General features: G+C 41.1%; 1 protein-coding gene across 11 annotated transcripts; it reads right to left on the bottom strand.

Annotated features, from left to right (window-relative positions):
* Window positions 1-10,206: 10,206 nt before the first annotated feature.
* tns1a (tensin 1a) lies at window positions 10,207-105,183 on the bottom strand. 11 transcript variants are annotated; one of them, XM_018661010.2, is made up of 38 exons: window positions 105,162-105,183; window positions 104,268-104,356; window positions 97,896-97,991; window positions 93,061-93,222; window positions 73,455-73,569; window positions 69,650-69,687; window positions 53,783-53,821; window positions 52,226-52,267; window positions 45,990-46,039; window positions 44,519-44,690; window positions 44,268-44,318; window positions 44,028-44,150; window positions 43,444-43,508; window positions 42,857-42,940; window positions 39,419-39,531; window positions 39,275-39,335; window positions 39,076-39,151; window positions 38,645-38,774; window positions 37,905-37,970; window positions 37,534-37,659; window positions 24,406-26,088; window positions 23,101-23,181; window positions 22,354-22,517; window positions 21,901-22,045; window positions 18,405-18,479; window positions 17,818-17,844; window positions 17,403-17,484; window positions 16,666-17,222; window positions 16,483-16,569; window positions 16,072-16,200; window positions 15,878-15,973; window positions 15,715-15,792; window positions 15,174-15,245; window positions 14,815-14,841; window positions 14,291-14,459; window positions 13,762-13,830; window positions 13,635-13,664; window positions 10,207-13,461 (listed from the first exon to the last, which is right to left on the bottom strand). In XM_018661010.2, exons 4-38 carry the CDS (start codon window positions 93,154-93,156, stop codon window positions 13,332-13,334), a joined length of 5,148 nt encoding a protein of 1,715 aa, XP_018516526.1. In that variant the 5' UTR covers window positions 93,157-93,222; window positions 97,896-97,991; window positions 104,268-104,356; window positions 105,162-105,183; the 3' UTR covers window positions 10,207-13,331. The 11 variants fall into 11 exon arrangements, with proteins under 11 accessions (XP_018516526.1, XP_018516525.1, XP_018516531.1 ...); XM_018661009.2 differs by lacking the exons at window positions 97,896-97,991; window positions 104,268-104,356; window positions 105,162-105,183 and having other exon boundaries at window positions 93,061-93,921; XM_018661015.2 differs by lacking the exons at window positions 97,896-97,991; window positions 104,268-104,356; window positions 105,162-105,183 and having other exon boundaries at window positions 21,964-22,045; window positions 93,061-93,921.
* Window positions 105,184-109,013: the final 3,830 nt, after the last annotated feature.

The raw sequence follows: 109,013 nt of genomic DNA, 5'->3' as shown, positions 1-109,013 counted from the left end.
TGGGCTGTGTGAGTGACAGCAGAGGTGCTACACACTGCTGCTGTTTTTGTGCGAATAGTAAATTTGTGCGTCCCAGAAGAGCTTGAGGATTGTCCCAGAGTGCAGAGACACTCATGGCTAAACAACACTGCTCAGCTTGTTGGATATGATGACAGTTCCAGCTCAGAGGCTCCGTGTGCGCATGTTTAACATTTAGACATGAAAAGCAAGCTAATTTAGTACATTTCCCATATGTTACATGTTTGGTAACACTTTGTTCAACAACTCCCATAGTTTTCTAGTAATTTTCCTGGAAAGGTTTATGTAATCTGGTATTAAATAAAAGTTGAGGCAGTGTTCAACTGGTACATGTCCATTTCATAAATTTCATTAAATGTCTCGAGAGTCTTTAACTCAGAGCAGAGCAAGTAAACTGAACAGGCATAAATCTGAGCTCAAGTCAAGAAATAATGAGAATAAACTTGAGGAACTTTCAGTTTTGGTAGTGTATTGTATTGTATAAGATTTCAGCGTCTTTGTCAGGTTGGGTTTTTCTCTGGAAATAACAAGCACTTAAAAACGTCACCCGGTTCTCAGCGAGCTGAAAGGTCACCAGGTTCAGCCTCTTCCCGCTGTAGCGTATAAGCGCCACGTTTGCTGACAAGTCTGCCAAACTAATTTGCATATTGAGATCCGATCGCTCCCCACTAACACCAGGAACAAATCCAAAACACCAGTGATTGGATGCCATTATCTAGATCAAGATACACAGATCACATGTTAATACCAAGGGTAAATAGGACCATGGTGTACATCTGTCTCAGAACACTGTAACCATTTTCCTATAATTAACACCAATTATACAGCCCTCTCTAAGAAACCTACCATGAAATTGGAACTATAAAAAAAGCATTAACTGAACATGAAACCTCTGATCTTTTGTGAACAGGGAGGTTTGTCTCTCCACCTGGCCTCCTTTTCCTCCTTTAAAGCCAACGTTTTAAAGCCAGGATGCACAGGAAATTAAGTTTATCAGTAATTGATGGGTCAGACCATAGAGGCCCACATATCTCAGAAAATACAACCCAACCTTGTTACCATCCATACTAACACAAGGGCCCCCCAAGATGTGTGTGTGTGTGTGTGTGTATGTGGACTGCAGCACTGTCATCAAAGACTCCATCATCAGTTTCTTTCTACAGGAGGCTCAGGGGAAGACAAAAACAGCCGCAGCATGCTCATATCATCAGGGGGTTGTTGTACAGAGGCCTGTGATTTTCTGCCTCCCTTCACCTCACACAGCGCTCATTGGACTTCAGTGGTCTTCAAGACATTCCTGTGCAGTTTTTGGAATACCTCTGCTGTGCACTGCTAAAAATAGTTTGTACTATAGTAACTGGCCTGCTGGTAACAACTGCACATGATGATCACCACCCCATCGCTGAAACTCACCCATGTTTTCACTTTTTCACCCATGTCTGATTCTGTTGAGCTACTGTTTATATCAGCTTATTTCACGTCATTCATATCTGATTCCTGCATTTACACCGGAACTCTTCTGTTTATGTTTCAAACAACCTGCATGCATGAGTGACGTGGTAGATGTGGTCATAAACAACTAGATAACCAAGTCTGAGCAGCCTTCACAGCTAAACTAACATTTGAAATGGACAAAAACAAAAGAGGAATAATTCTTTTAATTCTTTTTCTTATTCTTATGTCTTAAAGACATTTGGAGCATTTTAGCATCTTTCAGCTGATTGTTTTGGTTTTGTGGCCCTCAACGCTCTCATCTTTTGTTTTTCTTATAAATTACCAGATACACTTACAACCTCAGGCCTTTAGAAATCATGCAGATAAGTCAGTTGAAGAAGGAAAAATGACTTTTTGGCCAACACTGGCCAACACTGCACACAAATGAGATGATATTAAAGGGTCAGAAGCCAAAAGGGTTGGGAACCACTGACTTAAATCGCACATCTTCCACTGCAAAGTCAAACAGCGCTGAACCTCCCGACCTCGTCTCTTTGCTTCACACTTGCTTTATTTCCACATGAGGTGCACCTCAGAAAGATGAAACTAGGTGAATTTTTTTAGGCGTTATATTGACGCCTGTATCCAAAGTCAATTCGCACCAGAATTTGCCTCAGGATGAGAAAACAGAGTTCAAATGGCTGCTGATTGACACTTTGGCTCTTGTTAGGGTTGACCTCTCGGTTCACGGACCGAGCCCAACGATGCTTGTCAACGCCGATCTCCAGACAGCGCTCCAAGGTGTTCTTTTTCCTTGTCGGGTAAGGTGAGAAAAAGGATTTTGCCAGCAAAAAACACTTTGAGCCCCCTTCAGGCAAAAACACGCTCAGTTCAGCGAGTTCAGCTCAGGTCCAGCAGCGTGTTGAACAAAAGAGGTGAGACAGTGTCTAAGTTCTGGGATCTTCTTGTTGCACCTCAGGAGATATTCCCTAACGATGTGTCCTCCGTTTTTTTCTCTCACCTTTATTTATCCAGCAACGTTCTGCTGAGCAGGCACACTCTCCTCAATGCATCATCCTGCTCATAAAGTTTCAAGACATCACACCTGGGAGCTGCTCAGTAAAACCACATTCTTCTACTGTTGACCGCAGAGCAGCTCCACTGGCGCGGTGGTGGGTTGAGTATTTTGCTCAAGGGTACCTCTGACAGTCGCTGCTGAGAGAGGGGTGAATTATGCTTTTTGACTTCCTTTACCCAGAGCTTTTCCAAGCAGACTTGGGATTTAAAGTGGTCGAACTTAGCAGGCCCAACCCTGTGTGTGTGTACACAGTATGTTTCCAGGCTACAGTGGGAGTTTGTATCATGTATCTTTAGGGGATTGACAGGCTTGATGAACAATGCCAGTTATTATTGCCAGGTGTTGAGATTGCTGGCTTGCAAAACCTGTGCTAGCGCTGTTTGTTTCTGGAAGACATATGACTGCTTTGCTCCCAAGAAAATGAGTTTGCATCAAGAAATATGATGTCTTCATGTTGCATCTCTGCTCTAAATGATTGATGAAGATTCCAAGAATTCAAAAGTAAGTTGACGACCCTCAAAACAGGCCAAAAGTGAAAAGCAATTTTAAAAATACTGATGCTTTCAAACAAGGAGATTTTTGTTATTAGGAAAAAAATAAAAAAATAATTAATAAAACTCTACAACCCAATATGAGACTACAGGACATCAGCCAAACAAGACTCTGTCTAGTTTAGTCTAGTTTACACCCATGTTAGCAGCTCTGTGAGACTGCACCTTGGTGATGCTAATGCTAATATAGCGTTGCTTAAAAATAAAGCTGGGGAGCTGAGGCTGACATTTGGTCGTGAACCAAAGTACTGGATAAATAAATAATTTGACCTGATGGTGGCCCTGGAGGAAACCACCACCACCACAGCTCATCTCACTTTAAACCACAAGTGTCAACCTCATGGTGGCGCTAGATTGAAAGTCAGAGAGATCAGCAAACTCTTGAGGCATCAGCCACTGAGAATCATGGCCGCCCATTCAATTGTTGTTAAGATATTTCTGGGCCAACGTTTACTGACCATCAGACTGACAAGTCCTTGTGTTGTGACAATGCTATGATAAACGTTTGGTTAGGTTCAGGTACAAAAACAACTAATTAAGGTTTAGGGAAAGGTCGTGGTTTGGGTTAAAATAATACTTTATATAAATACTTTGTTATGGTTAGAGGACCTTTGTTGTCATGGTTACAGAAATAAACATGTGGTTAAGGTTACAGAGCAATTACGGTCAAAAGAAAGAACAATCGTCAGTCTAAAATGGAACTATGGGTTGTATGAGCTGCTTGCACAGACTGCCACCTTTAGTGCCCTGTCTACGAGCATGGCACCTGCAATAAAACTATTTGTCATTTCATTTCCTTCACAGTTCTTCCTGACACTTCACACCACAGCTGTTGACATTCCTGATCCCACACGTGTGTCTCTGGCTCTTCACACTCGATCACCTCTCCACATCATGCGTGGTAATGACGTCAAGACAACAATCTTGTATTGTTCTGAACTCTGCCTGTACTGTCGCCTGTCTTTCAGGCCATGACGGGAACTAAATGCACCATGTTCATCTAATTCTACATTTCAAAACAACCGTCTCAAGAGACAAATGTTGTGTAGCCTGATCCCCGGCATGAGGCTGTAAATCTTTGATGGCGAGTCAAAACAGCAAGCGATAGAGTAGTAACATGATCACTGTGTTGTGTATGGTGATATATTGTTACCTCCTCACTAGATGTTATTGGTATCAGTTGGAGGTTTCTGTAGCTTGAGGCACAGGCGAAGGAAGGAAGAGCTTTATGAAAGTTTGTGTTTTTCTCTCAGTACACAGTAAATTGATCACTGCTGCAACCAATATCCATCATTGTTGGATATATTTCCATTTGGAAAACAATCAACCCTGAACAATATTCCTCTATTGGAAAAAGCTTCAGTAGGCTTTGCGGTTGACAGCATTGGAGGCTCCACCTTTCCCATATGCAGAGATATGATAATGATTCAGCACTGCAGAAAATGTCCTTTCCTTTGTGTATTGTCTCCCAAATGAAGATTTTAAAGCATCAATTGGGAAATTCTCTCAGTGCAGAGAGAAAGGAAAAGGTAGCAAGAGTTACCAGAACATGGTGCAAAAGAAATGATGTGAGAAAGAAGATATTATGAAATAAAAGAGTCCATACCACAATGAAGATATACAGTATCATACAGTTAATGCAAACCTCCTACTGCCCTAAAGGAATTCTTGCTATGCTGGACTCTTGACAGATTTACAACGTGGTGGACATTCACAGTTTACAGATTGAGGAATTTACAGCATATACAGCGCGCAGGGTGTGTGAGTGCGCATACTCGTCTCTGACCCCTCAAACAAAATTGATTTGGCAGGGGGAAGAAAAATGTGATGTTTTAAGACCGAAGCAGAGATAAAAAGGTGTGTTAGGATAGACACTTTTTGCAGTTTTCTGGCAGCTTCATCTCTGAATGAATGTGTCGAGGGGTGTAAGTTCCACCATGGAGGAGATCGTCTCGATTTTTATTGCCATTGGCAGAATTCATAGACTAAATAATGGTTGTGTAATGGAATCAGTGCTGCCTTAAACACAGGAAATAAATGGTGGTGGTCATGTTCATTCATGCTGGTAATTATCACTGCCTTTTCAAGACAAAAAAGGCAAAACCCCCTCAAAGTAAAGAAATTATTAACTTTGGAAAGACACTGACTGGGTTGCATTGATCCAAAATTTAAAACCACTCGTGTGTGTCTGTCTGGTACACTCAACATTTTGATACTGGGCAACCACTGAGGAGAAATCGCTCCTGCTCTGGGAGCATGTGTTCGCCTCAAAAGGCAGTTTCCAGCCAGATGAATCTTCAAGTTAAAGGTTTCTTTTCCTTCTGTGCTTTGGAAAGACTTTCAGAAATAAGATCTCAGATAAATGATGTGAAGACAAGAAGGCGCCTTGTGTTTACATGTCACATGTATAATATCACTTTAGAAGAACTTTAATAAAAGCATATGAAACAAATTATGCTGGCTCTCTCCATACATCGTGGATTCTTTGGGAGATCCTGAGGACAGGCCCTTCCCAAAGCCCAGAGGCTCCTCAAGGGCCACGTCGTAAAAAGAAACACTTACGCCCCGCCATGACTCAAGTTTGGGAGAATTCGCCTTTATGACAGTTTGTGTTTTCTCTCAAATATAATGCACTGTAGTTGTTTGAAGCAGGTTTGAAGCTGCACGCTGCAAACTGCTTTGTTTTGTTTGCTTTATGATACCTGCAAGATTGTAGGTTTCAGTTCAGCTTTACAAGGGTTACAGTCTAAACAGTGACTGTAAAATAAAAACAGCTCAACTATCATTAGTTTAAAGAAAAGTTTTTGACCTCTGAGTTTAAAGGAATACTTAAAATAACTTATTGCTTATTACTACTTATTAGCATGTAGACTGGAGACAGGGGGAAACAGCTAGCCTGGCTCTGTATAAAAGGTACCAAAATCTACCTATAAGCACCTTTAAAGCTCACAAACTAACACTTTACAAGGGTTTTGCTAAGCCAGGACAGAGAGTCAGTGTATTTCCCTCAAAGTTCAAATTGCATTTGCCCAAACATGAAACCCAGCATGCCTTGTCAAAACTAAAATATGTCTCCCAAACCACAAAATAAGTACAATTTCTGCATATGCTTTTGTGTCAGAGACAAGAGGAAACATTCATCCTTATCCTGATCCTGGCGAGAAGAAACCTGCTTGTTTCCTTCCAAATCTAAATCTATGCTTGACTGAGATGCCTCATAGTCTCCAGTAAGTCTCACAAAACTTGACCCTTTAAAAGCCGAACTGGATTTGAATCTTTCACTTGACTCTGAAAACGTACATTTGTGTGGCAGATATGAGCACTGATGAGCCCTCTGATCCACGGTCGCTGTTCCGGAGAGATTTCACACGAGCGTGAAGCTAAGAAGGGAGTCAGTGAGCTGTTGCGGAGACATGACGAGAGTCTTAACAGGGGCCTGTTCTGCTGCTGCTCCTTTGGCGGGAGAACAGCTGGCCCGTTTCAGAGCCGAATGCTCACCGGCCTCTTCCTGACCAACATGTGGATGTGAGGAGAAGCCCAGTGTACCGTTTCCACCCCTAATTAGCCTGAACTCAGCACTGTTATCTTAAGGAAACCCTCAGGAGCTGTGAATCGGTCAAACTGCGGATATGACAAGAGTTAGGAGTGTTTTCCACAGCAAATGGGCTAAATCAAGGCTTCTCCTGGGAAGACTATCACTGGCAGAAACAGCTCACCAACATCAGTGATGAGCTTTTAATAATTTCCTAAAAGACTTCTCTTCATCATCTGACAATACCATCATATTACAGATGCGTGGAGGTGGCAAAAAGGCAATTATGCATTTAGCGTCACTTGTAATAAGCACCTGCTGTTACAGAAGATTAAACCTATCACTCTCATTTAATCTCTTTTCTGTCTAGGCAAATAATAAGACTGAATCCTCTTTGAGAAGTAAAAGAAAATAAGAACATGGAGGAGGTGGAGTGCAAACCAAAACAAGCAGGTTGATTTTTCCATTTGATAAGAGCGGAGTGGGAATTTTCCCTTGTTTGAATATTTACAGTCCAGTGGCATCTGCATGTGCAGGGGTCAGGTTTTTCCAAAACTGACTGAGTCTCTTTGTGGGAAGGTCATACCTGGGTGAGATGCCTCTCACACACTGTACACATTTCCACAGTGCACTCAGGCTCAGTTAAATGCTGAGAGGTTCGTGTTTGTGTTTTGGCCATGTGTTGCATGGCAGAGATTAAAAAAGAGTTCACTGCACTGAGATCACACTGGTTATCCATATGGATTTATTCTTCTCCACACCAGTGGCACCAGAAGATTTAGGATGAATTGCCATGAAATTTTCACCAAAAATAAAACAACACAATTAAAGGAGCTATTTGTCGCTACATGGCTACCATTAGCATTAACTGCATATGTTTCTGTCTAGAAGAAACTTTTCACAAAGAAAGAATCAATTTTAAAATGTATAAAGGAATTTACTGTTTAAATGTGTAATAAAGGACATCCGTGTAGTCAAGATAACCTAGCGAGGAAGATATTATCTGTAACTCAAATAAACTGGCTGTTTAATTCCTCGAAATTCAAAGTTTTATTGGTCAGATCTGTTGGAACTGAAGACAAGCTGGAGAAGAACTTGTTTTATTTGACAAAGAAAGTTGGTATAAACTGCTCCGTCAGGTGTAATTGAACCTCGGTAGCTCACAGGCCACGAGCTGAACTCATGCTTCTTCCTTTTCTCGCTGCTTGTTCTTTGGCGTAAAACACCTTTTAACATACCAACCTTCAGACTGAACGTCATTCCATCACAGCAGCTTAACCTCCTAGCCCTCCTTCAAAGCAGATTTCAAAGCCAAGAGGCATATGGTCCTGATTTTTAATTCAATGACTTGGCCGTGGATCGAACCCCAAACCACCCGGTATCGGGGTGGATGCTAACCGCCGCGCCGCTGATCTGACGTTTGAACTCTAGCTGTGTTTTTATTGCCTTGACAGATTCTGTGTTTTTAGTTTGTTTTGTTTTCTCTCCGTTTCATGTTATTGAAATGCAAAACTTATTCTGCGCACCAGGGATCTCTTGTTAAAGAAAACTTTGCTGTCAATGGGATTTCCTTGTTCAAATAAAGGTGTCAAATCAAATCAAATCACACCGACTGTAGACAGGACCGAGAATGTGTCCATTCTGAGGGTGAACGCATACGTAGTGTCGATGAACTCCGCCGAGACAAGCCCCAAGACCCATGATGCACTTGGTGGGAGTGTGTGCCTCCCTTACAGCTCGTAACGCGCCGCGGTAAAGTGAGAGAGCGACAGCACGTACGTAATTGGTCAGGGGGGGAAAGTGTGTCATGCATATTTGTGAGTTTGAACACTGTCTGCAGCCATGAGAACCTCACAGAGTTTTGATTATATTTCTTTACTGCCTGTCTCCGTCTCTCGTGGCTCTGACTCTCGTTTGTCTCAATGAGGTGGAGCTCAGGGCCTGAAACTTAGAAACAAACATGGAGCAAACAAACAGACTGGGCTACTGCTTGGAGAACTGCCTTGTTGACTCTGCACCACTGGATTTCCCCAAGTGGCTCAACCACAAACACACACCTGTTATCAATTTGTTTGCCCTTGTACAACAGTGTAGCTCTGGAGTATTTTATTTTCTGGTTGTGGTTAAAACTCATTTTGTCATCTACTACCAAATTAGTAGGTTGCTCAAATGTGGAATTAAACAGATAACAACAACCAATAGCCACCAATAAAAAGATCAAGAAAAAACCAGATTTGCAGACGTCAGACTTGGACTTGAGTCACAGAAACAAAGACTTGCGACTCAACTTGGATCTATCTGCTGTGCGACTTGATTTATTGAAGGCTTGAAGTCAAAAAGCTGAAAAGATTTGACCTCAGATCAATAAATACTGAAAAATGTTGCATATTTTTGCCTTTTGAAGCAATAAGTGAATAAACACTTGCAGGTGTAGCTGCTGGAACCAGAGCAAACTGTGGGAGTTCAAACTCAGATGAGAAAAATGATTTCATTTTCAATATGAAATTAATACATTTTTCTATGAAATCTCAAAGGGGAAATGAGGAGGCTCGGACTATTTAATGACAGACATTCTTACTTGTCATAGTAGGAAAATGTGGAGAACATTAACGATGGATCTCTTTAAATGTCCCACTGAGCCATGAAAATTCGTGTTACCCTTCACCTTTTGTGCATTTTCAATTTGGAGCAAATCAATTTTTGCTTGGCTGAGGTGGAAAAGTTGGTGCACTGATAAAAACAAAATGCAACAAAGTGCAGTTGAAAAAGACAAAGTGAATGCATCACGACACACACGAAGGACATGATTTAAACCTATCACAGCCTCCACTGAAGAGACAAAAACATCAGATCTGTGTGAGGCAATAAGGAGTCAGCCATCATTAATGTTATTATTTCCACCTGTGCTTTTCCTCCTGTGTCATGTTAAAATGTCCCGTGCCTCTGATCTGCTCACCTGCAGCTTGGTTTAATGAACACTATGTGCTAAAATGCAAATAATTAAAAGAATTAAAGAGATCACTCAGCTCCCTTGTCACAAATGGATTATGGGGGTGGGACTACCAACTAAAAACAGGCAGTAGTTTGACAGTAAAATAACGTGGTGGGAAGTAAAGGTGAGGAGGGCAGCGGGTGATCCAACGGTCACATGTGCCTTCAACTCTTATGCAAAGTTGTTTCATATGAGGAGGTGGTTTTGATTTTCCAACATTTTTCTTATTTAACTGTGGCCAAAACCCCACTTTAATCTTATGCCACATTTTATTTGTCTGAAGCAGTTTCTCTGAAGTTCACCTCTGAACATGGGGAGCACACACTGCTGCTGCAGCAGCTCCCTAAATGACCTCCCCCCAGGTGCTGCAAATTCAGCCTAACGGGGCAATTACAGCCTGGTGCTGCACACCTGACAGAGACACTGAATGATGAGAGACTGAGGTTGCTGTCTCATGCCCATATCAATGAAAATCAAACACTGTGAACCAAGGAAGTGATGAAGTATGTGTAAAAATCAGCTTTGTGCAGTAAAATCATGAATCCTGATTCTTCTGAACTCATTTGTCGAGCCACAAAAACCAAATGAACACTCACATAGCTTTAATGTAACTGATTTGTATTGCTTTAATGTTTTTTTTTTTCTCCTTAGGAACAGGTAAGCCATGACAATATAATGTAAATGATAAGCGCAAACAAAATCTGAGACCCTTTTGTACATCCATAGTAGCACATTCATACAAGTCCCATCTGTACATCAGGGTCACAGAGATCACTTCTTTTTCACTGAAACAACAAAGGTAACTCTTGACTCAAAGCCAACAGGTACAATGCAAGTTTATTTTTTTATTTTCCATTTCCATTTATTTTTTGTATTTTTTTTTCCTTCAAATGATTAAAATGAAATTAAGCTTGTTAGTAGTCGATTTAAGCGCACTGTACCTCTTTGCTTTCAATGAAGCGCCACCATACATTCCTCCATTCGTTAACACTGACCTGCGATAATGTGATAATGCGACGGTGAAACAAGATTTTTTTTAAAAACATGTCAGGAAAAAAAATAAAGAATAAATAAGAATAAATAAATCACTGACTTTCGAGGGGGCCGGAGAAAAGACACCTTTGGCAGTCTGACAAAGCTGCAGCTGTAGAGCTTTAACATCACGGTGAGACACATCTGACTTTATTTACCTCCAGCACTGACACCCATATGGAATTTATGTCACTCCTCTTTTGGTACTGTGAATATAAGTGCTTTGTTTACACACTTCCAATTGGGGCACAGCAGGCCTGTTCTCTCTTGAACAGGCGATGGAGGTGGACGCATTTTTGTAGCACTGAGACACCAGTAAAAACAAATTTAAAAAATGCTTTAGTTGACTGTAGCTGAACGTCTCGCTGTGTAAATGCAAGGGCCCCTGTGTTACTGTACATATATGACCTCTAACACCCGTTCCTGTGTGTCCCGGCTGGTTCAGCTTTTTAGATTTGCTGCTAAAGCTGAGCAAGGTGTGGAGTTTTGAGGTGTGAAACACAAAAAATGGAAACTGAGCAGCGGCTGAACGTAAAAGCAACATGCATCCAGATGTAAAGTGTTTGAATCTTTGGCAAAATTATAATCGTAACTGTCATGGGTGCATACAGCTGTTTTCATATTGCATCTGAGGTTGGCTTCTGAGCTTTTTCGTGCTTCCCTTTTTCTAAAATCGGCATGTCTTTACCTTTTAATATCTACCAGCTACAACGCATTTACTTCTTTTGAGTGTGTCAAAACACACTCAGATGCTTCTGTCCATGCAATTCAGACTCTTGGCTTCTATCTCATTCATGCCCTACCTCGTTCTGAGAGAGAACGCAAAAATGAAAAACATGACGAGCCAAAAACAAACATATACATGTACAAAGTAATGTACACCATATATTCAAACACATTTCAAAATCGTCAGACTTTGAAATCATTAGCCAAAATAAGTATATATTTTTTTTCTCAACCCATTAGGTATTCTTCTTTATCTAGACTGTACAATATATGTATATATGAGTAATCATGAGGGACCAAAGCAACAAAAATAAATACTTTTTCGCTATGTCACCTTTCAAAGTAGTATATCTATGTACATTTATATCAATATCAATTTTCCTTAGCTTATTGTGAATGGTTGAGCGCGTGTTCAACAAGCAGGCATTTGCGCACAGTGTGGAAACTCCTTGTGTTCTTTTGTTTTTTTTTCCTTTGCCCTAAAATGTATCTAAATGTAAATTTTTGACGACACTGTGGAAAAACAAAGACTGGACTGTCCTTGATACAGTGAAAGGTAACCCTGGCTCAAATGGACCAAAATTAAAAGAAAAAAAAAAGGTAAAAATATAGCATCTCACCATCATGTGACTACTTCAACAGTGGGTTGTCTACTTCTTTTCAGGACTCTGAGGAGAGTACAAAAATGTTGTCTATTTCATGCAGTCTTTGACAAGTCATACAACCTCAGTGTACTTGTCTAAAGGTTTTAAAGTCGTTTTGAGCACACAGCATAGAATGTTTTCAGTGATGTTGAATGTAGCTATGAGGGAGGGTGCATTTTCGGACAACAACATGCATAAAGAACAGTGCATAGGTCCAGGTCATTGGGCCAGTCCCTGGTGATTTCCAGTGTGTTTCAGTGGCAGCGTCTATCAACAGATCCACTACTGCAAGCAGTTGGTGATGGGCAAGTCTATGTGACGCTGAGGGCAGGGTCCAAGCCTTAATGAGTGGCGCCATCTTGTGGACAAACAGTCTTCCTCTCTCTGTCTGCCATGCTATCAGGAGCTTGCAGATTTCAGGCGAGAGTAAACCGATAAGCAAGTTTTGAAAGAGAGAGTGATGAGGCTTGGACCAGAGACCGAGGTGATGCAAGTGTGGCTGCACTGACACAAAGTGCGGTGACCTTAGTGTGGCAGTTTTTTTTTTGTTTTTTTTTTTTTTTTGAGTCTGGTCTGCTATGCGCAGTTTAGATCAGTCGTTGTTTCACTGCAGAGCCCTTTCCAACACACAACAGACCTGGAAAAGACCACTCTAAGGATTTCACAATGACTTTTTGTGGAAGGTAGAAGAACCAAGCTTAAAGATCAAGCTAACATGCATAAGGTCTTCAGACACTGTTTTGCTAAAAGCCATCAAGGCCAACTTTTTTCCTGAAGACGAGTTCAAGAAGAAACTGTATTTCTTTTCTTTTTTTTTGTTTTGTTCAACACTTCATCTTTTGAAAAGAGGAAATAATAATGGCTTAATAGCTACATCATTCTTGCACTTGTATTGCAACTACCTTTGGTAAATCAATCAACAAAAACAACAACAGAAAACCCTGAAACATACAAGTCCTTACATGTTCCCCGACTAAACTTAGCATTGTTCCTTTAGTCTTTAGCAAGCATTTTCTTCTAGCGCAGGTTACCCTGTGAATAAATTTTCTCCCTTCAATGGCCTCCATGTTTGTCACGTTCACAGCTCCACACCACACATCCTCTAGCGCCACTTTGGATTCACACCAAATCCTTCAAATAGACTCTTCCAAAAAAGACCAACGTCAAGACAAACCAGCAAGGCAGAGAGAAAAAAAGAGAAAAGGGAAACAGAGACAAACCAACAGGAAACAGAAAAAAAGGACATCATCGAGTCCTGGCGAAAAAGACACCGACGAAGAAGGAAGATTTCAAAATGGCCACTGCCATTTCAACAATGGGGGTTTCACCGTTTCATCATTTTGGAGACAAAGCTGACGATGGCGGAGGCGGGCTGATCTATGTCCAGCTCAGCAAACAGGTGGCTGACATTGTCTGTTGTGCTTCCTTGTTTCCTTGCAACGAATCCAAAAAGCCTGGAATTAAGAAAAATACATCTGTGTTTAGTATTTGTGCTGCTATTCTAACACCATAATGGTAAATGTGAACTGCAGCAACAGAATAACCTGAATAAGGCAACCAGGATGTGTTCTTGATGTGGTTTGGGGATTGTAAAGTTGTATATAAAGTATAAAGTATTTTAACTTACCTCACTGAGCCACCTCCTTCTTTGCCCCATCTATGTAAAGAAAACAAAATAAATGTTTTTAAAGCAATCAAAAAGTTGTCTTCGGTTTAGATATTTGGAGAAGAAAACGGGCCTTGAAGGTTCTTACTTTCTGTCCTGGGGATCAGTGTCACAATAGGTTACTGTGTTGATGGGATAATGTCGTCTGAAGAAAATTCTGTAGCAGGACAAAAGAAGAACACAAACAGGTTATCATGCAGTACGTGGTGAGAATGCTTGGGAAAGTGTAAATTTGTGTGTTTTTTATATATGACAACATGAAGGGGTCATGTGTGCAATCATCAGTCCTCACATTTCAATAAGAACTGGTGGAGTTTGTTGTGGTTGGCCAAGATGCATTTTCTATTATTATCAGTTATCAGTAGGGGGCGCCAGAACGACTTTAACTAAATGGGCCACTGATTGTCAAATGGGGCCAGAACTGGGCCCCAAGCAGGATATGTGTGGGTAAACATAATTTCATTAAAACATTTTATTCAGTCTTCTCTCTTGTTTTTTCAGTGTCTATGTGTGTTAATTGTTCAACATGGTAGATGCAAATATGATTACACATGGCGAGAAACACATCAGCCAGCCAATTCAGACCCAGGTACTGGGTCTTGCGTGTGTTTACTCACTTCCTCTGACTGTCAGTAAGCGTGATGCCCTGCGTGGACACCTTGAAGTGGACGGTGGTCGCAGCTGGCAGAGGGTTGGTTGCCAACGTCTGACTTATGGCCTTGGCAATGGCCTGAGGCCCGGTCAGAGACTCCATGTCGACAGAGTTGATGTAGAGAACGTTGCACGCTACAAGTAAAACAGAGTCACTGTTAAATAAAAACAGACACAGGAGGAAAAAGTGTGAATGCAGTTCAGTGTGAGCTGATTGAGGTTGCAGTGAGGAGTGTCTGACAAGCTTACAATGAACAATGTGGTTTGGTTAAGTTTCTCGTGCACTGAGTTTGAACAGCCCACTGTGGCTTTTCTCAATATTCTATACATGCTTTTAAACCTTTTCCCCAAAACAACAGATCATTTCCTGTGAGACATAATCAAAGTTGGTCTAGGCTGCAAGTAAAAATGGAAGACTTGTCTCTGTGAGAGCAGGCATCACCGCATTCACGTTCAGTAATAGTGCATGACAGAGCAGAGCAGTAATTACCATGGGCTTCCTCGGGAACCTTCTGAACTGTAAGGTAAGGGTGACAATGTGAGAGTAAGTGAACTGGTTTATGAAAGATTTAATGTAGAAACCATAAATGTGGTTAGAATTATAATCATTCTGTTACATGGAACTTTTGACATCAACACTCTGGCTTCTGTTGAACCATTTCCCTCTTTCTTCTAAACTTGCCCTTTTTCTCAGTTTGCCAATCTTCTGTTATTCATCTTGCTAGGAAAGCGTCCATATTTCCCCATTGAAAGAACATTAAAGGATGCTCTGATGTGTTAATGGAAACTGAATTGGCAAAGTAACACTATGGAACTCTCCACAGATAAACTGAAGATTTTCATGCTTACCTGCTCCCTGCTTAAGAAGTTCAACAACTGGGTCAGTAGGTGTAGCAAGTTCCAACGCCTCTTCATTTGGGTCTGTAAAATAAAGTAAGATAAAAAAGAACATTTAAAACAATTTTGCAACACAAATTAACAAATGTTTGTCTATGACATCTACAAATAGTGCAGAGGTTTTCAAATGCAAACACAGAATCATTCATTCATTCACTTCATTAACAATCTGCTGCAAATGTTATTTTAGTTAAGTCTGTAAAGGTCTGTATTATCTCATAAACCATCTATTGAGACAGAAAACACAGGAAAACAATGCAAAGTGATTTTGGCCATAATATTCACAGAGAAAGTAAGGAACTGAATCATTTATATGTATAGACATATTACTGGATGGCTTGGTTATGACCAGCTGGTTTGGAAAGGAAACAATACTTGTACTGAAAAACCTCACAATATGTTTCTCTTTCTACAAAAAATAGAAAATACTGGAGAGAGCAGTGCTTTTTTCTGTAGAGGGAAATGTAGAAGGAAAGGCGAACGTTCAGCTGACCTTTGGTGGGGATCATCAGTTTACAGGGCAGAGCCAGTGGAGTCATCGAGTGTTGGTACACCAGAGCAGAAAGACAACCTACAAACACAAAGTAATCTCTCTGTGAAACTGCATCACTTGCTGATCTATAAAAGTGAAGTCTCAAACAGAACTGTAAACTCACCAAAGTAGGGTTCATTGGGACAACCCTTCAGACGGACGCCTTTAGGGCTCGTCTCAATCAGGAAGTGCCTCACCAGCTCGTTAGTCATGTCACCAACTGGAAAACAAATATTTAGATGAACATGAATATTCATCCAATCAAGACCAATGATTTGTGCTATCTAGTCAAAATTGACAGAGTTACACAAGTGGAACCTTTTTTGTTTTGTTGGACTGTTGGTGGAGGACAGGCCACCTTCATGGCCAGACCGTAGGCCCCACGGAAGGAATGGCTGTCCCTTATGATGAACGCCCCGGGCTCCCTGTCCTTCAACAGATTGATGGCTGAAAGATGGAGACGAGAGGAGAACAAGGAGAAGAAGCAGCAGGAAGATGAGAGAGATTGGAAACGATGAGGCAGGAAGAGAAGTGAGCGGAGAAAAACAAAATGAGGGGAATGAGGCGTGGATGAAGTACAATGGATGACAGGAAAAAAAGAGGATAAGCAGAAGGGCAGAGAAGATGAGAGGAGAATACACAATCAAGTGGCTGTCATTGTTATTTTACTCTCGTTCACTTTGAGATCAATAAATTCATAAAATGGGTTGTTTGTATCTTAACTCTCACCTTGCTCTCTGGAGATGTCTGGCTTGTACCAGTACTTGGAGGTGTCCTGGACAAACTTGACATTCATCTTGATGTCTGGATAACCGTCTGTTTGGATGACAGGAGACAATAAAAAAAATCACTGTAGAGGATGCAAACCTTCTACGAGTCTGACAAAAGTCATATCTTGTTTCAGCGTCTCACCGTATATAGACTTGGAAATGTCTGGGAGTGTTTGAGTGCCAGACAGATTTGGCGTGCTGCCACCGCTGCCCGGTGTCGGTGTCAGGTTCTTGTTGTCCACTCTCTCTGCGTCTCCGCTGGACATGTGCCTCTTCTCCGGCAGCTGTGGGGAGACGGGGAAGGCGGGCGTGGAGGGCAGCTGGGCACTCCCCTGACGAGAAGCGGCCCCCAGCTCGTCGGGTGTGCTGTGGCCACTTGCTGCTGTGCGGCGCCCCATCAGGGGGCTGGGAGGCACGCCAGCGGCTGCTGTTTTAGGGTTTCGTCCGGTCAGAGGGCTGGAGGGGATGCCGGCTGGGGGTGGGTGTCTGGCCAGTGAGGGGCTAGCTTGACCCAGGCGTCTCTGGAGGGCGGGGCTTGGTGGCGTGTTGGTGGCCACTGTGCGGTGGAGGGTGTTGGGGCTGCCGGGGACAGTGTGGACACCCATGATGTTGACCTGGGAGCCTTCGGGGGAGGCAGGTCTGTGGGGTTGGGAGGGGGTGGGGCTGTGAGGGGCGCCATCAGAAGAACCAATCCTCCTTCTGCAAACAAAAAAACAACAACAGACAAAATTATTAGACCTGTTTTCTGTATCTGCCATTGATATACAAACTATTAAGGATGAGTCTGCTTCTCATCAATCTCTCCTTTCTCCTGTGTGTTTGTAAAAAAGAGAAAAATAACAAATGCTCTTGTAAACCTCTGCTCATATGACTACTCACCCATCAGCGCTGTGAACTGGACTACTGGAGGTAAGAGGAGCATTGAACAGCTGTGCTCTAGAGTCCCCAAAACTGCGATTATCTGAGGATCACAAAGCATCAAAGCATACACAAACACATTCAGTCTCAACTTAGCATTTCACACAATATTTTGTGTCCAGAACCTAATGGGATGCAGTTATCAGGCATCAGACCCAAATAAAAAACTGAAGTCACGGAAATAGAAAATGATTCATAAGTTGTTCTTAATACGACAAACGTTCTGAGGAAAGCTGGGATGCAGAACTGAAAAGGAAAACATTTGGTTGCAGTGAAACACACAAATGTTAAAAACAAAAAGATGTCTCAGGGTCAGGAGACTGTGCTGGTATAGGGTGCAGAGGCGCTTGCAGTAAATTTCCAGAGATGCCCTTACCTTGGTCTCCATCATTAGAATCAGAGTCTAACAGCAGGAAAAGATGGAAAGTGAGAGAAGAAGAGGAGAAGATGTGTGGAAGAGGAGGAGACAAGGAAGACAAACTTGAGTGCGAAGCAAGAACTGAGGGGTGCGTGTGAGCTATTAGCATTTAATGGAGGCATCTCCAGATGTAAGCACCAGGGGGCAGCAGAGACTAGAAGTGGAGCCACTTTCTGCTCACTCAGCTACAGAGCTACAGTTATGACATAATGCAGTAATGCTGCACTGGCAGGAGCAGAGCAAAGTCACAGCTTCTGTATGTTTCCCTTTGTTTCCCCTTAAATAGCTCTAAGTTTGTTAAAATTATTTAATTCAGCCCAATGTTATTTGGTCTCTTTGGAAACTTTGGGATCTCCACTGGAGAAATAACTGCTTGTTGAGAAATTAAAATCAAGAATAAGCACGAACAAGTTGCACCTTTAAAATGTAATGAATAATAACTGGATCACCTGAAATCCAATATTTGAAATCTTTACTAAGACATAGTATAAATTAAGATTAGAGCACTAATCACTAATCACTATATCTGATGTGTGTAAACTGACCTGATCCACCCTGCTGATGTGGCTTCAGGCCCAGTGTTGACAGAGGAGTCTTGGCCAAACCTGGAGGAGAGCGAGCTGCAGACAAAAAAGACAAAGTGGGATTTAAAGGAGTGACATTGGGAAAATACATACAACTACATAACATGATGAAGGTACAATGAGAATTGTATAACAAGCCATGCAGGAATGTAAAATGACCAATGCAATGCATGAACAGATACAGTTCTTTACATGAAAATGCATTAAATGGTGGATTTAGATGGTGATTGTTAACATATTGATTTCACACACAGTATTATCAGTCAGGCTCTTAACTGAAGACTGTGTTTTTTAGATATTTACTTAATGCTTGTACAAGTAGAACAATGGTTCATAGCTGCTGTTTTGCATCATCACGTGTCAGGTTAAAGTACACATTATTTCATGCATTCATTTCAGGTATCAGTACCTCCTCTATAAATTATCTAATTATACAAGGGATTTATTTACACAATTAAAATGGAATTTGACTGACAACATGTAGCTGAAAATGAGTCAATGAGCATCCCACCACAACACAAATATGTAGGCATGAAGATTTATAGCATGCTACCACCCAAACAATGACTGGGTTCAGTTTAGATTGTGGCTGGATGAGTCAGCAACACTGGAAAAAGGTTGAAGATGGGGTTGTATCCATGCTTGGTGGAAGAGACACATAAGAGTAATTTCCAAAATGAAATGCAACTATTTGCCAGTGATGGCTCTAAACACACTGAAGGAACAGCTAATGAGCTGCATAATAAAATTCATTTTACAGACTAGATCCTTTAGATTACACAAACTAGTTGTAACTAGTTTTAATTCCAGGTAATGATCATCCAGCATTTTGGAAATGAACTCTTCAGTTTCATTAATCTTCCACTCATGAATCCAAAAAGAATCCACAACAATAGCATGACAGGGATTCACGTCAACGTCACACGAGGTGGCGTGGAGAAGGTGATGGTGGTAAGTTTTGTGCCACAGAGCAGATTCTTACTGCAACAGCTGTGTGTTCAGGACTGACTGCAGCGGAGGGGGCAGGGTGGGTTTACATAAGTATCCTCACTGTCAACACAGTCTGTCACATAGACCTGCTGGAGGATGGTCATTGCTGTCACTGAGTGGGTGTCTCGAAATCTAATGTCTCATGAGGTTTGGTTTAATTATGCATTTGATCTGGTGTGTGTGTGTGGCCCCTGTTTTCACTTTTCCTTAATTTCAACATGTAAAGAAGAAACATGTGAAAAAGTGGGGCTTCAAGAATCCAGCAGACCTGATCATGCAACACCAGCTGGAAAAGCTCATCTTTTCAATATTTCCAGTATATAAGCCATCAACAATGTACTGCAGTAATATTTTTTTAATGGCACATTATACTCACTATAATAACTGACAGATATCTTACTGTGTACACCAGTGCAAGAGCATGACAATATTATTCAACTATATATACCATAGTCAACTGTAGAATAAGGAGAATATGTTTGAAATTAAATGAGTGCAAAACTGTATAAACATATAATTTCCTTTTACATCTCCTCTTTTTTTCTTATTTGTGCTCTCTGAATTTGTTTTCCAAATCATTTCCCCTTTTTCATTCAAAAACATGATTTGCACACACCTGCTCAGTGCTGTTGTTTGCTGTATGTCATTAAACACTGACATGTTTTGCTTGAAGCAAATTTAAATTTGTTTAGAGTCTTGTGAAAACAGCAGCGTCATTTAAATCTGGGCTCTATTGCTGAATCTTTCCACCACTTTTCCAACACTAGGACCCAGTAAGACGCCACTTTAATAAAAGGTCTGCCCTTCTGACCATCAATATGATGGGATAATTGTGTGGTTAAGTACAATTTTTAGGAATTAAATTATAAAGCTTGGCTTATGGTCTTTTGATGTAACCATGGTATAAGTAATTTGACTGTCTAATCACTACTAAACTTTAAACTCCATAATAATATCACAACCTTAAAGCATGAAAGCCCAACTTTAATTAAATTTAATTTTTAATTTTTTTAATAAGAATTAGCTAACGCATTCACCTCAAAAACAAAAATCCAGTCACTCTCATTCTCCAGAGTGTAATTTTACCATTGTTATTTCTGTCAGCTATGTAAATACAGTATATGTCTGTCCCACCCTATGCAAATGATCACAAACCACACCATGTGGATCTTCAAAACTGATTTAGATCCTGTGTCCTGCAGGACTCTCCAGTGCTATGACAAGAGGCAGCGATGGATCAAACCTTCACCTGCATCCTGCTCCTACTGAGCTTGTCTCTAGCCTTTGGCAAGTACGTTTATATCAAGCAGAAAAAGACCTGGTATGACGCTCAGGAGTACTGTCGGATGTTTTATACAGACCTGGCTCCTGTCAGTAACAACTATGACATCGATCAAGTATGTGGGTTTACCAATAACACCAATGACTACGTCTGGATAGGAATGCAAAGAAGTCCCACAGACAGGGAGAAATGGATGTGGTCAGGTGGAGGTGAAGTGTCCACTTTTTTCTGGGAACCAGAACAGCCCAATAACAGACTATTTGAAGACTATGGCCTGGTTAAAAAATGCGGCTTGCACGATGCAACCAGTGGATATATATTCCCCTTCCTCTGCTACAGAGTGGTTGTCGTGAGGGAGAGAAAGACATGGGAGGAAGCTCTGGACTACTGCAGGGAGCATCACCACAACCTGGCCAGCGTGGCGTCGGATACAGAGATGCTGCTGATCCAGAAAGAACTGGGCAAAAACATCAACACTGAACCTGTCTGGATCGGTTTGCATTTCTTTCCTGCGCACTGGCTGTGGGTAGACAGGCGGCCGCTAGTTTATGAGGCCTGGGCTCAACAGAGCAAGCCTGACTGTCCTGAAGTCAAGCTGCAATGCGCTGCCTTACATGTGATGGGAGTGACAGAGGTTAACAACAGAGCACACTCTACTACTAATACAGTGTCTGTAGATGTAAACCAAAATGTATGGATGGCTCATGACTGTAAGGACAGACTCCATTTTATTTGCTACTAAGAGTTTAGTGTGAAATGTATTTGATTAGTACTTATTGGTTTATAAGTTGATTTGTTATAGTTAAACTTGAGATACATTTTTGATTTAGTTTTTGTGAAGTAGTTTGCTATGTAGTAGTATAACCCATGTTTTATTATCTTTTCATACCAAACAGTTCAGTCATTTTTCTTCTTTTTTGTGATATATTTTATCCTTCTGTTTCCTGTTTTGTAAACTGGATCAGGATCAGAATAAAAATGACCAAAAAATTCTAATAAAATAAAAGTAAATAATAAACATTTATTTCCTTGCTGTCAATGTGTAATTCTTTCCTGCCTTTTCTTGCCTTGTCTTTCCACTAATTAAGTCATTTTTTTAAATCAATTGAAGAAAGACAAAAGAGGTAAAAGTCAGTGTTTAGAGGATTTGAGTGTGCCCCCTGTCTGCAGGCAGAGTAGACCTACACATGTTGAAGTAAGGAGTCTGTGGGGACACGGGGAAGCTCGGGGTCTGTGGAGAATTCTCACCACCGCCTCCCAAGGTGGGACTGTTGGCAAACCCATCCGTCTTGTCGTCCTCAAATGCCTCCCGGTAGCTGTGCATGGGACCCTTGAAAGAGAGAGAAAGAAGCATGAGCAAAACTTAAGTGTCTCCAAAACAACTTTTCTATTTGTGAATAAAGAAAAAACTGAGGTACAAAGCATGTTCTATATTACAGCACTAAATTGAAAAATTTGATTAAAACAAATACTGTTGCATTTTTGATTTCAAACAAACATACAAACCGACTCAATGACTTGATGCAATCCATACCTACTGCTTCATCTGAATCTTGGCCACTTTCAGTGGCTTTTAACATCTGCAGGGAGCAGTGAAATAATGTACACATGATTGGACCATAAAGCTGAATGCTGTACCTCTCTGGGTCTTCCTCCTGGGTTGAGGGCCAGATTGTTGGTGAAGTCTGGTGAATGAACTGTTGATGTGCTGTCATGGCTGCTCTGGTACTGTCCCTCACTGGTGGTCCGACGCCGGCCTGTCTCTTGTGTCACCTCTGGTGTCATTCCTCTGGAGCGAACTCCTGCAACACCCCCATAATATTCACTGTGTGGAACTGTCACTAAAAGTATTTTTAAAAACTGCTGCTTGTAGTTCTTGTGCAGCACTTTATTTGCGGTTTGCCATCAAAAGTGGAAAAGTAATCACGGAGGAAAAGATAAAAAAATATTCTTTTAATTTGACATACTGCATAAATTCTGAGTATATAGATTGAAAAGTAAAGTTTTTACTTAGCACTACCAAGAATTTCAAGGGGCTTTTTTCCTACAGTATCTCAGCTTCTTAATGACCTTTTTTGTTGCTTCATATTCTAATTAACTGGTGTGAGGGCTGATTTTGAAAGCAAAGTGTGAACAACTTGCTGGCTTTATATAGAGCCATACAGAGAGAGAAAAAGGTTTAAAGTGACATACAAGGAATAAAAAAAGCAGTGGAAAGGGACAAATAGAGCAGAAACGGGAGCTGATGAAAAGTCATGAAGAAAGTAATCATAAAAGATCTTAGAAAAAAGTTTTGAGAAATGGTTGGGAAGCAGAGACAGATTCAACAAATGCAGGAACTAAAATGCAGGAACTAAAACTAAAAGCGTGGGAAAGTGGACAAACCAGAGAAGGAATAGGAGCGATGGCGGTCAGATTGTTGCGGTGTCATGCTTTCACTGATGCCCCGAATACGAGCGTTGTACTCTGTTCCCCCAGGGAGGGAGGTCAGGGTGGTGGATGGGAAGCAGGAGGTGAAGGAGGAAGGTGAGAAAGGTGTAGAGGAGGAAGCAATGGTGGAAAGGGTGGTCCATACAGCAGAAAGATGGATAGAAAAGGAGAGGAAAAATCAGAACAAAAATGAATCTAACGAGAGTGAAGAGAAAATGAAAAGATGAGGTGATATCTTGATACAATGTTTAACAGCAGAAATAAAAAAGTACACAGCAGAAAACCTAAATATAATCAATTCCACTTCCGACAACCTAAAAATGAGGAATTTACAACTTTGTACCACTGGGAGGCGCCAGAGAGCTCCCACATGGTTTCACATGAAAGTAAATATGAATGCAGACAATGCATGGAAGCGGGAGCCTCTACATGCTTGGCTATTCTTACTCTCATCCCATCTCCACTCTCACCAGCGCTGCTTTCTTTCAGCTGCAGAGCTAATTTTATGATGCACAGATCACTCCTATGGTACGGCACCCCATGATGAGTCTGTAACAGAAGCTGCTGAAAGCTGCACTGCTCACGTGCTGTTTGGTAAATAACTCAACTGAGGATGCTTCAAGCTGAAGTAGTAACATTACTGAATAAAGCTCTAAATAGAGTCTCTGTTCATTCCAGTGAGCCTTCTCAGCAAGGATCATGCAAGTGATTTTACAATAATATTATTTACAATAATAATAATAACTTCATGTTACAGCTTAATACTTCTAAAGCATACCATACATTTGTTGTTGGCAAAGTTATATTATAGTTGGGTGGCAATGCAGACACATGTGCTGACTAGTTTTGGTTAGTCAGTTTATCAAAAACTAGAAAAACAGATGAGCCAGATATTCACTGTTACAGATCTCTCCACACTCATTTTCATTTGTAGAGAAATAAATGAAAATCAAAGGAAACCAGTGGAGGTCTAAAAAATGGAAAAACTAAATTTAAAGATCTGTAATAATCAGTATAGATGAATTACTATAAGTGGGCTAAAATATGTGTAATATAACTTCAACGGAAGAAAGTTATGATCCTTTCAAGTATAATACAGTAATGCCCAGCTGTGGGTCAATTAACGAAAATATGTTTATCCATAAGCTGCACTGTCTTTATTTGTGAGTGATTTTTTTATCCATGTCTTACTTAGTCCTTCACTCCCTCATTTATTCACCCATTCATTCACTAACCCCAGACAATAGCTCAAAGTCTTACCAGCGATGCGATGAGCCACCAGACCTTCTAGGTTCAGTGTCTCCTCCTCTGCATCTTGTTCTCTGGCCAAGGAGGTAGAGGAGGTGTCCTTGGGCTGAGGGGTGAAAGCAGGGAGAGGAGAAGAGGAGGCACTGTAGCCTGGGTAAGGAGATGACCCTTGCAGGTCTGGGGAGTGGGAAACCCCACTGCTTGGGTACGAGTTCACAGGCTTCAGTGGTGCCTGCTGGTTGAAATTAGAAGAGTGATCAGTGGGGTAATTGTGGGGTGCTTGGCGTGGGTGGAGGTAGGGCTCAGGGGTGTGTGTTGGTGTGGTGTTTTGGTGTTGGTAGCTGGCGTTGGGCCTCTGGGGAGAATACACTGGAGACTCCATAACTGGACTCTGGTTGGGCAACGTTGACACTCTGCCAGACGATCGTAAGGGCTGATGAAGGGCATTGTTGACTGACCCAGAGTTGCTGTAGCCGTGGATGGCAGAATCCGCTTGGTATGAGGGTCTGGCCAGGGTCTGGGAGAAGGGCACCTGTGATGAGTTCAGGCTGTTCTCCCCAGGGGGTGCACTGTGGGACTTGGACATGTGGGAGTTGATCGGGTCCAGGTCGAGCATGAGCATGTTGAGTGCTTCGATAGACTGCTCAATGTCCCGCTGTGAGGCTGGGGTGGGGAAGTGGGGCAAGCTATGGGTTGACTGAAGAGGAGGGCCAAATGGATCATCTGGGAGGCTATACTGGTGCCATGCATTAAGACCTCTTTGCACAGCCTCTCGGCTACTAGTGCTCCTCTCAGGGGCCCTTGGCATCAATTTAGGATTGGTTTCAGGGCTGCTGGCTGGTGGGTTCCCAAAGGACTGTGAGCGGTACATCCCTCCTCCGTTCTGGTAGTTGTTGTATCCCCCCTGTGGTGATGCAGAGTCCACAGACCTCTCTTGCATCGCTGTGGGGGTTCGTACTCCATGCACAGGCATTTCGCTCAACTTTTCTCCAAGAACGCCTCTCTCAAGGTACGGCCCGTCGTTCTGCCCACTGACAGGTGTCTGTGATTGGTAGTAGAGGTCAGCTGGTGTCGCCTGGCCCTCTAGGGAAGAAATTGTGCCCAAGCTGTCCACACTGTTGCCCTCTTGGCTATTGGGCAGCTCGTCGTCGAGAATATCTGTCTCACGCTCCTCTGTAGCAGGGGCATCCACTAGCCTGGTGTGGCCCCCGTTGACATGCACCTGCGCTGGGACCAGGTGTCGCACTCCTCCTGGACTGGTGGATGTGGACAGGTAGGCTTGCCGTTGATGAGTCGGTGCCTCAAGGCCACTCAGAAGCTGATCAAGCTCTCTCTTCTCCTGCGGGCTGAGCGGTGGGTGGGTCGCTGCTGGATTGTTGTGGTTGACAGCGCCCTGCACAGACTGGCTGTGCTCATCAGTACGATCAGTCTTGATGGATGCTGTAGAGTTGCCTGAGTCGCTGCTAACAGAGAGGGTGTGGTCGACGGCAGGGAGGGAGGCGTGGCCTGTCACAGGAAGTGTCTGGTCAGTGGTTTGAAGTGGATGGTTGGCGTGCTGCAAAGGGTTCTCAGCATTAGTCAAAGGGTTTTCATGGACTGGGAGGCCGTTGATGGTGACAACTCCCTCCAGGGAGTCTTTCTTACGGACCCGGGCATACAGGCTTCCATCAAGTGGACCTTGGGTATGAACAACGTCTGAAAGAGACATAAAGAGGCATCCATGTTTTCATGCAGTTGCAAGCATACACAGAATCAAAACACAGAACAAAATGGGACACATTTGTTTCTGTAGACGATTCAGACAAGTACAAAATCTGCTTGTGCTGATTTAAATCATCTCGTCTTAATGCCCAAACTGGTTTAATTAAATTTCAGTGCCTTCAATCATCAAGTCATTACTACATGGGACAGGATCACTCACACCACAAGCACAGTGACCCCCCTCTGCACCCATTTTATCTGACCTGAGGCTAAGCATGTAGCCCAAACAGCAGCAACACAGCCCCTCTAGCTCTATTAATAGTCAATTTGCAGGGCTAAAGCCCCTGTCACGTTGTGTCAGTGCAGGCCCACATGGTCTGATGTGAACCAGGGTGGGTCCTGTCCAACACACTGAAACAGCTGGCCTGTGTGAGCCAAAGAGAAGAGCAGCAGAGCCAGTCTGAAAGTCCAGACTGAGAGAGGACAAACTGTCTTCTTCAAGTTGATTTCTGGCTGCTCAATCATGAATCTGGCTGATAAGTCAGACTGACTCCATAAATGTTGCTATAAATCACAGTATCCACTAAATTGTTTCACTTTTTTTTTTTTTAACATATATCTATATAAAGATAACTATGACATTGGCACATTTTCTGGTGCACATAGCTTCTAGCAAACTGGGAAGGGCATTATTTTCAAGTCAATGGAACAACTACAAATTCCTTTGGTCTGGCTACACCTCAGATGAAGGAATGGAGAGTAACTTTAGCCGTGAAAATTTTCAAAACAGTCTGTAGGCTTCCACAAAAACACTGAATGTCATGCAGTTATGTCTGTGAAAGAGCCTCATTTTGAAATCTAATGAAGGTACAAAACGTTTGGGCAAAAGTTACTGCTGCTTCCAGATGACAGCAATTAAAAACATTAAGCAGGAGGGGGGGATTAACCATCTGTTTATCGTATCATAAGGACACGCACAGCTCAGCTCATGTCATCACACTGGATTTAAGGGAAAGATTTCCAGTCACAACTCTATTCAAATCATGGATTGACATCAATTCATTTCCTACTTAATGAACCCTAAAATACTTTTTTCCCCCCTATTTGAATATGACTATATGAACAAAAATGTTTTTAAACATTTTTTAAAAAGTCCAACCACAGTGACAACAACCCCCAAAAGTTTAAAAACTTTAAAAAGAAAGCATAATACAAGTGATTTGTGGTACATGAATACATAATCATGGGTGTGTGCAGTAGTGTAATTCACACAGTGTGCACTGCAATTATAGGACAGGGCAACATCTCAAACTGTAAAACACTATACTCGCTTCCATGAAACACAACAATCACACGTGCACCAGCTCATTCTGCGGTAACACTTGTGCTTACAAGAAGAAAGTAATACATCAATATTGGCTTCCCATATCCAGCATAATTTTGCAAAGCGATACATGACATATACATGGCTGCGGCTGGCTCATATGTGGGATGTTCCAAATTGAGCGACCCCTGGAGACAGATGGTGGATCACTCGGACCACAGCTATTTCAAAACTCATGTCAACAACAACTCACAGAGCACAGTAGCAGCAAGAAGGAGAGGGCAGGCGAGGAAGCTGTAAACACTGTTTGTTCCTGTGGTTGTTTTTAATGATGACCCAAGGATAATGCCAAGTTTAGTATCACGTCACACATTATTTGAAGATAAAAATTTCATTTTAAGTTCAAAAATATTATTTTGTAAACTCCAATAATATAAGAATAAGCATCATCTTTTCTAGATCCTGAATGTTTGACTTCTTATATTTAAATACTTAATATATTTAAAATATTTAATTACTTCTATTCAGAAAATACTTTAAATGATACCTCCTATCTCATGGCACCACAAATTTAGTCAAAGCATCATCCTTACCTGTAGGTCAACCCCCTTTTTCTTTTCACTTGTCCTCAATTTTCTAAAAAATTCCCAGAAAGAATGAAATATTTCCTCTTCTTTAGCCAGTTATGTTGAGATCAAAGAGCCACATGTTGTCCACATTTCAGACCATACATCAAGAGTCTTTCAGTAGCCTCTGTGTGACTGAACTTTCTGCCTCTGGGCTTCTTCTCTCACTCTCTCTGTCCTCTCTGATTCATGTCCTCCTCTCACTCAACATGTGCTGTACTGGAGTGAGGTGGGGCTGTACCACTGAAGCTGCCGAAAGGGGTGAGCTGGCACTCTGGGATGATCTCTGACTGTTCCCGGCAGCAGGGGAGGGACTCCACCACTGCTACCACCTCCACCTCCACCCTGCTGCTTGGGAAGAGATGTCATTTCAAATGAACTACAACTCCCACGCCATCTGTCTGCCCAGCACTGCAGCACTCCTGCCTGGTGACATCACTGGGGGGGATCCCCTCACTCAGTGTCATCCTCCTTGTCCTCACCCTGAATATCTGCAGGCCTTACAAAGCAAGGTTCATCCTTTTTTACAGAGAAAGCTGCCATTGCATGACATAAATCCTTAATGACTGCATTTTATTACTTTTTAAGGCTTTAAATTTGTATAATCTACAGTACAGTACATACCATTTCAGTGAGCAGTGGACTACATTTTCCACAAACTCAACTCTTTTTGCCTTTTACACTCTCCCTCTAACCCTGACCTTTAACAGAATAGGGAATGCCCTTGTTCTAGTACATAAAAGATGATCTTTCAGTGCTCTGCAGCAAAAACAAGTTTGCCAGGATGACACTTTTTCCAGCTGCTGGCTAACTCCTGAGGCTAAATCAGGAGAGCAGACAGTGTCATTTGACATGTCATGGCTCATCAAGGAAAGAAAGTAACAGGCAAACTGAAAATGCACATAGCAACAACTTTTTGGTAAAAGTGCTCAAGATGTTGCTGCAGCACCATAATTATAATCGTATTACCAGGAAACATTTTGATTTATTTTTGATTTAGCGTCTCAATTTGGTGCTTGTTGTTGGAGATGCTGCCTAAAAGTTTCCACTGAATCACCAACCTAAAAGACCCACAAACATCAGATTTAGCTGCTCTTCCAAATTCAAATCATCCACATCCATTAAAAAAGGGTTTGAATATTTTAGAAAAAATTATAAAGTCATTTGGAAATTCACCAACACTCAAAAAAATCTATCTCAAATCTCTTTTTGCTAATACATCCCAAAATTGTTCCCTTGCAGTTTTAACTTTCAATCTCAACACAGTGTTAAACTGCAGATGATTTATAATGGCTCTGTTAAATGTATATCAGTGGGAAGTCAGAGGAGTGACTGACTCACAGGATGAGTATGAATGTTTCCGGAGTGAGTCTCCATAAACACCTTCCTTGCTATTTTCTCTCACTCTTCGTGGGGGTGGGTGGGGGGGTGTTGGAGAACGGAAGTGACAAACAACAGTGGGCATGACAGGAACTTATTGAAAAAGCTAAAGGTCACAACCTTTACATTTGCCCCACACTTGTCATGCGGAACTGGGAAACAAACATGGGCTTGTGTACATCAATACAGCTACACATACACACATATATTGTACATTTACACTGGCAACATAGGTGTCTACTTTTGAAACAGTTTGCTGCCAAGCCCAGATGACCTAGAGATGAGCAGCTTGTCTGAAACAGTCTGATCTGCTGATGTGCCCTTAAGCAAGACAGTCAATCTCTAGCCAACTTCAAGAATAGCTGTTTCTATTAATCATGCATATACAGCATAACAGAGCTGAGTTTTGTGCATTATAAAAGCTGGTGCTTGGCAGCCGCCTGGCAAGTCCTGGATGTGAGAGCTTCCTTCATCAACAATCATCATCAAAGCAGTCTCAGCCATATTTGTAACATTATGAGGCTGTTATGGTATAATGGTATAATGGTGCAATTACTGCCGGGAAGGGGGGAATCATTCCAGTAAGTTATGGCTTTTAGAAAAAAAAAAAAGGTTTCAGAATATGTATCTTATAATCTTAAACATGCAAAACCACTTATTCCTCCAACTAATTCACCCTTAACTATAACTCTAAACCCAATACATCTCTCATAACTGAAGTGGGAAGTTGAATTAACAGCAACGTGATTCTGTTTCTAAGGGTTGTATAGGTGATTTAAAAAATATATATATATATATATCTCATGTCTCTGTTTGCCACCAACTGCCTAGTAGCATCAAAGAGCTTCAGCCTGGTGTTAAATCCAGTGACCATGATTCTGAATGGCACAAACACACAGCTCGCCATCTAAATAGAACAAATGGCTTTCTTCTGGTGTCAATAAATAGCTGCAGCAGACCTCAAATTAGATCAGTTGAGTCACCAAGGCTTGGCTACCACAAATAGCTAACAACTTGTTTCCTACTGTGGTCAACCAGTGTAACGTGCCATTCTCTGTGTTTCAAAGGACAAAGCCACGTTTACCGCTACTCATTTACATATTCAATCAAATCCAAGTCAGGTTCAACAAGTACATGCACATCTATCTGCACATAAAGCAGGAGGAAAAAAACACTTTCCTGCCATCAAAATCACTTTTTTGAACTTCCAATTTAAGCAAGAGTAAATTATATTCAGCACCAATATCAGCCTCACACACACACAAACCCACACCTGTCCATTCTCTATATTCTGTCATGTGACAGGTGCTCTCCTCTCTTGTGAAAGTGCCAGAGGCATTACTCATCCATCACTGCGCGCGCGCACACACACACACACACACACACACACACACACACACACACACACACACACACACACACACACACACACACACACAGCACCTGCCTCTTGGCTGTATTCTCTTAAGTGTTTGCTTGAGTGTCTTATTGCCACATCACAGCCCTAGAGGTGATTAAAAAACCATTTAAACACCTGTGGCCAATGGTTTATCATAAATAGACAATGTGCTACAACCACTGTTGTTGCTGTATCAAATGAACCAGCTGGGACGTAGATTATATACACAGTTAGTACATTTGAGATTAACAAACAGGATATTGCAGAGAGCCATTTGTCAGCATATCCATACAGCAATGAGAACATGGTTGGTATGCCATTTTAGTGCTGGACACTGTCGCTGAACATTACACTACACTCTTGGTATATAAGGCTGAATATGCAAAGCCAGAAGTAGGTAAAGAATCACTGTCTTTGTATGGGTAAAAGATTAAACCAATTAGATTTACTGTAATATTATAGCGATTTGTTTTTTGATTTGATTTGTTTTGTGATTTGCCTACTTTATATATTGCATTTAGCATTCCTTCAGATTCTCTTATCACCCACTGTAGAAGTTTCCAGGGGGTGGTGGAAACATTAAGATGGACTTGACACTCTTAAATGGGACACGATGACCTTATTAAATGGGCCAAACCCATTTTTACAAAGCACAGACGCATATAAATATAGAAACACACCTAACGTTTACACACATGATTAAAGGGTCCTATGGCGGGTCTCTTCCTGTTGAAAAGAGGTCTGCAATGCAAGTTTTACTGGATATGGTGTATGATTTCATGTATGTTTATATGTAAATATATAAACTCATGCTACACACATATGCATCTATAGTAAGAGCTATCTAGAGCTGGTGACCTTTGCTAGAAAGGTCTCTTTGGAGGTGTATAGGTTAGAAGGAAACTGGGTGTGTGAGAGCAGTAAAACTGTGAGGTTGGGAAAAGTGAAGCATCCTGCTTGAAAGAGGACCAGGCTGACAAAGATGAAAAGAACTGCTTGTTTTCCAAAGCTCATTAAAGACAAACTCAAACAATGCTAAACTTAAACTATGAGGTTAAGGATGAAAGTGGAGCACAGAAGGAAAACGTCCTTATAAAGCAGTTGGTTTCTAGAAAGACTGATGTAGATTATTTGAGAAATTGATATAATGAAAACCTGATTAAAGTTTCATCTTTTGCAGAACGAAACATTTCCATTTTACATGTCGTTTAGTCTGGTGAAGAGTCCTGATATCTTCTTTTCCTGACTCTGCCACTTGTATTCAACATCTAAACCGTACCTTTCATCATGTCACAAACATTTTAACTCAGTTGGTGACTATTACATGTACAATTATACACACTGACATGCAGAGGCAGGCATGTACACAGGTGGTGATGTCAGCGAGCCATTGGGAATCTCGCGGCAGGATATGACATTCACCTTCACGGTTTTCATATCACCGTGACGACGGCCAGTCTGCATGCCAACAGTGGGTGACTGGGTTTGACTGACAACTGACTGACTTGTCTTTAAGACCTGTGTGTGTGTGTGTGTGTGAGACAGGGAGACACTGCAAACATATCCACATTAAGCCAGTGTTTGGTCTTAAAATCAGAACATTTTTGTAGTAACTTCACTTACTTCCAATGCAAATAAATTTCTTTTTGTAAACATTTTTGAAAACTGAAGGAAATTCAGAAACTTTAGAAAAAAACCCTCTTGTGACAGAGCATTAGAAAGAAACAGAGACACCCTCATAAGGGATGATGTGACAGTCCATCAGCAAAAAAGGTGTCATGGTTGGTGTATCAGTGACTGGCACAAGGAAAACTGTCGCGGTTTTATATTTGCCATGTCTGCCTCTCAGTCCATCTATCACTCAGTGTCCAGCTGTCACAGTTTGAGGTAACGTGACGTGACTGTATCAGTGTCTGTCTCCCAAGATTGCTTTCATGGTGATGTCATCCAGCCGCCTGTCTGCCATCTGAGTGACTGTCATAAAAAGCTATCTGTCTGACTGTCTGTATATCTGACAGACAACCAGCTACACTCCACATCTGATTCATGTCATCTCTTTTCTTTTTGCACGAGAGGAGGTGTCATCTCAAGCTGCACATTGGGAATATTCAGGGACTTCTGGTCAGGTCAAACCAAAAACAATAAACTTGAATCATTACTGGTAAAGAAATATGTGTTCATGTTTTCATTTAACTCTGTATTTTGAGCAGAGTTTCTGATTTTTTCACTTTTAAAAGCTTAAAGGTACCCCTTAATAGCAGTGCTATGTAGCAATACAAATGTCTGCCACTCTCTATTACTGATGAGAGCACCCCATTTTGACTTGATACGTATTAGTCTTGATCCCTTCCTCTTCATCAACGAGTTTTAATAGTTGTATTAGTTAAATTCAGTTTTTTTAAAAATCTAAATTGTCAGGAGTGTTGACCACACAACTGAAAAACCAGAGAGGTGAAGTTAGCATCCTTGCATGTGAACAAGAGCAAAATTAAACTGCCAGTGAGCCGAGACTTCAGACATAAACCAACAGGATCATGTCAGGGTAAATCTCTGGCTGTCTCTTGACTGGCAGGTTGGTTTTCTGTGCATCTGTCCATCCATCTGTCTTTCACTCATGAGGTTCAGTAGCTGTCATAAAAATGGATCTGCTTGCCTGAACTAAAGCAATAATGTGGAAAGAGAAAAGGACAAAAGCAGAGTAAGAGACAGACTCTAGGAGGCAGAAAGAAAGAGAGACAGCAAGAAAGCCATATGGAGACATCTGGACAGACAGTAGGAGAAAGGAGGCTTTAAGAGATGAGGACTGGCTCAGCAGGGTTTCCAGGGCTGGGATTTGAACCTGCTGCTACTGCTCACTGTGCTGTCAGCAAGAGGTCTAACTAGAAGCATTATGTGCTCATACAAGACACACACAGGCTGCTTTTAAAATACCTGACTGCTTTCCATTTCTGCAGACTTAGGATATGCTTCAGAAATATTGAATTCTGTCACATTTAATGTATATGGCTTTACTTCAATGTTTTACACCAAGTATGATAAATGTTTTATATATGCATATGTAACTTCAGTGAGGTCTGGTTGCAATACTTAACTCAAACATCATTATTTAACTTTTAACAAATGATTATCTCATGATCTCAAAGTGCTCCAAATCCAATCTGTGAGGTAAATATTTAATGAAACATTTACTGAGTTACCTGCTATCTAGTAATTTGCACCAGAGGATGGCACTTGAGAATTATATCTCATTTTGTATCGTCCACTTCACTGAAGTAAAACTAACTTTCCAGCAGCCATTAAAAAACACAAGTACATTAAATATGGGCAAATAAACTAAAACAATAAAGTCCTAAATCCTTAACTCCCAACTTTACTGAACACAAAAGGGAACAAAACAACAGATTGTAAAACAAATCCTACACATGCATTGGATCCCTCTCCAAACTCTCTGGAAATCACATGAAGTTACCAACCAACATCCCTAATAGTTTTGGTGTACCCAAATTGCAGCCTGCTCATAAAATGTTCCACACACAAATTGCTCGCTCCATGACTCATTTTATACCATATAGGTGCCAAACACACAGGATGCCACTATGTTGACATGGAAACGCAGTAAACAGACAAACAGACTCTCATGTCTGCAGACCAAACGGACAAAAGGTTGCATTCTTGTCATGTTATCTGGTAAAAATAGTAAGGAAATTGTGTTTTAAAAGGACAAACCTGAATAAATTTGCAGTGAAATTATTTGTCCGCTGCAAAAAAAAATACAAATATTGCACATTTTTAAACACGATTTGACATCATCTGAATTCATAGTATGGTACAGGCAGCCTCACATGACTATTTAAACTCAACAGAAGTTTCTAATCCCAAGGCCTTACAGCGCTACTCACCAGTCAGTGCTGTTCAGCTGCTCTCCTCTCCTCTATTTTACTTCATTTCTTATTCTCTCCTTTTTCTTTTCTTCTTTATTAACACTTCAGCAAGATAAAAAAAAGAGAAAAATCTCACTCGCCTTTACACTTTGCAAAAGTCTGGTCTTCTGTACCTCTCTCTGTCTCTCTCTGTCTCACTATCTCTGCTTCTCTGTCTGTCTCTAACCAGCTATTCCAGACATGTTTCAGGGCCCGGCCCCAGCCAAATATGGGAAGAGGGCGGTAAACAAGAAGGACGGTCTGCGCTGTCACTGGGCCTGCTGCCGTACTGTACACCACACACACACACACACACACACACACACACACACACACACACTGGAACTCACATACACTACGTTTAGTGGTTGCAGAGTACTTTTCTTGCTCTTCATCAAATTATAAACTTCTGAAACATTCATTTGATAAAATAAAGATGTTGTATGAAGCATTTGTAAATATCAGCAAACAGTGTTCATGTTTTCTATCATGATACTTGAGTTTACTTCTTCCCTTGAATCCTGTCGAATGTGTCTTTAATACATGATAGCGGTATTTCTCTCATCCTTGTGCACATCTTCCAGTGAGAGAACTGAATGCAAGCATTGTGACTGCACTGGACATCTTTGTTGTTTCATTCCATAAAGTAATCTAAATTAATGCCATGTAGCTATCCTTCAAGATACTTTGTGATCATACTACTACATAATACCCAGAATTTAACATTTTCCTGATATTAAAATGATACATGTGTCATTGCATTGCAGTAGCTGTATACTCAGTGGCCCAAACAGTGGCCTTTTGACAATTTTGACCCCTGGGTCGACAGCTGCCACCAGACCACAGGGCTATTAGTGGAGCAAAGGCAAGCCGACAACAAGGTGCACTGCACACACACACACACACTCACATATGCTACATAAAAACTGCAAAAGACCTATACAAATGTATATAAATTTACAGGCATGCACAGACAGCTATGCGTGACCGTATAGTGCAAAAATACTGTAAATCACCAACACAAACTACAAACATCAATAATTTTAAACACACTTCTCCCTGCAACAACTGCTTAAGTGCAACACTCATCACAAATTCCTTTGGTTAAAGAAAACTAAAGACGCCTCTCCTCACATTCCCCCTAAGCACGTGCATCAGTATGAAACATGTTCAACTCTAAGCTGCCTAATCCCGCAGACCCTTTTAAGACACCCATCTTTCGTTCAGTCCTCTCAACTGGATTTCCAAGGTCGCTGGACTCTGTTAAAAATGGCGTCAGGAAGAGTCAGACGAGACACAGATGCATTCAGACATCAACGCCTGAGGATGAAACGTACAGTTTAGCTCCCGGACAAATAAACAAGTCTGGATTCCTCAAATGATACCTGATGAGTGATTAGTGTCCACTGTACTGCAGCATGTAAAAATAGGCCATTCTGTCATGGAGCTTATCAGTGTTACTCATGAGGCATCAGTCTATGTGGTCACCAACTCAAATACCTATTTTACACCTGATTAACATTCTCTCAGTGCCTACTAACAATCTTTTATATAGATACCTTTTTTATGTTTTATGTTTATGTCACCAAAATAAAATTCCTTTTTGCTCATTGTTGCAGCTTCCAAAATAAGCAAGACCTCTCATCCCCCGTTTGTCCACATCTTGTAAAAACAGACACTGTCTTCTTGCACCAGCTTCCTCTGCACAGTCAGATTCTCACGTCCAAGTGCAAGAACGAAGGCTGCAATTAGAGAAATGAATAAACTGGCTGAGAGGTTTTTCTGCTGAGTGCTGAGAACAGTGCCGCCTATTCAATTAGGATCAAACTTGCAATCCTGGCGATTCCCGCTGACCTTCTTGCAACACAGCAATTACCGCAACAGTTCTCTGGGGATGTTCATAAAAATGAAATGGGTCTTTGCAAAGCCATAAAAAAAAGAAAGAAAGAAAAAAAAAAATCCCATATATAAAAGTGGATGCTGCACCACAATGGTTGCCAAGTCCTGACTCAACTGAGGGTGAGTGCATCCTCCTGTTTGTGCAAATTTCTAAGTTTAACAGCAGTAATCATGAATCTCATCATCACTGAGAGGATCCAAGGGACTCTGCAAGACTGTCAGTTATCTTAAGTGGCCACAAAAAACACTAAGAGAGGATATTTTATGGTGTTATCAATGTGTGATGTTCAGTTTATTCCAGAAATTATCTTGTAATGATGTGTTACACTCTGCTGTTTGGTGTTTAACTGAGAGACTTATACATGTATAGAGGAATAATAGCATAATGATATTATTACTCTGCACTGGTATATTTGTATTTTCCTTCAAATGTCAGACACACATATTTTAAACTGGCCTATAACTCACTAACATCTCATTTAATCTGAATAGGAAGGAGACACTATAATACACAGGGTGCCTCATTTTCAGTTTCCTAAACTTCTGGCACAGAAGCAAAAGTGAGGCAGTGGATGGAGATGGGTTTGGGCATTTGTGGGACTTGGGGCTGGTTGTGTTTCAGGTTACAACCCCCCTGGGCAGGGGGGCAGCCAGTAGCAGGGTGACTGACGCCCCCTATTTCTGCAGCAGCTATTTAAAGGTCTAATTGACAGGCTGGGGGAGGAGGATGTGGTGGGCAACATAGGCAGCTCAGACAGAGGAGAAAAGGTGGGTGAAGAGCAGAAGGACACAGTGGTACAAGCTACAATCAAAACTGTGGTAAGGTGTAAAACACAAACTATATCCTATCCATCAAACTGTGTGTGTGAGTGTGCGTTTGCGTGGACGTACCATGCTCGCCGTCCACAGTGTCCTCACAGCGCTGGTTGAAGCTCTCGTATGAGTCCCAGCGGATCAGAGGGTCCTGGGTGTTGTAGTCCACTGACACGCTCGGTCCGTTCTCCAGGTGGCCCAGGCCTGAAGAACACACAAGGCATGATGGGTAACGGGATCCTCACACACATCAAATGGATGAGGCCAGAGGAAGTGACATTCCCACCAAAAAAGGCAGGATTTGTGCTTATTAAACTAAACAAAATTGAGAAGAAACTGATCATTCGCATAACTGCCCATACATTAGAACTGATGAAGTATGAAGACATTTAGATTTTTACTGTTCATAAAGACAAATGTTCCCCCTTTAATTAGGAAAACTGTATTACCTCTTATCTTTTCTGGTCCATATGAGAAGACAAACTCCACCTTCCCATACTCTGGAAATCTCTCATCTGTGTGAAAAAACATAGACAAGCACAGAAAAGACAATTCAATTTCAATTTAGTTTTTCCCTCAAAAAACAAATCTGTATTCATTTTAAAAGTTGTACTAAGTGAAACATTTATCTATAATAAATCAGTAATGCCTAACTAAATGATAAAAATATCTTACACAGTGCAAACAGGAACTCTAGTTCATCTTGATCATAATTAGCTGCCTTTAAGCATTTTCTTCTCCATTATTTTCTTTCACTTATATTAAATACGTGAGTGTAAGTAAATGCTGTGCTGCATTCACCACCAGAGGACCCTGTTTACTTTAAGAGTGTGAGGAACAGTGTCCTCTTGCAGCAGGGCACAAGAACTTTGATACAGGAAATAAATGTTTTTAAAAAAATCCTGATTTCCCAGATAAACTTGGTACAAAACAGAAAACCATTTCCTTTTTCAAATCCTAATTTTACGTGAAGGTGATTAAAATACACACTTGATCAATACACACACTCTTGAGATGCTGTTGAATGTTTAAGCGTGTTGTTATCTGCATTTGTCTTGAATGTTAATTAACTTGTCTGGCCTCCTCTCTCACTTCAAACCAACACTTTAGATTAGAACTGTCAAACACAAAAAAATTTGCATAACATATGCAAAATACTATAAAAACACACCATCCACAGAGCTGTTACCTTTGAAGGTCTCGTCCAGCTCATTCTTCCCGAAAACCACCCCGAGGTCATGGATGGCACACGTGTGGAACTGCACCCTGAACACCACGTCTCTGGTCGGGTTTCTGAATCTCTTGTGGTAACACTTCAGCTAAGATGAGCACGAAAAGGAGAGGAAGGTCGTGAAAGATCAATAAATTAATCGATATATCAATGAGGAAATACCTCTGCATTCTGGGAAGAATATCACTTGATATTTTACATTTATATTCTTATATTTAATTCATATTAATTCCAGCAGGTGCTCTGCTTTTGATATCAAAGTAAGAGAATTACAAGCAATAACATCTTAAAACCTTAAAGGAAAGAGCCTTTATATTATTTCTGTGACAAAGAAAAAATGGAGGGAGGGTGCTGTTCAAAAAAAGATTAATAAGAGGGGAAAGTCTTACCAAGATGTCTCCCTTCAGAAGCAGGCCTGGTTCGATAGTGATGCAGATACTGGTGTTGCTGTCTCCTTGCACATTGCTGTGGTAAAAAAAGAAGAAAAGACAACAATAATCTGTTAAAATTCAGTCACCAGTTACCTCAAAGCGTCAGCTTTTGGATTCAAACACAAGCCACACTGAACTGGAATAAGAGTTTTCATACTATATTCCTGACGTATAGACTGGTTGCATTGCCTGGTAGATCTTCAGGAAAGGACGGCAGCCTGTGAAGGGAAATAAACAAGGACATTTTCAAGAAAAGCAAAAACAGACCCTCTGTCTATATTTGGCAGATGAAGATGCTCACCTCCTTTGGACTCAAAGTTTGGTATGCCGTGCATGATGACATGATGCAGGAACAGTGGCTTGTTGTTGATTTTTATGTGTCCGGACAGAAGGCCGTTGAAGTATCGCACATACCTGCAGACAGAGGAAAGTAAACAAAGTCTGTAAGTTGTTTAACACTGTCATACTGTTAATTATCAAACCTGGTCAAAGCTGTGTACAAATTCCAGAGCCTTGGTGGCCAAGATGTTAAGGTGCCATCTGTGAACTATTATGTTCCCTGTTCATGCTCAGCCTTTGTTGCAAGTCATTCCCTATCTCTCACCTGCATTTCCTGTCATCTTTTAACTATGCCCCAGGAATAATAATGACCTGCAGCGTTTGACATGTTTTTTTGTGCTTGGAGCCTTGCGAGTAAAAGGAATAACAAATTTTCCTCCTTGTGGTACTAAAGCTAAGACCATGCTGGTCATTAAAGTCAGGACTTTATCCCCCTTGGCAAGATCAATTATCCTGGAAATTTCAGCTCACTGCCAAATAATTTATGAGTTTTCTTGGGTGCAAAATTGATATTTTGGCCTGAATGTGGTGCAGTAAATTTCATCACCTTTTCATTACTTCTGTTCAAGCATGCATTTTTTCCTTTTTCCTGGTAGTAATGAATATCACAGCAAATTTCCTGGATGTCCAACCACTGGTTTTAGAGATACTTGTTACTCAACAGATTGTTGACCAAGGAGAAGTTCTGACCTGATGATGGCACTATAATAAAGGTTAGTGGATCACCAAATCAAAATCATTAGGAATCATCCTCTGGGAAAAAATTAATATCTTCATGAAATTCAACGGCCATCAGTTGAATCCCTGCTGAGATACAGGATCCTCAACAGCTATTCTACCACTCAGTATGTCAGGACCTTCAACAGCACAGCCTGAACTCCACTCTGACTGTAAAACAGCCTTTATCCACTACAGGAAACTGGTGTGTACAGAGGCCAGTTGGGGGTCTGTTGAGTTAGTGTGGTCTGGTTGTAAATGATGATAATGATGATGGTACCAAACGTGACCTTGACCGTGGGGTCGCTACATGCAGACACCCCCCTTGCACCGCTGTCAGTGGCCAGATGGTTTAGCCTCTCTGAAATTCAATTAGACTGAGCCGGGACGCCACGAAAGCAGCGCTGAGAGTAGGAAGGGGCTTGTAGCTACAGAACATGTGCTTGTAATAGAGACGTGATCATGTTCTGTCTTTTATCAAGACATTATCCCATATTAAAGGTTTTGCATGAAGGCTTTGAAAGATGTACACAAGCATATTGACTGAATAAGGCAGCAATCAAGATGATTGTATATTACAGGCTGTGTGTTTCAGGCTAGTGGTACTGCTCAAAATGAAGACTGCTCCCCTACAAACCCTCTGTCACAAACAGCAAATGCAGCTTCTAACATTACAGGGAAACCCCAGAAGAAACTTAGCCAGAAATATTAATTAAATACAATGAGCAAAGCTGCTGAAATTGTAAATGAACCTTCATATTAGAACGAGCGTAATTACTGTATAGGCAGACCACATTTTGGTGCAAGCCTACTGGAAAACACCATCAATGAGAGCTGTTAATTATCTTTAGATGTTTATCACCCTGTGCAGGCTGGATGGTTAACCACATGTGTTTACCCACAGGGAAACACAATTAACAGCGACCAAAATGTGTCCAGCAAGTCATTTTTTGCCATCAGAAAACTGAATGTTTAGCCTCCTTGTGCTTCTTTCACCAACTCAATTTCCCCTCCTCCTTATTTTATGATTATTTATAACTTTTTTCTTTTAAATCCAACAGTCTAACCAACATAATCTTCATCTCTCTTTATTGAAATGACAAGTGGAAACAAGACTGTAGCTCGCCTATTTACATTTTTTTCTTTATTAAAATGGTGACTTCTTAACCTCAGCTGATGATAAAAATCTTTTCTTTCAATACTTGGATGACAATCACACACGTGTCCTTACAGAAACATTAATTTGCTAAACAGCTTGGCTTTGATCTGTCTGGCCAGAGTACAACATTGTAAAGCTGTCACACTAAAAGTTCAAACTTATTTAACATTATTATGTGACAAAAATGCACTAGTGAGACATGAAGGATGGAGCAAAAGGGGAATGAATGCCAGGCATGCTGTACCCCTGTTGTGTTTCTTTTGAGCAACTATAAAACGCACATAAAAACAAGTTAATTGAGTCACATAATACAAGAAACTCTCATCATGTTTTGAGTCACAAATCAGCTGAGCAAATTTCATGCTGAATCTGGCCTGGTGGCACACAGAGGGCAGCCAATCCTCTAAGCAAGGGTTCAGTATGTTTGCTGTAGCATACTTCAATTTCACAAAAAACATGCTAATGATTTAAAGGCACTAAAATTAAACACCTTTAATCCAAACTTGTACAAGCTTTCATAGCAGCAGCAGCCGACTGAACTCATCTTTTACTCCTGATGTTAATGTCACACATTCCAGACCATAATACTAGCAGACTCCAGGGGCAGAGATAATTATATCCGAAGCAGGAAATAGCAGTGGGGCAGAGGGCAAGCCTATAGACCTGTTAGAGAATGGCTGGCTGCCTAATTCACTGGCTGAAATGAAGTGGTGTTAAGTCCCCTGGTGTTCCCCGTGTTTCTTCGTTTATTCCCCTTAACCTTTTTCCTGCTCATCCTTTCCAAGAGGCTCAGACCAAGAATCCTCTCTCTGCAGGTGAAGAAGGGAGACTATGAGGGGTCAAGCCTTTAAGCAGTCGACTGTCTAATAATGCAGAGGGGGCTAATAATATGGTAGGGGCAGATTTATGACTTAAAGGATGATGTCTCAGAAGAGAGCCTCCCTTGAGTGAGCTGCATTCAAAAGAGAAATTGTTTAAATACCTTTAAACCACTCTTGATTAGTCTGACTTGCTCTGGTTTGGAATTTACTCTGTTGTTTTGCTGTCTATTCATGGAAAGGACATTATCTGAAAATGCTCAAAGTGGAGAAGAACTGGAGGAAAATATGCTCTGATATGCTTAAAAGACAGGAATGAACTGCCACTAATGCCTCGCAGCCTCCCCAGAGACACCAGTGGAATCCCTCAGACAGACAAGATAGATTGCTTCTCTCCATGCCGTGACATTTACTCACAATTATCCCAATTAAAACTAAATTGGAGATAAACAGAAGAAAAAAGGAAAGAATTTCCTCTGCAAAGCTTTAGTTCTAAAACAAAATGGTTAGAGATGGAGTTGGGACCCGACACTGATCGGTCAGTTTGTTTTGTATTTCAGTTCTTCAGTTGACCATTTGCTAAACCCCAGCGACTGTCCAAGCATAGCTTAGTAAGTTGTTGTTATTGTCCCTTTGATACAGTAAACTACTGATGCAGGGATGCATAAAGTTTCCAGCAGATGTCAGCAAACAGGTGATAACTAACCTTCTCTGCGATGGCTGACCCACAGGAAGTGCTTTGTCCTCATAGAAGCGCCTCATGGCAAACCTGTCCAACGCCTGGTCAGCACTGCGTGACACAAAATTAGACAGGCATTGTTACAATTTGTTGTTCCTCTAAACTTTCATAACAGGGTGCATTTCACAAATTACAAAGTATCAACAACTGCTTGTTTGTTGGAAAAGTTTTTATTTTTTGTTCCCTGAGTTTGAGATTTAGAAATATCCCCTGGCCTTCACTGTTTACAAAGCAGCTTTAAATCCTCCTGGCTCCATCCCAGCTATTAACATCTGGTTGCATTAAAGAATGATGACATTTTTGGAGCGCTTCTTCTCACAGAGCCAGAAAAATAAGCTGACCAGGACTCAGTGTTTTGCTATAATAATCACATCAATGTTTAATTTTCAAGAGTGCTCAAGTCCCAGACCTTGAGGCCTAACTGTGATGGATTGGTGCTCCTGTCCTCACAAAACCTTGTGAGGGGGAGAAAAAAACTAAAAAGTACCTCGATTACGCTATTTCAAAATTCACCACGCTTTAGCTGCATCCATGTATCATGACATGTCTGATACCTTGCGGATATGTTGCTGTAGTGCATGTACGCAGCCACCACCACCCCTGTTCGACCTCGGTTCCCCTGTGACACAGAAACAGAGGGAAAAAGAAACAGTAATATGATTTAAAGTTGACTGTGGATGATTAAGACGGTTATTTGACACAGGAATCATTTCAGAGATCAAAGGTTTTTTGTCATAAATATCAAGAAACAGAGGAACAAATAAATCCTCAGAAGTGATGGAGTGGTCAGCAAGCTGCATGGATTACATCTGAAAACCCCCAAAAGCTGGAAGTAACATAAATCACATGAAATAATGTTTGATCACTCTGCTTGTTCAAAGTGAAGGATCAGACTCTAAAAAGCAACAAATCTACTCAGAGTAAAGCAAGAAAGCTGGAAAAATGTTTCTGATTTTTTTTTTTTTTGCTTCATCTGGATAAGAATTGAACAACTACAAGAATTTATGTTGACTTTATGAGATCAGCAGCCACAAAGCATACAACATAATGATAAAATATAACCACACGAATCACATGTAAGCAGATGCTTTATTCTTTCACATTCTGGACAGCTGTGTACTGGCCATTGCTGCTTTACCTTGTTGTGTAGTACAACCACGTTGCGTGCATCTCCATTGAGCCACGTGTCGATGGCCTTGCACATGCTGCAGATTTTGTCCAGCGCTGGTGCATGGTGGTCTGGCCAGCCAAACTCCAGAACCTGGGGAGGATTATTCAGACCAAAAGGAAGTTTCATTTTTCATCTTTGTGGTTTCTTTCCTTTCAAACATGAGGTTGGCTAATAGATATGCCTGTGTTTCTGGTTTGGTGTTTGTACCTTGTGGTTTAACTTTGATAAGTCGTTCCTCCGCTCACTCAGATTGAGCATCTGAAATCAGGAAGAGAGCAAGTATAAATATATCAAAGCACTAATGGACGTGAGCCATTTTAGTATTTATCACTACATATTTGTGTAGCGACAAAGTATCAGATATTTCTGCAGTGACCAAAATCAAAGGACAAAGTTGAGTAAACAGGAAACACAAGAAGTGATATGATGTCCTGGCTTCAGTGGGGGGCCTATCTCACCAGATAGTGTTCACCATGTTTGGACCGCAGCATCGTCGCCACCTCCTTGAGGTTGGTGGTGTAGCTCTGCTCCTCAGCGGCAGCGGGGAAAGAGACAGAGATGATCCTCTCTGTGATGTAGACCAGATCCACCTCATAGCTCTCCTCCATGGCCTGAACCACGCTCTGACTCCTGGAGAGAGAGAGAGAGAGAGGGAGCAAGGGGTGTTTATCTGGTGCTTTTGTATCCCAGCAGGAGGGTAGTTTCATGGTCAAACTGAACATCTCTCAACCACACAGCTAAGGTTCCAACTTTTTGTTGGCCAACATCTACCCTGCTCTCCTTGAACAAGATACCAGGTCCTGATTTCCTGAAGGTTTACACAGGAAAAGATGTGTGTTATATTACCAAACTGGCACATTTTTAAAAATAAAGCCTCTTTGCATGCATTTTTCAATCATAATATTGTTTTAGGGGCTATATCAATTAAAACAAATATCAATTAAAGCACATAATTTCTAGAATTAGATTTATGGGTCAAAAGGCACCAAAATAAACTCTGAACTCTGAAAAGTCAGTCAAGTTACATACAACTATTGATTGTTACATTTAAATTACTATATTTAAGTATGCAGCAGGACCTTTAAAATATTGTTAAAATATTGTCAGTACTGTGTTAGAAGTTTGTATTTGGTATAATGAACATTTTGTACTGTGGAGAAGCAGGTTTTGACCTTTCTGCCTTCTAAACTCAGAACAGTCACCCCACATTAACTCAACATAAGAGTCGTGATCATCTGCTTTGTTCACTCCAAACTGCAATCCAATTTTCAGTGATTATCGTCTTTACGAGGACTGTAGTGAATCTGTTTTACAGCTGCTGTGAGAATACTTCTAATACTCTCCAATTTCTCCCAGGGACTAACGACAGAGTTCATCATCAACATCCACTTGATCAAATGTAAACTCCTGCAGCTCACGCTTATATTTCTTGGAGAGGAAAAGATTTACAATCCTTTGCTGACTGTTGACATGACCTCTGCTGATATTATGCAATCTGTTTCGCTGGCCAAACAGTGATCAGGTTTAATGGCTGGTGAGCATACAGTAAAGCCCTGCATGAGAAACAGCCATGCTTGAGGAGTAACAGACAACACAGAGTGTGGAATGAGAATTTACATTATCCAGAACAAATAACCGTTATTTGATGTTGATCATAAAATAAAGTTGAGTTGGGGATCACAGTGGATTATTAAAGGACTTACCACTTCAGAAAAGTGGAATTTATTTCAGTTTGTGTTCTAACAATCATCACGTGCCTCTGTAGAAACTCTTTTAAAACTGGACAAAGATCCTTAGAAACTTTTTGGTTAAACTGTCATGATGATAATGCTAATTTATTCTATATCAGCTGTATTTCTGTATAATGTATGAGTGTAGACATCTGTGCACCTGCATAGAACATGATCATGTGACAACGCTGTGTCTTACCGTGACTGCTTTCGCCTTATCTCCACACTCTTGCAGGACCTCGTAGATCCCTAGAGAGCGCACATACACACACACACACATATGCAGAGGAAGGGAGAGAAAGAGAGGGGAGACAAAGTGATTCATAAGCATACTCCATCTGGTAATAATGATGATGTTACTGAATTACAACCTGACATAACCTATTAGGGAAAAGTCAGATCACAGAAGCAAAACTGAAACTGTTTTGGAGAAAGAGAAAGGCAGAGAGGAAAAAGAGAAAGAGCAAAACAAAGAGGACAGAGAAGAATAAGTAGAAGCAGCAGAAGGGGAAGAAAGATAAGAACGGGACAAGACCTAAAAAAGTGAAGAAGTCGAGTAGAAATATGAGAAGAAGGTGATGAAGAAGAGACATAAAAGGAGAAAAAGAAAAGAAGATGACTGGGAGATGGAAAAGGAAACAAAAAGGATGAAGAGAAGGAGCAGCATAGAGACAAGTATAAAAGAAGGGGAAGAGGTAAAAAGGAAGCACAGTAAGAAAGGAAGGAGAAGAGATTAAGGACAGGGAAAGGAGAAAAAAACTAAAAGTGAGAGTAGGAGAAGAAGAAAGAAAAATCACAATACATCAGTGTGTTGCAGGAGAAAACCATCCTGACTCAGGTCTTGTCAGGACTTCAGCACACACTTTAATTATCCTGTCCTGAATCTAGTTATTTACTGAGGAAAGAGGTGAAGTCAGGCTGCTTTACTGTGACAGGACTGCAGAGGGAAAATGTTACTAAATATGCTGTACTGTCGAGGAATTGCTACATAATAGATGCTGGAGTTGGCTCTTCCTCTTACGGTTTGTCGGCCCAGGGGAGGCTGTGTCTGTATGAGTCAGCTGCCATCGAAAAGATGAAGCCATCCAAAAAGATAGAACGACAGCTGGATTTATCTTCACAGACGTCCTGTGTGACATTTTTTACTTTTTCCCACAACGTCATAAAGAATGAGCGTTCTGCTTTACTGGTCAAGTGGTTAAACCGAGATGTTGGCAAGAAGGGTCTCTAATCATCGCAGAAGGTTAAACACACAGCCAAAAGCTCTCCATATTGCTGCCGAGTGGCTCCTCACAGATGAGGCTAATCCCACCCCCAAGAGCCAAAATGGGAAGCATAATTCTCTGTGATTTGACAGGAACCAGATGCTAGGCGGACCACGGACGCTGGTGTTTGCAAAATGAAACAGCCTGTTCGCATGGGGCTTCAGGGGTGTTACGCCGGTACGTTTCACATCACAGGAACAATCTGTTGTCTTGTAGCAACATGGGTGCATGAACGCCTCGTGAAAATCAATGCAGCATGTGAAGAAGAGTATACTCTCTATCCATGTAAATGTACTTTTCATGAGAAAGCCAGCTTTCACAGTAAAAGGCTGGTTCTCATTGTCAAAAACTCACATGAAAAGGCCAAAACCAAGAATAAATGTAGCCCTCTAACATATTTGCTGCCAGAACATGATACAACTTATTCCTTTGTGCCATAGAGCTCCATTGTTGTCAAAAATACATCAGTGAGCCACACTGTTGCACTGAGTGACATGTTCCTTTATTATCATGAACATGGGCACTGCAGTGTAATATGAGTCAATCACGCACATACTGCAGTGCTTGTGTATTAAATGTATTTTAATCTGTGGCTGAAAATAGTCCCTAATTTATATCGGAGTAATGTTTGTAGTACAGGGCTAAGCTGTTTAGGAAACTACTGAGCCTTTTGAATGAAATGAAACTATTTCCATTTAACTTTTTTCAAAATTTTCATCTTCAGAATGAATGGGCTTGGAGCTAATACCACATTCAGTAAATTACAGTTGGCACTTGACAAAAGCGTCTGAAAACCAAACAGACATTGATGCCTCACAACCATATCCTTTAAGAAATAGTTAAAGAAGCTAAAAAGAAATAGGAATTTGTTGCAAATTTTAGAAAAAAATTAAAAATCACAAATCCATCTGCTGAGGAAGACCATGCAGTTTGACTGAAAGCAGCACAACAGCTCCTAACAGACCCTGTGTAAGGGTTTTGTTAACTAAAATGACACATTTTAAGAGGAAAGTCAACATGGTTCAATTCTATTGTAAAACAGTACAACCTATGAAAAGACATCTGGTGTGGGAGTAGCCTACCTTGCTGAACAGGTGCCCTGTGCTCCATCTCCAGGATGAACGCAGGTGGGCAAAATGCCTTCGAATGGAGTTTCCCAGAGGCATGTTCTAGCATGCACTAGCACTACTTCTATATGTTTTGCTATTTTAAATGAAAAAATAAATAAATAAATAAATAAAAATAAACCTATGACTCACTATGTTACCAATTAAGGCTTAGAAATTCCAGGTAAAATTCAGGATTATATGTCCAATTTCATGTTTTTAAATCACAGAGCATCATCAACGAGCAGTTCCCTTTGCATCATCATGAGAGAAAAGATTCAACACTCCATGCCATTTGTGCCAAACTTCATGAGCGATTATGTAATAGATCATGATGCATATTCCTTCTCCTCTTTCCCTCTCGACTATCCTCTCTCTATTTTCTCCTGCTTTCTCTCGTCCTCTCCCTCCCACCCACTTTGTGTTCTCGGGAACTACTCCTCCCTCGGTCTCATTATCTCTCATTATTTCTGACTCTCCCACCCGCTTCTCTTGTCTGTCTTTTTTCCCCAAGCCATGTGTTTATGTGCTGTATGGGTCCTGTGTGAAGGTACAGTACGTATGTGCTTGTCTGCTGCACATGTATTTGACCTTTATCACCCTCAAGAATCAAGTGACTGAGGCAAAAGGCATAACATATAAAATATGGAATAAAAACACAGTTTTTTATGTTCTATCTTAATATTTCCCTTTTGGTTTAAGCAATAAAATTGTTAGTTATTATAACTGTTGGGAAATTGGATGAAACCATGTTTTCCTTTGCATGCTTTGTGCACAGTCATACAACTTTATCTCTTTGTCTGACAACATAATTTTTGATTTACACTGTCTGAACTGTACATGCAAGTATATAGTCACTCACTCTCCTCCCTTAAGCCATAAACTGATTCAAAAAAATCCCCATAGTGCACTTGGATGACCCCAAACAGGCCCCACACTGACTCAATTATGGTCACGATGGGGCGTTTTGATTTAAAACCACCACGGATGTATCCTATATGGACTGACCAAATAAACATTCCATCTGCACTTCCCCCTCTGTCCGTACACCATGTGCACACACACACACATATGGAAAACCCCATGCTGATTCCTGGATTTAGGTATCAAGGCAGAGCACAGAGGATGCAAGGTTAACACAATGAAAAAATTAATGATTTCCTTTAAAATGCAGCCAAAATGTATGGATTTAACCAATGAGCACAAGACAAGATTTCTGTTAAAATGAAAACAATATGATAATATGATGGGATAACACATGGAATGCTTTGATAAAAGGTAACAACCACAGCAAAGCTTTTTTGGTTACACAAAAAATTTTGATGAAAAATCAGGATCATAATCTCAACTGAGGATGCAACTAATTTTTATGTGAAATGTCTGCTTAGAGGGCCCACGTCCCAAACACCAATATGTCAATGTCAAATTGTTTGTGACAACTTTCTATAATTACAGTAGAGAACAAGACCATGGTCAAGACAATTAGTAGCCTCTGTCTTGGTATTTTTAGTGCTAGCGTTTCTCATAATTACACCCACATTTCCTATAAACCCTGTTGCTTGCTGTTGCAAAAGAAGATATTGCTACTTGTATCAACCCTTTATCCATTGTTTTGCTGTTTGTGCAAGAGGATGGACACAATCTTATACTTCTTATTGAACTAGGAGAACAGCACATGCTCCCTGTAAATAATAATAATAAATTAATTTAAAGTAATGTGACATTAATGTAAAAGGTATACTACACAATAATCTATCTTTTGAGTATAAAAGTTGGCCCAGAGGAGTTTGTAGCTTGTTTTGTTGTGGTTGACAGAATATAAACTTATCAAAGCACTCCTGGAGCATACCCCACACACAGCTTTTGTTCATTGGTAGCACAGTTAGCTCTTTAGCATCATTGCATATATCCATTTTATTTTACACTGGTTACTAACAAAAAATGCAAACAGCTAACTAGTTGAGTATTGTGAGAGGGTGAAACATACTCAGCTTACGGATGGACAACAGAAAAGAAAGTTTTATGAAGTATTCCTTTAAAATGCTACACATACATTAATAATACATTTCCTATTTTTCCGTATTTTCTCTTTAAGTCTTTAATTTAAGACCCATCTCTCCTGCGTTAATGAAGACCACAGATCATTTTCTATTTACTCAACCCAAACTCATTATGTAGCCCTCTCTTCTTCTCTTTTTCTGTGTGAATGTACAGAATGTGAACTAATCTCCACACAAGCTGGTGTACCCAGACCAATCTGTGTTTATAATCTGACTCTGAGTCATCATTAAACTTCTGCTGCCGATCTAAACATCCAGGCGACGAGTGACGCAAACACTGACTCATTATTGTGACTCACAAAAGAGAGAAGAGAAAAAAGAGGGATGCAAGACATCAGTGCTGCTTTCATCTTTTGAATAAATGTTGCTTCTGGTTTCATGAAAAGGAAAATAAAGACATGGGAGCTGCTTATGATCTAAAACATTTTAAACAAGCGAACAAATTTTTGCCTTTGTGACTGCTGGCTTGAATAAACTGTTTTCTTTTTGCATTAGTAGTGGTTCTCTCCTCTCTTATTTTTCTGGAATCTTGCCGTCTTGGAAACCCACCGACCCTGCCTGCACCCTTCATGGTTTAGCAATGTCAAGCTAAACATGCATGTTTAGTTTCGGGCCAGGCCTTGGCAGCGGTTTCTGGCACAGACGAGGCATAATTTGCAGTGAACTGGCAAACACAGATGTCACGGCAGCTTTTCTCATTTTGTAAGGTATGTACCAAATATTTCTTTAGACTGGCACAGAACAGAGAGAGAGGGTTAAATCATTTAGCTCAGGCCACCTGGTTGTATGGAGTCTGGAGTGTGCCACTAGAATAATAAGATACTTTTTCATTGTTTCCTTCTAATCAGTCAGTGGGTTGATATAATAAGAATTATCAATTGCTTAATTAAATTTGCATTCAAATGGTCCCATATTCAAATATTCTTAGTCCTTAAATTATACAAATTATACATGTACAATACAATAATTTACATTATTATTAACTTAACTTTTATTAACTTTAAATTGAGCTTTTAGTTAAACAAATTAAAAATGTCTAAAGAGTGTGCTTGGATATACAGTGTACACTACAAGATTAAATGAAGTTCAATCTACAGAGCAGGAGCAGAAGCTCTGATTGGTTAGCTGTTATGTATTGCATGGTGCTGCCACCTTCTGCAGTTGGCAGGAACAGGTGTGACCTGTGTTCAGGGTCAACAGCTTTAATTATTATTTAAATTAGGAAAAGGTAACTAATCACGTATTGATTGGTAACAATTAAATACTGAAGAAACAAACAGGACGGGGTGCAAAGCTGACTTACAGCAGCAGCAGTCATTCTTTGTATTCATGATGGCAGCTGAGCCACTATTGTCATGAATGAATGATGATGATTTTTTTCTTTTGATGGTGAATCAAGAGAAGGATCTGAAGGTCAAAAGTCAAATGTATGTGGACACGCAATATTACACCCACATCTGATTGTTGAACATCTCACTCCAAAACCATGACCATTAATCTGCTGCTGCAACAGTCTCTGCTCCCATTTAACCACAGGAGCATTATTGAGGTTGGCCACTGATGCATGTTACAACCTGGACTGCAGTCAGTGTTTCAGTTTATCCCAAAGGTGTTGGATGGGGTTGAAGTCCAGGTCAGTCAAGTTCTTCCACCTCAAACCATTTCTTTATGGACCTGGCTTTGTGCACAGGGGCATTGTCTTATTCAAACAGGAAAGGACCTTCCCCAAACTGTTACCACAGAGCACAATCTTGTCTGAAATATTGTATATTGTGGCATTGATATTTCCCTTAATTGTAAGTAAGGAAGTAGCCCAAACCATGAAAAACAGCCCCAGACCAAAAGCATACAAATGTATGTGGAGAATGGTGTCCATATACATTTAGAAATACACATAAGAATTTCAGCACCTAGTTACATTCACAATGACAGCGTTTATGAATGAAAGGCTTTTAAAGAAGGACTCCTTGGCATTAACACCAACAAAGAAGAGGTATTACTTACCGGTGTATCTACATGCTTTAACGGCAGCTGAGGAGTGGGAGGCTGGAGAGAGAGTCGAGACAGAGTCAGTGGGTTAGTCATTGTTTCTTTCACACTGAGGAGGATACAACATGGTGAGTGAAAGGATGAGAAAGAGAAAGAGAGAGAAGAGAGAGAGACTGTTTCTTTATAGACCTCTCTCTCTTTTCCTCTCTCTCTCCTTGTCTGGCTGTCGGAGATGCACCAGACGGTCATTCTATTAACCTTGAGGAAAACTCACTCTCTGTTTCTTTCTCCCTGATCCATACACACTTTCTCTGTCATGTATATACAAATGTACACATTAATTTAGAGGTGTGTAGAGCGGTTTAAAGATTAAATCTCTGTCTTGGTCCTTGAGTGTTGCTGAAGGAGGCAAAGATGGAGAGGGACAGTATGTGAGAAAGCAAAAGAAAGTATGTGATACACACAAACACACACACACAGCCTGACAGTGATCCATGTGTTAAGGAAAATCTCTTAACTGAGTTAAGTACAGCATCTTAGGCTGATGTGAGCTCTATAAACAAAACTGGGGACTGTTTAACAAGCTGCAGCAGTCATTTAAAAAGGCCGGTGTCCAAAGTAAATAAGTGAAAAGTAGTTACTGTAGCTTGGAATGTTCCTAATTTGGTCATATCATTGGTGGTTAATCTTGAGAATATAAAACAGCACCACGTTTTATTTGACTTTACAGAGTATTGACAAGAAATCAGGAGAATGACCATATTGCTATTCCTGCTGCTTCTTTAAACAGGGGCCACCATTTGCTGATTGTGCAGCCTTTATGGAAGTGAATGAAAACTCCCATTTCAAGCTCATTAAAGCGAAAGTGACTCAAGTCTCAGTGTCGCAGTGCATGAATCACATTTTGTCCTGTAAAGGAGCAGCCCCTAGAGGAAAGGGAAATTATCACTTTGACTGCAGCTCACTACCTGTCCTCCTCTACTTAGTGTAGCGTTTAATGCACCCAGAAAATCAGAACACATCAGTGATTTCAGATACAGGACAATTGTCTTGGTTGTTGTGTCCCAACTGTGCATTATACTATGAACTAACAGTATACTTATTCTGTGTTTTGAGTATATGCTAAATTCATCTTTGAATAAGGACAGGTAAGTGCCTTGCTCAAGGGGATCTAAACAGTTTGAGATGTGGCAAAGATCATAATTTTCCAGATCTGCTTAAATTTGAGCTGCTAGTCACACTGTGACCTTAAGTAACCTCAACAAATCTGCTGCTGCATAACACATCACCATCTTCAAAACAGCACTCAGAGGGTGTCTGGTTTGAGTTGTACTGACAGGATTTTCCTTTGAGGAAATGGAGGAAGCTCTTATGGTTATAGCCTCTGACCTCTGACCTCCAGCAACGACCTCACAGTGCTCCCTGTGTGCTGTTCTGCCACAATTCCAGGAAGGCTCATAGCATTATGACAGGGGCCAACAAGATCTTTAAGAGTTTCCTTTATGGTCTCATTTGTGCACAAACTCACACACATACTACACAAACACACAGACATGCACGTGGTGTACTCACCACCTCATAGTTGGTAGTTGTTTGACATGATGTGGTGACCTGTACAGAAGAAAAGAAACAGAGATGAGACGAGAGACGACATGCATTATGATCTTACTAACAACTGTTATATCTGACCTGAAAAGTAAAAAAGAGAAGTGAAATTCAAAGATGACTGAGGTACATCAACTGATAGAATCTTCTCAAATCGGAGGTACTTTAGGGTGATGTTTTAAAAGGAAGGGAGAGACAACTCTGAATCTTTCCTCCTGAATGCTTGAGTATTCCCAAACTCACCCTCAACAGTACAGAAATAACCACTGCCTCAAAAAACAGGCCCTTTGACTATTTCTCTGCGTGGGAAACATGTCAGGGCCATTCCAAGTAAAATCACATTTGGCACTGAATTTGCATTGAAACAGAATGGTTCCTGTAAAAGTAAAAAAAACAGACAGAAAAACAATTCACTATTGAATTACACAGTTCACAGTGTCGGTTCACACACAGGTTGAAGCAGTAGACTATGACTTTGTATTATTTCAGCAGAGGGCATTAGGACCCTGCTCTGTGATGCATTAAGTTTGTTGATTGTTTTAGGGCTGTGACTAACAATTCTTTTCATTTTCGATATATTTAGGTTGATTGTTTGTTTATACAATGTCACTAAATGATGAAAAATTCCAATCATACTTTCCCAGAATCGAATGGGACATCTTCAAGTATCTCATTTTGTCCAAACATTGGTCTAAAACCCAGAGGAACCATCAAGTATTCTGTATTTTTTCTTGAAAAATGACTCAAATGGATCATCAATTATTAAAATAGTTGCAGATGAATTTCATATTGATTGACAGATTAATTGACTAAAATGTAAAACTCTCACTCACCTCACTAACCATTATCCTTCAAGTAGCACTTTGTCTATTTTTGCCTTTTAACAGCACAGCACGTATTCTTCTTTATTACTGCTGAGAATGATTTTACCATCCACCCCCCTCTCTGCAGTGCTGTCTCAAACTGAAACTGTGAGAGAAACTGAAAGCTTCACCTCCTTTTATATTGTGAAATAGCATCCTGTCCCCACTGTGTGCGGTACAACAATATGTTTTTTTTCCAGTAGGTTTCCCAACAAATGCGGCTGGGTGGCACACCAGTACTATAAAATGCAGAGTCCAGGGCCAGTACCTGTTGCCAGACCTCCCAGCAACAGTATCACTTGTCTCCTAATTATACTATCACCTCAAAATTAGAGTGGTATTGATTTCCTGATGTTGCAATGCTGCATTTAGCATCTTTAAATAGCAGTTAGGGTATCACAGGCCAATTTAGTTCTCAAAACAGTTTGCTCATAGTATCCATGACAGGCAAGTGTGGCTCCTAATAGTCTGCATTACCCTCTGCACCACAAGTCGCTGATTACGATGCATAAACAGTGACTCTCTGGCAAGCTGAGTGACTTCCATTTGACTGTATTTACTTTAGTGTGTACACAAAAACATGCGTGCATACTTGTGCACTGTTAAACGAGTGCACGCTGTGCCCTGCGTCCCAGCGTGTTGCGAGTTGATGGGTGTTTATGAGCAGTGGGATGAGAGCGTGCGCTATCAGCAGACAACAGATGCAGGCGAGGAAGGAAGCCGCTGTAATTAGTTTGCTCTGGGAAAACAAAAGACTCATTTACTTTGTAATGCTATCATCAAGTGTATCAGAATACAGTAGTTGGATAACATCGCAGCAGAACAGATCCCACCTAGTGCATGCTGATATGCAATGTGATGGCATCAGTCCACAACTTACTGCTGAAATGGTTATGCAGTGCGGTAAAAACTGGAAGAAGCTGACCAAGAGTGTACTGAGATACTTTAAGACAGCCTACATGTTAAAAATGCTTGTGCTAATTTCTGTGTTGCATTACTGGCACTTGTTAACATGTTAACATATGTACTGACTGGTGCTTTGTTCTCCTCCTGAATACTGCAATGTGATCTGTATCATAAAATCAGCCAATAGTTGATGTTAAGTGCCATTTTTAATACCATAAAATCTGACTTTATATGCTCAAATTTACAAGCATTCAGTCAAAAATTTCCCTCCAGGCAGTGTGCAGAAAAAAAATGTCACTGAGGATTTTACAGCCACAAATTTATGTGGCTCAAACCATCAGTGGCCAAGATTAATATCCAGTGTTCAGTAAAAGGCCAGTCCAACCTCATCATTGTCAAGTGCATATACAGTGTCTGCATGAGATTGCATGACAAATTGTAGGTCATTTTGGATGGATCAAGGGAAGAGAAAATGCAGTATCCAGTGACAAGGATGAACATGATGAGCATGAACAAGACTGACAGCAAAAGGATACACTCACTTGCCAATTTATTAGGTACACCTATTTTAAACTAATGTAATATAACATCTCTCATTGCATGATTATTTTATGTATAGGATGTGTAGGATGTAGTGTATGTGTTACACTGAAAGGTTTTGAGTTTGAAAAATTATAAATACATATTTTGCCATGTTCTTCATTAAAGGACAACTGCTACAATTGAAGTGCCCTTCAGCAATGCAGCTAAAACCAAATACTGCACTGAAGCTTTTCAGAGGTTCATGAGGTTCCTAGTTCCAGGAGCCAGAAGCGAGTCCGCTCATGCTTGCTCTTTACTGTGCCTACACTACCTGGGGCCACTGCTGACATTCATATATCAGTGTTGGCTGTCCCAGCGGCCCTGGGGCCTTGTAGCAAGAGCATCTGCCTTTATTCACAGCTGACAGGAAGTGCAGTTCTGTGCGCTGTACTGTAGCATACGCCTGCAAATGTCCTGATGATGACTCCCTCCAGTATTGATCTAAAGGTCAGGAAGGTATAGTGATGACTTTGAGTCGCAGTGGCTGCTGTGAACTTACATCCAGAGAAACCAGACTATTTGCCACATACAGCAGCAGACATATCAATCACAGCTTCCTTTAAGAACATGTTTGTGCAAAACAGAGCAATCAGCCATGAATATTGCTTGCAAACACTGTTATCATATCACAAGGCATGAGAGATATAATACAGACACTGACTTCATAATCACACTATCTTGCATTCCTTCAAACACTGTGCCTTGGCCTAACTTAAAATCCTCATCACATCACTGTGCAAAAAAGCGAGAGAACAACAGCTACCCTGACTTCATCCATATATGGTGGCTACAGCTGGAAGCCAGACTAAAACAGGCTTCACATGGTTTTTAACCGCTCAGACGGATAAAAGTGGAGGAATCTCAGAGAGTCCCTGCCACACGCTTCGGCATCGGGCCAGACTAACACCTGAACTTCATCCATCAGTGATTGTTTATGAAACTCCATCTGTGCCATCTCAAAATCTGTGGAAAGATTCAGCTCAGCTATTTTTTGGGATTGCTCAATAGTGAAAAAAGTTGAGAAAGAGAATCTGGCCTGGTTACCTGTCTTTATCTGTTCATCTTTTCTTTAGCGTATGTACCATAGCTATGCAATTCTCTCATCAGGGTGTCTTCTATTTTTCTGCCCTAACATCCCCCTGTTTCTTTTTAACCCAAACCAGTATTAAAATGTGCCAAAAAGCTAAAACACTGGATAAGTTTTTAGCATCTGATGCCTAATTGATTTTACCTGACAGATACGGTAACTCATTGTACATTTGAATGCTTAGTTTTTGATATTGTCTTGATTTGATTAAAATAAATGTTGACCTTTTCTTTGACCTTTACATGCAGCTCCCCCCAATCACTTTCCAACAAAATAACCAGCAAGCAAAAAGAAAACTCTCCAACAGCAAAGAAAGTTATAGTGGGTTTAGGCTTTTAAAACAGCAAGCTTATAATCTCATCAAGTCACGAGGGGCGTCTGGGAAGCCACTGAACTAGAACAAGGAGTCAAGCGAGTCACTGGGGGGCCCCTCCATAATCTCAACCCAGCCGAGAGGCCTCATTAGGGGGCAAACATAGGTTGAGCTGAGGTGGGACGTTGTTGAATTAGCCGCAACAAGGTTCAAATGTCTCAGGTGAGTCTTAACAATTTCACAGAGCTGCCCTCATCTTTTTGTTTTACCTCCCTCTTTCTCACACTGAGAGCATGGATCAGCAAGAGCTTTAATGATTTCTGCAAAAGTGCTGCTCAAGTGGGTTTATATGGAAATGGAGAGCGCAGAATATCAAAGCATGACTCTGGAGCTTGGTCCACTGAGTTGAATCACTGTATAATGAGTTAATGCACTGCAGTTCAAGCAGGGTAGTGATGAACTATTTTCTCTTTACTCTCATATACTTCAAACAGGCTTGAACAAGTATCCTCTGATAACCAAGGAGGAATACAACTGGCTTGCTCAGCAACCTCTGAATGCTTGGTTTGCACTCTTTCAGACAATGAGGGCATTTGTCTGTCAAAAACACAGTTTTGTGCTTTTTGACACATAGAAAAGAGATGAAATTTCATATTTTTGCAGGTGAGATGAACATATTTTTTCATATCTTGTGTGACAAACCCAGTAAAGTTTATTTTTTCTCTTTTTTAGAAGTAGAAGTTGAGTTTTGCTCACTGTTTTGATTCTCTTGAGAAAGCTCCAGTATTTGCACAAATTTTTGCCCCTGTACCCCTCTAATTTAGCAATAATCACTCTGATCTGAGTTCATCTACTCCAGCCTAACTGATGGGAGAAAGCATGTGTTTGCCACTGTGCATAAATCATCTCACTGGCTCCAATAAATAAGCCTGCCATTGGTCCAACCACACTCAAAATTCCTCAAGCACTCCTCCTGCCCACACAAGAGCCACTGCCGCGAAGATGGCAGTTTGCCTGAGAAAGTAAATTCTTCACTTTCCAAACAGGGGCCAAATAAGGACTGAAGCTCAAACAGCCCCTTTGGAGGGATTTATACCATCGGCTGGGTTTCTGTTTTACTTGGACGGCTAATAAATCCGCTGAGCGCTGTGATGGTGGAGAGCGTGTTCCTTTCCCGCTTTGACATTTTGACATAATGTCAAGTTTGTAACGCGCCATGTTTGACTGGGTGGCAGTGTGTTGCTGGCAGGAGCGCACTGGCAGCGTCAAGTGATGCCGTCAATGGTTAAATAATATCTGATGTAGAATTTAAAAGGAGAGTTAAATCAAGGAGTAGTAAGATAATGGCAAAATAAATGACTCATGCAAAATGCTGCCAAAAAAGAAAACTGCGTGGGAAAGTTTCACCAATAAAACGCTATCTATCATTTATAAAAGAGTCAGTTATTCAAGCTCATGATTCAATTTCCTTTAAAACAGAGAATACGCTCTGTAAACATGTAATTTTGTTAAGGGTTGAAGCTACTTTGTGGATATTTAGAACCAAACCCTATGAAACATGCCTTTCAGTCTGGGTTGGACCACGAAGGTCTAACTGCTGTCTGAGTGCTGGGCTGTTCAACCCAAACAGGATGGAGAGGGGTTGGTGTATACACAGAAAGTCAAAATAATTGTTTTTGTAAAGCAGAACACACTGCCCACCAGCTGTTTCCATTGGTATCCATCAACACCTGGTATCACAAGACAAACAGGGTCTTCCCACAGCATGAAAACCATCCTGTGATGTTTGTACCACTGGATAACAAACACCCCATTGAAACCCTTTGGCAACATGATATCTACCAAGCGACAAGTTCCTGGACTTCTTGTGAAGAATCCACCATCTAAATCTTGTGGATAACACATGAAGGGGTTATATTTTTTGGCATGAGAACAAAATCACTTCCACATGCACATAAATACGCATAAAAATCGGCCAACAGGCATAAGTGTCTGCTTCTACAATAAATGGTTCAGACAAAATATACCACAACCTACAAAAGGTTATTTACAATGAGATTCATCATAGTGGATTGCCTTCTTATTTCAACAAATTTGATCACCAGTGAGCTCAGATTTGCGTCCAGGCACTGACATTATTTCACCTCGAAAACCAACATGCCGATGTTGGGTTTGAGGCCCACAGGAACTTCATCAAGTGGACGTGCAACAGGCCAAAGACCATGCATCATTGAGGAAGCAGCTATTTGATCATGGTCAAGCCACATTGAGTGGTAAGTGGGCTCTGGCTTGGCTGCTTCACCACTTGTATGGTTACAACCAAATCACTGTGAGCTACAGACGACAAAATACCCCATTAAACAAAGAAATGATGAATATCAGATGTGCAATTGTGGCTCACTTTGGACACAGGTTGAAAACCTCCAAATTTGAAAGCCCGCCTTGGAGTTTAATGCAAGAGGGGCATGATTGCATTTCATAAATGTTAGGTCATTTAAATGGGGTTTGAATCATGGGAGAGGTCTAACATTTGGCACAGGTTTAAAACCATAGCTCACCTGATTTGCAAAATCTTTGGTTTCCACTTGTGGGAAACAGTTACATTTGTGAAAAACACTTCAAAGGCCAGGCTTCTATGGAAGTTGAAAACAAGCATGTTTTCATCATTACTGGATGGAGTCGATGTTGGACGGTGCTGATGGGTCTGTTCCGGACAGTGTTTGCCTATCAGTTCCTGCTTAATTAGGGGTGGCTACAGGATGCTTACTCTTATTTGACCACTAATAGCACAGTTAACGCCAAGCCAAAATCAATGGTATACAGACAAAATAATACAATACAGAATAGGCTTACTAGAACACAAGATGTTCAAAAGGCTTCATAAACACTCTTTTGCTGCAATTACTTCTGTAAAAGCCTCAATTTATGCTTCTCTCTGCACTTTTCTTACAAGTGTAAATCTGAAAAAGACTGTTTGTGTTGGCTTGTATTAAAGTTTCCTTTTAATCTAAACTTGCTCTTTGTTTTCCTCTTCAGTCTGTCACTTATTGACAGAAATAAGTTAGTGGGTAGGCCCAGTCTCTACTAATTCAGGCTTGGCCTCCTGTGTGGTTGCATGTTAAATGCCATCCTCCCTGGTCACTACTGCTTTTATAACACTTCCCAGTACATACTTTGGAGCTGACGCAGCTGGAGGATCTTGTACTTTTCACAGTTTACCAGCCACACTCTCTGTTTGTGTGCTCTTCTCCTGAAGCCGGCAGTGTACTATCTTAAAATTAAATCTGGGGGGAAAAAAAAAAAAAAAGTGTTGCGTGACATGAAAAAACAAACTTCATATCTGTGCAAACATGTGAGAGGAATTTTTATTTGGCAATCAAAGTTCAAAGTTATCTTCTATGAACCTTTCTGCAATTTATGATATTTTTTCTCTCAACATTTCTTATAAGGATGCCAAGGTTTCACTTCTCTGATGTGTCAAAAGATGAACTGCCCAGAGGGAGACTAGTTATGTTATTGAGGAATGGGAGAGACAGATGGAAGAGACAAATAGTTCAAGAGGGATAGATCTACAGGGAAAGCAGCCATTCCAGAGCATCACTCTTAGAGAACATCTTCATGTTATGAGGCACAAGGGAGACATGAGTTAGGGCTCCTCTGGCATTTAAAGAGGGTTTCTGGACAAGGTGGAGAAAGTGGTAGAGCATTTCCCCTAGAGACTTATGACCAGTTTAAAAAGTGTGATGCCAGGGCAAGAGCTTCAGATTCAAGGTTATGTAATGTCTTCAAATGAAATTCAGAAAGTGCTCAAGAAAAATGTGTTGTGAAAAGTGTTTAATTTTAGTACGGTAATGAAACTGCATTCCTTTCTGTTGTTTTGGCTCTTTAGTGGGAGACAGGACATACAAGCCTTGTGACCTCTTGACCATTCATGTTTAACTACCATCCTTGTGTTAGCTCAAGGTCAGAGGTGAATGATTGCCATCATCAGTCTGCATCCTCTCTCAAAGATGTCAGGAAGAAAAAGTGTGAGAACAGGTGAAGGGAAAGCAAAGGCAGCGCAAAGGAAAATAAGAAAAAAATAAAATAAAAAGACATTTCCTGCAAACATCCTACATGACCAACTGCTCTACTTTATCTCTTGTAATGCCAAAACAGATGCAGGTTACGCTGAGAGGGAAAACACGTGTTTGCCTGCTGTGTTGACCAGTTGCTCCCCGTCTCTCTATGACTCTGCCGCCACAAATCATTACTCGTCGGGTCATGAAAAGGCTCCCGAGCCTCAAACAGCAACTCAAATGAACTCTGTCTGTCCCACTCCCGTGGGAGCAACATTCCCATGAGTGTGTGGTGAACTAGCCTACATCTAAAACATGTAGAGAAAAGCATTTTCAGCTGAAATGACATCCAAAAATCCCCATTTGTTGTAGCTACTACAACTCAAGCTCTAACAGCCTTTTTATGAGCACAAAATTCAGTTTGAGGTCTTCCTTCTGAGGACCCATTTTAAGCCATGAAAGAATGCAAAGAATTGGACATTTAAGAAACTTACTCAACACTGCCAGCTACCAAAGACACACATGGAATATAGAGTAAAAAAACACACTATGAATCTGAAAATCTACTCTTACCTGCACACTGGTGCCACTTTTTCTCACGCTCTCTCCTCTCTCTCCCTCTGCCTTGTTTCTACCTCTGCATTCTCCCTGCCTTCAGACCCCCCTCCAGGAGAGAAAGAGGGCAAGAGAGGGAGTACCAAATACAGACTCTTTCCTCCTCCTCCTCCACCTCTCTCACTCAAAACAACAGCAGTAATCCCAAACGCGTGCCAGAGAGCTACTGAACTCGATTCTGTGTAAATATGTGCGCGCATGTAGATGTCTGTGCAGCCTCTGGACTGGACCAGGATACAGTCTTTATACTGCTGGCTTTGGTTCCTCCTGTTAACTGCCAAGAAGTTTTGAAACACGCTATATAAGGCCAAGAAAGTGGCTTGGGGCTCCTTACGATTCCGGTACCCAAAACGAGAGAGCAAAAGCCATCCGGGGGCAGACAGTAACTGTATCCCTCTGTATCCCTCCCTCTGCTAACCCGCTCTCTCTGTCTGTTTCCCTCTCTCTCTCTTTCTCCTGCCTTCTTTTCCTCATAGCCTTCTCTGTAGCTGTTGACACATGCTTGACAGAGAGAGTGAGAGGGAGAAAGAATAACCTTTCTGTTCTTGTTTCTACACTACAAAAACCCTGCGGCTCATACTGTATTTGTCAAAAATAAATTCTAATGTTGACTTGTTCTGGGTCCCACAGACTGTACTGCTATATGTGTAACTAATAACTGCATAATTTTTTTCCAATTATTTCCTGTCAAATATTGTTTTTCTTTCTTTCTGACCTTACTGAAACACAAATTCATAGAAAAGTATTGAAGTGGTAACTCTTTCTTTGGCCACAAACTGGGTTTGCACATTTGATGAAGGTGACAAAATACAGCAATGGCCACAAGCCATTGTTATTATAACAAAGATAATGAAATAATGAGGAATTATTTCATGTCTGTGTCTCGTGTGAATGTAAAGTTACCTTAATCAGTGACATTATTTATGTTTGGGGTTAATTAGACCTTAGAGAGGTTTAAGATCTTGTTTGACCTCAAACAAACTGTCTGTATCTGAGTTGGAGTACAGTTGCATATCTATACAGTAGTTTTACCTCCTGACTGCTGCTATCCATAAGAAGAGCACACATGCACATTGACTCAAGACCAAAAATCTGAGGTCAACTGAAAATTCCCTGGGATCCCTCCTTTCTAAAGCACTAGGGAGGAAAATATTTGCCAACATCCCGTTGGGTTTTGGGCACTTGGGGTGAACTTAGCTCTTGACCTCCAGACCAGGACTGAGGTAAATTGGGCCATCAGTCATCTGCTAGCACCCGATTATTAGGCCGCCCGTATGGTTTGTCTGCCAGTGCTATCTCCTGACTACCGCACTGCATCTATACCGCTGAAGGGCGTCACTATGGAGACGTGCTGTGATGGCTCTTTGATGTGACGTGTTTGCGTCGGGGAAACAGACTTGCCTCTGTGAAGGGCTGCTGAGGAATGAGGAGGCTTGGCTCTCGCAAATGTGTGTGCGTGTGTATGCACACACGTGTGTCTCATAATTTTTTCTCTCCCCTTCCCTCACCCTCTACCTCTCTCTCTTGTTCTACCTTTTTCACTTTCATGCTTGGATGGTTAGTCTCTTTTCCATGCCAACATTCTTGAACGCTCCTCATCCCTGCTTCTATGCACGTCTTACTGGGTTTTTGGTTTTGCTCCATGCACTTTCTCCTTTTGGAAGATAAAACAGACAAAAAAGGAGAACCTTAGAAGGAAAAAAGTCTCTACAACACTATTAAAAAGGAGTCACGGAAGACTGGTGTAAATTTAGTAACTAAAATCACACTTACTCATCATTTTAAACAGAGTAACATAAATAGTCCAAAGTTTTACAGTGGGTGATAAAATGGGGTTGCACCCGTGCCTCTTGTATTATTAAAGAGCCTCAGAGTTGCATTTCATTGAGCATGTCATTTGCCAGAGGTCTAATTAAAGGTCTCTCCCAGTTTTCACACATCCACACATGTTAGGATGTGGATTAAAATGTTAGGGGTGCCAGGATTAAAAGACAGACCTCAAAACAATTGACCTCCAAATTCTGCACTGGGGGAGGTCCAGATTTTTTCAAGTCAGGCTTAGTTGAGTTTGGAATGTGCATGAGTGGACTCAGAGACAAACAAATCGGCTTTAAAGTCAGTTTATAATGGTAAAAACAGTATGTTGTTACAGGTGCAGGCCCTGAGTTTTCTGATATCAGGGCATCCTTCCTTTCTCTAAAATGCTTAGCTGTTCCTTGCACATCAGTGTTATGTAAGTAGCGAGTGAACTCAGGCTGACAGACCGGGATTTCAGGCTATTAAAGATGAAACACGACCATCTCAGTCTGCTCACAGCAATAATATCCCCTGGATTTTCTTTTGTGTGACAAAGGAACTATTAGATCTTCTAAAAATAGACATTCAGCATGTGACTGGATTTGCTGGATCTGCTTCACAGCGATTTAAAACAAGGGTGCACTCTCAAAGTTTCAGGCTCTTAACAGGTTTCTAGTGTTTTTCTTTTTATTTTCAAAATAAATAATGAGGTGAAATAACCAAATGCCTTGCCATGCCACTGGTTGGCACACTAGAGAATGCATACAAGGCTAACAGTATGATGCTTGCAGAAGAAACTACTCTTTACCTCAGAGTTTGTGAAGTATGAATGCATCAACAGGACTATGTCTCTTTCGTTTTTAATGTTTCTCACACCCTCTGTTCTTGAAGTGCAACTGTGACTCACTTCCTAGTCGTCCTGTTTCACTCCTGCTGCTGCTCCGACATCTGTGAGCATCTACAACTACAGGAAGCTGAAGCTGATTACAAGAGCACTTTGTTCGGCTCCAGCTGACTGCAGCGATAAGTAAACAAGTCGTGAGATTTTTAAATATACTCGCTGAGTAAAAACTTGCCAGTGCTAAAAACACTGAGTGTTGTGACAGGGTGGTAGCAGTTAGAAACAGTGTCTAAATCCAAGAAACAAATCTTGGCTTAAGGTCAGACAGTCCAGGTCTTGCCTGCTGACCTTCACTAGTATTTTTAGAACAGAATAAAACTGTTCTGGCATCATAACAACAACAACAGCAACAATTCTTGCTTTTGGTCTTGTAAGACCACTGAAGAAACTGCTTGAGACAAATCCAGCTACCAGTAGACTGGACAATAGATGAATGACGAGAGCAACACCTAGTGCACTTTTACAAGTGATTTTGGAGTTTTGGGGCAGTACTGAGTTATGTACAGATATACTGATTCCTCACAGTGTTCCAGACTTGACTCTTGAAGCAAAATCTAAGCTTGCATGATGCAGAATGTTTTGTAAGACTAGGAAGAACAGAAATACCTTAACAGCACAGTCACATTTTAACTTTCATCTATCTGTCTTGTGGGAGAGGTAGAGTTGCAGCAGCAACACATATGGCATGTCCAACAGGACCACATAAACACAAACATGTAAACAGCGACTTATAAAACGAAGCCAGGGCAAGGCTTAAGCACTCCCCAACACTGTTGTTTACATGAGGAATATTCAAACTTCTTGTGCTCTCATTCGTCTTGTCCAACCTCTTCCCATCATTCCTCTCTGGCCCTACCTTTCCCTGCCAAACCTCGCCTGTGTCTTCCAACCCGAACAGCACAAACCACTGCAGCGGCATTCCAGGAGGCTCCTCCAAGACATGGCAGGGATAAATCATAAGGAATAATGAGGGCTTGTTTCCATGGCGGGTGAGAGAGAACAGAGCGCTTACAGACGCTGTGCTATCCAGTCAACACAAGAAAACAGACATACTTGCACACATGGATAACGATGGTATGCGATTGGGTGGATTTGTTTGCATATTTCTGATGCAATAGTGCCAGACTGAATCCTGAATCCAGGCAGTGGGAGTGTGCTGATCTACATGTGACCCTTAAGGAGTTTACCCATAAAGGAGTAGGAAACAACCATCACATATAGGCAAGGGTTAAGGTTGCCATGGTGATGACTTGGATACATACTGTACAAGTCAGCAACAAACTGGTCCACACACACACACTACTGACCTGGAGATAAACTGCAGGTGAGAAGCTTTGAGTGTAACAGTATAGTTTGTTACAAGGAGCTGTGCAGGACCCCTGCAAAGAGTCCCAAGATAAATTTGAGAGGGTCACTGAACATCTCTGCAAGTCTCTAAAAAAATCCCACAAAAGAATCAGTCTGAGAGAGAAAAAAATGCACACCAACCTGCCACAGTAAAGCAGTTTCATATTTTGTTTTACAACTTAGCAAAAATGGCCTATGGCTATCAAATACTGTGAATATAAAATAATCAATGTTGGACAAATTAACACTTATTCATAGTTAGTTCAACAATAGATCAAATGATTTTGTCTGTCTTTGGAATAATTAAATTATGACACAAATTCCCATTCATCTAATCTATTACACCAAAATGTCCTAGCATGGCTGAAGCCCCAGAGAACCCACAGCTTGGGAGTCAGGTATGAGGACCCAACACACCAGTCTCCTCTCTAACAGAGAAGCCTCTGTCTCCAGCCCACAACTTGGGTGTCCAGCCAGATTTCAGGCAGTATCCCAGCCACAACACCCCTGTCCCAACAAGCCTCCACCTAAACACAGACACCCATAACAAGCACATGGAAGTCACCAAAGTCTGTCTCCTATACGCTGCGGGACAAGAACGCATCTGTCGCTGTGCTAGGGCGTTCTCAGGGCTCCAATAACAGACGTTCACACAGAGATGGCTGCGGCTGGACAGAAAGGAAAACAGAAACTGAAGGGTAGCCAGAAACGATTAGCCATTCTTCATCAAGGCACATTACTGGACATTTGTCTTTTGGATGTTCTGCAAAGACATTTTCATAAGCTTTAAAAGTTAATGATGGAACCGCATGTGGTTATTTTCAAAGTTTAGCAGAATGAGGCTGAGAAGGGAAACACATCACTAATCGTTCCACTGACAACAAGATTACAGGGACACTGGCAAAGTATTTTATGGACTTAAAAGTGCAACAAGTCAGATTCTTTGACTGCCCAATTGAAAATGAACATCATACCACATCTCTGATCCAGAAACTCACTTTCCATCTGATCACAAGACATTTATGTCCTCAATTTAATTAAGCAAATGAACAAGACGCTTGACAGTCACCTTGAGGTGCCAGAGGCCGTATCTGTTGTTGCAGTTACCAACACTCACCAACAGATGTCAGTAAATGGCACTAAATGCTTGTTTATGCCAAAACCTCAGAATACTCCTTACCATTTCTATGTACGATATTACATCTCAGACTGCAGCCACTCCACTGATGTCATTTTTGTTTGGTAAAATTTAAATTGAAGCTGTAGTCAAGAACACACTTGTATGAATAAACTAAACCACTTTTTCTTCAGTCAGGTTAAAGACACTGAATCTGATAAATATTAGAATCTGCCTTGAAAAAAGCATGTGTAAGTCTTCCAGCACAAATTCTGACCTCATTAACTACTTTCTATTACTTCTGTCCATCCTGAAGCACAGTAACATGATTTAATGACGTGAAGCATATGTAGACATGAGTAAAAAACCTAAAGTCATTAAGTGATAATGTCTCACATCATATGTTAAAAACATTTACCTTCATCACACCCTCATTAAAACCACAAAAAGCTCTATTAAGATGCCATGAAAACACAGAGACGCAGCATAAAATGTAATAACATTACCATCAAAACATTCAAACAATTGTCTTTAATGTCCTTGTTACTGTAAAGCATAAAAAGGGAAGTTGCGGCAGCTTGAAATAATAAACACATAAAATGAAATCAGTGCAGCGCGGCAGTTATCTTCACGTCTGGCGAACTGCAAACCGCTGGCGACAAGCTCATTGTGTTTCATGACAAATTTACTGTTCAAGGTCAGCAAGGAGTCAGCTGAAGAAAGCATCGCCAACTGCCTAAATCCACACTTGTATTTGCACAAAGACTGTACTTTTCCACGCTTTTACGGCCCAAAACAATCCTGTTTATTTTTATTCAAGGGTCATTTGATTGGATAAATCCAACATAAATGTTTGGTCCCAAGTAAACCAATTTTGGGATTAGCACATTAGCAAATAAGGATTAGAGAATATGCGCCAGTACTCTAATTTTTAACCAAATTCACAATTTCCCTCTGCTGCTTTCAACATTATCAATTATCAGTCCTTCCCCACATTTTCTCATCTTAGACACACACACCTCTTATTCCTCCTCCTTCAAGACATTTCCTGCCCAATGTCTGTCACCACCAGAATGAATGACTCATGTTTCTGGCTATCCTGATTATTCCCCCAATTGCCACCACAAATGGCTTTGCCTGGTTTTAGAGGTATTTGGCAGTTTTTCCCTCAGATGTTTTGGGAACACACAGCTTTTGTTCCTATAGTAATATTCGGGTAGAGGTGGCTTTGGGGATGTTTTTTGGAGGAAAGGGAGAGGAAATAAGAATCGGGGCGAAGAGAGGAAAAGAGCAGAGAGACGTTTCAACATTTTTCCCCACCAGTCACAACTAAAACCACTAAGAATAGTCTTGTTACGCTTTTCCCCTCCGCCCTTTTCCTCCCTTCACTCCGTTATTCATTCCTCCCTTCCTTCCTTTTCATTTACTCTCCCCGTACATTCTTCCCCTTTCCACTGCAGATTGGGATCAAATGTGGTGAGTGTGACTGTGAAGAGGTGGAAATGTGGAATATGTGATTTGATGACCCACATGGCTTCACTTCCTCTCATGAAGGTCTCACATTGTTGTTTTCAGGATTTTGTTTTTAAACATCCTGAGTATGAACAACACTCCTTGCAACTTTTTTTTTGCAAATATGTATTGCAGAAGTATTGTAGTTGGCGAACAGCACTAACTTGGTTGACAAGATAAAACCACTCAGCTGGGTTTGTTATGTAAGACCAAAAGCTGCAAACTTGCATAATTAGAAGAGTTTTAGCGATTGCTTGATGAGGAGGTTCAACCAAGCCACACCAACAATGCCCAGGAGTTCAATGAGACTATGAGATTATGCTGAAGCAAAACCTGAGCAAAGGTTTTGTTTTCCTTGTCAGAGCCCTTTATGTATGTGCCAACACAGTACTGTCACTGAAATGAATGAGAGGGCAGTATTTATTCACAGTCCTAATGTCTGCCTGGATATGAAAATGCTTAGTTAAACACCTGTGTCTTAAATGAATATTTCTAAGAAAAAATATGCACTTACCTAAAGTTTAAAATTTCTACCATATGTGATGTTATCTCTCTTTCTGTTTGATTTTATAGAATACTAAAAAGACTTGTGTGAATTGATGAATATGAGTGTGAGCTTGCATTTAAGTATGAAGTATCCTGTCTTGATGTGCACATACTGGTATATGTTGCTTATGTAATAATAAGTAGTAATAATTCCCAAATAAAAAGCAATAAAAGATGTTCAGTGTCTTACCTTTACTTCACATTTTTTATGGCAGGACAACCGGCACGCTGAAAGAAAAGAGAGAGCGCCATTTAAACAGACAAGTGTAGACAGAAGCTTAATGTCACTGAGCAGCAAAAATACACACAACTGCACACAATCTCCACATGAGAGTGCACGAGTAAGAATAAACATCTGTTTTTTAAGTGAAGTGCTCAGAGAGAAGAATGTATGTTGATGTTTGATGTGTCTGTCAAAGCTGATCATTGCTGCTGAGTGTAATGTGTGATGCTAACATGCTGTGGTGCTGCCCCCAAGTGGCTATGTAAAGCAAACATTCAAACATCCATTCTTTAATTTGTTTGTATTTCACTTTTTGACTCAGACACTTATTTAAGAGCTTTAGATAGAGATGTTTAAATAGTAAAAAAAAAACCAGAAATAATAAGCCAAATTCAGCTGTTAAAATAAGCTACACAAACTATGTGGATGCTTCTTATATAAGGTTTAAGTATGAGCATGAGTATGAGTTAAATATTTATATCACCATGAGAAACAGAGACAGAGTGAGTACGTCGACCTCCAGGCATGAAATGATCATGTTTTGATGTCTGGGCAGGTACGACCCTTGACCCTCCACACCTGCTGTCAACCTAGGTGGTCCCCAGGTGGTGTGTGTGTAAATGTGTTTCTGATGTGTGAGCAGAACTAGTGAACAAGAGGAAAGTGACTGGGTGCTGGGCAGCTAGAGGGGTGGTCTGGGCGGTCTTAAGGAGAAGGGGACTGTTAGAAAAACACTCTTTGGTTCATTAAGATAAACCTGAGTAATGGTGATAAATGGATTACTTGGTCATTTTGTGTGTGCAGTACTGATTGGTAATTATATGGAGATGGTCTTAAGTTAATAATTGTCTGTCCAGTCAGAGAGACAGCTGTCCAAACCAGTGTAAAAGTGTTCAATTAACTCTGATAGACATTTAACACTTTGGAGTAAACTGAGGTATCTGTAACGTCTACAGCTCAGTGGTCCGAAACTAGCTCCTCACATTTACAAAAGGTAGTGTGACAAAATAATCTTAACTCAGGCTGAATATACAAGATTTTTTTTCCAACAAATGTCTGTGCACCTTCTATATAAATTCCAGGATTTCAGACATTAAATGCATCATTACATCCTTAAAAATACTTTAATGATATTACTGTGATATTATTTCATTCTTCTGTTTGTGCAAATGACTGCCCATGTTTCATTATAACCTCCATTAAAATTTTCTTTGCAGTGCATCCTGGAAACATGGAGCCGATCCCTGCAGGTACCAGAGGGAATCATTATCATCACCGTTAATGAGTCCCACTCTTCCAAAGGTGGTATAAACATAATCTCAAACTGGTTCATTTCAAAGAAGGAAAACATACAAAGGCCAAGTAAATAACCCAGAAACATACATGCATATATCTGACATATTTGACACATTGCAGGTGACTGTGTTTGGAGGGATACAAACAGCTCAGGTTGATCTACACACAAGATCAAAGCAAAGGTGATAAATACTTTTGGCTGCATGTTGAACGTCTGAATATTAACTGCTCAACACTGTCTCTTCTGTTATTGTCAGTGGTAATTACAAATATCTTTATTTCAACAATTTACTAACATTGTCTCCACAGTACCTTGTAAACATGGCTTGCTGCTGGAAGTATTCTACATGTTTTGTGCATTATTTTTATATACAAAATGCACAGCACAACACATTTTCATTTTGTGCACATTCACATCCTAGTGGAAAGTTAAATGAGAAGAATGCAGCCACTTTCTGTCTGTTAAATACAAAGGCTACAAACAGCAGCCCACTATCTTAGCACAAAGACTGTAAACAGGGGGAAACAGCTAGCCTTGTTTAATCTGTACAAAAGCCATAGTTTACAACACTTTTTTGTTTATTTGGTTGTTTCATGGGTGATTATGCGTTGGACCATTTCTCGGCTGGGAGTTTCTGATGATTGCCTGGCAACTGGTCCAAGAACTAGTTCAGCAAATAGCCCATGTAAAGTGGAGAACAAACATGCTGTGATTCCCCAAATGTTGAAATATTCCTTTAAGAGGGTCGAAGGTGCCAACAGTAAATCAGAAGAAGGTGCAGATAACAACACAATCTCAGCTAGTTAGAGCATGTATGCACACATCTGTACGAACATGCAGCACATTGTCTAATTGTCACATCTTATCTATTGGCCACAAGCCCTCAAGCAACATGGCCTTTTCATGGGGCACCTAGCAAGACTTAAATGGTAACTGTAAAGGACAGGAAGGATGCTCAGAGGAACATGTGTCCAGATGTTTTGCCTCTGACCATACACCACAGTGAATGCTCCTATTTAACAGCACTGAAAAATCATTTCTGCTGACGTTTGTGCACATACAGCTACCATAGGACTTAAGGAGGCAGTTTTGGGCTTTTAGCTGAATGACTAAAATTTACCATTTGGCAAGGAGAGCTTAATGCACCCTCTTGCATTTTAACAGAGGATGAATGAACAAAAGAGGGATGAAAGGGAAAGTAATTCTCCTATGCGCCCCTTTGCAGTCTCTTTCCTTTGTTTCCCATGTCTATTTCCCAATCCCTCTATACCCCAATTCCTTTCTATTCTGCCTCATTCTACCCCCCACCACCCCTCACCCATCTCTCCCCCTTTTCCCTCTTATCTAGGCTAATGCAGCAGCAGCAGCCATGCTAATTTTAACAGCAAATCCTCAGCCAAAGCCCTATACAGGGCCCGCTCTCCTACTGGCGGGCTTCTGTGTGTTTGTCAGCTCTGCCTCTACTAAAGACGCTGTGTTTGTAGTTCAAAAGGAAAGAAAGCGAGAGGGAGTGGAAGTGTGTAAAGAGAGATGGAGGGAGAAAAGAAGGAGGAAGGGAGAGAAAATATGAGGCTGCCCGAGAGTCCTCTAACGTTAATTTCCCCTGGACTTTTCTTGGAGTGACAATAAAACCTTTAGTTCTTCTAAAATTAGAATCGAAAACATGTGACTGGATTGTGGAGGAAGAAGTGGTGGAGGCTGGGGCTTACAGGGAAAGAGGGGAAAGAAACCAAAGATGAAACAGCAGACACATACTCACATACATACATACTAAATATACCTATATAATATATATAGAAAGAAAAACAGGCAAGATGTACACACTGCGTGAGAGACTGTGAGAGACAAATGTAAAATACATGTGGTATTTGAAAGGACAAAAATATGTAAACCTAAATTAAAGTTAAAATTAAAGTGAATAGCAGTGGTTTAACCTATAGGGTTTCTGAAGACTTTACCTTGTGTTGTGGTGGATATTTTTGTTACATAAAACAAGTGCTGTTTGAGATTAAAATTCACAATTTCATGTGCAGGGACGTGGCTTAACTTAGCATGAGAACTGGAGGCTAATGTAGCTCTGTCCAGTGAAATATAACCTACCAACAAAACTAAAACTCACTGTACATGAACAGAAATGAATAACTGTGATTTTAGTTTTGGAACTTTCATGTTTTTTTTTACTAAAATGACTCAAGAAAAATACGCTGATCTAATATTTAAAATGTTATTCAGGTCTTGAATCCACAACCCAATGCTGGTAGCAGCTGTGGAGAGTTTTCAAGTTTGATGCAGGTGTATCAACATATATTTTATGTTGAATGCCTGCTGAGAATGCCTTTTTAAATGTTCTCTATAGCAGTTCTCATTCATTCCTTTGGGAGAACATATCTATGAATGAATCCCAGCCCTGGAATTTAACCCGGCCACTGTCCGGTCGCAAATTAAACATTTCAACTCAACATCCCAGACGCTCACCTTTGCAGATGAGGCCCTCTTTGGTGATGGCCTGCTTGCATATATCACAGCTCTTGGCCTTCTTGAATGGCTTCAGCTTGAAGGTGTGTGTGTGGACGCCCTCCAGTTCGTCGGGCTGAGGGGAAGAAGAGGAAGGAAGAGAGAGAAAGAGAGATCAGGAGTGAAGTGGTTGAACTGATGCCAGCAGGTCCACAGCCAATGGAAACACATTTGGTATTCAGCAGTGATATATTCGTCTATGGCTGCACATGGGGGGGTTGATCTCAGTCTTTGATGGCATTTGGTTTCAGTTGACCAGTTCACTTGTGTCTTTGTTATGCTGAGTGTTTTTCTTTTACTTTTTTCCACTTTGGCTGAGATTACCTCTTTCCTCATACGTGAGAAAATGAACAATTCTCTTCCAGGCTTTGTACATGTAGTACTTACTGTTACTATACGTTAAAATTTTTAAAGTACTTTCTTCAGGGTAAAATACTGACAACTGTTTTATATCATTGTACAGTAAATATCTTTGGGTTTTGGACTGTCAAGATGTCACCATGGGCTCTGAGAGACTGTTACAAACATTTTTCTACTACTTTCTGACTTCTGACAAAAAAACTGATTGATATCAAAAATAACTTGTGGTTTGATAAATGGATAATCATTAAGTGGAACCACATGAAAACCATCAAAAGCAATGTTTCAGAGCTCAGTCTATAGAAAAAGTGACAATATGGCAAAATGATTGGCACATAAACATCATATTATCATGTTGTTCTACCACACAATATAGTTTTTGTGTTATTTAACAAAAGAGACATTCATTTGCATGGTCACACACTTTCAAAACTGACATTACTTGGGTGTCACATTATTGCAAATACATGCACACACACCGACAGACACACACACTGACATAGTCCACCCACCAGCAGAGGATGTTTTCACTTTGAAGTTCTCTAATTAAATGACTAATTAATGATGAAGAGGAGAGAGAGAGAAAAAGCCTCACAGCAGCCAACAACCTCAAAAACTCCAGGAATGATGTATGCCTGTGTGTGTGTATACAACTGTGTATGTGTGTCTGTGTGAGTGAGTGTATGTACTGTACTCTATGTATGTGTGTGTGTTTTGGGGATGGGTGGGTGGGAGGGGGGGTTGCTGGAACATTTTTCAGAGCAGCCTGAGGACACAGCAGCTCTAGAAACTGCACCAAAACCTGAGCAGAGCAGTGAAGAGTGAAAAGCACACAGTTTTTGTCTCCTTAAAGATATTAAAATACAGGGAGGGACGATGACGATGATGCTGATGAGGGTGGGACTGCAGTTGATGTGTGCATGCTGCTCGCTGGCAGGATAACAAGGAGGATCCTTTGTGAAATTTGTTCCTGACATGTAAAGACACTTTCAAAGCATCACTGTGTTGAAATGTGATTTTCCTTCCAAACAGCTGAACATTACTCAGTGATGATTTGATCAGTTTAACCTGGAGCAGACAAAATGCAGCCAAAAATACAGTAACTGGGTCACTAATATTCCATTTGAAGGTGCCTTAACTCTAAAGCAGCTAAATCTGACACTAAATGTTTGAGAGCTCCATAAATATGACTCAAAATGACGCATGTGGTCATCTTTTCAGTCATTTGTGTTACAGTTTTCAGTGTGGTGAAGCAGTTTCCTTCCCACTCACTCAGACTACATGTGAGTTAATCAGGTTTTGTATTATTATACAAGGCTGTCTGGATTAGTTTGACACTCTTTACCCAATCTGAAGGTCAAATTCATTAAAAAAGACAACAAGGTCTGGTTTCTTGTCTAGTCGCTCAAAGTCAGGCCAAGTAGAACAAACACCCTCCTGGATTCCCCCTATACCCCTCTCCTGAGCTCTCTTTTCCCACCATCCCTCTATCTGAACACCCTCCTCAGTGAGTCATAATGATGATGTCATTTCCTTTGTGTATTTGTGCAGCTGGGCCAGTCTGGGTTGGGCTCCACTGGACTGTAAATCATGGTGCTCTTTATAGAAGACAGTGTTTTATAGACACCTTGTTCCAACTATCACCTAGAAAGAATGAGCAGACGAGTCCCTCTAGGAATAATTAACGCTACTTTAACCAATCCAACGAATTATCAGTGAGTGCTTCCAATTATGTCCTGTTCCTGCAACATTTCTCAACAGAAGAATGCTTGTAAACTCTTTCCCATTAAAATCCACTGCTGAGCAAAGGTGAGACGAATCAAATGTCAGTGTACGCGCAGAACATTTCCTTCACCAATTTAAATCTCAGAAAGCCATTTCTAATCAGATATACATATCTAGAGCCAAAGTATCATCCACTCTCCCATGTAGCCTCCATATAATATACATTAGTATGTCTAGGTCCATGGGTTTTTTCATGAGGTTTTTTAACTAGCTAACCATCTTACCAATAATTTCTACAGTTATAATTGAGCTTATGTTGCAACAGTTCATTTCAGAACATATTCAGAAAAGCAAAATTCAGTAATGTCTGATGATAATAATGACAAAAACTTCCATCCAGTTGTAAAGTTACTTAATGCAGCACTTTTATCCAAAGTTCTGCCTCTAATTCACCCATTCACACACACAGGTGATGGTAGATCTACACTGCGAAGTAGCTGAGCCACAGCCTACTACTACTAATACTGTTTGCACTTCAGTAACTAATCTTAATCACTGCTACTACAACTAGAACTAGAGACTCTAGGTGTGATGAGGCTCACTGATGAAACAGAGTGAGTTGTGTAATCCATTGCTTGGCTGTGTTTGAGCTCATTTTCTGGTTGCTCTCTGAAGCTCTCCATCGCCTTTTTTTCTCTTCATGTGCCGCAGTCAATTTGGCTCAAAGCTTTTATAAAAGTGTATTTCTCAGCGTTTTCCGCTCCCCTATCTCCCTAAATCTTAATGGCTTTTGTCACACTGTGACACGCTTGCTATAAGCTCCAGAGAGGAATCATGGCTGACCTTGGCTGCGCAGGGCCAGACACAGCGTATTACAACAGGTAGCTTCAAACAAACAATATGCTACAGGCATGCTGATAATTCCCTGTAAAAAAGTTAATTAAAAACCACTTTTCCATCCACGTCATTAATGACCTGGTTCTTTCATGAGTGCGTTGATGTATTGACCAGCAGCTCAGGTTGAAACAGGCAAACCACAGACACTTCTTCCAAATACAATTTCATTAAAGTGAGGGATGTAATCTGAGCTGACCGATATCCATCATGATTACTGGAGGACTGCTGAGATAGACAAATTAAAAAGGACGATGCATGACAGTGCAAAAGGAAAATGAAGACATATAACATAGAAATATTTTTTTTTATTTCCCAATCACTGAAAGTGCTAAAAATCCTTGTGATGAGCCATATATAAGATACTGACAGTTTATTTTACTTCTGTCTTAATAGCTTTTTATCTGCTGCTGCTAGACAAGCATGCCATTGTCATCTAATTTAGTATTCATTAATATTTTTTTCCTTAGACAAGTGGAAACATCTGGCAGTGGAGTAAGAAATATTTATTACTTGGGAAAGTTCAATTGTGTTCAAATTTATATATCTTTATTTACTGAAAAGAAAAATTGGCCTGAATCTGAAATCTGAAAAAAGATTTTCAGACTTATCCTGAGGCTACATAACCAATAAGATGGACATTTTTTGCAGTGTGGGCTTGGCTGGGTTTATAAATAGTGGTTGAAGCACCTTGGTGCCACTCTGCAGCCTCGATGTTAAAGATGACCTGGCAGAAAGCCGCCGGTTAAACCAATCAGACGCAGCCAGCTGTGTCACAGGCAGGTGCCATGGTTACCTGGCTGCCACGGCAACTTGGGTCATCGTGTCCCGTCAAACAATGATGGATGAGGTAGGATTAAAAAAAGGAGAGGGAAAACATACAACCACAAGTTTGCACACAGACACACACACACACACACACACACACACACACACACACACACACACACACACAGGCCCACAGTGAGTATCGCCACAACAGGAGTGCAAATGGTTCTTGGATGGCTGCCATGTAGCATCTGGGATTCAAACTTTTTTTTTTTTTTCAGAGAAAGAGGGAGAAGGGCCTCAGCAGTTTAAATGGCAGGTAATCAACAAAGAGAAAGAGACAGATCATACTCAGACCTTGTCTTCTACAGTGGAAATGACCCTCATAGTTTCATCAGCTCTCACATACTGGATCCAATTTTCTGAAAAACTTTTCGCAGAGTAAAGATGTTACTAAAGCTCAAAATTAGGCATGTAATCAGAAAACCAATCCACTAATGAACACCATCAGTTTCTTAACCATCCATGACAGACTTCCCCGATGTTGAAGAAAAGGCTAGAAGAACATCCAGGATGAAAATTATCTGAAACTTTTTAACCACAATCTCTGTTGTCAACTAACAAGTTTTTCCAAAATCATCATCTACTGCTGATGTGGGATTGTTAGGAAGAAATGTGAGCATGTAGATGAAATATAAAAAGATGCCATCTGTACTGAGTATCTTTATCAGTACAGTGTGGTGTATTATGAAGAAAGCCATGCTGACATCCTCATCAATGTTCGCCAAGATTTTTTCTTTTTTCAAAATAATACATCATGCATTATCAGCTGTAACCATTAAAGCTGTCAAAATCAGAAAATTTACAATCATGGAAAGTTGGAGTCACTTGGGTGTTGACCTTTAATGAAAGCTGTGTTGTTGTTTTTTTGACTCCTAAAAAGCTGAAATTTCAACGTCAGTGGTGCACATCTGAGAAGAGTCATCCACAAGACAAGCCAGTACAGAAAACTGAAAAATCACAAGCCCTGTCCTTGGTGTCGCGTTAGAAGGAGACTCCCAGGAGAGGCCAGAGAGAGAAAATGGAGAGGAGAGTTATGTAGAGAGACAGAAAGAGAAGTACAGCAAGAGAGGGGAAGGGAAATGGATGTGTATGGAGAAAAAACGGGGGATAAAGGGATAGAGTGTGCAGTCTAAGAGCCAAGGATGGATGAGGAGAGAAGGTGTTTTCTGAGTGTGTGTGTGTGTATACGTGTGTGTCCAGGCATATAGACAGCAGGTCCAGTAAATCAAGGCTCTGCTCCTCTCCCCCAGTTGCACTTAGCTAATGAAAAGCATCACTACGCTACCTCGACCGCAACCCCACTTAAAGCCAAGACGTGGGAGTAGGAGGGAAGCGAAAGGAAGGGGGGTGGGGGCAACTCTCTCAAAGGCACCGCTCTGTCCTTCTGCTCAGAGATGACACATGAACACAAATTAGTCCTGGCACATACAAATGATCATAAAAGAAATGTGTATCCAGTCACGCATGTACTCTAAGGACACATACTCATTGATACACAGACTAATGATAAATGGTTTGGAGAATACCAATAATTTTATAACTGCTTATGTTTAGACAACGTTTAACATTTGACAAGTTCAGCTTTACTTAAAAACTCGTATTTAGGGAAAAGCATGATTATATTCCTCAAACTAAGGCACTGAAAAAAGTATTACAAAAATAAGGGTATTGTACCTGCCCTATTTTAAAAATTTCATATGACACCTGGGAAATAAGGTATATATATATATATATATATATATATATATATATATATATTATCACAGAGTTTGAAAAGCTCTAAGGTAAAATTTTTGGCTGACTTTTGTCTAAGTGTTTCAATTTAGCTTCAGTGGCTAGCTGGCAGCTTTCCACATTTCAATTACTTGAAGAAGCTAAAATCAATATTTTTATATTTACAATTGATGACATTACTACCTGTATGACAGGAGTTGCTCAGTAGTATCAAACCCACAGAGACAGAGCTAAAAATTAACCTGTTGTCGTTGCCAAGATTGTTCATTTGACATGAGCTTCAAGTAAGTGCTGACTCAGTCTTTTATAAGAATTAACAAAACTGTTGGAAAATTTTAGCATAATGACATCATGTATTCTTCATATTGCTCATTTCTAAACAACAGTCCAATGTGGCAACATTTTTCATCTACATTTAAAGGCTTTTACCCAAAGCGACGTACAAGTGAGGGATAACACTTAAGCTTCAGAATAGCAGGATTCTAATTTGCATGCCACCCAGTCTACAACAACATATTTGACTGCTAAAAGTAAAATTCCTCTAAAGCTACACACACACATACAAATATTCACCATACCCACCCTGTCAAGAGAATGGAGTCTCAGTATAAGGGTAAATGTTTGTAGTCAGGACCTCCTGTTTATGCCAGGTGCATTTTTAGCAGCTACATCTGGGACTATGGCCCAGACATTCAAATTCACACTCACACACTCTCTCTCTCATACACATACATCAGCACAAACGTCTAGCTTCGGTCTCATATGTATGGCCAACATGCTTCTTCTAATGTAAAACTCCACATGTGGTTCCATTTATAGCTCAGTTAGAGGAAAGTCTTTCTGCATGAATTGGAAGTATGGTTTAAAAACACAAAGAGGGGCATGTTGGAGTAAAGATGTACAGTATCACTTTGCATAATGATGTCATTTGACACAAACTCTGTGGCCCATTAATTGTTCAGTCCCATAATGTGCAATAACTGTCTCATAGGAAGGAACAGTGCAATAAATATAGGTCTTTGGAGATTTAAGTTAGAAGCTGAAGACAGTTTTTTTTGCATAAATTGTAGCAGAAGGATCACATATTCTTTATTTCTCCTGAAAACATTTTAGGGATGTATTTGATGGCAAAGGAGTCCTAAAAGCTACAGTAAATATTCCTTTACAGATAAAGACTTTCCTCAGTTTAAGATATACTATGTGTGAAAGAAAGTGAGGCAGTGACCTAACGAGGTGAATGGTTTTCTGAATGACTGACTACCTGGCTGATGGATGAGGAGATGAAGAGAGGGAGCGAATGAGTCACTCGGGAAAAAAAGGACAAAGAAAAAGAATGCCAAGACAACACTGGACGACATGACTCAATGAAGTCAAGCATGAGGAACAGGCCCCACAGAAACTAACAGACGGGGTAAAAGAGAAAAGTCCTGCACCCCCCCGAGATGAAAAAGCAGAGCCACACCTGCTTTCAATTTCCACCAAATTGAAATTCTGTCAGGAACAATGGGCGCCTTTGTGAGACAGAGAGAGGGAAAGAAAACAAGAATGAGAAACACATAAGGAAAGGAAACGAGCACCAGGATGATATTTGTAATATCTGTATACGCCTGAGTGTGTCAACATTTCCATGGTTCATACATTCTCCTATTCTAAAAAGCAAGTGTCACAAATAGATGAAAATAATGGCATGTGATGGACTTCAACTTTAAACATGTTCGTCTTACCTCAATTTGTTTGGGCAGAAAACTTTAAGGTGTCACATTTAATATCATATAATGCACAAACATACACAAAAAGAAGAGAGCAGCTCCACAGTGAAAAATAGGAGCGTACAGGCCTCATCCTGATTAAAGAGCACTCCAGTGATTTGGTATTGCACTTCCATAAAGGTGGCTAACTCTCAGGAGACAGATTTAAAAAGAGGCTCAGAGGAGAGGCCGAGGTATCCTCAACTTTAGCCCTTAGTATGGTTCAAACTCAGAAAAAGCTGCATCCTACATTTTCCATAATGCTAGCATCTTTACATCAACGAGTTACCCTATAATGACAGAAGTGTGTTGGACAAAAGTAGTCCTCAGATTGTCTATGTCTACATCAGACTTCTTTTACATTTCAGTGAACTTTGTAAGACTCTGCGTCACCTCGCTGTAAACTCTGCTCTCATTGGCAGCCTGCACTCTTGAACCCTCTCTGAATCTGTGATCTCAACACACAGATGGCATATCAAACGGCTGAAATTAGCAGAGTGGCTAAGATCAGCCTGCAAGACGATTTAGATGAAACTGCACTGCCAAATCATGTCTGTCTCACCAGCTTTAAAAATCAGGGATCCTAAAATTCTTCATCTCAAGGACCCTGAAATTAAACAATGACTCCCAGGTTGATTGAGGTGCCGTCCCATGGCCCTACATTTCTGAATATTTTTACAATAGATGGGAAAATAACAGGCAGAAGAGTGAAATCTCTTATCAGGATAGTCATTATTCTGGTTATAACCCCCGAGGGGCCTTCTTCACTGTGATTATGGGTACATCAGTGATTGGCAGAACAGAAGTACCCATAATAATAGTAAAACATGGCGAGCAGGCTGTTGCTGTACAATCCATAGGCAGAGTTTGGAACAATCAGTCAGATTTTTTACAATGTCAAGGCACTGATACAACATATTTTCTTCCCTTTCTTCATCCATACATCATGGGAGTATGGATCAGTGTACAAGAACATATACGAGTTCAGGATGTTTTATTTATGCCGCTGAATGAAGCCGATCCCAGTGGTGCGACACTGTGGGCCGGTTGCCAGATCGTAGTAGATTCCTCTGCCGAGCATCAGCAAACTGAGAACCGCTGCGTGTGTGTATCTGTAGCTACCTAACTGCTAATGTTTGTGTGTGATGTTATGTAGATGCATCAAATCAACGTATAAACACGTACATTTGAGCGGTACGTGAGGGTGCAGCTGTTATACTGTTTGCACGAATGTGCGATATGATCAATACCAGATGCAGACAGAGAGACACAAAGATCAATGAGCTGTGATCATGAAGTCTAGGCCGCTTATGATCATTACTCAGCTGCTAATGAACTTAGAATGCCATGTTTGCTAATGAGCTTGCCTCTCTTTGAGTCCATCTCAGGAAGAACAAAAACACAGAGTACAGGACAAAAACACAACAGAGACGCAGCTTTGAAATGTAGATTGTAAACAGGTCTGTGTTCCCTGGTGTGACATGTTAATACACAGCTTTATGTGTGCAGGTGTGTGGTTGTGTTCACATGCATACATTGCACCGTCTCTAATATTCCTTCAGTTTGCAGCTTCCTGCTCATTCTGCTAATCATTGTTATGGTAAGCCATAAAGATGGACTAAATAACAGGAACACCCATGACAATTTAGAAGCACTGGTTCAGTTGATTAATTGATTAGACTGATTAGATCATTCATTAGACTAAAGATCGATAAAATATAAATATATTAACTAAGAACTTTGTTAACAATTACCATTAACTTCCATTTTTCTGTTTTGTGCAGCCTTAAGTCTTTCAATTACTTTTCGATACCATTTCCAGCTTAAAAGTTTTTGATGTTTGAATGATCTACAGACAGATCTATAGCATCATAGGCAGTAACTACTAAACTTAGTGGGCAGGGATCCAGACTCGGGTATGAGAAGTGGGGGCAGAGCAGTGCACAGTGCCCAGGGGAAGTGTGCTGAAGCTGGGTCACGGGCTGACTGGTGGTGGCCTGGGGGCCTGCAGGGAGGCGTCCGGTCACATCGCATATAAATCACCTGGTCACAGATACACAGAGCATTGTTTAGCCAGAGTGATGGCTGCACTCTCAGGGGACAGTCTGATTCTCCAAGATACAGTACCACACGCCATGCACGCATATACACACACATTCACTGATTAGAAAAACGAGATCATGGAGGAAGCTCCAGTGAGAGCTGGAGGGACCTCTTGGCTGCGGACAGACAGCCTGTGTGGCAGCTGAAGAGGACATGAGGTCCCATTGGAGGCTGTAAAACCAAAACTGGGTCTGAGTGCAGTTTTGTGTCATTTGGAGATGGACATCATCATCACAACCACAAATATCACCATTTTTATTACATGCTGGAAAAAATGAACTTCTCTTTTTTTTAAAACCACACTTACAACACTCACACATTAAGTAGAGGAAGTTTAGACAGTGCTTACTGCAGAGGGTCACAACCTCAAAAACAGCAGTCACTGATGAAGCCACATGAGAGTAGTTGACCCTTTAAATTGTCCAGTGCTTCAAAAATAGCCCATTAATTGGATTTATACTAGAGAATGGTCTCTAATGTTTTCTGTTCTTATTTTTACAGAAACAGAGAAATGGCCCTCTCTGTTCTTGTAGGAAAAATGCCTTGCTGCTTGTCTCAAGTAACTTCTTTCACAAAGAAAGTGATATCCAAATGAAATTAATCTATAGCACTTCAGTAACATGGCACAATTTCTAAATTTGACTGTCAAAATAACACATTTCCAGGACGAATTTTATAGGTTTAGAGATATAGCACATATTTGTCGCACATGTTGTTTTCTAAAATTACCAAATCCAAGTTCATTCTGATCTAGCGCTGGTGCTTTCAATGTACAGTATATGGACAATGATGGTGCCATTGCTGCGAGAGAGATTCATTACTCAGACGAATCTCCTTACCCAACACAAGCTAATCGCCAGACTTGGCTAGCAGATACACTCTTAAAAACAGCTTTCCTAATACACACCGCCAGGCCACACACATACAGTACAAACACTCACACAGACACGTCACACACTCATACACAGGGTGACACAAACAGAGGCGTGGCAGGCAGTAACAGTCCAATCAAAGCCCGATTGATTTTCAGAGCTCTTGGGGGATTCTGTTCAGTCAATAAGGGACTCTGTTAGACAACTGAAGACATGATGGATCTACCATACGTCTTGGCTTACAGTGTTTCAGCTGCCTTGTACTAAACTACGAAACAGAATAAAAGAGAAGTTATTTTCGAGCAGCCTTAAAATCATGGCAAATGTATTATATATTATTAAAACATAATATTAGATTATATCATAAATATTCTTTATACTGGGAAATGATTAATATTAAGTAACATGAACAGCCATTTAGCATCAAATAAACCACAAGAAAACTACAGGATCACAAACAAAAGGTCAAAAATAACAGACTGGGCCTTTAACTGGCTGAGTGACCTTTTCAAAATACTGTAATGTTAAAAAGGCAATGTCAGAGCAATGCAAAAATGCATGATTTGACTGTTGAGCCATTTGCACTATTTGATGCTTGCCTCATCATTTTACAGTAAAGAGAGAAGAAAAGATGAAATAGAGAATGGTTGGCATAAGAAAACATCTGAGGTCTGCAGTCAAACTTGTGACACTGGAGAGTAACAAGAACATAATCCCAGGTCTCGGTGGAGCACCCCAACTGCACTCAGGTGAACACTTGCAGGAAATTCTTCAGTGAATATGCTAAAAAAAATCATATCGCCAGTGCTGTGTCAAGTAATGGTTGTTGTTATTCATAGCAGAGCTGCTTAGCATATTGTAGAGCGGTAATGAGCTCACAGAAGTATTTGGCCAGCACTGTAGGAACTAGCCTGCATTTGTGGCTGTTTCTGTCAGCATGTCAAATCTAATATTCTCTCTCTGTGCGTGGGGCTGATAAATTATTAATAGCATGTATTTGAGGAGCTTTCTTAGAACCCGTTTCTTGCACGTCACTCAGCCTCTGCTCGTTACTCTTCCTCCTCTCTGCTGATGTCACACCTCACAACACTCATCACTCTTTCCCCTTCTTTCCTCTTCAGTGTTCATCTCTTTTTGTTGTTGATCTGTGGGCTGATAATGTCAGATTGGAAGCCTTGCATCTGGACAAGTCAATGTCTTACTTTGCATATGAACTGCGTGGGAGCTTTCCCTCCACCCTGCCTCTTTCCCCTTGCATCTAAATGGCTCTCTCCTCCACTGCAAGCTACAGAAAAGTAGGACAGATGCTTCATTTAACACTTGGGTGCGATCATTACACACTGTGTATACATTAAACCTAAAAAAAAAGCAATAAATCCACCTACTTCTCCAGTGAAGGCGGTGTTAGGCTGCAGCTACGAGCATAAAAAGGTAAGTAATGTGTGATGTGGCAATATGTTTACATAAAAAAGGCTCCAGTTTTACAAGCCAACATGTGATTATGTCGCTCAAGAGCATCTTAAAAGGTATATTCTGAATTTCACATGTATAGAAAGAAGGGCTGCTTAAAAACAAAGGACATAGCAGTCTTTAACAATGAGTTCATGTGACTGTACAAGAAAAAAACTTCATGCTCTTTGATCCATATTCACGTTTCCAAGTCAACACACAACTTCACGCGTGTCCAGGGGTGTGCTGGCGTGCCTGACTTTTTTTTTCTTACTCTTAAACCAAGATGCTGCGTGGAAAGTCCCCGGTTCCTGACACACTCAGTCAGTCCCAGATAGGAGGAGAAGCGAGCAGCAGTAGATTAAATTATACAGGAGAAACCAGAAATAGCTCTAGTGCCGAGGCCGCGTGGACTCGACGCAAGAACACGCCGATGTGAGTCGCCACAGAGCAGTCAACTAGATTAGTCTTGCCCGGATCACGGAACGGAGCCGACTACTGTAGATCTGCCCATCGGGCTCTTGCAGCTATTCAATGCACGGAGGGATGAATGAGAAAGGACCAAATGCACTTGACCTTTAGTGACCAAAATACGAAGGCGAAGATGTTAGTGGAGGAATCTAATATCCAGATTCAGTCAGAATGGTATCAAACCCGTGTAAATTTTGCAAATTGTGAACTAGACTTCCTTCAAAAAACCAATCCAGCTTTCATCCAAATCTTTAAATCCAACAAACAACAAACACATGCTAGAGTTAGGGGCAACTGTGGCGTCGCTGTGTTGTAATTTTAAAAGGAACCTTTGACCATGAACTGTTCACCTCTTTACACGTCACACATAAGCATGACTGCCCACTTGACAACATCATGGAAGGTGATTTAGAATATCTGATAAACCTGTGAGCAGATAAGTCATCAGGTCATTCATAAATTTGTTTGGGTACATCTCCATCTAGTCTCATGCGTCTTTACTTGACTTCAAAAATACAGAAAATCCTAATCCTTTTCCATGAAGATGTTGACCTTTCATTGATCACTCACCCACGTTCAGACTTGCACACATCCCTGACCATGATTTCTTACCCAAAACATGCAGGAGAGGCAAACCCACGTCCTGGCCCTCCCTGCCAGAGCAGAGGGCAGAGACAGAGAGACAGAGGGCATCTTGAAAAAAAAAAAAAAAAAAGTGCCACTCCAGGCTCACAGAAGAAATCCACAGTCTTCCCTGAAATTCCCAGCGATTCCACGCAGGTTTCGGTGACACAGATCCATGCCAGACGTGCGAGGTGTACAGAGGGTGGGGAGAGGAATGCTGCTCTCGTTTTCTCTCTCTGATGGCCTTAGTCAGTCTCCCTCATCTGAGCTCCCTCCCTCTCTTTGCTTGCTCTGCTCTACCTCCTCCACTCCCGCTCCTTCACTCTCTCTCTTGTTCGCTTACACACTTCTGCCTTCCTCTCTGTCCCTCTTAAAGTGTGGTAACTTTACTCCGTGAAGGAAAGGGGGGGAGGTGAGTCCTGGCCTTTATTTTTCTCCCTTCCAAAACTCCCCTCTCCTCAAATGATCCTTGTCAGTCCCTCCTTTCCCCTCTCCCTCTCTTTACACCCTCACACACATACACACACACCATTCATTGACCACCCTCCACCCCTTTGGCTTCCTTGCATTGCATACCTCACCTCTCTTTCACTCCACCTCTCTTCTGAAAGCATGCTCACTCATGTCTGCGCTAATGTCACTTCAATTTTTCATCGGCAACCCCTTCCTGTTTCCAGATCTCCTCTCCTCCTTCAAAATATCTGCAGGACTCACCGGCTGCTGTGACGCAGCTGAGTGGTCGGACCAACAATGAAAAACTAACCGGTGCTTACTGCAGAAGTTGGTGGGACAACTCATCACTGCACTATGCAGATACTGCATAAACAGGTGCATCCATGCAGTTAGAAAACTTGTGAGAGACATATTAAAAAAGAGGTCAAAGTGGATGCAGGGGGGTCAGCAATATCTTGACCTAGTCAGTGGTATGAGTAAAACTCCTGGATCTTACACCTCCCAAACTGCAACTTGGCAGCGTCAATATTGCTTTTACAGAGCTGCAGTGAAAAATTGGTGATGTCCTCCTTTAATTATACTGTAAAACATTATAAAGCTGACGAAACCATAAGGTTGTGTTTCTTGTGTAGTACCCATGTCTACATATTAATGGAGCAAAATCAGGCTTATTGGAAAAGCAAGGGTGCTTGACCCTATCCCTGCAGAGCAAAATGCTCCACTGGGGGAGTAATCAATGTAGGCTGCAATGCAGCTTCTGAGTCTTTAAGCTGCTTGAAAACGTTTTAGTTTTATTTTCTCTAAAAGACATTTCTGAGATAAGATGGGTAAATTTTCTGCTGACAATGACAGCACCATGTTAAATCAGGATTCATATGATTTTTTTATTAGGATTTTGCATTATTGTATAGTTAAATATACTTATATAAGTATAAGCATATAAGTCATAAAGGTCAATATTTACACTGTACATGTTTAAATGAAACGGTTACCTGAAGTGATTCACATTCACTGAGCAGACAGGGGACCAAACTCTCACGTGAGAAAACTTTTGTAAAACTCACAATGTGGCGATTAAACCAACACTTCCCTGCATCTCGGGACATATGTGTGTTTTTCATCTTCCCAGGTCCCCATGTGTGTGCATATACTAAATATGCACACATGCATGTATGCATCTCTGAGCACATGTGTGAGGGATTGCTATATGCATGTGTACATCTATATCAAGTACAGCCCTGAATCAACATTATATCAGCAGTGCGGACACATTACATCACTCCACAGTCAGATCCATAAAGGGCTAAGAGCCAATTCATTTTGAGAAAACACCCTCTATTGATCCCTGCTGCACTCCATCACTTCCACTGTAACAGTTACCTCGATCCATAGGCTAACCTGACACATAATCTGTGTGTGTGTGTGTGTGTGTGTGTGTACTCTATTAACATAATGTCAGCAAAGAGCACAGTGTGGATACATTGGGGAAATGCTACTGGTTGTGCTGCAGCAGTCATGTTAACTCCTGAACTGGTTTTTAAATGGATTTGGTGCCTGTGTTTGATACATGACAGTCCCTCCAGCCAACTGGTCTAAACTGGGTTGCTAGCAGCCTCTAGTGGCCTCCAACCAACCCTGAGACACTTTCTGCAGATGCTAAGCATTGTTTGTATACAGTATACAGTTCTACATATACAGTTCATGCATGCAGCTCATGCTGTTTTTTTCTCTCTGGATGCAGCCAGAATAGCCATTTAAGTGATACTTTACTACCTGCAAAAAGCATTGATTTTGGTGCTGCTATTGGGAGTGGTGTATTTTCTCAGTACAACATTTTTGCACAGTGAGGTCAGGTTCTTATTCCCTTATTCCCAATGCAACATGCCGGAGCTCACTGAAAACACACAGGCGGGCAGACAGGCACAGGCACACACACACTTACACATTCACTTTGTCTCCCACAGAATTGCACTCATGGAAAAAAGAATTTAGACCATCATAGGACAGTAAAACTCTCCATTAAAGCCCAGAGTAATGATGTTAGCAGCCTACTCTACCTATTTAAAGGTTGGGGGAACTTTCATATACATGTACATGCACTGAAAACTACACATAGTGAGTGATATTTGACCACCAGCTGCACTAGTGCAAACACACCCCAGACAAAATGTTCAAACATTTTGGCTGCATTAGATACACTGCTTAAACAAAACCTAAAAGAGAAGAGAAGAGAAATGAGAGAGCGCAAAAAAAGCAAAGTTGAAGATAAGTATTCCACAGCAACTCTGCAGTCTCCTCTTCTGTCGCTGGAGAATCCATCACATTAAAGCTTTAATGCTAGAATAACAAAGCATCCATCATGCTCAGTGCCGGCCCAGAATACAGTGAGCCATTCAGGGCAGAAGTCTGCAATTCTCTGGGCACGGTACCTGCACACCACTCGCCACGGCCGGCCAAGATTTCTCAGTGTGAGAGGTAAGTTGGGAGCATGTGATAAATACAATGAGCAATGAATGGGGTTTTCATGCATATGCTGGAGAGGCAATCTTGAGGGAGAGAATATGGAGTCATTCAGTGGACAGGTTTCCCATCACCCTCTTCTCTTTTGGCTGTCTGCAGTACTGCTTGATGTGAATTTACTGCCCAGGGGGACATTAGTTAAATGAATAGGGAGGCAAGTAAACACCAAACACAGAGGGGAGGAGGGTACCAAAGGGTGAGGAGAGGAGACAGGAGGAAAGGAGAGACAAAAAGACAAGGTAATTTGATGCAATGGAAGTAAAGAAAGGGATGAGGGAATGAGAGGAGAAAAAAGAAAGCAAAGGAAATTAAATGAAATAAAAAAGGAACCTGAGAGGGACAAGAGGAGAGGAAACATAAGGTGAGGAGGAGATGGAAGGAAAGTAAAGGAAAGGAAAGGAAAGGAAAAGAAGGAAAGTAAAGGAAAGGAAAGGAAAGGAAAGGAAAAGAAGGAAAGAAAATTTGATGAAATAGGTGAAAAGGAAAAGAAAGGAAAATAGAGAAGAGACATAAGGACACGAAATTAGAAAAAGAAAAGGAAGGAGGAGGAAAGAGACAAGGAGAGAAAAAGAGGAGATTCAATGCAATGAAAGGAAAGGAAAAGCAAGGAAAGGATAGGAGGTGGAAAAGAGAGCGAAAGCAAAGGAAAGGAAAGGGGACACAAAGACATTAGGAAAGGAGAGAAGGATTCAATGACTAAAAGGAAAGAAAGAGAAAGGAAGAGAAATTGGAGAGACAAGGAGACAGGATGTGAGGGTGAGAAGAGAGGAGAGGGGAGGGTTACTCTTCCATAGTACCACAATAGTGTCACCATAGTAACACACATGGAGGAAACCTTTACACATCATCATCCTGCTGCCTCCCTCTGTTTCCACATCTCTTTCTTACGAAACCATCACCCATTCACAGTCAAACACACACTGTACCAACAATATTCTCCTGTAGTAACCCGGCTCTATCATGTGGGGACTGCGTGAGCCCCGTTGCCATGGAAACTGAACACCTCACAGCGGTCCTTGGAGGGAAGACACAGAGCCTTACCTCTCCACTTTCACCTCCCAGTCGGTCACGTGACCAGCTCTCATGCTGCAGCTGGAGCAACAGAGCAGCATCAGACTGAATGGTTGTCATGCACACTGCAAAAAGTGACCTAAAATGCTGTTCAGATGAATTAATCTCATTTATTTGTCCAATCAAACAACATGGGAGCCACTGAAGATCACACCTAAAGCTTATGCATAACTAAAATTTCCTAAACTTGCTGCGGTGGTTAAAGAGCAACTCTACTGGCCACTTAACAAATATACTGGTTGTCAGCCAACTGCGTTTACAATAATTGGCTAAACAAACAGTGACATCTTTAGCAGCTATATTTTATGTTGCATTCAGCAGTGACAAAAAAGCACAAAGCTGATCATAGAGCAGGAAAGAAAGTTTTGATGATATGATGCAAAAAACCCTTCCTATAAAGCAATACTGTCTATTTTGAGTTCTAAAAAACTTGTTTTCTTAATACGTGAAAAAATCTGCCACTGAAATAGGAATATATTAAGCTTTTTCTCATAGAAACCAGCTTTGTCTCAACAAAACTCTACTAAAATGTCTATACCTGGAGACAAGACGGATTAAAGCATGCTGCTATACTTTAATAAAAAAAACTTGATTTATGAAAATACATAAGTTTCACTGTAAATATTCTTGTAAGCATCTTGGGACTCAAATACAGAAAAAAATTGATCTTGCAGTGATCAAATAAAATTTTTAGCATGTTCCTTCCTGTGTACAAGGGTATAAGGGTAGACCATGCCTGAGGGTACAATATCTTTATCTCAGCAGTGGAGCAAGTAGAGCATCTGTCCCATTTTCCAGTACAGGTACAAGGGATGAAGATGTGGCTGAACTACCTCTTTCTATAATAATAAAGCTGGGGTCAGTGTGTAAAATGGTGCAAAAACCTTCATGTACCACATCGATTTGCTGATAGTTTTCATATGAGTGTTTCTAAGAGTGAGAAATTTTCAAACAAAACAAATCCTCTTTCTAGATTGAAGAAAAAAGGCCGATACCAAAAGCACAGGCTGAGCAAAAGCTGCGACTGAATGAACATAATGGGTTGGGGATTCATTGTATAGGGTCGAGGAGATATATAAGTGTGTATGTCTGCAAAGGCACTAACAAGCTCCACACACATTTACACACACATATGAGAGTGCGACAAGGGAGAGTGTGGTCGGATTGAGCGCGAGTGTAGAGATAAGGAGCTGCGGCAATGGGGTAGGGGGGGTGGGGGGTGCTGCTGGTGTTGGTGCTGGTGGGAGGGTGTTGGGGCTCGAAGAGACGGGCGGCTGCAGCACTGCACGTTACGGCGTCACCGCGAGCAAAATCCCATCATCATCATCACCAGACTTTATAACACCAACGCTGCCCAAACAGTTCTCATACGCAACAGCAGAGAGCTCACAGTCAAGGGAGAGTTACAGCACTGCAATACACAAGTTTCAAACCTTTCAACTGAGATTTATGTCTAGAATTGAAGCTTTTCATGATCCAAAATTATCCAAAGTTGACGATTAAAATGTAGAATATAAGGGTACATGAAAAGTCCCAAAATGTGTTTTAATTCTATGATAATATTCTGACTAGGGGACATTATCTTTAAAAACTGCTGAGGGTGCAGTGCATTACGCTGATTTGGTCACTGTGTCTAGCCTCAGGATGACTGCTATAAAAAAAGCTCTCTTTGCTCTAGAGATGCTTGTGCGGTTAAAAAATATGGCAGGGAAAAAAAAACACCTCCAAAAATGATCCCACCCATCACCATTCATCAGAGGATCACCTCAGGCACTGTTTCTGGTGTCCTCGCATGTGTGTGAGTGCGCATGTTGGAGTGTGTAAGAGGAAATAGTGCCATTTAGACATACTGGAGTTGTTACACATGATTGATTATCTGCTGGAGAAAAGCAAAGAGGCAAAGATTGCAGTGCAGGTTTTGCTAATAACATTGGCTCCGGGCAAACAGACAAAGAACCAGAGTGTGCATTCAGCTGATACCATTCAATGAACTCTGATTGGCCTTTCTTGCTCATACACATGTGCCATACGACCATCGGAATATGGCGCAGGGATGAAAGACTCGCAACCCCCTCACTGAAAATGAGCAAACGCATCCATGACATGCAATGGCAGGGGATGAATGGGGAATAGCAAGAGCTCTTTCTTGGGAATACGCAAACCCCCAATAATGGTGCATTACAATTCTGCAGTTGTGAAAGCAAGGTGACCCTATGTATCAGAGAAACTATCACTTGCTCCAGGTGGTTGCTGCAAGTGCATGGTTCTTGTGGCAAATCCAAAATCTGATCCCCATGGTTCCCCACCATCTTTATCTGGAGCAGCTGCCTGGAGACCACTTGGAGATGTAACACTGACCTTGAATCAGCACTTAAGAGGCACACCAACCAGCCATCCAGAGCCCGTGGTCCATGACCAGTCACCAAGCTCGTTTTCACAGCTACGTCATTTGGTGGTTTAGGTAAAGCCGACTGTATGCATGTAATGGCTGAGTGGTTTGACTGAGAACAAGGCCCATCCTGATGTATATTTCATGCTGGATGAGAATTCCAGATACATTTTACAGCATTTATTGTAAAAAAAAAAAGTCACCTGCATGGGCTGAAGTGAGACATGAAAGACGACATGTGCAGAAGTCGTCCTCTAAGTCCACTGAATCCCCTCTCAGCCTCCCATTCCCAGCACCCCTTCCCCCCCAACGTGAAGTCTTACCTTGTCTCGCTTGGCCCCCCGCAGAGGAAAGAAGCAGGCGAAGAGGAACTTGCCCCAGCTGATGACGGCAGCCAGGCACCAGTTGAGGCGAGCCATGCCTGCGTCTGTCCCGTCTCGTCTGCCAGCCTCTTATCTCTCCCCCCTCGGCACCGGGTTAGGATCCTACAACCCCCCCCCCAAAAAAGAACGATGTCAAGCAAAAAAAAAAAAAGACCCCGCAGAGACAGGAGACCCTCTTGTCCTAGTCCGTGGAGCAGAAATGAATTGAAAACCTTCCTTCAAGTCAGTCGACGACTAGAGATTTATTTTCCTTTCAGGGGCTTTTTGGCAATTTTGGCTACCTGTCTGGCTGGGTGTCTGCAATTCCAATTTGTGGGGGAACAAGGGGGGCTGGTGGGAAGCTACTGGCGTCCCACAAACAGACTAGACCCTTGGAAGGTCTAGAGGGACCCAGAGCATCAAGAGCCTAACACTGTCTTCCTGTCTTTCCATCCATCTGTCTTTCGCTGTCTTTCCTCTCTTCTGTCTCCACAGCCCGGTCTAGATGAGTCAGTCCTCAAAGTGTGATGAGCACCGTCGGCTGCATAATGCGAAGAGCCTGTCACTGATCGACGACACTGTTACACATACTCACACGCTGGCATGCCCACACTCACTGTCTCTCACACACATTCATGCACACGTACACTCGCCTGCAAAAAAAAAGAAAAGAAAAAAGACGCTGTCCTGGCACATACATCCACAGGCAGAAGAGCCCCCCTCTCATCACACGGCTCCCCTCCAGGCTCAGGATCCCCGGTGCTTCACGCTCACACACTCCGCTTACACACACTCGTCCCTCTCTCTCTCTCTCTCTCTCGCTCTGTGCTGCTCTCTCACACATACACACATGCACTGATGCTGCAGCACTTACTCAGCCAGCGCGGGAGGAGGGGAGCAAAAGAGTGAGGAGGGGGGAGAAAGGGAGAAATGACTGGGAACAGAACGGTTGAAAGAGAAAGAAAAAAAGATGGAAAGCTGAAGGGGTTTCTGTTGAGAATGACAGATTGAGTGTATTCATTCTGTGTTTATATTTCAGAGTTGAAGCCTGTGTCGCCGAGGAGAGGACGGCAATGTGCGTATGAACGAAAGTGCGCATCAAGTAGTGATCGCTGGGAGAGGTGGAGGAGTGACAGAATGGACTGAAAGTGAATGGAGGAGTCAAAATGGACGGATGAGAGACATCAGGAGAAGAATGACAAAAAGGAAGGCAGCGAATTGCAGGAGGAGGAGAGGCAGGAAGGGGGAAAATGTGTTAGAGAATATTGAGCAGAGACTGCTGGTGAACACACACACTAGCATGCGCAATATACACACACACAGACAAACGGACGCGCAGCAGCCGTCACGGTGCAAGGCTGATACAAGGCAGGCACAGGGTGAGATGATTGTAGAGTGTGTGGAGAATTGGGTCGAAGGGAGAGACGGAGGGAGGAGAGAAAGAAAGGATAGAGGATGGCAGAAGAGGAGAGGAGCGGGGTGTTGAATCATTGTGTCTTGGGTGATTATTTCCCCCTCTCTCTCTCTCTCTCTCTCTCACACACACACACATACACATACACACACACACACACACGACTGCAGGTGGTGCACGGGCTCGTTCACTGTGCTGCAGTCTCTCTACGCTTCAGTGGGAGCACATTTTCACTGCAGAACGCTTTTCTCTGCTATACCCCCCACCACACACACACACACACACACACACACACACACACACACACACACACACACACACACACACATACACACACACCCCTCCCACCTTGCACACAACCGCCACACCAACGCAATCACAACACATCAAAGCAATGAGCGAGGGAGATAAAGTGTAGAGAGGATGCTGTTCTGTCAACCAAAGGGGGGGGGGGGAACATAACACAAATTGTTTGGCCATATGGAAATGCGCTGGCAATAAAAAATACAAATCTTTCCAATGATGACAGAGAACTGCTCCCATCAGAGCTACTCCTCATATTATACTGAAATCTGCTCTTCAGAATAAATGTCTGCATATAAATACAGTAAGTCATGTGGCCATATATGTTCCTGAAAGAACAGTATCCTAGTAAATATTACTTATAAAGTCAACATTTTTTATTCACAATAATTTGTATGATATAATTTATTCACCTGCGGTGCACTGCTTATGCAGAGCAACCACCGAAAGAATGAATGAACAAATGAATGAATGAATGAAAATAGAGTGTTATTTGGGTTCATAAACCAAAACATTCAGGTTAAAAAAAATTACTTACATGCCCTTGAGCAAGGCACCTCTTCACTAGCAGCCAATGATACAGCAAAATGCAAAGAGTTTATAATGAAGCACAGCTTCCAGTATGCAATAGAGGAAAAAATGCAACCTTCAGTTTATGATTTTGGACATTTAAGTCTTGATGTCAGCCCGTCAACTACTGCATCCAAAAGAATTTCTGAGACTCATTCTCAACCTTTGGGACTCGTCTCTTTGGTCACCACAGTATTACAGTTACTAAACTGTATTTAAAGGATCAAAGTCAAGTCAGTATTCAGCACATACCACAAACATTGGTAAAGGACCCTGGGGAGAAGACTGAAAGAGCAGCAGACAACATCAGCTGTTTGCAAACAACAGACCACTAGTCATAGCATCGAGTCAGCTGTCGGCCGGAGGAAGATCAAGGAAGACACCAGAGACCCATCTCTGAACACAGACAGGAGTTACACAATGTACAACCACCTGTTATCACATGACCAAAGCCCTGCAATAAGGTCTAATGATGACACCTGAGCAACTTCCATTCGAAGAAGAGGGCCATGAGATCCGGTCTAAAACTCTGGGATTATAAGTAGACCTTGTATTTAGAATAATTACTACAATTCCCGCATTTACCAGAATGCCTTTCAATATCCTCAAAGATGAGTCTGAAGTAGTTGCTTTCAATCAAAGGTGCAAATATATAATTAATGTAAAGTATATGATGCCTCATGCTGCATTGCATTTTGGTCAACTCAAGCTGCAGTTAGGAGGAAAAACAGAAGTATCTTCCTTTACAGTGGTCGATGTTAAGATGTCACTGTGATGTTGATGTAAAATGGCAGCTCTACAGGAAGAAGCCCTCACTGTCTGATGCTGAAGGACCAACAGCAAATCCTGACATCGTACATCCTTGATGTTTTAGATCTGGCTGTTGTAGCTGCAAACATTTCTGTGTAACCTCACACATCTATGCTTGGCTACTTGTCTGTAGGAATAAGAAAAATGTGCCACCAAAAAGCAAATGGGCCTAGAAATGCAAAGCAGACAGTGTATTTTTCCTTTACGTCAACAATATTGATGATATCCTGTGGACCTGCTCCTTTTACACTGAACTGGTTCCCTGCTTTACTTTGCAAGCACTGCAACACATTTCAAGCATTTTTAACAGAGATATGAAACCATTTAGATATGAAACAGCAGCATTTTATACTAGTTTGAAGTCAAATTCAAAAAATTATACACACTGGGGAGAATATTTCTCTTTTAAGAGGGCATTTCACTTTCCGCAGCACAGATGAATGAGGAGTATGTTTTTGTACAGCACAGTATTCTACAGCAGAGTGTACAGTACATCTCAGTGTGAGACTGGGCATGTGTCCCACTCTCTTGGCAATGCGCTGACCTTTCTCATTAGGCATAAGCAACTTGCATAATCACTGCTGACTTCTATTGACTGGCCTGTCACACTGCCTATCCGTTTGACTGGAAACCCTGTGAAAAAGTGCAGCCTGCCAAAAAAACTTCTCCCTCAGTGACTTTCCCCTGTCATCTGCAGCAGGATCAGAATCTATCATTTTTCACCAAGTACACAAAAACAGGGACTTAATAATGTTAGCAATGATTTATTCTCTATTGCACCAAAGATTTTCGAGTAACATTGTCTATCACTATTTGAAATATTCACATTCGTATTCATGGAATTCATTAAATCTTGTCCCTTAATGTTGTGTTATGCTATGATTTTGTTTCCAACCTATAATGTCCATTTCTCCAGGTCTAAAGCCTCACCTGCATACTCATATCTTTTCATCTGCCCAGTGCAAGGTTCATGTAAATTTTTCATCACATGCAAATTAAGTCTGAGTAAACCCAATCTGAGGTAATGCTTTTCACAACAAAGTTTGTTATGAATGTTTTATACATACAGGGCATCTTCTCTGTTAAACCCCTTGTTGATTCAAAGGTCTAATCAGAGATGAATAGAGTTAGACAAATTTGTCCCCAGTTTGATGAGATTACAGACAAATGTTAAGGGATTTTTTTGGCTTGTTAAGGGATGTTAAGGGATTTTTTTGTGTATATTCTGTTCTTGGTGTTGGCTTTTTTTGCGTTACTGGAGATGGGGTCAGTAAAGTAATTTTCATTTTGGGAGTAATGAACAGCTATTAATACTACAGCATTTTAACAATGTCAGCATGGCTAAGCAGAAAACTCTGGTTGGGTAATGCTCAGACACATTGAATTACTTTTAAGGAATTTAAGGCATTTAAGGAATTATATTTATTTGTTGTCATGCCAAGGTCCCACACTATCAGAATCTGGCTAACTTAGCTTAGCATAAAGACTGGAAACAAGGCAACAAAATAAGTATTGATTTTCATCACATTTCATTATTCATGCACGTGGCTGATTATTCAGAATTATTTACGAAAAATAGCAGGATGGGATTCTTTGGTTTGCTCAAGGAAAATAACACAACAGACTGAAATTGTGATGTCCCAACTGTGAAAAAGTCAGTGCCATTCGATCAAAATAATAATTAGTAAAAGCAGCTCACCACCAATGTCTGCAGCCTTCTAGTGTCATACAGGCCCACGATGGAAACTGAATGGCCATGGTCGTGATGGACAGCCTGGACAGCCTGGTATACAAGCTGCAAGAGAAAAAGGGGAGAGTAGGAGGTGCAGTTTAGTTTTCTGCACCAGCATCCCATTCACATTCAGTGCACAGAGTGTTCACTGTACTGAGTAGACAGCAGATTAGGTTCCATCACACACCTCATCATTCACTAACACACAGATTCATCTGCCTTCTATTTCTCTCCCCCTCCTTATATTCCTTCTTTTCCACTTTCTCCTTTCCTCCATTTTAACTCCTTTTCTCTCCCTTTTTGCCCTTTTCTCCCTCTGCCTCAGTATTTGCCTTCCTTTTAAACAGAGATACATTATTCACTAATCTTCTTTTCTTCCATTGCTCAGGCAAAACCACAGTGGATGCAGCCAGTTTGTTTTACCTTCTTAAATGTATCTTTAAGACTAAATGAACTGTTTGAATACCTTCCTTGCCTTTCCACTGCAGGCATGCCAGTCCTGACTTCCGGGTGCAAGGTGCCATACATAATACATAATGATACATAATAATAGCAACACCTTCTTGTATCAAAAATGTCCCTCTTCATCACATCTAATCCAAGAGAAAGCACTGCAGAGACAGAGGTGACCCCTGTGGCCTGTGATCAATGACTCAGTCTATTAAGTGAAGGTGCTTTGATCAGTAATTCTCAATGACACTGGATCATTGTACTTGAGTGATCTCCGAACCATTCAGTATTCAGTAAGTGTGAACCTGATCTTTTAAAAAATCCTAATTATAATCATTACTATTGTTTAAAATAAACGAAGAGAAAAAGTAAAGGCAGAGATTCAGTTGTACTACACTGATGGAGCAGAGTGTGGAGTCCATCTCTGCTCCAGGTGACAGGTTCATCTTTAGCGAGAGCAAATTATGTGCAGGGACAGGGAAGCACTTGGATGCGCTTAGAGTGGAGGTCTATGAGCGGTGACACTTCCGGGGCCTGCTGCCAAGGGAAACTCAGTTATCCAGCAACGTCTACTCCCCACCCCCCCAATACATACACACACACACACACACGTACACACACAAAGCGACTTCTAACCTTTCTTTTCCTGATCCCAAGGGAGAGAAGAAGATGGGAGGGAAGGCGTGAAGATGAAGCCGAAAGTGACTGTAACATTGTTAATTATTGCCTCTAAGAGATGTTTTTAATCTTCAATTTTGAAATCTGTCCTTATTACTGCCTTATTCTACAAATTATTTGTATTCTCATTGACACTTGGCATTTTGCAAATCCTAATATGGACTTCAGTTTTACTGTCTTACAGTCTGGACAAGGACAGCTGATCTGGGTTCAGATGCAGCAGGCAGGAGGTAATCAGTGATGTAAATGCTCCTGATAAGCTGCAATCAGGTATCAGCCAGACGACAGCAGCGTAATGCAACTCAACAGCACCGTTATCACTGCAATCAGCTGCAGTCCGAGGCCAAATTAGAATCGACCCTTGACTCTCCACTACATTCCTTTAAATCATGTGCAGTACACAGCTTTCACTTTAATGAGCCTAATGCATGTGGGAAAGGATTTTTTCTTTTTTAGAAATTAAAAAAGCTGAAATATAGATGGCACAGTGGAATGATAATTGTTGAAATGTAGTTATCAGAGGTGTATATAGGGAGAGAATATAGATATATAGAGAGACTTTTTTTAATGTAATAAACACAACAATAGTTATTGGGACACATTTGTTTAGCTTCTTCACAACTAGACCTATTTATTCATATTAGTTATAAAGTAACATAAAAGGGAAAAGACAAAAAAATGTACAGATGTAAAATTAAAAAAATCTGCATGATGTTTATAGAATATAACTCATCATCCTCCCTCTGGTCAACACAGGATGTGTGCCTAGAACACAGCAGCAGGATACTGTATTGTGCCTATTTTCATTTAGAGCAAGCTTGTAAAAAGCCTGAGGGAAGTTATCCACCCCCACACCCCCCGCCCCCCTTATGTCCGAACATCCAACTCATAGCTCATGTCCCGCTGCTGACTTGGCTGTTTAGTGGCGTGCTTTTAGCCCTGCTAATGTAGCTACCTATGTAGGTTAAAGACCCCCTCGTGGTCGACAAACACACCAGTGCCAGGGGAGACATCTCAAGGTGAACGCTGTGTTTAGATCATACACTCCCCCTTCAGAAGTGGCGGCAACAGTAAATAGGACAGGAACAACAATGTCAGAGGCACGTTTCAGCTGTGGTTGATTTATTCTGAGTGGCACAGGACAAAGCAAACATTTAACCATGATAAATAGCTCTAAGAAAAAGTCTGTTGGGTTTTCTCCTTTAGATATCATTGATGCAGTTTCAAAACATTAAATTAGATCAGTTATTGGAGCTGGGCTGCACCCTATGACCACATCGTGGTCACAAGAATTTCTACAAATAACTGTAAGCACATGTAAGAAAGCAAGTTTGGATCCCTGAGAGATGGGACCTTCTCCATTTAATCCCTTCATCCTGTCTGCTGTGCTTAGGAATTTGCAGACCTCTTAATTCCCTAAATGAGCCATGAAATCAATAGGAAGACTACAGGCCCTTACTCAGTCTAATTATACACATTTATCACCAATCACGGCCTTGGATTTGAATACCGACTGCTGAGACTGTACTGTAAGGCAAAGTGACAGTCCAGCACCATCCAGTTCATCCAGAAAGCAAGACTCAGCAATGTGATATCAGGATGGAGGCAATTTGCAGTGCTGAGGATAAAGATTAGAGAAAATAACCATGAAGCCAGAGGGAGGAAACATAAAGTAGAGACCGAATGTCTTCTGGATAATCACTGAAAATGCATTTCAGATTGTATAAGAAAAAGCAGAGCAGAGGAGCACAGTCCCTCACACACTTAAAGCCCTTCACAAGAAAATGCTGTAATCCCAGCAATTACTGTGCAGCAGCTAAAAGATACAGAGATCTGTCTGGACCAATCTGGAGAAGACTTATTGGGCTTTAGAGATGGAAATCAACAATTTGACTCCATGTTCTTGACAAGAGTTCTTGCTAATACCTATTCATTATGAACTAAACTTTAACAAGTAAAGACATTTCATTTCAGAGCCCCAGCTGGTGTTTCTGCAGTGGCAATCTTGCTGATCTGTCGATAGTGGTGTCAGATCAGAAACTGCATGATTTTTAGATCAACTAAACATGTTTATACAGTTTGGGGTGCTGGGTAAAGACCCAGTAAAAGACTAATTAGCAAAATAGCCAACGTGCTACTTCGTTGTGAGCTTTGTCTGGACACACCTGAACACCAGAACTTGAATTTGTTTCAGCATGAAGTACCCAGCAGCCTTGAATGAGAACCAACAAGGTGAAAAATATAGACATGAGAGACAGAGGACACACTGGATATGGCCAATACTAAACTGTCACACTGAGTGACATTAAATTTACTTAGTGACATTGAAGTCTGTCTGAGCAAATAAGAACGTTTGGGAAATAGACAAGCGAAAGGAAAAAAAAGCAAAAACTTCCCACCCGTAAGACATTGGAGCAGTTCTCCTTCCTTCTAAATCTCCTTATCTCAGCTGAGAGGCAGAGAGAAGAGGGAAAGGGACAAATGGGAAAGGACGGAGCAAAGCAGACAGAAACACAGAGAAAGAGGAGGGAGGAAGGTCAAATTAACAGCAGACACTGAAGGTGGATGGAGAGACGATTACAAGAAAAGAGGAGTTGCTGAAATGGTTAGGTGATGGAGAAAAGATGTTAAAGGTCCCATGAAAATGAGAAAGACCTTTTCCATGTTGTTACCTTGTCATTTTGCCCAGGCCACTGTTCCACTGTAAAATTCTATGTGTCAAAAATAGTATGTCAAGAATCCAGTTTTAGCATATTTTCATATCACTGTAAGTGTCACAAAACCCCCTAAAATGAGTCCTTCCCAAATATTATATTACCGGGCCAAAGGGTATCACAACTGGGAACGGCATTATTCGTGAGTGACAACACGTTTATTATTATGCATTGCTTTTTGCCTGTTTTGGGACGCCCAATCAACCTTCCCCTTAGCCTAAAACTGTGTGTATATGCATTTGTGTGGTTACAAGGGTAAATGTGTGAATATGTGTCTTTGTGTATGCATCATTTCCCACTTCACTGATTGTAAATAAAATCATGTAAATTGCAGTTAACAAATTGTTGAACATACTGTAGCATCTTTAAATGATTTAAACAGACTCATAAAAACTAAATAAATGTCTGAAAAGCCAGTTATACTGTTACACAGGGTGGACATTTAGCACTGAATTATGTAGGCCATATAAGTGAAAATGCCAGATTCTCCTCTGTCCCCTTAAAAGCTCTGGCAAACCTGACCTCTTTCGTGGACAGAAAATGTCGACCACATATTAGCAGAAACATTTCAAGGAAAACAGCGAGAGACGCAGAGACCTCTACTCTCCTTCAGAGCCATGAGAGGCAGTGAGCAATGCGTCTCTCCTGAGGGGATTATGGGAAATGAACCGTTCTAAAGGCCTAGTATATCCAATGGGACACAACTTCAGGCATTGCTGCCAAACTGTCACAACACTGGCAGGCCACAAAACAATGTAGCACACAAACACAGAGACACACACAGACTGTACAGGAGCTATAACATACGAAGATCATCTGAGCTGCATTCTTATGGCTTTGGACTGATGGAAAAATTGCACCAAAATAAAAAAACATATATCACACATAAACGACTCAATTTGTAGGATTACTTCTTAGTGACCAAAATTGATGGTGGTAGGTTTGAATATTTGCTAGTAAAACAAGACTTTAATACTCCATAGCTGACTCCAGAGCTGGGCACATTTTGCATGCACGGGGAACACATGGTTGTAAACATCATGCATCAAAGCCAGCTGACACTCAGCTGACCAGACCAACAATGATGTTTTCCGGTGACAGCTCCTCTCCCTGCCTTTGCCTGGTGCCAGTGCACTGTTGCCATGGGAGATGTTTATGTAAGCCATGCCTAATCCTGTTAACTGTTACTGTGGCTGCTGAGCAGCACAAGCGCTCGGCAATGCTGCACTGCAAAAAAAAAAAAAAAAATCTATCTTATATGTCCTTTTATGGAGCGCAGAGTTTTATTTTTTTCTTGAAACAAGTAGAAAAGGAAAATCACTTTTGGCTTTGATAGGGGAAAGGGAACAAGAGGAGCAAAGGGGCAGGAGATAAGTGGCTGGCTGCATGCACATTTACATTTTGAAATACATTTTTGACTTAAAACATATGACCTGCAGTGCTAATGCTATATCAACCAGATATATACTGATATTACCAAGTCATTACACAAAATAATGAACTTTTCAAATATTATATCCACAGCAAAGTAGAGATTTTTGTGGACATGGTGTTGATTTCTTGCGGGAATCAATATGAAAACATTTTACTCTTTCATACTCCTCATTCTAACAATAACAATGGTTGCATGTTTCAGAATCAAATTTTGGTCAAAGTTAACTTTGCATCTATAAGCAGCTTTAAACTGATTAGGGAAAAAATTACATTGTTGTCTGTTGAAAAGAAATAAAATACAAATGTGCTGCATTATGTTGTAGTGTGAACTTCAGCTCTTATCTTGATGCTAACAATTGAAACAACAGATATTTCAGACATTTCTAAAACTACTGACCCACAGTTCTAATGATTAAAGACCATCTTTTGTGTCTGGAACAGGAGAGACAATGAGAAGATACAAGGCAGAAGTCTTGCAAAGCTGAGCAGGGCCCTATGATGCAGCCTTGTATCCTCATCTCATTTCCTACTGTAAAGCCTAGCGCTGTCACTAAAATGGATTTTGTTCTGGAGAATCTAAAGCATCATTGGCCATAAACCCCACCACCTCACTGGCTCTTCTTCAACCTTCACCACTGTCATATAAATATAATCTTTAAATAATTTTTAGATGATTATCCTCCAATAATGGGAACATTATTTAGCACAAGGACTCCACCATCTTCTGTAGGAAAAGAGGGGCATGGGAGAAGTCTAAGCCTAATTATCCTGATTAAAAAGCAGAGACTATGAACCAGTCATACAAAAGAGGATTATACAGACATGAAAGAAGAGAGAGTGGAAGAGGAACAGAGCAACGGAGAATTGGAAGAGCTCATGTAAAGGCAGACATGGATGATGGGACATCATATACATACAGCCCATATGCCCCACAGAGGAGATTGGACAGGGAACCTATGCATGGCTGTGTCCTGGTCCCCTCCCCCTGTTCTCTCTATTTTCTTTTGCTCCATTAGCTTTATTATGGTCTCTTGGCTGAGGAATCAGGCTATTGTACAGTTACCTGATTGTGAAGGTCAACAACAGATCCACTGTGGCTTTGACGCTGTTCTGCAGTCAGTTGTAGGGTTTTCCCAAAGCCGTTGGTGGCCACTGCCAAAGCACAACAGATGAGGGTGAGATTTTAGCTATATCAAGCATTAAATGTGTGTTAATGCTGTAACATAAAAATAAAGCACCAGATTTTTAGCCACTTAAGCGACAGAGCTTTAGAGATTAAAATGTCTATCTCTCAGTCTTTTGGTCAGTCAGTCGCTCCACCACCTAAATGATCTCAACAAAACAGTGAATTGCAGTAAAATGTGGGATATTCACAATCTTAGGAGGGAGAACCCTAATAACTCTGGAAGTACTCTTCACTTTCATGAAGCATCCCCTGTAAGTCAAATTTTGAAAAAACAATATTCCACTTGTGTAATGTTAGTTTATGAATTGCAAATCTATTTATGCAATTTCTGAAAAGCTAATGCTAAACTGAGTTGCTGGCTGCAAAAATACTGACACTGTAAATAAGCATTTTGTTCTGTTAGCCAAGTGTTAACAACATTACACGTTTAATTTATAATTGTGCTTGGGTAAATGAGTTGTAGAGTAATTAAGACATTTTCTATTAAATAAAAGTTAATGTCACCTTCTCTTTGTGCTAGTTAACATGGCTACATTGAGCATTAGCGACCGTTAGCGTAGTTGCTAACTATCGTCGCTAGCCGTAGCTACATTGGCGTTAGCGTTGGCGAGCGTTAGTACAATACCTAATGGTGCCTAAGCTTCAGAGACAACATTTCATGCAATTTGTGAACTTAATATACCAGTTATCAATTTACCAATTTCATATAATTTTATTGCACCCACCCTATGTTATGTACTGGGTTGGCTGGTGGAAGACAGGTTAACTCACCTCACATGCCTCGGAGCTGAATGAACTATTTGCCCAAATTGACGCAGCTGCACTTAAATGACGCGTTCATGGACACTCAGCAATTCCAGTGTTAAACACAGAAAGCTTGAAAATTGAGGTTTTTTATTGACATATTTTATATATTCACAATTACCATCAATGATTGTGTTTTACATCGTGAAAATCTGTTAAAACGGAATCTAAATTACAGCAAAATAGCAATTTAGACCAAATTATATTTCCAGTTAAAACTGAAATGTGTGATAAACACCACAGCCATCAGAGAAGTAATCTAATCAAATAATCTGAAACAGCTGTTTGTGCCCAACTGCACCCAGAAGTTGCCATGGTGATTGTAAGTGCTTTGTTTCTACTATGGATTCAGCTGAGACACATCTATCAAATTCTGGCTTACCAGTCAAAGAACGTAACTCCTATTGCCCAAATTTTTATACTGTGAGAGACTGGAGATTCTGCTGAATGCAGGGATGTAAACGATTTGTTTATGGTGATATGGTTTATGGAGATATCCCCTCTGACATCACAAGAGACTTACTTCAGACTTAAGAAAGTTCCTCCACACATGCAGCTGTTTCCACAAGCTTAATTGTACTGTCAATGAGGAAGAAACTGAGCTTGATCAATAAACTCTAAAGAATTCTGTATACTAATTAACATGGATATAAAAAAGATAGGGGTACACACATATACTTCATCCCCCGCCTCCACTCTGTGCTCTGTGCCAGCACTGCTCAGCAGCCGGGCCTCTAGCCCATTAAACACAGTTTTGTTCTACTCAGTGCGTCATCATCATCCTAATGCATCTGCTGATCACAGTGCGCAGAGGAACATTAAAACACAGGCTCCGCCGGTTGCCAGGTGACCACAGGGCCTCGGCCGCATCCCAAACCTCCTCCCCATGGAACCCCCTGTTCACACCTCTTATCCAGCTGGACTTTATCTGATACAGAAGTGATAAAGAAGCAAGAATTCCTGAAGGCATTTTAATGTAAGTTATCATGATCATAGATGAATAGGTCAATCGTTTGACCTCATACTCAAATAACCTAATTTTCCTGAAGGCTAGGTCACACTCTGTGATTTAATGCTGATTGACCTCAAGTAATGTTAAAATGTGCAAAAAATAAAATCTGAGCATGACCTTGGCAACAGTCAGCTTGCTGTGGAAGTAAAAAGAAAATTAAATGAATTGTAAAATGCTTTTAGCAATGACAGTTCCCAGATACTCTTGTACCAGTCTGCTCTGCTGCCACTGGGTAACATGTTAGTGACCAGTAGTCCTTTGACTAAAGGATTCACAGTATAAAGCATTTTACCTGCTTCAGAAAGATGCCATCAGTGTACAGCATCCTGCTAACACACATGCTATGGGCTGGAGAACATCACATGATTATATATTGTACATTCTGCACCATAAAAAGTAAAACCCCCTGAAATGCTTCAGCCTGCAAGAAAAAAAATCACCCTGATTCAGCACAACCAACATTTTCTCATTTGCTGTGCAAATGAAAACATGTATATAGATAAGCACTTTGTGTTTTTGATGGGATGGGAGAAGGACCGTTAACTCTTACCAGCCAGCACAGCGGCTCAGTCATGTGTGACACACCAATCGTAGAGGTGCATGTAACATCACAACTACATGCACTATAATTCACCCTGTGTACTGTTCAATATTGAAGCCTGCAGTAAAGTTTAGGAAGGGAAAGGGAAACAGTTTTACTTCCTCAACAACCCTCCTATTACCATTAAAGGTCAAAGGGCATTTGGCCCCCAAAGTGGCTGCTGGCATCTGCCTAATATCTGCCTAAACACTGACAAACTGGCAATCCTGGTATTTTTTTTCCCCATGCCAGAAGCCAGGGGCGCAAAACAAGGTTTAAATCGTACACCAAGCTCATTAGACGAGAGACGAACCAGCAGTCGACCACTGTTTTTGTGCCAGCTCAGTGGTAGCAACAGTGGGGGTGGCAAAGTTGTGATGGAAGCTGTTCCATGAGACGGTAGGAGCTTGGATTAGAGACCCAGGCATGCACAGGCTACATCTCTTCTGTACATTAGCTGTTTGACCATTCCCCTGCACTGGAAACATAGAGGTCCTGCACTCATGTAGACTCTTACGAATTATATCAATACTGGACGATTCTACTACACCTTACGCAGCAAGTGTACAGGGCCTTCATCGTCATGGTAACAGTGATACGACTCACAGATGTACTGGTTACAGTGACAAGCATGAAGTTAAGGTTGTGGAATAGTCACCCTTTATACAATGCCACCTTATTTCCTCCTTTTCTCCCGCCATTATTACAACAACCACTAGAAGTCACCTACAGTAAAACTTAACTATGGGTCATAATAAGCAGCTGGCCCCTATGAGGCCATTTTTTACAGTAGGACTGTCTCTGTGAGACGCACAGTGAGGATGGAAGTCAGTGTGATGGATGACGGGTATGTTGTATGTTCAGCTTTCATTCACATCCTGTCATACCTATCAGAAATTTATTACATTTTTTATTAACTGTAAACACAATCTTTTTCTAACCTAACCCATAGCCTAAGTGGCAGTTATGCTCAGATAGTGTACAATGCAAGAATTAAACATAGCATCAGAATTAAAGAAGAAAAATTATAACTGATCACGATTTGGGACTGATGATCTTATCTGGGGGCAGAGTTGCTGAAGCAGCATGTGGAGAGTTTGCTGAGTTCCAAACTTCACTGATGAGAAATATACAGTATGTTGAGCCAATAACAACCAATCAGGACAGTACAATCTAATATCAGTGATTACAGGGATTTATGGTTGCACCATGCTATGAACTCTAAAGTGCAAGATGCAGAGTCAATTTCAGGACCATCCTGTCCAACTCTTTTCTTTGAAGGATGGAAATTTTCCATTGAAATAATTCTCTAAAGCAGGAAAACAACTAACATTCAGACACACCAAGAGAGAAGCACAGAGTTGCTTTGTAAGGATGTGGCTGGTGGATCAGAGCAGTGAGGAGGCCAAACCTGTAACATCCTTCTGGGATATTTCATTAAAAGTACCATTTATTTTCTCATTCGTCTACATTTCTGTTTTCAGAAGCTTTTGCAGTGAATCCATGCGGTCAGAATCAGTTCTGTGCAAGGGTGCAATGGTTTAAAAGGAAAGGAAAACAAGTGATTTGATAATGTTTGACTGGCTCATGAGTGATTCCAGGATGACTACAGCTACTGATGTATTCCGCTGAATCTCTGTCAGTTATCAAAAGCAAATAACATCCTCATATCTTTATGCTGATCTGACTCAAATCTGTTTTTTACTCTATAGTATCTATATAGTATGACTCCTATCCCTATGTGAGAGTCTTATCTCTCTATGTGAGAGATATTTATGGCAGTATGTTTTGTAATGTAATCAGTGTATGTGCTTTCCTATGCATTATTAAGGGGAGATGAATATTTATGATACAGTTGTGGCACAGTTTTGCCTTTTCCTACTTGGAGAAATCATGCAACACATTCAGCATGACCCACATACTGCTACTGCTGAAAAAGTCTCACTGTCTAATCTCACCTTCTATCACTCTTCATGCACGGACAAACACAGAAATGCACACGCAAATCTGCAGCACGCACACATTCTGTGCAGATCAGCAGCAGCGGGTGTGTTTTTTACCAGAAGGTTTGACATTGTGTAGTTGAAGAGGATGTGATATGAAGAGTGACCTGGGTGTGTGGAGGGTAAACGGAGTGACTCCCTGGGGGGGCAGCTTGTTCTCTCTAGCCCTCTTTTAGAGTTCAGACAAGTCCCATGATGCTGAGAGATTAATGAAGCTGCACTGG

Source organism: Lates calcarifer, linkage group LG7_2 (assembly GCF_001640805.2).
Source record: "Lates calcarifer isolate ASB-BC8 linkage group LG7_2, TLL_Latcal_v3, whole genome shotgun sequence".
Lineage (NCBI taxonomy): Eukaryota > Metazoa > Chordata > Actinopteri > Centropomidae > Lates > Lates calcarifer.
Note: the sequence above shows the minus strand (reverse complement) of the source record. Positions and strands in the feature narration are given on the sequence as shown.

Coding starts and splice junctions, on each gene's coding strand:
- tns1a (XM_018661010.2), bottom strand. CDS start 93,156: ATGGCTCGCCTCAACTGGTGCCTGGCTGCCGTCATCAGCTGGGGCAAG. Junction 44,151..44,267: donor TATCAAAGTTAAACCACAAG/GTACAAACACCA, acceptor AATCCTCCCCAG/GTTCTGGAGTTTGGCTGGCC. Junction 17,485..17,817: donor TTCTAATGATGGAGACCAAG/GTAAGGGCATCT, acceptor TGTGATCCTCAG/ATAATCGCAGTTTTGGGGAC.